Source organism: Pinus tabuliformis, chromosome Q, assembly GCF_031772625.1.
Source record: "Pinus tabuliformis cultivar Carrire ecotype Pingquan chromosome Q, CPIR1, whole genome shotgun sequence".
Lineage (NCBI taxonomy): Eukaryota > Viridiplantae > Streptophyta > Pinopsida > Pinales > Pinaceae > Pinus > Pinus tabuliformis.
The window spans coordinates 298594803-298738981 of record NC_142296.1 but is presented as its reverse complement, the minus strand read 5'-3'; the positions used below and the strand labels follow the sequence as shown (position 1 = coordinate 298738981).

At 37.3% G+C, this 144179-nt stretch overlaps 2 pseudogenes; one reads left to right on the top strand and one right to left on the bottom strand.

Annotated features, from left to right (window-relative positions):
- Positions 1-69017: 69017 nt before the first annotated feature.
- LOC149219403 (protein disulfide-isomerase pseudogene) lies at positions 69018-137805 on the bottom strand (annotated as a pseudogene).
- A 1558-nt stretch (positions 137806-139363) lies between these two features.
- Positions 139364-140375, top strand: LOC149219402 (protein phosphatase 2C and cyclic nucleotide-binding/kinase domain-containing protein pseudogene; annotated as a pseudogene).
- The last annotated feature ends 3804 nt before the right edge of the window (positions 140376-144179 follow it).

Below are 144179 nucleotides of genomic sequence, written 5' to 3'. Positions count from 1 at the left end.
GTCCTTATCTTCATGAACCCTCATGCTTTACTCCTAGTCATAGAGCTTTCCCAGTCTCCCTAACGCTATTCGATTTCTCTCTTTAATCAAACTTCTATGTTTTACAATTTAGAGCAGCCTTAGAGAGTTAACTCTCCTCTCACCTAATCCAAGGCCCTAATAAACCTAAAATTATTGGTGTATTCTTATGACAATACAAAAGTTCTAGTTTATTTTATTAAGCGCTTGATTTTTAATGGTTGTTCTTTTAAGTCAAGGGTATAAATGGAAATGATACCAATGGTGTTTGTATGACGTAAAATAAATCAATAAAAAACTAACTTATATGAATGCAATCATTTGTCCTTCGATGAAAAGAGATTTCTACTTGGGTTCTACGAAACTTCTATAAAGAAAAAACTTTTTCTTTTCTTTTCTTAAAACACACTTCACACATAAAAAAACTAAAAATACTATTTATGCTTCAATAATGCAAAACTACCCTAATGAAAGGTGTAAATGAAGATGTAAGAACCTAAATTACTCTTAAAAAAGAACGAAAGCAATTGTTTATAACTCTTAGTAAGCCAACTTAAGTGTTTGAAAAGAATACAAATTTTGAATACAAAATCTTCTCCAAGCAAGAAGGACAAATCCAAAAAAGATCACAATTCACTTTCAAAAAATCAAAAGAAACCAAAATCAAGCTTGGCAAAAGAAAACAAAAACAATGTTTTTTTAAGATCTTTTCTTTTTTCAAGAAACAATGAAAACAACCTTTTGAAAGCACTCTAAATGCCACTAATACTCAAAGACCAAAAGAGAAGCACAAGGAATCTTTGCAAGTTACAAATTTGACAATGAATGAAAACTTGAACAAAAAGGCTTCAACTTGTACTAAATGACCCAAACAACAGTAAAGAGATTGACAAATTGACCAAGAAGTCAGGAAATAAATACTTTCAAATTCGTTAAAAAGAAAATTTAAAAAAGAAAGAAAAGTTATAAGGCCACAAAATGACAGAAAGCAAAGTAAGTAGACCAACAACTGAGCTTGACACTAAGATTGCAGATAATCTGCTATTCTAGAGGACCAGAACAATCAAGAACCTGTTATGAAACCAGCTCAAGAAAAAGATAGAAAAGATAGACCAACGCCTTACAATTCAGCCTCTTCGAGGGGGAAACCTCCTTTACATTACATAAATTAGAAATTCTTGGATGATTCAAATGATAAAACCTCCTTTCTATACATAGGAGTCTAAGGAGTCACAATATAACCCAGTCGATCTAACAATAATAATATAAAGCCACAAAAATAAAAATAGAGGGATTCTATGGGGCACAGTAATAAGAATATGGGAACAATAGGGGCACAACAATATTAATAAGGGATACAACTACAATAGTAATGGGGTAATCACTAGTATTATAGGGACCTATCACGCCCCTCTCCTTAAAAAAAAGTGTTGTCCTCAACGCTTGAGTAGTTTTGGATGCTTCTGTATAAAATTCTCATCCTCCCATGTGGAATATTTAGTGGATAAGTTCTTCCACTTGATAAGATACTCTGAGATTGATCGATTTCGTAGCTTCCAAGTTCTTGTTTCTGTCACTGCTTCTAGTTCCAATATAATTTTTCCTTCCTCATCAAGTTTTGGCAATATTGTTTGAACATGGAGCTTGTCGCCTATAACGTTCTTTAAACATGAAACATGCAAAACTGGGTGCACTCGAGACGCTGCAAGAAGCTCCAATTTGTATGCCATAGTACCAATATTTTGCAACACCTTGTACGGACCATAATACTTTGGTGATAATTTATTATCCTTCCTAGCTTTCTTGAGGGACATTTGTTTCTATGGTTGTATCCATACGAATACCCAATCACCTACATCAAAACTTCTTTCACTGCGATGTTGATCTGCTTGTTGTTTCATTCTATTCTGTGCCAACACAAGGTTATCCTTTAAGAGTTGGAGGACTTATTGTTGATGTTCAATGTGATGTTCCACTGCTTGAACCTTAGAATTTTCTCTTAAATATGATGTGATGGATGGTGGCTAATATACATAAAGTGCCATAAATGGGGTCATTTTTGTTGCTGTATGGAAGGAAGTGTTATACCACCATTCAGCCAGAGGCAACCATTTGACCCATTGTGTTTGTTTATCAGATACAAAGCAATGAAGATATCCTTCCAAAAATTTGTTTACTATCTCAGTTTGCCCATCAGATTGAGGATGATAAGATGAGCTACGAGCTAACTAAGTACCAAGACAAGAAAATAATTCTGTCCAAAAATTTCCAGTGAAAATGGGATCTCTATCATTTACAATAATCTTTGGGTTTCCATGTAGCTTTTGAATTGTTTCCATGAATGCAGTAGAAACTGTACTGGCTTTCAATGGATGTGATAATGCACAAAAGTGTGCATACTTGGTAAGTCTGTCAACTACCACCATGATGACACTCTTTCCCTCAAACTTGGGTAAACCTATGATAAAATCCATTGAAACCTCCTCCCAATGTTGGCTTGGAATGGATAAAGGTTGTAATAGACCCAGGGTCTTAATTGTTTCAACTTTATTTTGTTGCAAACCAAACATTCTGCCACAAACTTTTGAATATCTGATTTAAGGCCATCCCAAAAAAATTCCTTCTTAACCCTGTGGTAAGTTTATAAAAATCCTGAGTGCCCTCCTAAAGGAGAAGTGTGCAATTCCATAAGAATCTTTTGCTTGAGTTTCGAATTCTTACAGAGGTATAAGCGATCTTTGTACCATAACGAATCATTTTGTCGGCTAAATGTATCAGATGTACTAAAATCTTGTTGTAACTTTCGAATAAGTGCCCACAATTCTTAATCATTCTTCCACTCCTCGCTTGCTTCATTTATCCAATCTGGTTGGATAATAGAAATGGCGCACAACAACGCTTCCACATCCTCATCCTTTCTTGAGAGTGCATTTGCCACCACATTTTTCTTCCCTTTTTTATAGATGATTTCAAAGTCATAACCCAACATCTTTGTGACCCACTTCTGTTGCTCTTCAGAGGATAATATTTGTTCTAAAAAGCATTAAGGCTATCATGATCCATTTTTACCTTGAAGTGTATTCCCATTAGGTAGGGTCGCCATTTCTTAAGTGCATGTAGTATTGCCAATATTTCCTTCTCATAAATAGCTTTGTGTAAAAACTTTCCCTTGATTGGACAAATTTCAAAATCAATGGGTCTTTCATCTTGCATTAAAACAACACCAATTCCATTTCCTGAAGCATCACATTCCACAATAAAGGTTTTTGTGAAGTCCGGTGTAGTTAAGACCGGTGCTTGGCACATTGCCTCGTTAAGATGTTCGAAGGCCTTTGTTGCTTCTAGAGTCCATGAAAATGCATATTTCTTCAATAATGTTGTTAGAGGTGCTGCTATTCTCCCATAATTCTTAACAAACTTGCGATAATACCTTGTCAACCCGAGAAATCCTTGCAGATGCTTTCTGAATGTGGGGATTTTCCATTCCTTAATGGCTTTAATTTTGCTAGGGTCTACCTTAACTCCTTCATGAGATACAATATGACCCAGATATTCCACCTCTTGTACTCCAAAGAAATATTTGGATATTTTTGCATATAATTGTTTCTCCTCCAATAGTTGTAGCACCCTGTCAACATGTTCAACATGATCCTTCCAGGACTTGCTGTAGATTAGTATATCATCAAAAAATACTAACACAAATTTTCTAAGGAAGGGTTTGAAAATGGAATTCATCAAACCTTGAAATGTAGAAGGTGCATTGGTAAGGCCAAAAGGCATGACCAAAAATTCATGATGACCCTCATGAGTTCTAAATGTTGTTTTTGGGATGTCTTCAGTCTTCATTTTGATTTGATGATATCCTGAACGAAGATCCAACTTGGTGAAGTAAATTGATCCATGCAATTCATCCAATAATTCATAAATGACAGGAATGGGAAACTTATCTTTAATAGTGAGCTTGTTGAGCTCCCTAAAATCTGGACACATGTGCCATGATCCATCCTTCTTGTGCACCAACACTACTAGAGCAGAGAAAAAACTTTGACTAGGTTGAATTATACTAGCCTCTAGCATTTCTGCAACCATATGTTCAATTTCACTCTTTTGGGCATAGGGATATTTGTACGGCCTGATGTTTGGAGGAACACTTCCTAGAATCAGATGAATAGCATGATCATGATCATGAATAGGTGGGAGACCTTTGGGAGTCTCAAATACCTTGGAATGATTGTCCAAGACTTTTTGGAGATCTGGAGAAATAGATGATTCCAATGTGGAAACATCTAGCGAACATAATTGTGCAATTACACGTCTTTGTTCCTTTTTTAGAAGCTTTTTCATACCGTTAGAGTTGATTATCTTTCTCGGTTTCCCTGCAATACCCCTTAATTCAACTTCCTTTCCTTCCATAGAAAATTTCATGAAAAGTTCTTGAAAATTAAAAGCTATTGTTCCCAAGGATTGGAGCCATTGGATTCCTAGTACAACATCAACACCTCCCATTGGAATGGAAAGCATTGGGCTAGTCAACACATATTCTCCCATGGATAACTTGATATTATGGAAATTTACGGAGTAATTTATCGTTCCTCCATTTGCAATCATCACTTGACACTCTGGTGTTGGATATAGGAAGCAATTCAATTCCTTTTCTACCTTACAATGAACAAAATTGTGGGTACTTCCCGAATCAATCAACACTATTACCTTTTTCTTCTTGATTTGTCCTTCTATCTTGATGGTTTGAGGAGTGGTAATTCCAGCCAATGCATTACAAGATATGGTTGGATTCATTTCTTCTTTATTTAGGCTTTGTTCTTGGAGTATATCCTCTTCCTTTGACCTTTCTTGCTCCTTTTCTTCTTCCTCTTCACAATCTATGTAGAATAATTCCTTCTCAGCACACTTATGACCTTTAGTGTATTTGCTATCACAACTATAACAAAGCCCTTTTGCTCTTTTTTCTTCCAATTTTTGTGGTGTCAACCTTATAGGTTGTGGAATTCTAGGGGTAACAACACTTCCATCTTTATAGTTGTGACTGGTATGCTTCCTAGTTGCCATAATTTTGCTTTCCATTTTTCTTGCTAACTTGAATGCCTTCTCTAATGAATCAGGTTCCCAAAGACGAACATCATGTTGGATATTATCCTTTAAAGTCCCTATGAACACATATCCTATGCTCATCTGGAATATTTTTTACCTTTATGTTCAATTTTTGGAACTCCCCAATCTGCTCCATTATTGAACCCTTTTGTTTGAGACTTATCAATTGGCTAAAAAAAGTGTTGCTTTTTGTATCCTCATAATGTGCTATCAATTCTTCCGTAAAAATTGCCCAAGTGATAATTTGTTTATGAGAGCAAAGCCATTGATACCATACAAACTGATTTGGTTCCAAATATAAAGTTTCAATACGTAACTTTTGTGTGTTTTGCACATTATTGAGATCGAAAAATTGCTCCATCTGTAATATCCATGTTGCGGGATCCTTGCCATCAAACTTCCTCATATCGATTTTTGGAATATGGTGGGTCTTCGATCCAACATTAGAGTCTATGGAATCATGATTAACATTTCTTTTGTTCTCATCATGATTTTCCTTTACTACCCTTTCACCATTCGTGACCATTTCTTGTAGCAACTTATTCATATTTATCTTCAATTCTTCCATGTTTGTCTTCAAATCTATCTTCAAATCATCCATCTTAGCTTCCACGTCATTCATCTTAGCTCCTACGCTTTTCTTTAAAAATCCATCTTAGCTTCTACGCCTTTCTTTAAAACATCCATCTTAGCTTCTACATCTTTCTTTAAACCATCCATCTTAGATTCTGTTCCTTTTTGTGCAAGTGACACTTGTTGCACTTGGTCTCGTAATTTTGATATATCATGTTGCATTTCTTCCTCTTCTTCATGAGTCATGCTAGAGCTTTCAGGTTGCCTACTAGGTGTTTGCCTTTTCTTTTCTCGGGGCATCAATTACTAATAATAATGCTTTACTATGCCCTTTGAATTCCTTCAAAGTAATTTTTCAAACCAAGCTTATGCAAAAATTTAAAAAAACTACACACCTTTTTTCACTTTGTAGGAGCTGGATATTCAATCTGATGTATCTCTGTAATTTCGGATCATCCAATTCTAAAATTATGACTTGTAGTAGCCCTATGCGTCCTCTTTCCAATGCCGCCAGTTTGATCCAAATTGGATTCTCCAAGAAAGAGTTATGCACAATCTCCCACAGTGACTTGATTATAGACTAGTTCAGTAGAGTGAACTTGTACGACATGCCACGAGTCACTATTTCGACTTTTGTCTCAAAAAAATATATGCAACAAACTACAGTCTGTCCTCTTTCTGTACCTTCTTATTAAATTTCAATCTAATTCTCAAAAAGAAAGTTATGACGCTTTTCCCCAGGTCACATGTTTGGAATGTAATACATGACTCTGCAAAAAGAGAAACTTCCTTAGATCATATCTCTGCAAATATAACGAAAAAAGCTCTAAAATTTAGATCTGAGATTCAGCAAGATTTCTTCTCAAATGGTTTTTTTTTTTAGCTTCTGAAACATCACAAAACAAAAGTTATAGCGAACATTCCACGATGACCTATTTGGAGCAGCGAAACCCTAGAATCCAAAGCTCTGATACCAAATGTTATGAAACCAGCTCAAGAAAAAGATATAAAAGATAGATCAATGCCTTAGAATTCAGCCTCTTTGAGGGGGCAACCTCCTTTACATTACATAAATGAGAAATTCTTGGATGATTCAAATGACAAAACCTCCTTTCTATATATAGGAGTCAAAGGAGTCACAATATAACCTAGCCGACCTAACAATAATAATATAAAGCCACAAAAATAAAAATAGACGGATTCTATGGGGCACAGTAACAAAAATATGGGGACAATAGGGGCACAACAATATTAATGAGGGATACAAATACAATAATAATGGGGTAATCACTACTATTATAGGGACCTATCAGAACCTCTATACGAAGCCCTGTGTGCCAAAACAAAAATCATAAAACTCACTCAAAATCAAACCTAGGCCAAATATTTTCAAAGAGGAAGAGACTTCAAAACAGTAAGCTCACAGAATAATAAAATTCTATAGACAAAAATTGACTAGTCAGAGAATAAACAGACCAAGAAACAAATCTTTCTGGGCAGAGACATTTGAAAAAGCAATGCAAAAAATGGTATACGCGACTATGTTCAAGCACAGAGGAATGTACATGCACTTATGATAAAGGAAACTCGCATATATGTAGGTTCACTTCACAGAAACAAGCATGTGTACGCTACTGTAAATAGACTAAAGTGTGTATACAAAGATTTGCAAGAAAAATAAAAAACAAAGCGAGATCAAAAAGATCAGACTTAAGGTCTAAGATTCTACTGGACCTATCACAGCAAGCAAACCAAGAACTGAGCCCTGATTGACACTGAACAACCCAAACTAAGAATAACAAGATTGTTATCCCCAGTGGAGTCGCCAATTTTGTTATGGGAATAAGTAACCTAGGGCTTTCGGTTGAAACCCTAACAAAGCAAGAGAAAACTATAGTAAGAAACACTCATATAACTCAGTCAACGTGCTTATATAAACAAACTATGTGATAACAACCTTACCCAAATGTCCTTCATTTGGGTAGTTCCAGTAGGGTTCAGAACCTCTACAACTCCTGATGATCTTCAAATCTGCAAATCAACCAATTCAAACATACATAGCATCATATAGATAAAGCATTTTAATGAAATTAACCTTGTACCATATAAGAAAATGATTAGTTATACATCAAAATAGCATTCATATATGAATTACAACATTATTTGATGCATAAACACAGTTAATCTCAGGAACAAGACAACACTTCTTTTTATTGTAGAAAGCTATAACTAATATAGAGGGAATTCACCTAAGTCTTCTTCTTCTGGCTCCAAGTGGAACCGTCCTCCAAATCCATCCAGTCCCAGTCTTCAACATCCTCCTTCCATAACCAATACCATGATATCTCAAGAAAGTGGCAGAATATCAACACTCAAGGAAACAAGGGTTTCCTGAAACTTTGGGAAGTGCTTGAAGCATAGAGATACTTTAGACTTAGTGAGGGATATCTTAGTATAATAATTCTATCTTTTCTCCTCCTTAAGGTCTTCCCATAGAAGTCTATTTATACTTCTCCTAATTATTTTTTTAGTTGGGAAACAGTTGGGCCAGAGGCAATAAGAGGTAATCAATAGTTAAAAATCGTGAACTCCACCCATAATTAAGAAAATTTAATTCTTTTAAAGTGTTTTAACACATATACATGGGTTGGGTATTTACTAACCTACATGTACACGCTTTTATCTTAGGGAAAAGTAGCGTACAGGGAATAAAACACTGTTTTTAAAATATTTGGACCAAGTCTAGAAGGAGGGGTTGCCGTAGGCCATAAACCAAGCATCACAAATACCAAGGGTGGTAAATGGTGCTATAACACTGGGGAGATGTGTGAGGACAGGATGGCCTTAGATGGTTAGCAATGATCTTAGCATTGATTTTGTAGATACAGTTAAACAAAGATATAGGCATGAAATCAACAAAGGTAGAGGGTTTATCAGCTTTGGGGATGAGAGTTATGAAATTGGAGTTGAGGCATTTCGACATCCTCCCATGCCTTCGACAATATTCTATGATCCTTAACAGGTTTTCCCATATGATGTCAAAAAAACCAATGTAAAATTCCATTGTCCAGCCATCCAGCCCCAAGCTCTTGTCCTTCTTGAGACATTTTAAGGTTCCTTCAACCTCATCTAGAGTGACTTCTCTTGTAAGTTCCAAATCTACCTTCTGATCTACAAATAGGGGAAGAGTTGGGCAGTGCACATCACTTCAGCTAGGGTGGTGATAAGGGGAACCTTATAAATTTCCTTAAAATGTGAGTCAGCTAGTGCTTCCAACTCTCGAAAGGTTTGTATAGCTTGTCCATGCTCATTTTTTAACTCCCATATTGTATTGATCACGTTCCTCCCGCTGGCATATTTGTGGTAGAATTTGGTGTTGTCGTCCCCATCCTTAAGCCAAATTACCGAAATCCATAGCCTCCAACACTCTTCTCTATCCTTCAGAATTTGTGTTCTCTTATGCATCAGTGAGGTGATTTTATCTTTTTTTTCTTTGGAGGAAATTATCCCTCCAATATTCTCTTTGAAAGTGTGGATTTCCTTCACAGCTATCCTAAGTAATTGGTCTTCTAGTTTTCTTTTTCTGTGAGCCCAGGATTTGGAGATGAATTTCAACTCATTCATATTGTGGAAAAAGTCATCCATAATGTTCCCACTAGTTCCTGGTGGGTGAGCCTTCTAGTAGTCGGCCACCATCCTCATATAATCAACATCCCTCAGCCATGTGGAGTTAAATATGAATGTAGCCTTTGGCTTATCAATGGCATCCTGAATTTCCAGATAGACAGGTTTGTGATTAGATAGGCTCCCAGTTACAACCCATTGTTTGATACAGGTGCCTCTATTAACCAGAGGTTCTTTGATTAGGAATCTATCAAGCCTTCTGGCAAGGCTAGCCTCACCAGTTCTATTATTCCTCCATGTGGGCTGGATCTTGGTAGAGGGAATGTCAATAAGGTTGTGGTCCTCCAGAAGATTCTCAAAAAATGTTGATAGCATGTCCACCTGTGCTTGATGGCCCCAAGACTCTGCATACCCTATGGAAAAATTCAGATCCCCCCCAGGATTATGTTGTCTTGCTGGAGAATTATGAGTTTAGCAATTTCCTCCAGTATTCAGCCCTATCATGAAAAGGGTTGTATACATTGATGATTTTGTAGTCAACTTCAAGGGTGTATGAGTATATATCAGCTCTTAGGAAACCATATTCCCCCCATACACTAATCAACTTAATAGAACAGTTGTTAATGCCTAAAGCTACCCCTCCGTATCTTCCCATGGCATCTAGCGAATGAAATGACCATCCTGGTCACCATGATTCAAGTAAGGGAGTAATGGTGCTGGCAAGGCCAAGGGTTTCTTGGAGAAAGAGGATATCTACAACTTTTGAGGCAATTAGTCATCTCATGGCTAGTTTTTTTCCCAAGGCTAGCCAACCCTTGGCAGCTAAAGGAGAGCATCTTCATGGAGGGGGGAGGTCAAGGGTTTGCTTTGCTCTAAGAACCCAATCTATGGTTTTTTGTTTAGTAGTGGCGATCTCCTCTCCTGCCAGGTGTTTAGCTTTGGATAGTGAGGACGGGTGCCCCTGAGGTGGTTTAGGTAGCAAGGGGGTTGATTCAATACCAAATCCTATAATGTCAAGACCTTGTGAGTGAAATCTCGAGTGCAAGGGGTATCGAGGTTCAGTGCTAATAGGATGATCGGGAAGAGGATATGAAGGGACCTCCGGGATGGATGGCTAGGAGGTAGTGTAAATAGGGGGAGGGGTCATGATAGGATAGTGCTGATAGATAGAGGGCATCTGGATGGAGCTGGGGGGATGATGAGGGTCAAAAGCTCGTACAGTACAATGGGAAACATCCGAAGTATAAGCAGAGGCTTTAGCATGAGAGTGTGTGGAAGAATTACTTGGAGATTCAAATGAAATAAAAGCAGTGGAGAGTATAGGAGTTGACATACCCGTGGAAAATGCATCCCCTATAGCTGCCCGAGCTCTCGTCAGAGGTGGAGAGGGTGGCTGAAGTGGAGCTTTCCCACTCTTCTTCTTTGTCTCTTTCTCGTGTACCTTGCCTGCTTCTGTTGTTGCTTGTTGTGGCTGCTCTTCTGCTTCCATTGCAGACTGTGACTAGATCTAAGGGTTTGATGTACCCAATTCTTTTTCATTTGACCTCTGACCCACCTTGTTATTCAGGGGACAATCCATGTATATGTGGCCCACCTTATGGCATCTTCGACATCTATAAGGTACTCCTTCATAGTCCAGAAGCTATTTACGAGAGTATGTCCTCCATTGAATGGTGATGTGTTCCTGTAAACCCCCTCTGGTGTCCATATGCACCAATATCTTGGCATAGGCCATCTTTACTATGGATTGGTAAGACTTGCCATACTCCATATACGTGCCTAGAGAGTTCCCAATGCGGCGGAAGATGTCTTCAGACCAAAACTATAACGGGAGCCCCGACAGTCTAATCCATATTGGTTCAACCCCTATCTACTCTGTTTTTGGGTCAAAAAGTGGTGTCCCTCTCTTCAGAAGGATAGGCACATGCTCAAAGTGCCAGAATAAAGATAAAACCCAGTTCGTGTGGTTAGGTCTGGTGAACCTTAATGCAAACCAACCTCACACAAAGGTTTCCATAGTAGGTATGTCGGCCAAGTGATGTCCCCAAACCTCGGTGACCTATAATTTTAAACGGGTCCCAGAGTAGTTTCGACCTCGGATTCTTCCAACCAATACTCTATCTGCGAAATCCATTGTTTCCCCTAATTGTATATCCTCCTCGAGCCTAAGAATGATGTCTTCAACTTTAGATCTAAAGCATCTAGATTTCTTGTGAGGCCACGTTTCAGTTGTTGTATCCCCCCGGTGATCATAGTTATCCCCAGAGATGGGTGTATCCTCAGGAGGAGGGGGAGGGTTGGAAGGAAGAGCATTCGATAAAGGAGAGATGTTCGAAAAGCTACTGGATGGGAGGGTAGATGAATGCGACGTGATTAGGGGTTTAGAGACGGCGATAGTTGATGAGTTGGGTAAAGAAATGTTAAAGCCGGAGGATGATGGACGAGAGGTTTGGGCAGAAAAAATATCCATAGGGTTAGGGTTAAGGCAACCCAAGGCAAACCCTAGTGAGGATGGTGATGGCGGAGGGGTGGAAAGGGCTGGCCAGGTCAGGGGGTTGTCTGACAGTATAACTGAAGGATCCGAAGGGCCTGAGAATGGAGGTAAACTAGCAATGGTTTTCGTAAACATACAGCTAAACAGGGTCATGCCTTCCTCAGTAACATGCGGGGTCGACCAAATAGAGCCTCCCACCAGCAGTTCATTCAAGTATTCAATGAGATCGAGGTCCACAGCTGTCGAGGAACACAGGTCGCTAGCTGCCTGAAGGTAACCATCGAGGGAGTACCGAGTAGGGTAGGTAATAGTGAAAATGGAGGCCTAAACATTGGGCATGGGAGCAGTACGGTTATGGGCACAGTAACTTCGGTAAAACATTGCTACAGTAGCAAAGACAAAGGGTAAGAATGGGTATCCATCACTGTTGAGCAGCCTACATGTTTCTGTTGTTCGTTACCAGCTGCATTATCTTGTGTTATCAATGTTATAGCTCACACCTCCAACTTCAAGATCCTCACCATTTGTACTCATTAGATTCTATCTCCTCATTTACTACACTGATATTCAAACATTTAACTTATTCTACATGAATGTAAGGATGATACCTGTCCTCCATGTTTCTTCTACAATATTAATCTTAAATTATAGCCTTTAATTGTCCCTTGTGTAAATTTTAGTTGCAAAGTTTTCATACAATTAATTTGTTTCATTTCCAAAATTCAGTGAAACTTTTTAGTAATATGATCATCCAATAATTTTCCACATAATAATAAATTTCCAACTTTGTCTTTTTGTGCTTTCTTAAAACATAGATTTTGGTGAAAATAACTATCTTCAAATGTGGAAAAGCTAGAAATTTCACTCCCACAAAGTTCTCCAACATATTGAAAAAAATCCAATGTTCGAGGACAAAAATAACAATGAAAAAGAGGCCCAATCCAATGAAAAAATGCATCAGGAGAAAATCCAATTATATAGTACTATGACAAAAGTAACATTGAAAAAATCCAATAGTTGAGGAAAATTTTGTTTGCATCAGGTTACTCCATTTATTATGTTAGTATTTCCATGGTTATTTTACTCTAAAAGGAGTCAAACAAGTGTCCACAAATATGGATTCTCTTCTCTATAAAATACTAATTCATTTTTTTCATTTATATCATAGGAAATGTAAATAAGATTACAACAACTCTTGAGGCTTAAGAAATAGTTGAAGGTTAAGCTTAAAAGAAATAAAGACATGAAACTGTGTACAATAAAAACCATATAGAATTTATTTGGAAACACGTATTTTTTACATAAGTACATACAATGACACTTCATAACAAAACTCTTGGCTATTGTCCCAATGTCCTCTTCATGGAAGTCCACATGCAATCACTGTTCAAAATATAATTCTTGACACATCTAACCTTGTGAATTTTCCATGAGAAAACTCATCCTTGAGTTTCATATCAGTTCAAGGACATCTAGAAAACAAAACTCTCTTTTCTAAAAGAGTTTAACAATGAGGATATTTACTTTACAACTATATGATACATTATTCACTTGTTGGACATTTTAGGCATCAATAAAATGAATATCAAATGTATTGGGATAAACTTTCCACACTTTCATTGTTGCATACTCTTCCCAGCACTCCTTTAGTTGACCCAATTAGATGCATTTAAGCAAACCTTTATTAGGAAATTTGAACTAATGATATTTATCATGATTTATATAGTCACTGGAGAGTACCTTTTGAGAAATCTAGTTCAAGGCATTAGCATAATGGAAATTCATAGTATTCATTCTTGAAGCTTCATCCCTTATTATTGAATAGATGCCAGATATGGCATCCATACTAGTTTTATTTATTTTGTCAACATATAAGGAGAACTTTGATATTTGCATAAGCTTAAGGGCTTCATCTACATCACTTTGAGCCACTGTTTTTGAGAATCTAAGTTGACTTAGGGCCTGTGAATAATAAATCCAGATAAAAGAAACAAACATAAGCTTTTGTCAATAAATGAGTTTCTGAGATTAAAAGGCCAAATTTGGATTAATGTTGTTGCTTAGTCAGAACTCCAATCTAGTGTTGAAAAAATGAGAACTTGAAAAGTCACTTCTCCTAGAATTTGCATGTAAAATTAGGTAATTGCAGAAAGGAACAAATAAATTACCATTGAGATGTGAAAAATGCTTAGAAGTGTTCTTGCAGTGGTGTAAGAATGAAGTGCATCACTTTGTGCTTCCTCTTGTCTCATGGAAGAATACACACTCGCAATACATTAGGTAAGGTATTTAGGTACAGAAGGTGATACCCTTCTTGCCGTTGCTATATAAGTCCTAGAAAATATTAACCATCATAATATTAAAACTTACTCAACATTAGAGCACATTCGTTCAAGCATCAATATCTGAAGAAGAGTTGACAACAACTCACCTGAGGATGGAAGACTCGAGAGGAGTAAAGCCTAAAGCTGGTGGCTCACACTTTTGATGCACATATAACATGTGTCTTTCCATTTCCAGATCACTATCCATATCGAATTTATCAAGTATCATCCACAACAAGTCAAAACGAGAAAGAGATTCTTCCTTAAAATAATGAAAAATTATCTCAAAATAATAAGCTTTACTCAACATAGATTATTCCTTAAGGTCATGAAAATTATCACAAAAATAATCAACTATACGTCGCAGAGGTTTTCCATTAAATACATATAAATTTTTGAAACTAATCAAATGTAATGAACAAAGACTTTTTCTTAAATTCATGAAATTTTTGCTTAAAATAATGAGTTGATTCAACAAACATTCTTCACTTAATTCATAAAAAAATCTCTCAAAATAATCAGTTGTACTCAACAAGGTTCGTTCCCTAAATTCATGAATATTATCTCAAAATAATATATACTACAAAGATTCTTTCTTAAAATTTGACTTAGCATAACCTACAAGCAAAACATAAAATTTTCCAGACTTTCTAGAAAATTATTCTAATTTCTCAACTCCTTGTATAATTTCCCTTGGTTCCTCCACTGCTTACAAAAAATTCATTTAATTTCTCCAGTTCACTAAAAATCCTTAATTTTTCCATTTCTTGTAAGAATTCCTAAGAAAAATTGCAAAATGTAGAAGCCTAGGGGAAAAATTAAAGAAAATTCCCACAATTTAGCAAAGAAAAATTGAAGTACCTATGTTCAAGAGAGCTTGGTGCTTAGTAGTAGTCATGTGAGAGGCCCATGACTCTTCATCCATAATAATTATGGAGGAATTTCAAGCAATAGTGACGACTACTATAATATATCCCCTGTATTTCTAGGTACTTTGAAAATGAATGACCAAGTTTGATTTCTCTGTAGGTTTTCTTCGTAGATCATACCGACCCCTGTGATAATGAACAACATAGTATAAAACGAAACTCAAAATTAAAGTTCCATCATAGAAGTAGGAAACAATGTACACTAAAATACCAGAAAGAAAACATGAGCCATGCTCCCCTTTCAAATGAAGAGTATATAAGGAACTATTAATTAGTTATGAAAATAAAAGTAGGAAAAGAAAGTTGAGAACACTATATATAGTTAAAGCTTAAATAAAAAACTACTAATTGAAAACAAGTAATGTAAAACAAAAATTATCTAAGAGCAAGGAAAAAAAATCACGGTAAAAATAGATTAATCCTTTTTGACCAATTCGAGTTCCTAAATAGGAGAAAAATTAAGGGCACTAGGATCTTTGTACAAGTCAATAGAGGAGTTTAAAGAGGTTTCAAATTTCTCCATCCTCTAATGTATCCTAATGGTTTATAGCTCCAAAAATGGAAATGTACCTCATACTTTCAATCCAAGATACAAAACTAAAGAGCACATAACAACTTTAACAAGGAAAAGTCAAAAGAAAGGACACATAAAATATTTAGCTTCAAAAAGAGAAGAGATGAATGAATCCCCGAATAGGCACAACAATCCAATTACATATCTCTTCTATAAAAAACATTGATTAAAAAAAATCCTTTTCTTCTATACAAGACACCTTCCATGCATCCCACTAGGTTGATGCAATTCCATGAGATCTATCTATAGAATTCATGACATTCAGAAACTCATATTCATGGTAGGACCTCATATGAATCCACCTTCAATCTGAATGATAATAATAGTAGTAACAACCAAAACAACTGTCCATGGATTTAGAGATGTTATTATGCCCACCTATTGCAGCAACTACAAACACCCTCCAAATTTTTTCCTTAGCATGTTTTAGAGCCTTCATACCAACCTTCGAAATAGTTTGCTTTGCTTTGTCAAGTCCTCAAGCTTCAGTGTCTTTCTTACTCGAAAGGCAACCTCTCAATCACAATTTGATCTTTTCCCTTCACAAAGCTGCTCACCTGGACTTGATCCAGCTGTAGGTTGAGAAGCTTCCTAGTGAAATTTGTGCATTTATGGAGGGCAACCAGCCTTTCCCTCTAGGAATTGTGTAATTCCCTCTGACAGCCTACTAGGCTCCAGGATTGCGTAATCCTGCTAGCCAACCCTCCCAGTAGGAATTGCACAATTTTTCCCATCAACAGGCAGGTTAGTCTATGATTTTTGCAAATCTAGGAAGCAATTAGTTGTTGGGCCCAAAAATTGTGCAATCCCCTTGGGAAGTTAGCCCAACTTACAGTCAGGAATGCACATTTTCCCCAAGCATTTGAGCACTGGCATTCATCTATTGTCCAGTTGACTAGTTCCACCCAGGACTGAGGAAACTTGACTTGCATGCATGCATGACTTGATATTCCCAGAATGGCAAGAGACAACATGCAAAAGGCATCCCATGATTCAGGGAGCTATTTTTAGCAATCGGGGGTTGCATGCAAAGGTGTTTTAGAAGTTTCCCTCCAAGAGTCGTTTTTTCCTAGATTTGTGACATGCGTGTCCTAAGACCAAACTTATCTATTCGATACATCAGATCTCATTCATTGAAATTGATCTTGGTGATTTGACATCCCGTAGCAAATCCAGGAATCTTCGACACATCTCGCTCAGATATTCACAGGTAAGTGGCCTCAGCTTGTGTTTTTCAACATTTTTGTCACTTTTTGTGTATTTTGTTGTGTGAGTGTTGTTTGCTTGATTTCTTTGAATGCCTTATGTCGTTTATATGTATTCTATATTTTCCTAGATTTGTTTCAATTTTTGTTGCTATCTCATTGTTGTTGCATGCATGAAACTGCTTTGCACGGACATTTGCCTAACTGGCGAACGACGTCACCCACATGCATGTCGATCTGTTTTCTCAATCTTCCATTCATGTTTTTCATGCATTGTTTATCACTTCTGCTATCACTTAGTGTCGCCATGCATTTCATAGACTTACTTGTTTTCAGTTTCCTATCGGCAAGTTGGGCCAACCTTGGCTCAGTCTCTTCCTTCACCAAGGCTGCATTGCGTAATCTAGATAAGGAAGGCTCGCCTTCCCCTCTAGATTTGCACATTCTAGCCCAACACTAGCTTCCTGGACTAAATTGCACATTTATGGAGGTCAGTGGCTGCTTGGCCCACAAATTTGCACAAATCTGTCCCTTGGCCAACAGTCTTTCCCAGCTAGAATTGTGCATTCTGTAATCCCAGCAGCCAACTGCCCAACTGGCTTGTACATTTTGTAGTTATAGCATTCAGTTAGTCTCATAGCAGCCCAGACTGTACCTTGTGTAGTCTTGGCAGTCATTGTCCCAACCTCCGGGCCAAAATTGCGTAACCTTCATGATCATTCACTGAGGCATGTTGCAAGTCAGTTCTCATGTTCATTTTGGTTTTCAACTAATAGATTTCTTGTTATGAGTGTTGCCATGTCTCCAGGTATCACACGTTTTCATCTGCCTCTCAGTGGTACAGGTACAATCATTTCCAAGAGAGTAGAGACGAAGATACCATTTAGAGCATGCTTGGCCATGCAGTCGATCAAGTGTCTATGGGCTTGCCTACTCATGAAGACATCAAGCAACAACATCATGAACAACAACTAAAGGCATCATATTGAATGAAGCGAATGCAATGAATGCAAGAGGACAGTTGTTAACAACATATAGGGGGAGCAATGTTTCAAGATCAAGCGGATCCATTGATAATGAAAGAAACTTTTAGGACTCAGGCTATGAAGTGACGACATGACATGAATATCGTGCGAAGGAAGAAGATGGAACAGAGAAGGAGTTTCATGTGTCGAAGCAAAAGCTCAAGAAGAACATGGAGTTGCATAGACAAACCAATGAGTTGTAGCAGGAACATGAGTAGCAGTGGGCACAACATACACTCACAGATGAAACTGCACTAGTACAAGTTAAGGACCCATATCAACAACTAACACAAAGAAAACATGGTGAGCAGTGTTTTTGATCACATGCAAAGGATCCAACAACATGCATGTCGCTGAGCACACACATGCAACATTCAACACACTCACTAAGGCAAAGACAAGAAGAAAGTCAAATTGGGGCTGAACATGCACTTCATCAAGTTGATGCACATGACCACCAACAAACACTTGAAGATCAACACTGACACTATGCATCAATGTGTTTCTGATTCAACCGTACCCAAGAATACCATGCGCATGTTAGCAGGTGGGTTTGATGAAGGGGTTGAACCAATGCACTGGGGGAAATGGAGGCAAGAGTTTGCTTCAGCAAGATGTCACCATGAGGTGCATGCACACCATCACGGATAACCAAGCTTGGCATCAGCTCACCATCTTCACCATTACAAGCATGTCAAAGAGTTGGTCTCACCACAATGGACCGAGTGCCAGTGATGTCTTGCAAGGCTTGCTCAATCCATGATGTCTCACATGAGTACATGTGCATTATAATGTTGAGTCTTGTCAAGTGTAAGTCGAGTGTCAACGGTTGAATGTAATAGTCATAGAGTAGGTGAAGAGTCATAAGGGTATTTGAACTATCACAAAGGGGAGTGTCAAGGGTCACCCCACCCTTTGCTATAAATAGTCCCTCATAACTCATTGTATGGGCTTTTGGTCATCCAAACTTCTACTAAAACTATCTTGAAGAAGACTTGGACGGTATTGTAATGCACCTTGGCTTCTCCACTGCACAGAGCTAGTACATCTCTTTGGAGGAGAAGGCGGATGTGGCTGTAACGTTCTACTGATAGAGCAAGTAGGTTTACATGGTGTATTGTATGGTTGTGACTTACACTTATTTATATAATAAAATACAACACATTTTCATGCATATGTTTTTATTGTAGTTGTATTGATCTAGTTTCCTTAATGATACATGTTTTTTAAATTATGTACTTGTGTACGAACTGATTCACAAGCAATTATATGAATCTTGATGTTAATGTGTGGATATGTTATTAATGTTGTCACCATATGTGTCGAATGCTCTGCTGGACATGAGAAAAACCTTCCTCGTGAACCTAGTTATATCAACTATCACACTCGTCTCGGCCTGATCCGTGAGTGTTGTTCATGTTATCTTACCTTGTATGTTGGGACTGCCGCATCTGTGTCGAATGCTCTATTGGAAGCTGTGCATGTCCTTTGTGTTGTGTGTTCCTAGATGAGTTGGGACTGATCCCTTTCAACCTGGAACTCACCTTCACCTTCCTCTCCTTTTGAATTTTTGGAACCTCTCATACTCATTCCTTGACTCACTGCATGAGTCACACCCTTGTTACTGACAGTGTTATCAGTCCTCCGGATCTCCAAGGCTGAGGAAAGAGTCTAGCTGAGGTAACCACAGACCAATATTTTGACATAGTAGCTAGCCCTACCAAGCGAGAGAGGGCTCTCTCCAAAGGGTCATAGCTAAGAGGGCTGGATGGATTAGGGTTTTAGGCTAGACATAGTAGCTCAAGTTTTGTTTGATTTGATTTGGTTGGGGTAGTCACTAGATGAGTAATTAGGTTAGAGAGTGAACTAGGTCAGGGTAAAAGAGAATCAGAATTGCAGACATCTGATGGGGTAAGGTAGGCAAGTTACTTTAACACTTTATAATATAGTGATGAGATGGTTTAGACTAGTGAGGTGCTAAAAGGAGCATGAGATCATGAATTCTTTATAAATTAAAGAAATGAAAGAATCTATGATGATTTTCCCAAAACAGAGCATAAAAGATGAATTCTACTTATCACACCTTGAAAATCAAACATAATTAGAGTGAAATGAATGATGAGAGGTACAAAACATTCATAAATATGAAACTAAAGAAGAAACAATATCAAAATACCATGCCACAAGAATCCCACCAAAATAGCTGCAACTCATCCAATATTCCATGCCAAAGTTTGAAACACTAATACAATATCCAATGGAGTCTAACCTATAGAATGACTCAGAAATTAGATGATATAGGCCTCAAACCAGCTCATCCTAGCCTCAAGGGTCAAATCCATGAGAGGAGGAGCAGTTACAACAAAAACTGAACTGATAGCTAGAGTGTAGGGTGGCTAGAGTGACTCATCCCTAACTTAAGTGAACTGATTCATTAAAGGACATGGAGGCTATTTACCTAATGTACTTACCCTAGGTAATAGTAAAAAAATAATAATTACATCAGTAAAACATCGATTTCTCATAGGTAAAAAATCAAATTTTGAGAGAAACAGTGAAAAACTCGCCCAACTGTCAAACGTGTAGCGCTAATGTCAAACACGTAGCTCCATGTTCAAACCCAGGTTTTCCTACCTTCCTACTATCAAAATTGAGCCTAGGATAGCTCATTGGAAATATTATCTTATCTAGTTTCCAAATATACCATTATTTTTCAAAATGAACTTGGTTTGACCCTCCAAAAATGGATTCTCCGAAGACTTGTCAAACGCAGAATGCCTGGTCCAAAAATGACGCAAAAACATGATTTTTTTGGTAGTTTTTCGCCTTTTTTGATTGCCAGTTTTGCATTCCATGGCTGGAAGCATGGTTTTGCTAGATGTCATGGTCCTTCTGATCCCATTGGTGGCTTCCATTCCTCCAATAAGTGTCCCAAAAAAGTGGACAGTACCTAGGGTGCTACGCGTTTGACCATGTAGTTGATATGAAATTGCCTCAAAAACACAAAACATATCTTTGCTAAAATATGCTAAGGGACATCAAAATTTGTTAAGGAGCTGAAGTTTGGTGTAGCTAGGCTTGGAGTGAAGCCTTTGCAAGTATGTCAAGCTTTTCCTTCTCCCTTTGGTGAGTTAGGGCTTCAATTTTTGCCTTTGTTGCTTTGGGTTTTTCCCTTGCATTTCTTTCTCTTTTGGCATAGTGTTTGGCCATTCTCACTTGAATGATGTTTTCCTTTTTATATTTTTTCAATAAATTCTACAAGTTACAATTGATGGCCTAAATCCAACCTTCCTTGTCTTCTTTCATCATGTCCAATAATTAATCATCAAGCATAGCTTCATCAACTATCTCTCTTTGCCTTTTCCATTTAAGCTCCAAGGATATTTTCAAACCTCTGGTTCTAGGCCTGCCTCTTAGTGCTTGTTCATATTTCTCTTCAAGCATACCATGCTTCTCAAGTGTCTCTTCTAACAAAACCTTGACTTTTTCTACCTCACTATATGGCTTGTTTTTTTCTTCTACCATGGTGTTTAATATCAAACCCTAGTAGGTATAAGGTAGTTGGAATGTGGTTTTTGGGGAATAAGAAATGGGGAAGGGGAATTGAATGAGATGGGTAAAGGGATTTATGTAATGGAGGAGGGGATAGGGACTATTAATATGATGGATTTGGGGGTTGGGAGCCCAGGTAGTTGTAGCACATAGTGATTAGAGTTTTGGGACAAAGGTTTAGAGGGTATTTGGGATAAAAAGGTTTAGGGAAAGGGAATGCATGTGTAGGGGAGTGTATAAAATGAATTTAGAGTGCAAGGGTAGTGTTGGGGAAGATCTAGGGTTTAGATATAGAATAAACACCAAATGTTCAATTAAACCTTTAAAACACTTTATAAGTGACTCTATGGGGGTAAAAAATGTGATATGCAATGGTCACTTACTTGTAGCAAGTTGAATGAACTTTTTTGGAACGAAGGAGGAAATTTTGGCTTTCATGGACAAATGCGCAATGCCTTACAGGAACACGCGGTGCTGGGTAAACGCGCAACACCTAAAGCAAGTGCGTAACTCCGACTTCAAATTGACTTCGGAGTGACTTCCAAAAGCCCAAATTGATCCTAGGATAGCTCGTTGGAAAGGTCTCTCTTGTGGCTACGCATTGGACCTATCAAGAACTCAAAATGATCAATCATAGCCCCTAAAAAGTCAATTCTCCCAAGACTGGTCAAAAAGGGCAGGATGAGGGTGCAAAAATGAAGTGCTCTCTTGCAAGAAACTTTTGGAGGTCTTACTAAACTACAAATTGAGCTCATGATAGCTCATTGGAAACATATTTCTCTCTATTTATCATTTGATAGATCAAGTAAGTCATTTGGATGCTCCCTCTAGGAGACAAATTGATTTTCCCAAGGTCACTTCAGAAGTGCAGCAACTCTCTTGCAGCAACTGTATTATTCGTATTTCTCCAAAACCATGACATATGTGTAGAAACTAAAGGAGGTTTTTCATGATTGACCAATGATGGATAAAAATCTCTCTCACATTTGTAAAATTCATCTTTTTTTGCTTGAAAACATACTTTGAAGCAAAATTTTCCCTATGTGTGGCAAATGATTTGTCCCTTGGAATGAATTCTTGAGAAATGATGGAGACATGATGTTTATGAGTTGGAATGACCTCATACTTGCTGAAATGACCTCCATTAGGCCTCCTCTACTCAGATGTCATTGATTCTATATCCAACACTATCTCTATGGGAAAGTAAATTAGGGTTTAGTGCTTCAACTCCCTTTTGCATTCACTTAACCCTTTGAAACTTTACCCTTTCACATGACTATTTCCTTTGAAAAAATTCATATTTTGATGGTCTGACATCTTTGGAACACTGAGTTAACAGCTTGGGAACCTTGTACTTATCACATTTAAATGACATAAAATTACAAAATGAAAATTAAAAATATTGGATTTGAACTCAAAATTACATGATGAAATAAGCATTTCTCTTTACAAATCATCTTCACATGGTGAAGAGATGTTACTTGATCACTCTTTACTTGTTGGTCTTATGCAATGGAATGGATTTTTGTCGGAACCTTGGAAACCTTAATGACCTAATGGAGACTTTAAGTGGCTGCGACTATGATGAAAGTGACTATCATGATGAAGACAAGTCATGAACAATGGTATACTTCAGCAAAAGGTGACCTGAGCCAGTAAGGGGAAAATTTCTAAAAGGAGTAAAGGAAACCCTAATTCAACCTTCAGTGACCAAATGTTTTTCATGATGACCTAGTGGAATGATAAAAATTTTAGAATGGGACCCTAATATGATATGAAAAGAGGACTTTGATCACTGATGGCAGTATGCAATATTGATACTAACATCGTCCTTATTAGGGATGGAAGCTCCTTGGAGGTGTCAAGAACATCGTAGACCAAGTGCCTAACCATGTGGGCCAATACTGTTAGAAGCTAAATACTAACTGAATACTGAAAACTTCACTCAATAAACTGACTCGAGACTGACTGAAAACTAACTGAAAAAAGATGCTTATAATTGAGATTATTCCACAAATTCTACTCTAACTGATCCATTCATCACTTGATTAGGTGAAATGGAATAGCCAATGCAACCATGTAAGCATTCTTGTTGCTATTTGTATTCTCTATATGTGCTTGCTTATGAGCAAGAAGAGAGAACTACTGAAAGGAAACTCCTATGAAAACTTGAAATCAAATTGAATCTTGATGAAATTACAAAGCATGAGACCTTTGACTGACCTCAAAAATGTTGCAAAAGGATCTTCATAGGAATACATATTGATTTCTAGACCATATAATACATTACTGTTTTGCTCTAGGTAGTCTTCATACCTTGATTTTAAAATTTTCCCAACATCCGTGATTTCTTCCCTTGATGACTGCAACAAGTTGACAAAAGGATCCTGAAACTCATGAGTGACTATTTTTTCTTGATGATCAACAAAAAAACAAGAATCTTCTTCATTACTATCTTGATATGACTGCAAATTTTTGGATGAGCTTTGTAATGAGACTCTTGCTGAAAATGACAAAGAAACTGGTTGTCGGATCAAGTTTATATCAACACTCTTTTCAGGCTCACAATTAGCTAATGGAGAAGGAATTTTACTGCAGATATTATCCAACACATCAACTATAGGGTCATGAAAAACTTGAAAAGACTGTTGCAACCTATTTTCCATTGGTTCTAATGAGACTGCATGACTTTCTATAGGCTGCTCATCCTTTGTTTTAGAGATATTATGAAAATTTTCCTTTAAAGACTGAAATGCTTTAAAACATAATGGTACATAATAATCTTACATCAGTTGATCACATGCTTCATCTTCCAAGCCTTCATTTGCAATTTGGGATTCAATGGAATTTGGTGGCTGCAAATCTAGAGCTAAGGAGGATTCTATGTCGCAAATGATTTCCTCAACCATTTCAGGAGAAGGTTTATCATTTATGGTGTTGACCACTCGCTTATCTTCTTGCTTATAGTTTTCTATTATCTTTTCAAATCAGGAGAAACACAAGGGTAAGGAGCTCTGATCAAGAATTTCGTTATTCTCTTGAATCTCAAGATCAAAACTTAATTACTGTTGATTTTTGATTACATCAAAGTTGTCTATGATGAACTGAAATGAAGTAAAACAAAGAGGCAAAGATCCTTCAATTACTTCCAAATTTTCTAAAATTTCCTCCTCACTGCCATAATTGATGTGGATAGGTTGATCACTCTATTCATGATCCAGGTGGCTCCAGAGAGACACAGGACAATGATGGCTCAAAAATCAAAGTGTTTGGATTGTGCTCAAACCAGAACCAGGTCGAAGACCTCGTCGTCCTGATCGTGGTGGTGTGAATGGTTTTTCAAACCGATATTGTATGCGAAAGATATCGCTCTTCAAAGCTTGACATGACAGGGGAAAAGTGGGGCCCACAGTATGGCACATGGCATCCTAGTAAGTAGAGGAGGACCCACATGGCAGCCCATTAGCCATTGACACTTGGCATTTTCTCATTTGTCTCCTAAAATTGCATAAGAGACAAAATCGTGGAAAATGGTTAAATAAATAACCATATAACAAAATTTTGTTTAATATATAGCTAAAAATAACTATATAAAAACAATCAAAGACATGGTTTTGGGATCAGCGGCAACAAACCCCGCTGAACCCTTTTAAACGGCCTTATCGCAAGTCGCATTAAGGGATCGACGGTAATAACCTCCACAGAGCCCTCCTCCACATATCCCGCTAATACCTACAACCATATGTTATAACCATAATATATATTAAGGGGCATGCACAAGCCATTGGCAGTGGACCTAGCCCAAACCCCAATGGTCGCACACATTATATATATATGCCAATTTATGTGCTGAGATAAAATCGCTGATATGTATGTTGGCGTAACCCCGATAAGGGTGTCGATACCTCTGTCGTGCCGACTGTTGATAAGTGTGATCGCCGATATGAATATCAGTGACATCCGAGATATCGCATCAATTAATACGTCGATCTCATCACTGATTTTGGTCGCCACACGATATCATATATCGCCGAAACCCTATATCAGGCGCCGATATATGTGACAACACCCATTACAACTGCCGATCGCCAATATTAATGCAACAGTGTGGGATTTTCACGGTTTTGTGGTTTAAAAGGTTTTATATGCAGAGAAGTCGGGATTTGATCCCTTGACCTCTCCTTAACCATAAGTTGCTTTTAACCATTAGGCCAGCAACCTATTTGTTGAAGAATCCACCGATGAGTTTTATTTAAACTCAGATTTTCACCTTTGCACGTAGTTCAAGGAGGAGAGAGACTGTAGGCACGAGTTTCGAGGCAGAATGCAGGCACGAATTTCGAGGCAGTAGATTAATTAATATTTTAATGCAAGAACCATGAATTTTGTAGGAGGGCAAAATTTTCACTTTGTTACAATTTGACAAGTTTTATATGGTTTGTACACCTCTCATCGCCACGAACACAATGGTGTTGTTCGTTTATTCATCAAAGGTTTGAATTTTCCAGTCATTTCTATAATGTACGTGGAACCATGATTTCAACAAAAACAGAGAGCAGAACCATGAGCCATGAAATTTTCCCATGGAGGTAAAATTTTGACATTTCAAAATATAGTCAAGGTTATACTTGTTTTTCATGGTTTTCCACAGGGATCGTAATGGAGAGATCAGATTCACCATCTAAGTTGCAAATTTACAGTTCATCCATGGAATAGAATCTTTGAGGAATCCTGGGGGAATCTAGGAGATTCCTTGAGCCTAAAATTCTCAACTTCTCAGAATTCAGATTTTGGACAGTCGATTTAGCACTACTCGATGCCATAAAGCTGATCGTGGCTTCAGATTTCTTATTCTCTAATTTTTTTTCTTCTCGTCACTTTTCTAAGTGCCAATGCAGATGTCCACATTCTTATGCGAGCAGCCATCTTCATGAGATCGATGCCTTGAGAGCAATGGTCTGAGCAGATTCAACAGTGAGACATTCACTTCTTCATATGGCACTTTGTTGTGAGGTATATGATGTGTTCATGTACTTCTTCTTTCTGCAATATGTTGTACAGATCCTTGATTAATTTTGATGTAGGATCTTATTTATTACATGTTGTCATGATTCCTTGCTTCATGTTATGCAGAATCTTATATATGATGTACTTGTTGTCATAACTCTTTATGTTATGCTTTGAGATTCCTTGTTGTATGTTGCTGGGATACTCTTGTTGTCATCATGCATGTGTTTTGCTTTGACATCCCTTTTGTGCCGTGTTGGTGGGATGCGCACCTCGCTTGTTTTTTGTATCATACTAATAGGAGTCCCTTGATTGAGAGTTCTAGCTATGGAACATCTCTTAAAGCCACTCCTTTGTGAGGGAATTCTTCCTTGTATGATCAAGACATCATCTCTTTGTACATCATCTTTATTGACAACACATAATGCAGCGGCCTACACCATCTTGACACTGGGGCCTGGAGACAGAGTCCCTCCTGGACGAACTTCATTATCAACGGCTTATGTTTTCATGTGCTGATGATTGTTATATTCCTCTTCTTTATGATCTGCCGCTATATTTGTTAATGTTATTTTAAAAAGAAATTTTAACACCATGAAAGTAAAAGGTCTTGGAAGGGTCCTTCTTCACACGCAGTCTTGAATCAAGTGGTATCAAAGCAGGTCATTACATTGATGTGAATTGCAATGTGAATAATGACAGAGGATGAAAGAGCAATGTATGAGACCATGCTTAACATTTCCAAGAAAGTGGAAATTATGTATAAAAATCTACAGAAGGAAACAGAGGAAAAGGAGTGATTACAACTTGAATTGAAAGCCACAGAAGAGGCCATGAAAGAACTAAAGCAAGACAAACATAATCTTCAAACAGAGAATGATGAATTGAAGATGCGTCTACATGAAGAGAAAGAGGAGAAGCATAGTTTGCTACAATAGCTGTAAGAAAAGGACGAGGCCTTGGAAAAGCTATAGCGAGACCCATGTGAGGTAAAAAGTAGTTCTCCATCTTCATGTATGTTTCCTGATGATGATTTCACTGTGTTTGAAAATCATACCACATGAATTGGCTCTAAACTGTTGAAGAGAGTGGGATATGAAGGAAAAGGCTTGGGAATTAATGGCCAAGGCATTGTCAACCCCATCAAAGTAGAAGAATTACCCCGTCAGGCAGGACTTGGGTATGTCAGGAAAAAAGTTGGGGAATGGACGAGGACAGTTAGCAAACCACCAACAACGGATGATGAGTAGCCCTCATCAGTTCTTTCCAAATCGAAAGAGAAGGTAAAAGATGTCGATTTCCTTCTGATTTCATCTTCTGATAGTATGATGTATGTTGGATATTTGGAGATCCCAATTATAGGGACAAATATGAGGCTCCTTACAAAGAAAAGGCACAAGGAGAAAGAACTTAGTGCTAACAACCACGACATGACTCAACCTTTGCAGGTTTTGCATGAGAATCGATTTGAAAGCTCGAGATACAATAAAGGAGAGTGCTCAAAGGTGTCAGAGTTGTCTGAGACATCGTCGAGGAAAGAGAATGATGGGAAAACATCCCCATCATCCCATGGAAGTTTCCATCGCAGGGAGAGAGCTGAGGCAAGCTCTCATCACCATACTAACATCAGAAACAACAAAGGAAGGTATAATCACTTTCGATCTTTGAATGTTCATTTTGATTATGATCAGGTTGTTCATGACGAATGAAGATTAAGGCATCGAAAAACATGCACCTTTTGTGGTTTACCTAACCATACCTTTTCCAAGTGTTGGAAAAGAATGGCAGCACTCATGAGGAGTGAAAAACCCTCTCAACAGCATGAAAAGAAACCGGTTAAGCAGATATGAAGGAAGAAAGCCTATTGTAGTCATTGCGACAGAAATCACCATCAGAGAGCGACTTCCTAGAAGCACCATCCAAAGCAGTGCCTTAAAGTTAAAGCATCGGTGCGTGAACTAGGAAGAGCAGTTGTTCAACAAGCAAAACCACCTCAGTGAGGTGACCCATTCACAATGATTAGTGAAAAGTGGTTTTTTTGACATGATGTTGTTTCATGGTCATTATTTGTAAATCATTTGCTATATTTTAAAGTGTAAAAGTGATGATGTGTTTTCCATTACTTGGTCAGCAACAATGATGTCTGGTCATGTTTTGAGTTGTATTTTGAGTTGCATGTTAAAGATCTGAAAGTGATGTTATGTTTCTGTCACTTGTCAAAACAATAGTGCTTGGCCTTATGATTGTAAATCATGTGTTGCAGTGATGATGTGTTTACCATCACTTTTTTAAGCAACCATGATGAGTTGGCCTTGTTGTCATAGCTGGGGTATTACGTCCATCTTGTTGTAAACTTGAACACCGAGTATGTGTTATAAACTCGTGGCAACTATGGGACGTTTGGGTCATGTTATTCAAAGCATGTAATTGCAAACAATGTACTACAGGTTGCAGAAGTAGCAGGTGTCGGCTCGTCTTTTAAGGCTTCGAAGAACAAAGGTGAAGGAGATGGAAGCAAGACCTTTTAAGGACATTTGTGATGCAGGTAGGGTACAGAGAGATGTCGATTATTTTCCATGCTTTTGGAGGACCAAAAGCTCCTCAGTGGGAAGGATTGATCCAGATGGCTCCAGAGAGACACAAGACAAAGATGGCTAAAAAATCGAAGTGTTTGGATTGTGCTCAAACCTAAACCAGATCGAATACCTCGTCGTCCTGATCGTGGTGGTGTGAACGGTTTGTCAAACCGAGCTCGTATGTGAAATATAGAGCTCTTCAAAGTTTGACATGACAAGTGGGGCCCATAGTATGCCACATGGGATCCGAGTAAGCAGAGGGGGACCCACATGGCAGCCCATCAGCCATTGACACTTGGAATTTTCTCATTTGTCTCCTAAACTTGAATAAGAGACAAAATCATGGAAAATGGTTAAATAAATAACCATATAACAAAATGTTGTTTAATATATAGTTAAAAATAACTATATAAAAACAATCAAAGACATGGTTTCAAGATTGGCGGCAACAAACCCTACTGAACCCTTTTAAATGGCCTTATCACAAGTTGCATTGAGGGATCGATGGTAATAACCTCTATCGAACCCTCCTCCACATATTCCGCATAGACCTACAACCATATGTTATAACCATAATATATATTAAGGGGTGGGCGCGGGCCATCAGCGGTGCACCGATCCAAAACCCAACGGTTGCACCCATTATATATATATAGATATATAGACACACACACACACACACACACACACACACACACATATATGTTGATTTATGCGTCGAGATAAAATCGCTAATATGTATGTTGGTGTAACCCTAATAAGGGTGCCAATACCTCCGCTATGTCGACCGCCAATATGAATATCGGCGACATCCCAGATATCACGCCAATTAATACGCTGATCTGATTGCCAATTTTGGTCGCCACTCGATATCATATATCGCCAAAACCCTATATCGGGCACTGATATATGCGCCAACACCCATTACAACTACTGATCACCGATATTAATGCAACAGTGTGGGGTTTTCGGGTTTTATGGTTTAAGAGGTTTTATATGCGGAGAAGGCGGGATTTGATCCCTCGACCTCTCCTTAAACATAAGCCGCTTTTAACCATTAGGCCAATGGCCTATTTGTTGAAGAATCCACCGATGAGTTTTATTTAAAATTAGATTTTCACCTCTGCATGCAGTTAGAGGAGGAGAGAGACTACAGGCACAAATTTTGGGGTAGAATGTAGGCACAAATTTTAAGGCAGCAAATTAATTAATATTTTAATGCAGGAACCATGAACTTTGCAGGAGGGAAAAATTGTCAGTTTGTTAGAATTTGACAAGTTTTATATGGTTTTTACACCTCTCATCACCATGAACACAATGGCGATGTTCGTTTCTTCATCAGAGTTCTACATTTTCCAGTCATTTCCAGAATGTACGTGGAACCATGAGTTCAGAAAAAACAAAGAGCAAAACCATGAGCCATGAAATTTTCCCAAGGAGGTAAAATTTTGATAGTTTAGAATATAGTCAAGTTTATACTTGTTTTTCATGGGTTTTCTACAGGGATTGCAATGGCGAGATCAGATTCACCATCTGAGTTGTAGATTTATAGTCCATCCATGGAACAGAATCTTTGAGGAATCCTGAGGGAATCTAGGAGATTCCTTGAGCCCATAATTCTCAACTTCTTAGAATTCAGATTTTGGATAGTCGATTAAGCACTACTCGATGCCACAAAGATAATGGTGGCTTTAGATTTCTTATTCTCTCTTTTTTTCTTCTTTTCACTTTTCCAAGTGCCATTATAGATGTCCACATTCATGTGTGAACATCCATCTTCATGAGATCGATGCCCTGAGAGTAATGATCTGAGTAGCTTCAACAGTGAGACATCCACTTCTTCAGATGGACCTTGGTTGTGAGGTATATGATGTGTTCATGTACTTCTTCTTTCTACATTATGTTGTACAGATCCTTGATTAGTGTCGATGCAGGATCTTCTTTATTACATGTTGTCATGATTCCTTGCTTCATGTTATGTGGAATCTTCTATATGATGTACTTGGTGTCATAACTCTTTATGTTATGTTTTGAGATCCATTTTTGTATGTTGCTGGGGTAATCTTGTTGTCATCATGCATGTGTTTTGCTTTGAAATCCCTTTTGTGCCATGTTGGCGGGATACGCACCATGATTTTTTTTGCATCATACTAATATGAGTATTTTGATTGAGAGTTCTAGCTGTGGAACATCTCTTAGAGCCACTCCTGCATGAGGGCATGCTTCCTTGTATGATCAAGACATCATCTCTGTGTACATCATCTTTATTGAAAACACGTAATGCAGTTGCCTACACCATCTTGACACTGGGGTCCAGAGACGTAGTCCCTCTGGGACGAGCTCCATTATCAATGGCTTATGTTTTCATGCACTGATGATTGTTATGTTCCTCTTCTTTAGAGTTTGCAACTATATTTGTTAATGTTCTTTTAAAATGAAATTTTAACACGTCAAGAAAGTAAAAGGTCCTAGAAGGGCCCTTCTTCACACCTGGACATGGATCAATTTGAGCTATGGAAATTGAACTTCCTCCTCCCACAAACCAGCTGCTGATTGCTCTGCACAATGAGCTTCAATTTGGAGAACATAATCATCATCATACTGATCAAAATTTAAAAAATCATTAAAAGAACGAATGTCATCAAACATACACATTAGGTCAACAAATTTCTTCTCCTCGGATTGATTTAAAAATCTATTTTCTGATCTATGGTAGATGGGATTAGCAGGCAAATGTTTAGGGCCAACAACCTCTACTTTTTCTGGGAGAAGTGCATCATGGTGATATTGAATGGAAAATTCATCTCTCACAGTGATCTTTTGCATCATTTGCTCCATTGCACTCACCAAAATGTCGAGCTTTACTTTTGAAGATGTCAGGTGCTCTACATCTATGTTCTCCCCCTTTTCTTCCTTCAACTTTTCCCTTCTGATCAGTAGATTAGCCTTTACATCTATTGCACTATTTTGTATCTCTTCAAGTGTTGCAGGGTTTATTTCTCTCAGCTGAAACTCCATTTCAGGATCAAATGAATCTGGGTAATGTAAGAGAGTTGAGCCAGGAGGAGGTCTTATATTGGTAGGTATCGAACAATAGACTTGATTGAATCTAGCAGAAAACTGTTGTACCATGTCCCATGGCCATCTTTTTAGCTAGTCATACTCTTATATAATCAGGAAAGGGTTTTCTTTGACCACCCACTTGTCAAGGAAAGCTTTAATAAACTACTAGAAATCTAAGATGCTTGCAGTGGGTAGGTTTTTGAACCAACTCTTGACTTTACCTTGCAAAGAAAGGGCAAACAACCTAATATTAACATCCTCTTCATAAACTTCAAAAAGTTCAAGGAATGTCTCAAAATTATGCATATGTATCTAAGTAGTGATGTTGTCACATTCACCATCAAACCTTGGCAGATATAGGTAATGAATTTCAAGGAAAGCATGGAGTAAAGGAGGTAACATGAGTGGTTTGCATCTATCTAGAATTTTAAAAGTTGTAGGAGTATGTACAGAATCTGTAGGATCGGTCTTGATCTCTTGAGGTTCATCAATTTGAAGATGGTCATCATAAGATTTGGAAAAAGGGTCTGGACTAGGATCAAAGGCATACAGGGAATTTATATTTACAACCTTCAAAGGAAAGGAATCCAATGGAGTTTCATGATCTTTTCTCAAACATAATACACCTTGGAAAACTTTCTGGAAATTCTGAGGAAAGGAGAAGAGATATTTCATGATAAACAACATGATGTCTTGAATAAAAGTCCAAGTTGAATACCTAATCTTCCCATGTTGTCCTTTCATATTTGTTGGCAAGGTTCATCCTCTAGTGGAGTCTTTGGATTTGATTTCGAAATTGATTTGGAGTCTCTAGGTGGACGATTTCAGCCTTCGGGTTCCTGATCGCTATCCACCATTAGCAATCATATCTAAACTTTGTCGTACACCCAGGGAAAATGAATATTTCATTCCCCAGAAATGACGCCAATATTGTTATCACTCCTTCGTATCTCGAAGGCTGAGGAAAGAGTCCAGCTGAGGTAACCGTAGACCAATGCTTTGACTTGGTATCTAGCCCTACGAAGCTAGAGAGGGCTCTCTCCAAAGGGTCACATCCAACAGGGCTAGATGGATTAGGGTTTTAGGCTAGATATAACAGATTAGGGTTTGTTTGATTTGATTTGGTTGGGGTAGTCACTGGATGAGTGAATTAGGTCAGAGAGTGAACTAGGTCAGGGAAAGGAGAATCAGAATTGCAGAAATCTGATGGGGCAAGGTAAGCAAGTTAATTTAACACTTTGTAGTATAGCGATGAGATGGTTTAGACTAGTGAGGTGCTAAAAATAGCATGAGATCATGAATTATTTTTAAACTGAAGAAATGAAAGAATCTGTGGTGATTTTCCCAAAATAGAGCATACAAGATGAATTCTACTTATCACACCTTGAAAATCAAGCATACTTAGAGTGAAATGAATCATGAGAGGTACACAACATTCATACATATGAAACTGAAGAAGAAATAATATCGAAATACCATGCCACAGGAATCCCACCAAAATAGCTGCAACTCATCCAATATATTCCATGCCAAAGTCTGAAACACTAATACAATATCCAATGGAGTCCAACCTGTAGAATGACTCAAATATTACATGATATAGGCCTCAAACCAATTCATCCTAGCCTCAATCCATGAGAGGAGGAGCAGTCACAATAAAAATTGAACTGATAGCTAGAGTGTAGGGTGGTCAAAGTGACTCATCCCTAACTTACGTGAGTTGATTCATTACAAGTCATGGAGGCTATTTACCTAATTTACTTACCCTAGGTAACAATAGAAACATAATAATTACATCAGTAAAACATTGATTTCTCATAGGTAAAAAATCAAATTTTGAGAGAAACAATGAAAAATTGGGCCAACTATCAAATGTGTAGTGCTAGTGTCAAACGTGCAGCGCTAGTGTCAAATGCGCAATGCTAGTGTCAAACGCACAACGCCCTCGTTGGAAAGCTTATCATGTATGGTTTCCCGATCCACATTTAGTTTGTGAAATGTACTTGATTTGACCCTCCGAAAGTGGATTCTCCCAAGACTGGTCAAACTTGTAGCGTCCGGTTCAAAAATGAGGTAGAAACATGAATTTTTGGTCATTTTTTTCCTTTTTCACCTACCATTTTTGCATTCCAAGGCTGGAAACATGGTTTTCATAGATTTCTTGGTCCTTTTGAATCCATTGGTGGCTTCCATTCCTCCAAAAAGTGTCCCAAAATGGTGCGCATCGCCTATGCAGCTACTCATTTGACCATGCAGCTGATATGAAATTGCCTAAAAAAAACAGAAAACATATCTTTGCTGAAATATGCTAAGGGACTTCAAAATTGGTTAAGGAACTGAGGTTATATGTAGCTAGGCTTGGAGTGAAGCCTATACAAGTATGTCAAGCTTTTCCTTCTCCCTTTTGTGAGTTAGGGCTTCAATTTTTTCCTTTCTTGCTTTGAGGTTTTCCCTTGGATTTCCTTCTCTGTTGGCATAATGTCTGGCCATTCTCACTTGAATGTTGTTGTCCTTTTTAGATTTCTTCAATAAATTCTCCAAGTGACCATTGATGGCCTGAAGCCAACCTTCCTTGTCTTCTTTCATCATATCCAAGAATCAATCATCAAGCATAGCTTCATCAACTATCTCTCTTTGCCTTTACCCTTTAAGTTCCAAGGCTCTTTTCAAACCTCTGGTTCTAGGCCCGCCTCTTGGTTCTTGTTCATCTTTCTCTTCAAGAAAACCATGCTTCTCAAGTGTCTCTTTTAACAAAACCTTGGCTTTTTTTGCTTCACTGTATGGTTTTTTTTCTTCTTCTGCCATGGTGTTTAATATCAAACCCTAGTAGGTATAAGGTAATTGGAATGTGGTTTTTCTAGAATAAGAAATGGGGAAGGGGAATTGAATGATATGGGTAAAGGGATTTATGTAATGGAGGAGGAGATAGGGATTATTAACATGATGGATTTGGGGGTTGGGGTTTGGGATCCCAGGTAGTTGTATCACCTAGAGATTAGGGTTTTGGGACAAAAGTTTAGAGGGTATTTGGGATAAAAAGGTTTAGGGAAAGGAAATGAAGGTGTAGGGGAGTGTATAAAAGGAATTGAGAGTGCAAGGGTAGTGTTGGGGAAGATCTAGGGTTTAGATATAGAACAAACACCAAATGTTCAATTCAACCTTTAAAGCACTTTGGCAGTGACTTTATGGGGGTAAAAATGTGATCTGTAGTGGTTACTTACTTGTAGGAGGTTGAATGCACTTTGGTGGAACTGAGGAGACACGTTTGGCTCTCCTAGACAAATGTGCAACGCCTTAAGGGAACCTGCAATGCCGACTTAAAATCGACATTTGAGTGCCTTCTCGAAGTCCAAATCAATCGCATGATATCTCGTTGGAAATTTCTCTCTCATGGATACACAATGGACCCATCAGGCATTGAAAATGATCAATTATAGCCGCTAAAAAATCAATTCTCCCAAGACTGGTCAAAAAGTCCAAAATGAGGGTGCAAAAATGAAGTGTTCTCTTGTAGGAAACTTTTGGAGGTCTTACCAAAATCGAAATTGAGCTCATGATAGCCCATTGAAAATATATTTCTCTCTAATTATCATTTAATGCATCAAAAAAGTCATTTGGACAACGCAAATAGGAGACAAATTTATTTTCCCAAGGTCACTCCAAAAGTGCAACAACTCTTTTGTAGCAACTATATTTTTGACATTTCTCCAAAACCATGACACTTGTGTAAAAGCGAAGGAAGTTTTTGATGCATGGGCTAAGGTGGACAAAAACCTCTCTTACTTTTGTAAAATGCATCTTTGTTTGGTTGGATACATACTTTGAAGCAAAAATGGTCGCATGTGTGGCAAATGATTTGTCCCTTGAAATGACTTAATGAAAAATGATGGAGACATGATGTTTATGAGTTGGAATGGCATCATACTTACTAAAATGACCTCCCTTAGGCTCCCTCTACTCAGATGTCTCTAATTCTATAGCCATCCCTAGCTCGGTGGGAGAGGAAATTAAGGTTTAGTGCTTCAACTCCCTTTGGCATTCACTTAACCCTTTGAAACTTTACACTTTCACTTGACTATTTCCTTTGAAAAATTGATCTTTTGATGGTCTGGAGTCTTCGGAACACTGAGTTAATAGCTTGGTAACCTTGTACTTATTACATTCAAATGACATAAAATTATAAAATGAAAATTAAAAATATTAAATTTGAACTCAAAATTACATGATGAAATAAGCATTTCTCTTTACAAATCATCTTCACATGGTGAAGAGATGTTATTTGATCACCCTTTACTTGCTGGTCTTATGCAATGGAATGGAGTTTTATTGGAACCTTGGAAACCCTAATGACCTAATGGAGACTCTGAGTGGTTGTGACTATGATGAAAGTGACTGTCATGATGAAGACAAGTCAAAACTAATGGTATACTTCAGCAAAAGCTGAAATGAGCCAGCGATGGGTAAATTTATAAAAGGAGTAAAGGAAACCCTAATTAAACCTTTAGTGACCAAATTTTTTGCATGATGACCTAGTGGAATGAAAAATTTCAGAATGGGACCCTAATATGATATGAAATGAGGATTTTGATCACTGATGGCAGTATGAAAATACTGACACTAATAGATAAAGTTATCTTACTTGCCTTTATGCGACATAGCGGTCAAGGAATTACCTTATGACCCATTACTGGGACTCCTGCACCAAATAGTTTGAGGTCTAATTGGGACTTGTTACCGAGGATATCCCATTGACATGTTGGTGGGTAAAGCACCGTCAACATTTCTGGCGTTAGAAGGAGGGCCTGATGACAAGCAATGTCCTCTCATCTAGTTTTGAACCTTTTCATATCTTTCATGGAATCTTGCATTTTTCTTCCGTCGAGGTGATTTTCCAATCGTGAAAATGTCTCCATCTTGGGGAAGATTTTTAGTCTCTTGTCCACTCACACGTATGGTGGTGAAGGAGAAGTGGCTTGGCCTGAGCACTTACATAACTTCCTTTCAATGATTTATACGGAAGATGAGTTCACTAACGAATAGGCCCGTCTGCTGCTTGCATTCACACTTCGTGAATCCCCATTTTGTTGGGTGCTCAGTCTACCAGTTGACACTGTGCACTCATGTGAGAACTTCTGTGACCTTATTGAAGACACATTCCATCATTTTGATCTAGATCATCTTGATCGTAAACTGTTATAGCAACGGAGGGCTCCGCATGAATCCGTTATTGATTTTTGGCAGCGCTTCTGTGATTTACAGTTTCAAGCTCAGAGGAGCTAGATGAAGTTCTCTTATCTGTGGGATTGGTTTGACTACTGTCTTAAGAAATATGTCCATCCCAAGAGAAAGCTTGATGTCAAACATCATCTCACTTTATTTGTTGATGGAACTGCATAATCCCATGCGGGAGCAGGCCCTGTCTCAACGAATTGTCTGCCTCCCTTTCATTCAACAGTTCCACCATCGCCCAGTGATGCTAAGGATCATGTTCGCACATTTGTTCATTCTTCACACCCTCCCAACATCACTCTACTCAATTTTCACGCAGAGTTGGTTTTTAGTCCTTCGAGTTCCCATATGCATTCTTTTCTTTAACCTTTGTCTTCGCACCTCGCTGTTCCTCTGGATGATGCTATCTTATGTTCGTCCATTCTGGAATCTTCACCTATTGTGAATGAGGAAACACCCACTAACGGAGTTGGTGTTGCACAACCAACATGCACTATCATTCATGAAGAGTATGAGTGGGAGCTTGAACATCAACACTCGGTGAAGGATGACTCCCCTCCATTTGAGCCCCCTCTATTCCTTCCTAGCTTCTTTGGTGAACCTGCCATCCATGATTTTGGTAGTCCATCATTCGACAATGGAGAGGACAAGTTATTCATCGAAGATCTACTTGATCCTTGATCTGTATTTTCTAGAAACACAGAGGATGAGTTCATTTGATTTTCATCTACACCTCTGTTTGATTCATCTGATCATGAGGATGCTGAGGAAATCATTGATTTTCTTGATCGTGGCGGTTGTGATCCGTTTGCTTCCATTTTTTATCACAATCATCAATCTATCACAGTTCATATTTCGAAGCCACCGACTTAGGATGATCCACATGATGATGTAGTTAAGACACCCAAGACTGTCGAGGCACTTCAACCTTAGCTGATGGTTATGTCAGGTCCTCGCTCTCTTGGGGTTAGTATCACTTCAAATCATTAAAATGTTTAGTCACCCAAGGCTCCTGAACACTCATCTTATGCATTGAAGATCCATCTCACACAAAGATCACACTTCCTCCACCCAAATTGCACAATCCCATTTCTCACACATTGGAGGAGTCTTACATTGCAAGCACTCATGTGCGATGAAGGTTATCTTTGTTTCTTTCGTTTGCTTGCATGTCTCAGTCAACAATGTGATTTTACTTCAAAGTTGCATTAGTGTCACACAACACCATGATAAGTCTATGGATTCTCCATCATGCACATGCACTCACTTATGTCGTCTGGGAACTTTGAAATGGGAAGTGTGGTTGTCTTCATTGTCATATATTTCTTGTATGATCGTCCACACAACTGGGTTACTTTCGGACCAAGCCTTCACTCACATGTGTCCACCAATGCGCTAGTGGCTACACTAGATGTATCACTTCACGTGATTAGGCCCATGCATCCTTAGTGTAGGAGTAGGAGTAATGTTTTCTTTTATTTGTTTGCTTGCATGCTTGTTTAATTTCATGCTTTGTTTGTTTTCTTGTATGCTTTCTTTCTTTGCTCTCATTTTTTCTTTTACTTTTGTTTGGCTTTGTTGTTAGTTGATTCGTAGGTTAGTTCGCATGAAACCATGTGTGACTCATGAAATGAGTTGGGTAAAGTAAAAGAGGGTTTGTATATATATCACTACTTGGTTATTTTTCATCTTGTGTTTGTATGATGAATGTTACTCTTAGCCCATGATACGTCGAATGAAAATACGTACTCTTCAAAGTGAACCTTGGTGTAAACACAACGCTTGTGCACTAACTAGTGTCACCTTCTCTAGTCGATTGTTTTTGGGTTAACCCTTGTCAGCTCAGTCAAGTAGAATAAGGTGAGGGGGAAAACCTTAACAAGCACGTCAGAGATATAATAAACTACTTCTCTGTTGGAACAACCTCCTCTACTCTCAATAAGTTGAGATCCCTCTTTCACCTCTGAAATGAATAAGTGTTATGCACAATGAAAATGAAAAAAAATAAAAATAAATGAGAAGTCAAAAAAATTCAAAATAAAAATGAATAAGGCGAAAGAAGAGAAAGGCTTCATGTGCAGGGAGGTGATGCAAGTAACTTTTCCAGGGTACTGTCCAGGCTCGTTGGCATTAGAGACATGGTTGTGTTCCTATGTGACTTCATTCAGGTGCTGTTTAGGCCTGCTGGCAGTGCAGCAACACCATAGATGAAACTAAGACTTTGACAACTATACTGCTTACGCACCTATATACCCCTCAACCGCAATTGAAACAACTGTGTTGCCCTGGATTGGAATGTGTGTCAATTGACTAAGAGTGTGAAACCAAGATGATCTAAGAACTGAACAATGCTTCCAGAGGTGTTAGACTTGATTTTCACAAATAAGGTCCATTCAGATAGCTGGAGTTCTACCATTGTGTCACCAAGTGTTGTAGCGGCTACAGCCACCCTCCAAAATTTTTCCTTATCCTGTTTTGGAGCCTTGCTACCAATCTTGACAACAACTTCCCTTGCCTTTTCAAGTCCTCAAGCTTCAGTGTCTTTCTTACTCAGAGGCATCCTGTTGATCACAGTTTGATATTTTCCCTTCATGGGCTGCTCACCTAGACTTGGTCCAGCTGTAGGCTGAGCAACTTCCTAGTGAAATTTGCACATTTCTAGAGGGAAACTAGCCTCTCCCTCTAGGAATTGTGCAATTCCCTCTAATAGCCTGCTAGGCTCCAGGATTGCACAATCTTTCTAGCCAACCATTCTAGTAGGAATTATGCATTTTTCCCATTAGTAGGAAATTTAGCCCAAGATTTGAGAAAATTGGGTAGAATTCATCTGTTGGACCCAAAAATTTCATAATCCCCTTGGGCATTCAGCCTAGCTTATAGTCAGGAATGCGTATTTTCCCCAAGCAATTGACAACTGGCATGCATAGATAGTTCGATTAACTAGTTCCACCTAGGAGTGAGGAAAATTTACTTGCACATGTGCATGACTTGATCTTCCTGGAATAGCAAGAGACAACATGCAAAAGTCATCCTATGATTCAAGGAGCTATGCTTAGCAGCTAGGGGTTACATGCAAAGTTGTTTTAGAATTTTCCCTCCAAGTGTCACTTTTTCCTAGATTTGTGGCATGGGCATCCTCAAACCAAACTTATCTATTTGACGGATAAGAGCTCATTTATTCACATCAATCTTGGAGCTCTGACATCCCATAGCACATCCAGGACTCTTTGACACATACGACTCAGCTATTCATGCGTAAGTGGCCTCAACTTGTCCTTTTCAGCATTTATGTCACTTTTTGTGTATTCTCTTGTTTGAGTGTTGTTTTTTTATTTCTTTGAAAGCCTGTTGTCATTTACATGTATTCTATCTTGTCCTAGCTCTATTTCAATTTTCGTTGCTAGCCCACTACTATCACATGTAAGAAACTATTTTGCACGGACGTTTTCCGAACCGATGAACGACCTCACCCACATGCATCTTGATTTTTTTTCTCAATATTCCATTCATGTTTTGCATGCACTGTTTATCACTTTTTCTATCACTTAGTGTCTCCATGCATTTCATCGACTTACTTGCTTTGTGTTTCTCGTCAGCGAGTTGGACCAACCTTCGCTCGGTCTCTGCCCTCACCAAGGATGTAGTGTGTAATCTAGATAAGGAAGGCTCACCTTTCCCTCCAAATTTGCACATTCTAGCCCAGCACTAGCCTACTGGACGGAATTGCACATTTCTGGAGGTCAGTGGCTACTTGACCGACAAATTTGTGCAAATTTGTCCCTGGGGTAGCAGTCTTTCCCAAATAGAATTGCATATGTTGCAACCACAACAACAAACTACTCAACTAGAATGTGACTTTTACAATTCCAGCAGTCAGTCTCCTAGCAACCCGGACTATGCCTTGTGCAGTCTTGGCAGTCAGTCTGCTGACCTCCAGGCTAAAATTGCGCAACCTTCATGATCATTCACCCAGGTATGTTGCCAGTCAGTTCTCATGTTCATTTTGGTTTTCAACTGATAGGTTGCTTTCTATGAGTGCTTCCATGTCTCCAGGTATCACAGGTGTTCATCTGTATCTCAAAAGTACATGTACAATGGTTTCCAAGAGAGCAGAGACAAAGAAATCGTTCAGAGAATGTTTGGGGATGCAGTCGATCAAGTGTCTATGAGCTTGCCTACTCACGAAGACATCAAGTTGTTCATGGACAAGGACGTCAAGCATCAACATCACAATGAGCAACATCATGAACAATAGCTGAAGGCAACATACCGAATGAAGCGAATGCAAGAGGAAGGTTGCTGATAACATAGAGGTAGAGCAAAGCTACAAGATCAAGCAGATCCAATGATAATGAAAGCAACTTTTGGGACTGAGCCTATGAAATGATGACACGACATGAACATTGTGTGAAGGTAGAAGATGGAACAAAGAAGGATTTGCATGTGCCGAAGCAGCAATTCAGGAAGAACTTGAAGCTACATAGACAGACCAATGAGTTGGAATAGGAACATCAGTAGCAGTGGGCACAACATACACTCACGAATGGAACTATGCCAGTAGAAGTTGAGGACCCATCCTAGAAGCTGACATAGAGAAAACATGGTGAGCAGTGCTGTTGATCACATGCAAAGGATCCAACAACATGCATGTCGTTGAGTGCAAGCATGCAATCCAACCCATTCAACACACTCAACAAGGAAAAGACAAGAAGCAAGTCCAACTAGCGCTGAACATGCACTTTGACAAGTTGATGCGCATGACCACTAACACACACATGAAGATCAACATAGACACTATGCATCAGCGGGTTTCTGTTTCAACCGTAAACAAGAAGATGATGCACATGTTAGCAGACGAGTTGGATGAAAGGGCCGAACCAATGCACTGGGGGCAATGGAGGCAAGAGTTCGCTTCAGCAAGATGTCACCATGAGGTGCATGCACACCATCACGGATGACCAAGCTTGGCATCAGCTCACCAGATTCACCATCACAAGCATCTCAAAGAGTTGGTCTCACCATAGCAGACCAAGTGTCAGCAATGTCTTGCAAGGCTTGCTCAAGCCATGATGTCTCACATGGGTACATGTGCATTGTAATGTTGAGTCATGTCAAGTGTAAGTCGAGTGTCAACAATTGGATGTAACAGTCATAGAGTAGGTGAAGAGTCATGAGGGTAGTTGAACTGTCACAAAGGGAAATGTCAAGGGTCACCCCACCCCTTGCTATAAATAGTCCCTCATAACTCATTATATGGGCTATTGGTTAGCCAAGCTTCTACCAAGACTATCTTGAAGAAGACTTGGATAGTATTGTAACGCGCCTTGGCTTCTCCACTGCATGGAGATAGTACATCTCTTTGGAGGAGCAGGCAGATCTGACTGTAACATTCTACTGATAGGGCTACTAGGTTTACATGTTGTATTGTACGATTGTGACTTACACTTTTTTATATAATAAAATCCAACACATTTTCATGCATATGTTGTTATTGTAGTTGGACTGCTCCAGTTTCCTTAATGATATATGTTTTTTAACTTATGTACTTGTGTATGAACTGGTTCACATGAAATTATATGAATCTTGTTGTTAATGTGTTACATATGTTATTAATGATGTCACCATCCATGTTGACTGCTCTGTCGAACATTAGACAAACCTTCCTCATGAACCTGGTTATATCAACCATAACACTTGTCTCAGACTGATCCGTGAGTGCTGTTCTTGTTATCTTACCTCGTATGTTGGGATTATCACATCTGTGTCAACTACTCTACCAGAAGTTGTGCATGTCCTTTGTGTTGTGTGTTCCTAGACGAGTTGGGACTGATCCCTTTCAACCTAGAACTCACCTTCACCTTCCTCTCCCTTTGAAGTGTTAAAACCTATCATAATCATTCCTTGACTCACTGCATTAGTCACACCCTTGCTACTGATAGATTTATCTTACTTCCCTTTGTGCAACATTGCAGTCAACGCATTACTTTATGACCCATTGCTTGGACTCCTACACCAAATGATCTGAGGTCCAATTGGGACTTCTTACTGGGGATATGCTCTTGACATTTTGGTGGACCCAACACCATCAACACCACCTTTGCAATGCTGACATTATGTTGCTCTATCACTTCATGAATAGAAGTATGGCCTGTCTCGTTCATAACACTCGATTCATCACATACAAGATCCATTATTTTTGTCACTACTCTAAAGGTTTCAAAAGATATATGTTAGTGAAACCTCTAATGCATTAAGTCTAAAATAAAACAATTTCCAACTCCAAAGAAATAGAGAACTTAAACATTGGAAAGAATAAAGCTCAGAAACATACCAGTGCCCTACCTTCAAGGACCATTTCGTTGGGTCACCGATCACTTTGAACAACAACTGTCAAACCAACACCATTTCTTCCTCTACCTGTGGTGTAAACTCCTCGAGGTTCCACACTAATCATGTGTTTTGAAAACTAACTCTTTGCAACTCTAGGATATCCCATTAAAAAAACATGAAAATCACCTCATATTTGCAAGTAAAACAGATATGTGAGAAATAAATATAAAGTTTCCTTTGTAGAAAGACTCTAGAGACCAGATAAGTGAGAACAAAAAGGATTTTTCTAAGACAGTCAGCAACGGGATAATTAATTTTCTCTCTAACAACTCTTTAGTAAAATAATTATACCTTCATTCCATCTGTCGGGTGCAATCCAACTTGGTCCAAGTTTTGAGTCAAAGACTCCACATTTTGAGGAGAAAAGCGTGTGGAGCCGATAAAGTTATATTCATTGCACGATGTTTTAGGGGATTTTGGGTGGGTCAAAGCCCCTTATTTTGTAATGGGTATTGGGTTTTAGTCATTGTTTTGTTGGATCCATGGTATGTGGACCATGGTCTTGTAGTAAGGAAGTCTATTTAAATAATATGTAATACTTTGTAGATAATATTGTGATAGAAGAACTAAGCATAGATTGTTCATATTCTCTATCTTGAGTTTGTATTTTTGGGGAAGGCTCCACAACTGAGTGCATGGAGGCCTTGAAGAGTCTACAACTGAGTGCGCAGACCACCTACAACTAGGTACACAGGTTAAGAAAGGGCATGTATTGAAGATCATTATTAATAAAGAATAAGTTTTGGAAAAGTATTGTGTACCTTTCTATATTCATTCTCTGTTGTTATTGATATCGTTATACATACTATTTACTGAATTATGTGAGAGAGTACATGTTATATTGTTTTCTGTTATGTTTATGAATTAAGTAAAAATTTGTAAGATTGAACATCACTGCAAAGTTATTCATGTATGCGAAGTTGTAGGAAGGTAGAAAACATAAGTAAATAGACAGATGAAACAGTGTTCATATCCCTTTGGATGCAAAATCTTGGTTCTGCAACCTCCCATAACCACTTTCGTTAAGACTAAAATCTGCTTTCAGGTTTTTGCCGAAAGGTCTAGTGGTTGAGAGTTTTATTGGTTTGCAACATGGTTTGAAGTTGGGTCAAGTCCCGTTAAACCAAAAAATGGTTCTGTTGCCATGACCAGGATATGCTTAAAGGATATGTTTTGGCACCCATTGAAGAAGCAAATCTAGGAATGGATTGAACAAAGGGAAAGAGAATTTGAAAAGAAAGAGAATAGGAGCCCTCAATTATTAGCTGAAGGCTGGTTGCAGAAGTATATCTTCAAAGAGAAATACAAAATATTTTTTGGTTCATTCCACATTGAATTGTACAAGTGAGTATCTAAGTTGACAGAGCATAATACTTCTTTCAGGAATGATGAGCCTAAGGAATGGAATCCAGGATAGATATGATGACTCAAGAATGTCAGTAACAGTATCTCTAGGCCTGCTGATTTCTAGATTGATAACATTTTTGAAGGATTTATCACTGAGTTCGCGATATACATGATCGTGTCCTATAGTGAAGATGAACAAAGTTTTTTCAAAGGACCACAAGGTAAGTTCTTAAGATACTTTAATCTCTAGATTAAGATGTTATTGTGTAGAAAGTGGATTCTACGAATGTAGTCAAATTTATGTTTAGGTGAAGTGGAAATAAGATTGAACCAGGGCCTACGCGAAGTGGAAAATGATACAGAATAGATCTGAATTTTTTTACCGAAACTGACTATAGTCCCTTGTTAGGGGAATCTGAGAGTGAAGAAGAAATAAGTAATCCTATAACCCCATGACATTCCCCCTCCCATCCTAAAGACATGTCGAATTTAGGAGTTGAGAAGAATTAGGGAATCTATTGGATTCCCCATCCATCCACCCCCCTTACGTCCCATCTGCCTCCCTATAATTCCCCTACACCTCCACCTCCTCCCCTTCTAGCTAGCCCCCTAAGAAGGAGAATGGACGATCGCATTAAGCTACCTATTTTTAAAGCAATGGGATCAGAGGATCCTAATCAATTATGGTTTGTATCTGATGTAGTATGGACAAAATGACAAATCATTAGTGATGATGTAAACAAGTCACAACCCATCACGTTGTTGTAATAAAGATCGCTAACCTAGTATACGAAGTACTCTGTGAATGACCCAACTACTTCGTTGGATGAAATTAATAAAGAATTGGTATCTAAATTTAAGAAGCCAAATTCAGAATCACAGTGCATCACAAAGCTAAAAGAAATCAAATAGACAATAAATGAATCTGTGTGGGAGTTGGATCAACAATTCAAGGTGTTGATGGGTCAAGTAAGCTTTGATACACCCCCACAACAACATAAAGAGTGGTTCATAGCTGCACTACTACCACATATTATGTTACCTTTGACACAACAGAGGATCGCGACTCAAGCTAAAGCATTAGAGATTGCAATGAAGCTGGAAGCTTCGCTGATTGGAGATACTCATGCAGGAGTACAACAAATACAAAGTCATCTAGCCAATCTGACCTTGGAATTGGAGGATCTCAAGAAGGGTAGAGAGGGCAGATAAAAAATATGGTGTACAAAAGGAAAAGAAAAGGGTCACTATAATGATCAATTCCCCATGTTCAAAGATTATATTACAAGTGGAGCACCTAATCTAGTAAACCCATGTTTGTGGTGTGATATTTGTAGAATGAGAGGCCAACATCGCTTTGAAAACTGCTACCTATTACAAAAGTATGTACATACCCCGAAGCAACTATTTTTTAACTTCTATAGATCAGTAGACCATGATGAGTAAAATTTCCGAAGTTATGACTTAATGATGGAGCACACTGCTGATACTTATATACTACAAGCTAAGGGACATACACACGAGGAGCTAGGCAGGCACACTAGTCAAGGAGGAATTGAAGGACAAGGACAAGTACACGGAGGAGGATCTAGTTGAGGACATGGCCAAACTATATTTTACAACTGTGGACAAGATGAACACTTCACAAGAGACTATCAAAACCCTACAACAACTTGCAGTTACTGTAATTCACTTAATCATGTGATAGAAGAATGGCGTGTCCTTATTGCAAAGTTGGAAGAGAAAAGAAATCAATAGCCTACAGCAAATCCATATGATGACAGCTAAGGCAAGGGAGGATGAACCATGCATCGACATTGTAACAAGAATTGGAGCTGCAACTGGAAATGATAAAGCTAATGGGAAAAAGAAAGTTGAACTGAAATGGGTTAGAAAAACTACTGAAAAAGATCCATCATTTGATATCATTAAGGAAAAGCAAGTATTCATGGAGACGAGGCAAAGCTTTATGGATGATGAAGCCTCGACCTCTACCGCAAAACTAATGTAGAAGGATAACTATGAGATAGTATCGGTTGTGACACAAGATGTGGATTCAAATATTTTGAAGTCTTTTCTACAATGTTGCATGAAAATTGTTGAGAAATCAGAGGCTCGTAGAGGGATTTCAAGAATTGATAGACTCTTCTGCTCATAAAGAGGTATCGTAGAGTGAGATGTGCATAATGAATAATCTGCATAGACACAAGAAGCAGACTGGAAAGGAAATGAGGCTTACAATGCAAATTGGGGAATATGACATGGATTAGGTTATCTTAGATCTAGGATCTGATGAAAATGTCTTGTCGAAAAAAACTTGGAAATTGATGGGTAAGACAAAGCCACAGTGGTCAACCTTCCAGCTGAAGATGGTGAATCAACATAAGATCGTCCCTCTAGGAAGATTTCTAGGCATCATAGTAGACATTGATGGAGTGTGTACTACCACTGACTTTGAAGTGATTTAGATTATGGATGATAGTAATCCATACATCGCGTTGCTCAGACTATATTGGGAATTTGATAAAATGGCTATAATTAACTCGAAGAAAAGGAAAATGATATTTGAAAGCAATAATATGAGAGTTATTGTGCCATTGGATCCATCAGAGGGAGTGAGATATACTGAACCTGTCAGAGAAGAATACAATGTGGATGACATCAACAACATTTATCAAATAACAACAAAAGAAGAAGAATGGATTAACCCTATTGTGGATGGAAAATTGCCTTGGGAGCAAGATAGTTCATGCACTTCAGATTCAGAAGAGGAATTAGAAAATTGGCAAAACAAGTTGCATGAAGTGTCTACAAGGTGATGTACAGGGATCACTAAAGTAGTGCACTACATTACAACTAAGGTACATGATTTACCTTTATATGATGGTTTGGGTGGTGTAAATACTTTCTTTAGAGATTATGAAAGACGAGTCCCTGAATGCCAGAGACTACTAACTCTGGATCAAGAACTAAGGGATACTCTTGCTAGATGGTGGGATACTCATAAGAAGAATATAGGAGATTGGAAAAAAAAGTAGAAGGTTGATGTGGGTAAGATTTGGACAAGTAGAAACAGAGATCATAGACAAGTATGATGGCCAAAATGATCCTAGAGACCACATAAAACTTTGTATGATAGCTTGGGGATAAATTCTACAAGAGGAATGAGTGCATGGCTTCATCCATACCTTAGAGAAAATTCCTCATAATTGGTATCTAGAAACCGAGCTTTGACATGGTACTACTAGCTAGGTAGAAATGGTTGATGGATTCATAATTAAATTTAAATTTGAAGATATAGTGCACATATAGATGCAAATCTGAATATAGTTAAGAAGAAGATTTTTGAAAATGAAGTTCCAGTTATCTGGGAACCTGATTAGGCTACACTGATACATAATGTAATGGAATGCTATATTCTCACTACGAAAGAGGATGAAGATCCTCACAAAATTGACATGAAAGAGCTAGAAGGTCATCATGAAGTAAATGGACCTAAGATAGAGATGCCTGATATAACAAAGCCATTGAAGATGAGGAAGGTGAATATAGGGTGAGTGGATGAGCCAAAGTACACAACAATAGGAGATTAAGAGGATGAAGACATAGTCAACAAGATAACAAATCTCTTGCATGAATATCAAGAGTTGTTCCCTACTAAGTTTTCAGATATGAAGGGAATATTAGGGGATTTGGGTGTCATGAGGATTCCTATGAAGCTAGATGAGAAGCCTATCAATAAGAGACCTTATAGACTGAATCAAAAATACAAGGAAAAGGTGAAAGAACAATTAGACAAAATGTTAACAGTTGGGATAATTTAACATGTTGAGGAGTCATAATGGGTAAGTCCCATGGTGGTTTAGGGAAATAAGGCAAAAGGGGAAATCAGAATTTGTGTAAACCTAAGGAAATTGAATGATGCATGCCTACATGACCCCTTCCCTACACTAATTACATATGAAGTATTGGACAATTTTGGAGGACATGAGTCCTATTATTTCATGAATGACTTTCTAGGATACCATTAGATTAGAATTGCACCAGAAGATAGAAATAAATGACTTTTGTGACAAAGTGGGGCTCTTATCAATACACAATGATGCCTATTGGATTAAATAATTCTCCTACTATATTTTCCGGTGTTGTAATTGCGGCCTTCAAGGAATATATACACAAGTTTGTCGAAGTATATTTTGATAATTGGATAGTCTTTGGTCTACAAAAGAAGCATGTCGCAAGCTTAAGGTTGATGCTAGATACATGTAGGTAGTACCAAATCACATTGAACTTTAAGAAGTGTCTCTTTTGTGCACCATTTGGTATACTTTTGGGACATGTAGTTTGTAAACGGGGATTAATGGTGGATCCTGTGAAGATTGTAGTTATTGTGAACCTTCCAGCACCAAAAACAATGAGACAACTATGCACGACACTGGGACACACTAGCTACTACATGAAGTTTATAAAGGGGTATGTGTAGATAACTGCACCCATGGAGAAATTGCTAAAGAATGATGTGAATTTTAAATGGAGCAAAGGGTGCCAGAAGAGCTTGGATGTAGTGAAATGTTTGGTTGTGTTATTCTTTCCATGACTACTGCCCCGTGAAATTTTCTATTGGACCCTATATTAGGCTGGGCAGACCTACCTATGGTTTTGTGCATGATTTTTGCACATGGTTTTAGACGCGATGGTTTTCGATCCATGGTTTTCGACGCGATGGTTTTCGGTCCATGGTATTGGATTCTTCAGCATGTATAAATATGTATTGTAACATTGAAAGGAACAGACTGAAAAATCAAGTTGGTAGTCCCGGTTTTGGGATCTAGGGGAAAATCTCTGTGTATATGTGTTCTATGTGTTATGCTCTCGCATTGTTTATTTTCTGTGTTTTAGAATTCGTATGCAAGTAATTTGTGTACAGGGTTAAAACCTACATGAAAGAGAAGAAGGTAACTGTTGGGTCAATTTATTGAGTAAATTAATGCACGTATTTTATTATTAATCCAAGTATGTAGAACTTAGAAGCATGTCCAAAGTCTATGGATTCCAATGGTAGTCAATTTTAGAAGATGAAATAGAAATATTAAAAGAAACGCATATTACATATATAAGATTTAATTAAGTAGTTTCTAATTCACTTAAATAATATGTGGGATGAGGCTCCTAACTTAGGAGAACATGGTTGGGCTTCCCTACAATATTATTTCCATGAAGAGAAATCTAAAAGAACTAATTAACAATGGTTTATGATGCAGAAGATGTAAAAGAAACAACTCCTAACTAAGGAGGACCAGGTTTTCCTTCTTCACAATTCTACTCTATCATAATCACCATTGTTTAAAACCAGAAATGCAAAAATAACTTCAAATGAGAAAATGAGAATGAAATTCAGTTTTAGTTCAAGATAAAATAGAAGGGGAATTTAACTTAAATTCCTGTGTGTCCCTCCATATGTATATTATAATTAAACCAATATTCATTCAAAATTCATTACACATCTAAATACATTTGAAACAAGAACTAATTTATGAAAACTATGAAAATTTAACCAAGAAGTGCACTTGGCTTGGTGTGGGGGCCCTCAACCCTTGCCTTGAGCACCTGAAGAAATATTAGCTACAACAAATTTAGTAAATCAACCAAGCATGAACAAAAAATTGAAATGAAACAGGTTCTTCAAATAACTTTCACTCTTCAAAGAGTCTCAAAATCAAATTTCATAAATTCTACCTGCTTAAGCCTTCAATAGTCTTGGCTTAAACAGAGAAATAATAAACAAACTTGACTAAAAAGTCTCTAAAAACATTATCTATCCTAATCCTATCTATCTTGGTCGAATCCACCCATTTAGTTACACAAAATTTGGAAAAATCCAAAAAATCACTAATTTTGGCCTATTTCCTAGGGATTTCTTGAATCACTGGTCCTGTTTTACCAGCATTGACAGGGTCTGTTTAAGCTGGATTTGGTTGAACAAATAGGATTTCTTTCAATCTTGGTTCCCAAGATTTCTAGAAATGTGCTTAGCTCATGCCCAGGTGTCCTACAAGTATGATTTCAATGAAGCCATTACGGGAATTTCTGATCCTGTCCAAAAATGCACTTAAAATCCAATTTTTGTAAAAACATCTAAAAATTGCAAAAGTTAATTTATATACCTGAATATGCATAATATGGTAAAAATAAGGTGTATTTGGATGATATAATGTGGAAAATGATGGAAATTAGGTGGATTTTAATAAGAAAAATTTGATAAAAAATGAGGGCCAACATCTCCCCCTTACTAATCTTCAAGCATGTCCTCATGCTTGGCTTCTCCACTTTGATATTCTGCCTCTACATGCTAACCTCCCTATTGTTTTGCCTATTGATATTCCATCACGACAAAGTATTTCTAATTTACATGGAGTCTATAAAAACAAGAAGAAACCTCTGATTGTTGAATACCCACAAAGATGATGAGAAATTTTTGAATTAAAATATTGAATTCTGGACTAATATGTGAATTTTTGGTCACTGAGAATAAAGTGCTATTTCTAAACTTGTGATGTCAAATTCCTGGTTTGAAATTCAAATAAAATTTCATTGTTGAATATTCATGAGATAATTTTTGCGTTATAATGCCTTCAAAAATCGATTTCTGGAACAAAAAGCAATATTTGTGTTGTAATTCTTTCAAAAATTGATTTCTGTGAGAGATATAGTTGAATTTACAGTCTTCTGACACCACCCTTTTCTCTGGAAACTAACACTTTATTTTCAAAAATTCCATTCATAATTTTTGCACTGTTGTGCACTCACCAACACCACTTGACACCATTTTGCACAAGCTTTGTTTTAGCATTTTGTTTAAATAAGAATGAAACTAGGGTCTTGTACTTGTAATTTTTTTTAATCCTAATCTTACACTTGGAACTTTGATCTTGAACCTATGGTACCATTAGACATTTGTTAATTTGAACTTTGATTATGCTTCCCTAGATATGTTATGAAACCAACTCTACTAACTTGAATTTTTAAGTTATTCTTCCAGCAAATATCTATTTAGACTTAGATTACACTTCCACCAATGCACTTCGGCTACACTATCAATTAGATAACTTGAGTCTTCTGATTTGAAATCCATGTAACTTGGACTTGGACTTGGATTTTTCAATGACAACCAATTTAAAACAAATCTTTGACCTTGATTCTTAACTGAACTCAAATACTCCACACAATCTAGAGAATGAGGGTTGAAAGAACCAGGAAAATATCCCAAATAACAATGAATTTTAGAAATCTTCTTGCTTGGAGCTTAATTGGATTCATTCTGAAGAAAACCCATGTTTTCATTTTTCAAATTTCATTTTCGTTTGCTTAGAAAAATGACAAAAAATTGTGTCTTCTTAAAAATTTCAAATTTTTAAAATTGTAGTTGAATTCAATGTTTTCTAGAAGATATGGTGCCTGAATCCTTACCTGTTACCTCCACTGGAAGTTGGCTCGATTCCTTCTATCTTTGACTGCATAGGTGTTTTCTGCTTCTTGAGAAATCAAAATCTTGGAGGAAATCGATTTTTTCTCTTTACCATACATAGTCCATCTCTAGTAATGAAATCGATTCCTCTTTGCCACGACAATCTATCTCCAACACTGAAATCGATTTATGGAAACACACATATATCTCTTAGTTTTAATGCTGAATTCACTCACCAACAACTCACACTTTGTTCATAATTTTTTTAGAGCTCATTTCTCCCGTTATCAATGCTGTCACTTGGAGTTTCAAACTCAAATTTAGGTTTCCAACTGCTTTTAAAACTCAGAGTTATTATCTATGCTAACAATCATTTTTTTTTAAGGTTAACTAAGTTTTACAAAACAAGGCCAATATTTCTTCAAGAACCATCAAGGCCATGGTTTATGCCCTTAGCCTCCAAAACTAATGCAACATTGTCCTTAAGCCACTGATTGAGAGAAAATCGGGGATGAAATAACATATCCAGGCAACATTGATGGAGTGTTGTTGAAATAGCTGAAACTGGCATCATATTTTAGTCTCTCTCTCTCTCTTTTTTTTTTTATTTATTTTTTTATCTCGAAGCCCGTTGTTTTACTGGGAACTCATTTCAACACCTTACTATTAATAGTTGACCTGTTTGAATCATATCAAAGCAATATTTTCTATTGATGTCTTATACCGCCTCTGCAACATCTCACGAAGTAATTCTCCCATGTAGGCATTAATGAATAGTGTACTTGAAACATTGCATGAGGAAATTCGAAACTCAAGTTCGATTACCTGACCCAGAAGCAAACTTGTAATTAGCTCTGAGTTAATGACTTGTATTCCTATTTTTAACAATTCCATTTTGATTAGAATTCTTCTTCAACAGCTCCGAGGATCACCGCATTACATAGGTGGCACAATTATTTTAATGGTGGCAAGATTTTGATTTTATAACTACAGTTTAACTCCTTACAAAATGACATATCTCAAACACCAACTCGAGCTTATCTACCTCTAAAATCCGTTCAACTACTGAGAGAAATCTGGAAATGATTTCTTACCTTGTTTCTCTGCAGAATTCTTGGAGTTTGTTGGTAGGCTCGGTTGACTTGGCGAACATGAGATCTCAACTTTTAATTTTCTCATTAAATCGATGCATTCCTCCCTTATTTCTCCACAAACTCCTCTAATCTCCTCGCATAATTTTTTTTTTGCAGCTTCCTCTCTATTCAAGCTTGTTTGTATTAAAAAAAAAAAAATCACTGTGTAAAATCATTTTACAATATTCATGAACTCATGCTCTTTTTTTTTTCGAAAATCCTTCACTCTGCATCGTATTTTTCATAAAAATGTGCTCATGGTGTATGGAAATCATGTTACTATGTATAAAAATATACTCGTTTTTTCATGCATGGAGATATTTCGAATATAATGAAGAATTAAATCTCTAAGCTATCTTGTGATTTTTATTTCTACGCTACCTTGCTTAGCTTTGGCTTTTTCTTCTTAGCATTTCTCTCTACATTTTTTTTATGGCTCCGGCTTCTTTTCACATGGTGTACAAGCTTGTCAAATCACGTTATCATATCATTCATGGCCGCCTTCATTAGATCATATGCATGCCTTCATCATTTTCTATTCCCACCTTTCCATTTGTTTTGATTTCGTTCCTTTGCATATATCGTAGGCATATATCATTTGTTTTATAATTATGCATTTTTTTATATTGCACTCCTTATGTCATACAATATGGTTTGTCATTTCATTTTGTCGCTTTAATTTGTTTTTAAAAATGACTATAGGATAGGTCATTTTTTTAAAATCAAATTAATATTATTATGACATTAACCTTTGTATAGTGTGTATAGGTCAACCAAATTTTTTTTGAAGGGGAGAAGCATTGAGTCCTTTATTTCTGATTAGAAATGTTTATAAAATGTTTATGATTAATGGAATGGTATATGGAATGATGAATAGGAATGGGGATAATGTAGGAAAGGATAATGGATAGGAATTTTGTAGGGATTATAATAAATGAAATATGATTATGATGGATAGGATAATGAGTATAGGTATGGTAGGGTAATGAATAAAATGTGTGTAGGTATGGATATAAATGAAGGTAGGATATAGGATGTAATAGAATGCATATCAAGCTAAATTAGTCTTAACAATTTCTAGTTTTTTTTTTTTTTTTTTTTTTTTTTTTTTTTTTTTTTTTTTTAAATCGAGATTCTAAGAGAAATTTTTTTCTCTCTTACTGTACTTTTACTCCCGTAAATATATTGATGTCCTTTGGTGAAAATACTGGTTGATGGTTAGCGATGTCTTCATTATCATAATGATGGCTCTTCCAAGATAGATTCTAATGAAATGTAGAGAATTATTTTTTCTTTCATGTTTTCACATCTGATATTTATTCAGGATCATCAAATGTTGATGTTATTTAGGTCCCTTCATTACAACTATTCAAACTATTTCATAGTTTTATTACGAATCTTCCCCCTTGCTTATTTTGAGACTTGTCCCCAAGTCTTGCTATTCTGGAGGATGATTCTTGCAAAATAAAACTTAAGAAATGGTAAAACAAAATAGAGAATTCATATTGGCCAAACAAGTTGGTTTTCCGATATGAATTCGATTTTGTGTTGTGCCAATTTACTGGATTTTCACAACCAAACTCCTATATTATTATTGATCTTATATATATATATATATATATATATATATATATATATATAATTCTTTTCCTTTCTAGATGGAGGTGGGGTGTAATGGAGTAGGGAAGTATGAAAATATTATGAAATAGGTTAGGTTGAAGTCATGATTTAGTAGTAAATAGATAAATAATAAGTCTGGCCTTCGACATCCATGATTGCAGAGCTTAATATACAATAGGGATGATGGATGAAATCATGAAGAATATGGATTATGAAAGGCTTCTTTGGAAATGGATGTGACTTTTCATGGTACAAAACTTGAATTCTTCTTTTGATGATTAGCTTCATTCCTTTTTCCTAGATCTCGATTCATGTTGTAGGGTTTGTTGGTGTTGTTGGTCAGCAACTAAGAGCGAGCTTCACAAATTTGAGTTTCACTAGATGAACTCAATATCAAGTGAATTCCCACTTCATTTTCATTTGAATAGTTTCATTTCATATTCGTAGATATGAAGTTTTAAATATTGATTTTGAAAATCTTTCATCTATGAAATTGACCTATCAAATCCTTAAGGGACGTGCAAAATCATAACACTTGCCTGCAATACAATATTAGATGATGGAGGAAGAGAGGTGTACAATCTCTCTTATTCCAATAAATATGTATAATAATTACAAGAAATTCTTAAAAACATGATCCAGGTGGATATTGGTGGCCACCTGCCAAGTCCACCTGGACCCCCACCATTGTCTTTCTCAGCATTTTCAGTTTCCTTAATTGTAGCACAACTTACTATTTTTAGCAGTTTTTCGGGTCTTGAACTTCCGGAGCCGTTTTGAGGCCCTAAACGACGTTTTTTGGGGAATCCGGCGGCCAATGGACCCATGTTTCTCGTTCCAACAATGATAGTGCTCGGATAGATCTTTCTAATCAGCTATTGTACACGTCAAACGGAGATCATATGCCAAAGTTACGACCCTGGGAAGTTGATGTACCAACTTACCCCCAAACGGGGCCCACAGTTTGGCGTTTCATCTCCTAGGGTTAGGTTTTGGAATGTTAAGGGTTTTCCATTGTTTTCTCAATAATAAATAGGCCTTCGAGCCTCATTGTAACACAGTTCAGAGGCATGTAGCCATCACATCTCTTCTCAGAGATAAGCTACCATTGCCCTACCTAGTTTGTTTCCATTTCTGGTTGTAAGCATATTTCACTATTTTCCATTAATGAAATGAAGTATTATTTCCGCTGCATCCTTGTGTACATGGTTATCTCTGTAATCTGTTGCGTTCCTGTTTAAATCCGGATCAGTGGTATCAGAGTGGTCTGCTTTTTCTCTGTTTTTCTTTGCATGTCCCCAACAAGGTCGGGATATAAGGAGTTAGGGCTTGAACTGGTTGAACCTTTGCAAGACCAGCCTCGCAAATCCCGACGGCCTCCCATGGCGGACGCGAAGAAAGACGAGGGGGCAGGAGATCCCATCAAAATCTTGCTCGAAGAAGCCCTCGAGCGACAACGGAACGCGATGATGGACAGCTTTGCCCAGATCCTTCAGGGGCTACCCAGAAGCAACGCATCAGCTTCCAGCAGCTACTCTGGAAACGCCACACCCTTTAAGGTACAAGTTAATTTTGAAATCCCCATATTCGAGGGTCAGATAGACGCAGATGCCGTAGATAAATGGTTAAATCTGCTAGAGGGTTATTTTTCTGTTCATGAATTTTCGAGTCGGGAAAAGATTGTTTTTGCTCTCCTCAAAGCAGCCCCCCACGTCAAGGACTGGTGGGAAACCTACTGCAAGCAGAAGGATGAAAGTACTGGATCACTCTTTTCAGCCGCACCCACCTGGGATTCATTCCGGGATGCCATCAAGGAGCAGTACTACCCTGTTGGGAGCTATGAGGATGAATACATAAAGTGGACCACGCTGCGGCAGGGAAGGGACCAAGACGTGCCGGAGTTCACCAATCTTTTCCATACCCTTCGCATAAAGTTGGGTATCAAGGATTCGGAGCAACATTTGATACTCAAATACCGTGGCTGCCTGCACAAGTACATCCAGGAAGAAATACAATTCCTAAACATCCCCTCGCTCGGCGCAGCATACCGGTATGCCGTCAAGGTCGAACAGAAGTTTAAACAAAAGAAGCGAGACTTTGGATCTGCGAATCCAAAGCAGGGGAAAGGTGCCCCTAAACCATAGAACAAAGGACAAAGCCAAGGCGGGACATCCCAAGACAACCAGCCGAAGCTGCAAGCAAAGAACAGCGTCGCGAAGCCGAGAAGGGACACTGGAAAATGGTGCGAGTTCCATAAGAGCTCCACTCACAACACGAGTGTCGGGCCAAGCAGTCACTGGTGGCTGAGCTAAAGGTTTCAGAATCAGATGCATGTTCCGACTCTGAGTTAGAACCCGATAAGGGGTATGAAAAAGGGAAGCAAATCATTGATGCGGACCCCAGTGCCACTGTTGCTACCGCAAAGATCCAGAAAAATGAACCCGAAGATCCAGAGGAGGACGAGCGTCTCTTCCACTCCCAGATGTGGGTAAAGGGCTCCCCGATACAGTTCATTGTTGATAGCGGGAGTCAAAAGAACCTCATTTCAGCAGAGGTCGTGAAGCGGTTGGGCTTACGACCACAACACATCCACAACCATACACCATTGGGTGGCTTCACCAAGGACGCGATCTTCGCGTAAGACAACAGTGTCGCCTTCCATACAACATCAAGCCCTTCACGGATGAGGTATTGTGTGACATTGCTCCCCTTGAAGTTTGTGATGTATTACTAGGACAACCATACTTGTGGAAGCGACATGCTGTGTATGAATCAAGGCCCCGTGCTGTTATTATTACATAGGGAAATAAGTTGTTCAGGATACCAGAGGTAGCACCACCTGCCGCCCTCTCTTTGATTACTGCAAAACAATACAGTAAGATCATTTCCAAAACTAGGAAATTTGTTTTCCTGATGATACGCCCTCAAGGAAAGAAGAAGACAGTGGCCGCGGCCTCCAAACGGGGCCCCTCTACACGACAACTACAGATGGACAAGATTGTGGAGGAGTACGAGGACATCTTCACCTCCCCGGCAGGGGTTCCTCTGCACTGTCAAGTCAAGCACTCCATCGATCTGACCCCAGGTGCGCCGCTACCCAATGGACCAATTTATCGGCGCTCCGTTTTGGAGAACGATGAAATCAAGAGGCAGATTCAGGAGCTCCTGCAGAAAGGTCACATCCGTCCGAGTTCATCGCCCTGTGGGAGCCCGATCGTGTTGGTACAGAAGAAGGATGGGACGTGGAGACTCTGTATTGACTATCGGGCGCTGAATAAGATCACTTTCCGTAATAGGTACCCGATCCTGCGAATTGATGACCTCCTAGACCAACTAAAGGGGGTGAAATATTTCAGCAAGATCGACCTGAAGTCGGGATATCACCAGGTACCAATCGAACCCTCCGATGTGTGGAAGACTGCCTTCAAATCCAAGGAGGGCCTCTTCGAATGGTTGGTCATGCCTTTTGGATTGACGAATGCTCCTGCAACCTTTATGAGGCTAATGGATGACATCTTGCGGCCATTCACCAACTCCTTTGTAGTAGTATACTTGGATGACATTTTGATCTTCAGCCAGAGTTGGGAAGAGCACCTCCACCACATCCGACAGGTTCTCCAAACACTGCGGCAACACCAGCTATGTGCCAATTTGGAGAAATGCACTTTTGGCATGACCCAGGTTCAATATCTGGGATACATCATTGATGAACAGGGGGTGCATGTCGATCCAGCCAAGATCCAAGTCATTCAGGATTGGCCCTCTCCAACCACTCTAACATAGCTCCGCAGCTTCCTAGGTCTTGCCAACTTCTACCGCAGGTTTGTGTTGGGGTTTTCTCATATTTCTTGGCCCTTGAGTCAAGTCACCAAGGATGGGGCGAAAGCAAAATTATTTTGGTCTGAATCTCAATATAAGGCATTCAGGGAGTTGAAGGATCGCCTCTGCACGGCACCAGTGCTCGCGTTACCAGATTTACAACAACCATTTGAGGTCGAGACAGATGCCTCTGACTATGCTATTGGGGCAGTCCTTACTCAACATGGACATCCAGTGGCATATCACAGTGCAACACTTTCAGACACAGTCCGGAAGTACCCCACTTATGATAAAGAGATGTATTCCATTGTACAGGCCTGCCAACAATGGAAGCATTACATTTTGGGGAAGGAAACGGTCATCCACACAGACCACCGACCTCTACAGTTCATAAAGACCCAAGGGAAATTGCAGAATGATCGCCATCAGAAGTGGTCTACATACCTGCAACAGTTTCACTTGAATATCAAGTATAAAAAGGGCAGCACCAATAATGTTGCAGATTGCCTCAGTCGACCACTGATCATGGTGCTAACCACCATGCTCAACTCTTGTGGGCATGAGACTTCTGATTGGCCACTTCTCTACAAAAGCGACCCAGAATTTGGCCACACATACCAGACACTCTTGGAGCGTCGGCAGGTTGCAGATTTTCACCTCCAGGATGCCCTATTATGCCACCTCGGTCACCTTTGTGTTCCTTCAAGCGAGTGTGCCAAGATGATTTGGGAAGCACACTACAGTCGGGCTGCTGGGCATTTAGGGGTCGAGAAAACAGTGGCAGTACTACAAAATTATTTCTATTCACCGAATCTTCGACAGGACGTTGGGAAGTACATCCGATCATGTACTGCCTGTGCCATTGCCAAACTGACCATTAAGAAGCACGGCCTCTATACCCCGTTGCCTACCCCTAGTCGACCTTGGGAATCCATCTCCATGGATTACATGTCAGGCCTTCCTTCCACTAAGCATGGAAATGACTGTGTTTTTGTGGTCGTCAACAGGTTCTCGAAGATGGCCATTATGGTGGCCTGCAAGAATAATATCACAACAGAAGCCACTGCTAAACTCTTCTTTGAACGAGTGTGGGTGCACTTTGGGATCCCACAGTCTATCATCTCAGATCGGGACAGTCGGTTTCTCAGCACATTTTGGTCCAGTCTTTGGTCAATGCTGGACACCAAACTCACGAAGTCCACAGCCTTCCATCCTCAAACTGATGGCCAGACAGAGGTTGTCAATAAGATGATTGCGCACATTCTGCGCACGTATAACTCAAAGCATCCACGGACGTGGGACGAGAGCCTCCCCTATGTTCAGCACAGCTACAACCGAGCTCTTCACAGCTCTACTGGTCATAGCCCTTTTCAGGTGGGTTTGGGATTCCAGCCACTATGCCCCATTGATGTGGCCATGCCACTTGCAGCTACTCACATGAATTCAGCTCATGTCCAGTCCGAAACAGATAAGGCCACCAACTTCATTGAGCGCATCCAACATATTCGCCAGCAGGTCCATGACATTCTTGAGAAATCAAATGCCAAGTACAAGCAGGGACATGATCAACATCGGGTGCCACACAAGTTTCAGGTGGGCGACAAAGTCTGGTTGCATTTGCAAAAGGAACGCCTTACTGGAGCCTATCGGAAATTGAGACCACTCTGATATGGTCCTGACGCCATTACTAAGGCTATGGGAGACAATGCATTTGAGCTCAGCATTCCCCCATTCCTTGGCCTACACCCAGTGTTCAATGTTGACCGCCTTCGGCCATACTTTCCACCATTGCTAGACACATCTGACATTGCAGAACAGCTCAAACCCACAGAATTAAATCCAGATTGCATGGAACAAGATGCAACTGATCGGATCATGGACACACAGATCAAGAACACTCGCTAACAGAATATCCAACTATATCGAGTTGTCAAAGCAGACCAACTCCTTCAGCAGGGCAAGTGGCTCACCAGGGAACAAGTTCAGCAGAAGTTTCCACTCTGTCCATTCATATGTTGCACGAAATCGATCAAATTTTAACAAATGAGCTGTAGGAGCAGGAACAACAAACCTCATTGAAGAAGATACAAATGGAAAAGGAGAAAGATGCACTGAAGAAAGAGTTGGAGGAGGTGACTAGGTGAAGAGACAAAGCATATCAATAACAAGAACAATTGGAAAAAGCCATTGAGGAAAGTTGCATCACAGTCCCAGATGTGAAGGTTGTTGAGGAGGAACCACCAGTAGAGAAGGTTGCAAAGCTTGCCCTTGCGATCAAGGAATCAAAGAATACATTGGCAAAGATAAAGTTTGAGTATGAAGTATAGATATCAGAGTTGCAATATGGTTTCATCCAATCACACCACTATAGGTATGGGAGCAGAGGTAGAAATATTTAGAGGAAACATTAAAAGGTATCTCCGACACACTGGTAGATTGCAAGAAATTATTTGATGACATGATGTAGATTTGGACCTCACTGTAGGAGGATCCAAACATATAAAAGATCAAGGAAGAATTACAGGTGAAGGATAAACAATGTGACAAAATCTTGGTAGCTATAAAGACCCTACCAATATTGCAGAGATTCACCAACATTACTGAAGGAAAGAACCTCCAAAAGAAGATAGATGAGCTTTGGACGAAGGAGTAGATATTTCCAGCAAGGGCTTAGCCATGGTAGGATGAGGGGCTCACACTATCTCAGGAAGTGGATGAAAAGCTTAAAGAATTGAAGAAAAGGGAGGCAGAGATACTACATAAAACTACTGGCCCAACCACAAAGGCATTATTGGATTAAACAAATAAATAGGAGAAACAAATGGTAGAGACAATCCAATAGTATAATGCAGTATACAACGAAATTGCAGCGATGATCAGGGAACTGAGGCTGAGTGACTCAGGACGAGTCACGGGTGAGTGTTGGGGGCCCGTTGGGCATAACCCAAATTGGTCCAAAATATGAGTCAAAGATTCTGCATTTTAAGGAGCGGAGCTCACAAAGTCAACAAAGTTATATTCATCACGCGATGTTTTTGGGGCTTTAGGGTAGGTCAAAGACCCTTATTTTGTAAAAGGTATTGTGTTTTAGTCATTGTTTGATCAGATCCATGGTATGTGGACCGTGGTCTTTTAGTAAGGAAGTCTATTTAAAGGATATGTCATACTGTATAAATGATATCCTGATAGAAGAACTAAGAATATATTATTTGTATTCTCTATGTTGAGTCTATATTTTGGGGGAAGGCTCTGCAACTGAGTGCATGGAGTCCTTGAAAAGTCTACAGTTGTGTGTGAAGACCACCTATAGCTGGGTGTGCACGTTAGTAAAGGGAATGTATTGAACATAATTTTTAATAAAGAAGAAGTTCTGGTGAAGTATTTTGTACATTTCCATATTCATTCTTTTTTGGTATTGATATCATTATGCATATTGTTTACTGAATTATGTGAAAGAATACATGTTATTATGTTTTCTATTATGCTTATGCGTTAAGTACTAATCTGTAATATGGAACACCAACATGAAGTTATTCATGTTGTTAGAAAATTAAATATTACAGAGCAATGGAACACATAAAATATTGCAGAAATATAAACACAAAAAACACATAAAACAAGAGGGACACAGATATACGTGGTTCACCTAGTTTGGTCTATGTCTAAAGAGAAATATCTAGTCCTTCCTTTTATATTATCCAAAAAAATGAAGAGATACAACCTACAACAGATACGCTGTAATTCCCTCTTCGCTCTCAATCTCCTCTCTCTTCATCACTCAGAATATAGATCTACATAGACACAATACAATTCCTCATATATAATGAGGGGTTTCCTTTTAGGGAAAAAAACCCTAAATTAAACATAACTTCTACCATCAAATATCCACCTAATGAATGGCCCAGATTGACTACGAAATTACAACATTTTACAAGGCAATTTTACATCTATTGTTAGCTTCAGGGGCGCTACCCCGGATCCCCTTGTCGGGGGGGCTCCCAAAGGTCACAGCCACCCCCCCTGGACCCCCACTGTAGCAAATATTTTACGGGCAGCGTTGCCGCCCCATTACGAATTGGGGTCCAATGTGGCGACACCTTTGAATACAGAAGATAATCATGCTCCACACCCAACACATGTATGTGAAGTTGTAGGAAGATAGACAACATAAGTAAATACATGGAAAAAACTACGTGCATATCCTTGTCGTTGCTGAAACCTGGTTCTGCAATCTCCCATAACCAACTCCGATGAAACTACGATCTGCTTTTAGGTTGTTACCAAAAGGGCCAATGGTTAAGGGGTTTTTTGGCGTGCAACATGCTCTGAACTTGTGTCAAGCCCCCTTAGACCAACACCATCCTTGTGTTTTCTAGTTGGGGCACCAATAAGAAGAAAAAGTAGGGCTTTTTTTACATCCTCATGTCTAAATATTTCTCGAGCTAAAGAACACACAAGCTTGTTGTATATGTCCCCATCCTTAGTAAGAAGTTGTATTTTTTATTGTTCATAACCTTGTAAAATGTACCTACAGGTGTTTGAAATTAATGAATAAAATAAGAAATATAGAGGAAACATGGATCAAATAAAAAAATTCACTAAATGACGCATTTTAACAAGCTTCATATACTAGACATGTGCAACCAAAGAAAAATTTCTAATCTACCTACATCAGATGTGCAAATTTGCATATTGGACTTTATATATCTATATAACACACACCTAATGGTATATTAACTTTGAAGAATGGATTTTGGTGGAAGGATCCATCATAGTGGTAAAACCAATTATTAAACAACTACATGCATGATGTGTGTTGAATGTATCGATGACTAATGCCTTGTAGAAGGAACTACTAAACTTGCCTTGTGAAGTCACATTAGAGAAAGATATGTTGCTCTGTTTCTTCTGCTTTTTGGCATAACAAAAAATCAGTGGGTCAGCTATCCCATGCTTCCTTAGATTATTTTTGATTTGGAAAGAGGAAAAAAATTGAACGAGTGCATCATTTATAAAGCACTAAATATCCAACTCTTGAACAAAACAAATATGGTAAAGAAGGAATGGGATCATCATTTGCAATTTTACAAGAGGAGCAATTAAAAGAAAAAAAATTTCTTCATGGACTAAAGATCTAACTCTTTCAAGAGCATTTTTCAATAATTTGGTAAAAGAGAGGAGGGAATAGTAAACCTTTTAGAAATCAACAACCTCAAACCAAAATTAGGTAAAGGAGAGACACGAACAACAATCTTTTTACAAATCAACAACATCAAGCCATAATAACTTTTTTGAAATTAAACAACCACAACACATTTGGTAATTTGGTAAAATAAATCAACAACCTCAATCCATTTGGTAATTTGGTAAAGGAAAGCACATAACAATAATCTCTTTACAAATCATCAATCTTTACTTATGATTAGTAAGCTTTTCTCAAATCAATGAGCTCAATCCCTAGTAACTAGTACTTTATGTGACATTTACCTAGTGAAATAGAGAATCTTGGGCTAGTAAAACCAAGAATGAAAACATGAAAGAAAAATAATAATCAATGTCCACACTTTTAAAGATCTTATACGCCTTCTTCTTCTTGTTTTAAGTAACCAGGAACCGAAACAATGTCTAGAGAAATTTACCATGTGACACAACAATTTACCCTAAAAACCCAATAATCCAATTTGAGTAAACCACCTTGAAATGGAAATGCTGAGTATTATTATCATTGTTTTATCAATTTATAAAAAATCACAGAGTACCATGGCTACCTAGATCATTAACAGTTTGATCTTACTAGGAAAATCAATCTCATTGCTAATTTCTGTCAAATAACGCCTATCTCAATTTTCTATCTGCATTTAATAGATTTTCTTGAGTTTTTTACTGATGATAGTAAGAAGGTTAGTAATTTATGACTCTTCATATCCCTTCAACCATCCTTTTCTATTTTTTCTTCTTCAAGCGAGTGGGGTTTCCACAATTTTGTAATTGGAAAGCATGAATAAGGGTCATTTTGACATGAATGGGTGACCATAGTAGCTTTCCAACTCGAAGCCGTTGTTGAGTATGTGGCTAGAGCATGTGTCACTTTTACACCAATGGGTGACCATAATAGTTTGCAACTTGAGGCCATGGTTGAGGATGTGGCCAACATAGACATGGGTCACTTTACATGGAGTGACCATAGTATGTTTGCAACTTGAGACCGTTGCTTACAAAAAAAGCTTCACAATAGAATTTGAACTTTTAGGTCACTGATTACAACATTAACTTATAGGACATCTCAGGCTCTCAAGTTTTTTGGGTAGCCAATTTCCATACATTATGTTCTCCCATTCCATCACCAGTGAAAAATAATCCACCAGGTCCAATCTGAAATGCTCGCACTTCATTTCTTGAAAATTCTCTCCCTCGTTCATGAAACCTGAGACACCAAAAATAAAAGTTATTATAACCTTGAAAAAATAGCCAATAGAACATTTGGGAAAAACATGAATGATGGTCTTTACATCAATTACAAAACTAACATTGTAAATCCAATTATTGGATGCAAGATTTTGTAAATCCAATGAGTGCATGCATGATTTTGTAAATACAAATAGTTCCTAATGTATTTTTATAACTAGAAGAAAATGACCCTCAAACAACCCAAATGCATTTCAAAATCCAACCCGCTGCCATTTTCATAAGAATATAGATAAACAAGATATACCTGCTACCGATCTTAGAAAAAACAAATAATATGAAATCACCATTGGTCCCTGTAATGTCCTATTGTAATTAAAATTTCCCAAAGGAAGATGAAGTAGGGTATCTAACCCAGTAGGATTTAGTCATTTGTTTACTCTAAAATATCCATTGGAAGGAATATTCCACCAATATACAAACTACATATGTGTATGATGAACTCACAATGTTATGTGCAAGAAATGGAAACAACACTAGAATAAGAAAGAAAAATTCCTAAATGAGCATTAATACACAGTTAGATTAAGAGAAGAAATAAACAAAAGGATCATAATGCTAAAAGACAAGAGGCCCTGTACCTTAATTTCTTCTTCTTCAACTGAAATATCAACATCAGGGCCATGAAGATCCTATAGTGAAGCTTCGAAATATATCTACTTGCCTATTTTAACCTACTCCCATCATGATCAAATATTAGATAAGATTTTCCTTTTACATAACATAGCACACAAAATTTCTCTAACTTATGTAGTTCATATCATTTACTGTAGGAGTTCAAGCTTTCTAAAATCTTACCATCAACCTTGGAGATTCTGGGATAATGGAGAGATCAATAAGCAACAAAACGCTAGGAAATAGCTCTACATGACATCCTAGGAGCTATTGGTTTTAATATTTTGAGAAGAAGACAATAAGAGACAATAAATTTATAAATCCTTCTTACTAATCACATACCTATAACTGCCAGAAGCCTCCATGAAACAAACCCAAATAAATATGTCAGCATTATTCCAATAGTAATTGAAATCTGTTCCACTAAAAAGAGACTTTGGTAAGTTGCAGGTAAGATTTATAGGGATTTATAAGTCACTTACATCCATGCAAATATGGATCCTCAGAAAACTATGATGAAGCTATATTCCGAAGGTTAAAAACATAAGAATCTAAGAATAGGAAACTCACATGATTTACAGTACAAGAGCTCCCCGCAAGTGCTTCAGAGATATCTCAACTACATATATTGGTACATTGATTTACCACAACACATGACTAACATCAGAGGCTCAACAACATTACTGCAGTAACTACCTTATAAAAGGTTTTAGAGGAGGAAGGGCACGTGAGGGAGTGGGAGACTTGCTATGAAAGATATGGCTCACATTCCAAAGCCTATCAACAATCTATCTACATACAATAAAAAAGAATTTTACTACAAGGAAAATGTGATAGCAATAAATCAAAATTACTTTATGTTCTTTGGTTGTTCCTTAGCTTCTTCTCCCATTGACAAACTTCCTTTCTCATCAAAGCATATTTTTTTTTTTTCTAACTATGTTCCTGGGAGAGATCATAGGTATTTTTGTATGAAACTTTATGAAAAGTGGCCACCAAGTGGCATGCCTTTCCTTTCTGGAGGTGATATGGCATGCTATAAGCACTTTTCTATGTATTTTCCTTATCTAAACCATGAAATAGAAACTTATTCATTCCTTCTTTGGAAAAATAAAATCAATTAAAATTTGCATACAATTCACCTTATCAAATTCTTGTCAATCCAAAAGTTGCAAAAAAACAGATACCATTCACCTTAAAATACCCCTTGGATCAGATGCACATGTTGCAAGGCCCCTCAAACTCATATATATATCAATGTAGGAATAATTAAGAAAGCAAAGTTCCATCACCCTTCCAATCTACTGGAAGCACATATCTCAATAAAGTTACAAATAATTTAAAAACAAACTACCATTGCATGTCCAAAAGCCCTTACTTATAGTAATTAATGTTAATGTCATTTAGTGAATTCACTTAAAGGAAATGCCCAAAATATGATTTAGGACTCAATTGCCAATAATAACCAAGTGCAATTTAACTATTGTAGACCCCATGCATATGGATAAAATATAAATACTTCAAAAAAGGCTTTGATGGCACATTTGAACTACATACTCTGATTTATATTTCTAATTGAAAAAATAGGAAAGCCAACGACCACATAAACATTCAAAATAAAATGAAATTCAAGTGTTAGATGATGCAAACACAACTCTGTCTTACATAAATATTGATAACAAGTACAAGGTGGCCAATGTAATTTACTATGTTACTTAGGAAAGAGACAGGATGTCTAATGTCACTGTTTGGATTTGGTTCAACACTAAGAAGAAGAGGAATTAGAAGAGAAAAAACAACAAAGTGTCTATCAGAAAATCATTGACTTTAAGAAATGGAAATTCATATTAATTTCAACAAAACAATCACCTTCTACGCAGTTTAAAATAAAAAGAAAAAATCCTTTGTAATGTGCTTCTTGACACCTTGAAGATCTTGACATTGCAAATATCACTTGGGATAAAAAGATCACAATGGCTAACTAACATGTAAATGATCATTTCATTGAGTTCGATAGTCCCTAGCTGACCCTGGTGTAGGAACTTTTAGCACCACCAAGAAGGCCATCACTAGGTAATTTGTCGATTTTGTTAGTAACATTGGGTGACATAAGCCATGGTTAATGCTCATGATATTGTGGTGATCCTTAGTTGATATGGTGATGTTTGAATTGACCTCGAGACCTATTACATGCCACAACACTCAACCACTAGCTAACCCATGAGGCTAAAATTTGCTAGAATTAGACACCAGATGTCAACCTTTCTTTCATTTTAGTTTATTAGCATGATACATGCACGTTTCACATATATTCTACCCCAGGATATAAGATCACTTCACATTCCTCTATGAAAATAGAGTGAATGAAATGAACCATAATTTTATGAACTCACAACAAATACGATTGTTCTCATATTATAAAAAGAAGTGCTAACACACCAAGTGCATCAGAGGATGGTATAAAAACAAATGTAACAAAAGAAAGGATGCCCAACATGCTGAGATAATCATAACCTTAGTTCCCAATATTCTCCTACATGAGCATACAAGAAAGTACAATAGAGACTCATATTAACAAAATAAAAATATCATGCAATGAAGAATGCAAAAGTTCCCACAAGTCTACAAAGTTCAAACAAATTATTACTAATGAAACTTATGTAATTGGAATAAGTGAAATAGTGAATCTGTCATTCTTATTCTAAACTAAGAATGATTTTAGTTCAGGTGAGCTTCAAGAGAACCCTCTAAAGGAAACAAACAAGTAATATTGACAATGGACATTTTGACACCTATAGAACACCTTGCCTAGCCTTAAGCTTAGCAAGGAGAAATTTCAATCCTTTTCCTCTATGAGATTTTTATAACTCTTCATATGTAGCTCTGAATTCCTCTGCATTGTGTGCAATAAAATTAAAAAGGAATAAGGCCTTGGAATCTAGGCTATTGAAGAATTTGATTACATGAGGATGACTATTAGGGTCCTTAGTCAAAACTACTACAAGGGGCATACTAGATTCTTTGACAAACTTCTCTAATGAATCAACATTGAAATCCTGAGAGTGAGAAGATCACTCATCAAAAAGTCTTAAAAAACTGAACAAATGGTAGTTTTATTGCATAATCCTTCAAAGGACAGATTTTAGCATCGATTGTATGACCAAATTCATAATCTGAACATAATGTCTTTGTAACAATATTGATATTGGTATATTCCTCACCCTCGAAGTTTTAGAACACTCCAACTATAAATATTTTCTTGTCACCAATAAGGCTAGTGGCCTCTTCTGAAGATCTGATTTCCATAGATACAGGACCAACCTACTTTTTCAAGTACTTCACAATACCTTCTTCTTCATGAGGACCTATATAGTCTTGAAAACTTGACCATACCTTCTAAGTTATCTTCAGATTTAGAAAGCCATTGGCATCATATTCATTAGCCAAATTATCTTTATTTATTTCCTCATTAGCATCAACTTTAGCCATGATAATGGAAAAGTCATGATTTTTAAGACTAGCTCATCTATTGTTTTGATGGAAACGTGGCTAAACTGTGAAATGAAAGATTTTGCCTTGAAAGAATGATCTTGGGTTTCTTTTCTGTTCCTCCATTAAGATTTCTACACTTGGAATTTGTAGTGATTCCATTTCTATTCAGATCCAATTTTCTAAAATCTAGATGGTTAGAGGAGCCTAGAGACAGTTTTTGCAACTTTAGACATCATATTTACTATAAAAGTTTTATAGCGAGCCATCACAATGTTGGAAGAAGCTTGATATTAATAGGGAATTAGAATTCCTTTTTGCAGAAAAATTCAAAGATCACATAAAAGAAATAACAATCTCACAAGGACCATATAGCTTATCAATCTGGGCTATCTTCAAAGGAAAAAGAGAAAACAAACAAAAAGAAGCATGGATTATCATGTGACAAGATTAATCCCAAGAAATTTATTTTTTTTAAGTCTTCATTGAAGGAAAAACATCTATAGTCAATTTCATCAGAGAGAAATCAACATCGACTTCATATGCATGTAGTTGACCATTCTACTGAAGATTCATCTCCCTATGTAATTGTGGTGCAGGGTCCTCCAAAGGTTGGGAAGGTCTCTAGTTATAAAATCACTTGTAAAGCATTACACCCAACATAATATTTCATACATGCATGGTCCAATAACTGTTATATCAGGTAAACAACTACAACTATAACTCGTGGAGTGTTCAAATGATATGGATTCTATGATTGATGCAACCAAATATGTTGGCTTTGTCTTGCTTCTCATAGGTGGATGTTATAGTTTTGAAACATAAAATTTTGAGCTCTTGAACATTCTTCAAGTTCATGGATTTCCCAAAGTTATGAGTGTTCTTACACATTTTGATTTAAATGATGTTAAAAATAAGGGATTGGGTGAAAAGATGAAGTTATTTATGCACCAATATATACTTGGGTAGTCTCTTATATGACAAGGATGTTGTTTACATAAATACAATGATTATATGCTTCAATTATCCAAACGAAACAATGAAGAAGAAGAAGAAGAACAAAAAAGAGAGAAGAGTCCTAATGTGGGTGAAATCCTTACAAAAACGCTTCAGAGTATAAGGTACTTGGTTGGAAAAAATTGGAGCAGAGATTTATCTGGTTGTTTAAAGGAAAGTCTACTGAATGGTCTATGCTCCATTCTATTTTTTAGTCAATGGCTTCCTAGTAATTCTTTATGGTCACCTTCTCAAAGTTTAGATTACCACTTCATTGAAGTGTTTTTCAAACTTTTTGCAGTTATATCTAATTCTCAATTTCATGTCTGGATTTTTCATTTCCTTACAAGTACAAATTTCTCAAGGGGAAAGCTAGAGAGAGATGAGATAAAGTGTGTGTTATGAAACTAGCTCACAAAAAGATAGAAAAGATAGATCAATGCCTTAGAATTCAGCCTCTTTGAGGGGGAAACCTCCTTTACATTACACAAATGAATGATTCTTTGATGATCCAAATGAAAGAACGTCCTTTCTATATATAGTAGTTTAAGGAGTCACAATATAACCCAGCTGACCTAACAATAATAATATAAAGGAACAAAAATAACAATAGAGGGATTCTATGGGGCACGATAATAACAAGATGGGGACAATAGGGGCACAACAATATTAATAAGGGATATAACTACAATAGTAATGGGGTAATAACTAGTATTATAGGGACCTAAAATGCCCCTCTCCTTCAAAAAAGTGTTGTCCTCAACGCTTGAGTAGTTCTAGATGCTTCTGTATAAAATTCTCATCCTCCCATATGGAATCTTCAGCGGATAAGTTCTTCCACTTGATGAGATACTCTGAAATTGATCGATTTTGTAGCTGCCGAGTTCTTGTTTTTGTGACTGCTTCCGATTCCAATATAATTTTTCCTTCCTCGTCAAGTTCTGGTAATATTGTTTGAACTAGGAGCTTGCCGCCTATAACCTTCTTTAAACATGAAAGATGGAAAACTGCGTGCACTTGAGAAGCTCCAGGAAGCTCCAATTTGTATGCCATAGTACCAATCTTTTTCAAGACCTTGTATGGACCGTAATATTTTGGTGGTAATTTATTATCCTTCTTAGCTTGCTTGAGGGACATTTGTTTATATCGTTATAGCCGTAGGAATACCCAATCACCTACATCAAAACTTCTTTCGTTGTAATGTTGATCTGCTTATTGTTTCATTCTATTTTGCGCCAACATGAGGTTATCCTTTAAGAGTTGGAGGACTTGTTGTTGATGCTCGATGTGATGTTCCACTGCTTGAGCCTTAGAATTTTCTCTTAAATATGATGTGATGGATGGTGGCTGATATCCATAAAGTGCCATAAATGGGGTCATTTTTTTTGTTGTATAGAAGGAAGTGTTATACCACCATTCAACCAGAGGTAACCATTTGACCCATTTTGTCTGTTTATCAGATACAAAGCAACGAAGATATACTTCCAAACATTTGTTTACTATCACAGTTTGCCCATCAGATTGAGGATGATAAGATGAGCAATGAGCTAACTGAGTACCGAGACAAGAAAATAATTTTGTCCAAAAATTTCCTGTGAAAATGGGATCTCTGTCACTTACAATAATCTTTGGGTTTCCATGTAGCTTTTGAATTGTTTCCATAAATGCAGTAGAAAATGTACTGGCTTTAAATGGATGTGATAATGCATAAAAGTGTGCATACTTGGTAAGTCTGTCAACTACCACCATGATGACACTTTTTCCCTCAGACTTGGGTAAACCTGTGATAAAATCCATTGAAAGCTCCTCCCAACGTTGGCTTGGAATGGATAAAGGTTGTAATATACCTGGGGTCTTAATTGTTTCAACTTTATTTTGTTGGCAAACCAAACATTCTGCCACAAACTTTTGAATATCGAATTTAAGGCCATCCCAAAATAATTCCTTCTTAACCCTGTGGTAAGTTTTTAAAAATCCTGAGTGCCCTCCTAAGGGAGAAGTGTGCAATTCCATAAGAATATTTTGTTTGAGTCGGGAATTCTTACAGAGGTATAACTGATCTTTATACCATAATGAATCATTTTGCCAGCTAAATGTATCATATGTACTGGAATCTTGTTGTAACTTTTGAATAAGTGCTCACACTTCTTCATCATTCTTCCATTCCTCCCTTGCTTCGTTTATCCAATCTAGTTGGATAATAGAAATGGCGCACAACAATGCTTCCACATCCTCATCCTTTCTTGAGAGTGCATCTTCCACCACATTTTTCTTCCCTTTTTTGTAGATGATTTCAAATTCATAACGCAACATCTTTGTGACCCACTTTTGTTGCTCTTCAGAGGATAATATTTGTTCTAAAAAGTATTTAAGGCTATCATGACCCGTTTTTACCTTGAAGTGTCTTCCCATTAGGTAGGGTCGCTGTTTCTTAAGTGCATGTAGTATTGCTAACATTTCCTTCTCATAAATGGCTTTGTGTAAAAACTTTCCCTTGATTGGACGACTTTCAAAAGAAATGGGTCTTTCATCTTGCATTAAAACAACACCAATTCCATTTCCTGAAGCATCACATTGCACAATAAATGTTTGGTGCTTGGCACATTGCCTCTTTAAGATGTTCGAAGGCCTTTGTTGCTTCTGGAGTCCATGAAAATGCATATTTCTTCAATAATGTTGTTAGAGGTGCTGTTATTCTCCCATAATTTTTAACAAACTTGCGATAATACCCTATCAACCTAAGAAATCCTCGCAGATACTTTATGGATGTGGGGATTTTCCATTCCTTAATCGCTTTAATTTTGCTAGGGTCTACCTTAACTCCTCCTTGAGATACAATATGACCCAGATATTCCACCTCTTGTACTCCAAAGAAACGTTTGGATCTTTTTGCATATAATTGTTTCTCCTCTAATAGTTGTAGCACCCTGTCAACATGTTCAACATGATCCTTCCAAGGCTTTCTGTAGATTAGTATATCATCAAAAAATACTAACACAAATTTTCTAAGGGTGGGTTTGAAAATGGAATTCATCAAACCTTGAAATGTAGAAGGTGCATTGGTAAGGCCAAAAGGCATGACCAAAAATTCATAATGACCTTCATGAGTTCTAAATGTTGTTTTCTTAATGTCTTCAGTCTTCATTCTAATTTTATGATATCATGAATGAAGATCCAACTTGGTGAAGTAAATTGTCCATGAAATTCATCTAGTAATTCGTTAATGACAGGAATGGGAAACTTATCTTTAATAGTGAGATTGTTGAGCTCCCTATAATCTGGACACATGCACCATGATCCATCCTTCTTGTGCAACAATACTACTGGAGCAGAGAAAGAACTTTGACTAGGTTGAATTATACCAGCCTGTAGCATTTTTGCAATCATACGTTCAATTTCACTCTTTTAGGCATAGGGATATCTGTACGGCCTGATGTTTGGAGGAACACTTCCTGGAATCAGATGAATAGCATGATCATGATCATGAATAGTTCGGAGACCTTTGGGAGTCTTAAATACCTTGGAATGATTGTCCAAGACTTTTTGGAGATCTAGAGAAATAGATGATTTCGATGTGGAAGCATCTAGCGAACATAATTGTGAAATTACACCTCTTTATTCCTTTTTTAGAAGCTTTGTCATACCATTAGAGCTGGTTATCTTTCTCGGTTTCCCTATAATACCCCTTAATTCAACTTCCTTTCCTTCTGCATAAAATTTCATGAAAAGTTCTTGAAAATTAAAAGCTATTGTACCCAAGGATTGTAGCCATTAGACCCCTAGTACAACATCAACACCTCCCATTGGAATGGAAAGCATTAGGCTAGTCAATACATATTCTCACATGGATAGCTTGATATTATGGCACTTTCTAGAGAAACTGATTGTTCCTCCATTTGCAACCATCACTTAAGACTCTGGTGCTGGATATAGGGAGAAATTCAATTCTTTTGCTACCTTACAATGAATAAAATTGTGGGTACTTCCTGAATCAATCAACACTATTAACTTTTTCTTCTATATTTGTCCTTCTATCTTGATGGTTTGAGGAGTGGTAATTCCTAGTAATGCATTACAAGATATGGTCAGATTCATTTCTTCTTTATATAAGCTTTGTTCCTGGAGTATATACTCTTCTTTTGACCTTTCTTTCTCCTTTTCTTCTTCCTCTTCACAATCTATGTAGAATAATTTCTTCTCAGCACACTTATGACCTTTAGTGTATTTGCTATCGCAACTGTAACAAAGCTCTTTTGCTCTTTCTTCTTCCAGTTGTTGTGGTGTCAGCCTTATAGGTTGTGGAAGACTAGGGGCAACAACACTTCCATATTTATAGTTGTGAGTGGTATGCTTCCTGGTTGCCATAATTTTGCTTTCCATTTTTCTTACTAACCTGAATTCCTTCTCTAATGAATCAAGTTCCCAAAGGCGAACATCATGTTGGATATTATCCTTTAAAGTCCCTATGAACACATCAATCCTATGCTCCTCTATAATATTTTTTACCCTTATGTTCAATTTTTGGAACTCTTCAATGTGCTCCATTATTGAACCCTTTTGTTTGATACTTATGAATTGGCTAAAAAAAGTGTTGCTTTTTGTATCCTCATAATGTGCTATCAATTCTTCCGTAAAAATTACCCAAGTGATAATTTTTTTATGAGAGAAAATCCATGATACCATACAAACTGATTTGGTTCCAAATATAAAGTTGCAATACATAACTTTTATGTGTCTTGCACATTATTGAGATCGAAAAATTGCTCCATCTGTAATATCCATGTTGCAGGATCCTTGCCATCAAACTTCCTCATATTGATTTTTGGAATATGGTGGGTATTCGATCCAACATTAGAGTCTATGAAATCATGCTTAACATTTCTTTTGTTCGCATCATGAGTTTCCTTTACTACCCTTTCACCATTTGTAAGTATTTCTTGTAGAAAATTTGTCAAATCTGTCTTCAAAACTGCCATGTCTCTATTCAAATCTATCTTCAAATCATCCATCTTAGCTTCCATGCCCTTTATCTTAGATTCCACACCATTTATCTTAGCTTTTGTTAGCTTTTGTGAGAGTGACATTTGTTGCACTTGGTCTTGTAATTTTGATATATCATGTAGCATTTCTTCCTCTTCTTCATGAGTCATGCTAGAGCTTTCAGGTTGCTTACTAGGTGTTTGCATTTTTTCTTTCCTCAGGCCATGAATTACAGATAATAATGCTCTACTATGACCTTTGAATTCCTTCAAAATTATTTTTCAAACCAAGCTTAAGCAAAAATTTATAGAATTAACACACCTTTTTTCACTTTGTAGGAGCTCGATATTGCCTCTGATGTATCTCTATAATTTCAGATCATCCAGTTCTGAAATTGTGACCTACAGTAGCCCTCTATGTCCTCTTTCCAATGCCACCAGTCTGATCCAAATTGGATTCTCGAAGGAAGAGTTATGCCAAATCTCCCACAATGACCTGATTATAGACTAGTTCAGTAGAGCGAACTTGTATGACATGCCACGTGTCCATGTTTCGACATTTGGCTCTGAAAAATATATGTAATAAACTACAGTCTGTCCTCTTTTTTCACCTTCTTATGAAACTTCAATCCAATGCTTAGAGAGAAAGTTATGACGATTTTCCCCAGGTCACCTGTTTGGAATGTAATTCAAGAGTCTGCAAAAAGACAAACTTCCTCAGATCATATCTTTGCAAATATAGTGCAAAAAGCTCTGAAATTCAGATCCAAGGTTCAGTGCAATTTCATCTCAAATGGGTTTTTTGTTTCACTTCTGAAACTTCACAGAAAGAAGTTATAGTGAAAATGCCACAATGACCTATTTGCAGCAGCGAAACCCTAGAATCCAAAGCTCACAAAAAGATAGAAAAGATATATCAACGTCTTAGAATTCAGCCTCTTTGAGGGGGCAACCTCCTTTACATTACAAAAATGAATGATTCTTTGATGATTCAAATGACAAAACCTCCTTTCTATATATAGGAGTCTAAGGAGTCACAATATAACCCAGTCGACCTAACAACAATAATAAAGGCACAAAAATAACAATAGAGGGATTCTATGGGGCACAACAATATTAATAAGGGATATAACACCAATAATAATGGGGTAATAACTAGTATTATAGGGACCTAATAGTGTGTGGGTTAGTTGTATAGTAATACATAGAAAAATGTCAAGGAAGTAGTTCCCATTGCTCATATCTTTGAGTGTATTGTCTTTTATTTAATGTAATCTTCAATCTTTGTGAAAAGTGGCCACTAGGTGGCCTGCTTTTCCTTTTTGGAGGTGACATGGCATGCTATAAGCACTTTTCTATGTATTTTCCTTTTCCTAACCATGAAATAGAAAATTATGTATTATTTCTTTAGAAAAATAAATTCAATTAAAATTTGCATACCATTCACCCTATAAAATTCTTGCCAATCCAGAAGTTGCAAAAAATCAGATAACATTCACCTTAAAATACCCCTTGGATCAGACGCACACGTTGCAATGTCCATCAAAAAAATATATATAAATGTGTTGATGGTACTAGACCTGCCAACATGTAAAGGGGATCTCCCTAGTAAGAAGTCCCAATTAGACCTCACACCATTTGTTGTAGGAGTCCCAGTAGTGGGTCCTAAGGTAATTCTGTGACCACGATGTCACACAGAGGCAAGTAAGAGAAATCTCTTAGTAGCAAGGGTGTGACTGATGTAGAGAGTCAATGAATGTGTATGACAGGTTCCAACACTTCGAAGGGAGAGGAAGATGAGTTCCAGGTTGAAAGGGATTAGTCACAACTCAGCTAGGAACACACCACAAAAATAACATGCACAACTTCTGGAGGAGAAGTCCACTCAGATGCGATAGTCACAACAACAAGGTAAGATAACATGAACAAGATGCATGGATCAGTTCGAGACGAGTGTGATGATTGATATATCAACATTCATGAGAAAGGTCTGTCTGATGTCCAGAAGAGAAGTCGACACGGATGGTGACAACATTAACAACATATGCAACACATTAATAACAAGATTCATATAATTGCATACAAAGCAGTTCATATACAAGTACATAAGTTAAAAGACATATATCATTAAGGTAACTAGAATAGTCCAACTACAATAACAACATATGCATGAAAATGTGTTGGCTCTTATTATTGAAAAATTGTAAGTCACAATCATACAATACACCATGTATACCTGCTAGCCCCAAAAGTGGAACGATACATCCACATCCATCTGCTCCTCCAAAGATATGTACTAGCTTCGTGCAATGGAGAAGCCAAGGTGCATTACAATACTGTCGAAGACTTCTTCAAGATAGTCTTAGTAGAAGCTTCGCTGACCAAAAGCCTATACAATGAGTTATGAAGGACTGTTTATAGCAAAGGGTGGGGTGACCCTTGACATTCCCCTTTGTGATAGTTCAACTACCCTCATGACTCTTCACCTACTCTATGATTGTTACATCCAACTTTTGACACTCAACTTATACTTGACATGACTCAACATTACAATACGCATGTACTCATGTGAGACAACATGGCTTGAGAAAGCTTTGCAAGACATCACTGGCACTCGGTCCGCTGTGGTGAGACCAACTCTTTGACATGCTTTTGATGGTGAAGCTGGTGAGATGATGCCAAGATTGGTCATCCGTGATGATTTGCATGTACCTCATGGTGACGTCTTGCTGAAGCGAACTCTTGCCTCTGTTGCAACCGGTGCATTGGTTCATCCCCTTCATCCAACTCGTCTACTAACATGTGCATGGTCTTCTTGGGTAGGGTTGAACTGGCAACACACTCATGCATAACATGCGTGTTGATATTCAAGTGTGTATTGGTCATCATGCACATCAACTTGTTGAAGTGCATCCTCAGCCCCAGATGGACATGCTTCTTGTCTTTGCCTTGGTGAGTGTGTTGAATGGGTTGGATTGCATGTGTGCACTCAACGACATGCATGCCATTGGATCCTTTTCATGTGATAAAAAACACTTCTCACCATGTTTTCTCTGTGTTAGCTGCTGGGATGGATCCTTAACTTGTGCTAGCGCAGTTTCATCGTGAGTGTGTGTTGTGCTCATTGTTGTTCCTATTCCTACTGCAACTCACTGGACTGTCTATGCAGCTTCATGTTCTTCCTGAGTTGCTGCTTCAACACATGCAACTCCTTCTTTGTTACATCTTCTGCCTTCACATGATCTTCATGTCCCACCGTCACTTCATAGCCTAAGTCTCGAAAGTTGCTTTCATTATCAGTGGGTCTGCTTGATCTTGCAACTTTGCTCTGTCTCTATGTTGTCAACAACCTTCCTCTTGCATTTGCTACATTCACTTCATTCATTGTGTTCGCTGCATTCGATATGCTACCTTTAGTTGCTTTTCATGAAGTTGTTCTTTGTGATGTTGCTGCTTGATGTCCTTATCCACAAACAACTTGATGTCTTTGTGAGTAGGCAAGCTCATAGACACTTCATTGACTAGATCCCCAAGCATGCTTTGAACAGTGTCATCTTGTCTACTCTCCTGGAAGCCATTTTACCTGTACTTCTCAGAGGAATATGAACACCTACGATACTTGGAGACATGGAAACACTCATAGCAAGCAATCTGCCAATCAAAAACCAAAATGAACATGAGAACTGACTTGAAACATACCTGTGTGAATGATCATGAAGGTTGTGCAATTTTGGTTGGGAGGTTAGGAGACCGACTACCAAGACTATACAAGGCACAATCCAGGCTACTGTGAGACTGAATAACTGCTAGAACTGCACAATGCACAATCCAATCTGGTTTCTGACCACCACGATTGCACACTACACAATCCCAACTAGGAAGGACTACTGGCCCAGGGATATATTTGTGCAATTTCTTGAGCCATGTAGCCACTATCCTCCAGAGATCTACAAAATAGTCCTGGAGGCCAATATTGGGTAGGAATGCAAAAATTTGGAGAGGAAGGTGAGCCTTCATTTACTAGATTTCTTAATGCAGCCTTGGTGAAAGTAGAGCCCGGGCCAAGGTTGGCCGGACTCGCTGATGAGAAACTAAAAGCAAGTAAGTCAGTGAATGCATGGAGACACTAAGTGATATAAGAAGTGATCAACATTGCATGCAAAACATGAATGGAAGTTTCATAAAACAGGTCAACATGCATGTGGGTGAGGCCATTTGCCAGTTGGGTGAACAACTATGCAAAATAGTTTCATGCATGGAACAATAGTGAGATGGCAACGAAAATTGAACTAGAGATAGGACAAGCTATAATACATGTAAATGAAAATAGGCATTCAAATAAATCAAGCAAACAACACTCACACATGAGAATACACAAAAGGCGACAGAAATGGAGCACAATGCATGGGAAGCGAGCTTACACCAAAACAATTGAGTTGAATGTGCCAACTGTTCCTAGATATGATGTGGGATGTTAGAGATACAAGGTTGATGTGAGGAATGAGACCTGCATACTTTGGTTGATGAGTTTCGAAAACATTGAGGTTGTGACGCGCATGCCACAAATCTAGGGGTAGCGACACTTTGAGGGAGGTTTCTGAATTGTTCCTTGCATGTAACATCCAACTGATAAACATAGAGCCCTGAAACAAGGGATGCATTTCCATGCTACCTTGGGATAAATAGCCCATGCATGCAAGTATGCTTTTCTCAGTGCTGAAGGGAATCAGTCAACTCAGCTGCACGTGTAAGAGACTACTTGATTGCTGGACAAAAATGCAGATTTCTAGCTGGGAGCTCGGTTAGCTTCCCAAGAGATTTGTACAATTTCTATGTTGAGCAACTGATTTCTACCTAGATTTTCACAAATCTTGCGCTAAACAACCTACTGCTGGGAAAATTTGTGCAAATCCTACTAGGCAAGTTGGCTAGCAGGATTGCACAATTTCTAAAGGGAAGGCTAGTTTCCCTCCAAAAATGGGCAATTTTCAAGTGGAAGTTGCTTAGCCTACAGCTGGACCAATTCTAAGTGAGTAGCCTGTCAAGGGAAAAGATAAAATTGTGATCGACAGGCTGCCTTTGAGCAAGAAAGAAACTGAAGCTTGAGGACTTGATGAAGCAAGGAAAGGTGTTGTGAAGGTTTGTAGGGAGGCTCCAAAATAGGCTAAGCCAAAATTTTGGAGGGTGGTTGTGGCTGCTACAACACTTGGAGACACATTGGTAGAACTCTAGATCTCTGAATGGACCTTGTTCGTGAAAAGCAAGTCTAACACCTCCGAAAGTATTGTTCAGCTCTTATCTTGTCTTGGCTTCACACTAGCTTGATTGTAAGATGTAGCATGTGCTAGACTCTTGGTCAATTGACACACATTCCAAGCCAAGGCAACACGATTATTTCAATTGGTGTTGAGGGGTATATAGGTGCACAAGCAGTATAGTCGTCAGAGTCTTAGTTTCATCTCTGGTGTTGCTCTATTACCAGCAAGCCTAGACAAAACCTTGGTGGAGTCACATAGGAACACAAGCATGGATCCACTGCCACCGAGCCTGGTAAATACCCCGGCAGAGTTACTTGCATCACCTCCCTATGCAGGAAGCCTTTCTCTTCTTTCACCTTATTCATTTTTCATTTTGAATTTTTTTTACATTTTTTTTTTCATTTTCATTTTCATTGTGCATAGCACTTATTCATTTTAGAGGCCAAAGAGGGATCCTAAATTATTGAGAGAAAAATAGGTTGTTCTAGTAGAGACACAATTTATTTTATCTCTAACGTGCCTGTTAAGGTTTTCCCCCTCACCTTACACTACTTGACTGAGCTGACAAGGGTTAACTCAAAAACAATCGACTAGAGAAGGTGACACTAGTTAGAGTGCAAGCATTGTGTTTACACTAAGGTTCACTTCGAAGAGTACGTATTTTCCTTCGACGTATCATGGACTAAGAGTAAAAAGTTCATCATACAGAGGAAAGATGATAGAAAACCAAGTAGCAATAGATGTACAAACCCTATTGTACTTTACCCATCTCACTTCATGAGTCACACATGGTTTCATGCGAAATAACCTATGAACAAAACAAGTGAACGAACTAACAACAAAACCAAACAAAAGCAAAAGAAAAAATGAGAGAAAAGCAAGCAACAATCAAGCAAGCAAACAAAGCATGAAAGAAAAGAGGCATGCAAGTAAACAACTAAAAGCAAACACTACTTCTACTCCTACACTTATGATGCATGGGCCTGATCACGTGAAGTGATACCTCCAATGCAGCCACTAGTGCATTGGTAGACCCATGTGGGTGAAGGCTTGGTCCACGAGTAACCCAGTTGTGTGGACCAGCATACAAGAAAGGTATAAAAGTGAAGACAACCACACTTCATGTTTCAAAGTGCCCACGAGATATAAGCGAGTGCATGTGCATGGCAGACGGTCCATGGACTTGTCATGGTGTTGTGTGACACTATGTGCAAATTTGAAGCATAAGAACACTCTTGACTATGACATGTAAGCAAACAAATATAACTTGCATTGCACATGAGTGCTTGCAATATAAGACTCATCCAATGCATGAGCAATGGGATCATGCAATTTGAGTGGAGGAAGTTTGATCTGTGTGTGAGATGAATCTTCAATGCATACAGATGAGTGATGAGGAGCCTTGGGTGATTGAGCAGTTTCATGATCAGAAGTGAGACCAACCCCAAGAGAGCGAGGACCTGACATAACCATCAGATCAGGCTAAAGTGTCTTGACAATCTTGGGTATCTCAACTTAATCATCAAGTAGATCATCATAAAATGGTGGCTTTGAAAAATCAACTGAAATAGATTCGTGACCATGATAAAATATGGGATAAAATGGATCGCGACTACCACAATTTGAAAAATAAAAGAATTCTTCAGCATCCTTATGATCAGATGAATCTAATAGAGGGGTAGATGAAAAGTGAATGAACTCATCCTCCGTGTTTCCAGAATAGACGGACGAAGGATCAAGTGGATTTTCAATGAGTAACTTATCCTCTCCATTGTCGAATGATGGACTAGCATCCAGTGAGTCCTGCAAGTGATAAACAATGGGTGCATTTGTGGAGGAAGACACACATGCAAAATCATGGATGGAAATTTCACCAAAGAGGCTAGGAAAGAATGGAGGGGGCTCAGATGGAAGGGAGTCATCCTGCACCGAGTGTTGATGTTAAAGCTCCCACTCATACTCTCCATGAATAATAGCGCATGTTGGTTGTACAACACCAACTCTCTCAATGGGTTGTTCCTTGTTCACAACAAGTGAAGAGTCTAGAATGGACGAACGCAAGACAACATCATCTGTAGGAACACCTCAGTGTGAAGACGAAGGTCGAAAAAGAGAATGCATGTGAGAACTCGAAGGACTCACAACCAAATCTGTGCAAAAATTGAGTGGACTGGTGTTGGGAGGGTGTGAAGGTTGAATAGGTGTACAAACATGATCCTCAAGATCACTGGGCGATGGTGGAACTGTTGAATGAGAGGGAGGTAGACAGTCCATTGAGACAGTGCCTGCTCCCACATGAGAATGCGCAGTTCCATTAGTAAAGAAGGCTGAGTGAGGCTTTAAATCAAGCTTCCTCTTGGGATGGGCAGATTTCTTAAAACAATACTCAAACCGATCCCAAAGATAAGCAAACTTCATCTGGATTTTTGGAGCTTGAAACTGCAAGTCACAGAAGCGCTACCAAAAATCAATGACAGATTCATGTGGAGCCCTCCGTTGTTGTAACAGTTTCCAGTCAAGATGGTCTAGATCAAAATTATAGAACATGTCTTCAATAAGATCACAGAAGTGATCAAATGAGTGCACAGTGTCAGCCAATAGGCTGAGGACCCAATGAAATGGAGATTCACAAAGTGTCAATGCAAGCATCAAACCAACCTATTCGTCAGTAAACTCATCTTCCTCATGAATCATGGAAATAAATTTATATAAGTGCTTAGGTCAGGCCACTTCAGCTTCACCATCATACGTTTGAGTGGACAAGTGATTGAAAAGCTTCCCTAATATGGAGACATCTTCACGATTCGAAAAACACCTCAGGGGAAGAAGAATGCAAGACTCCATGAAAGATATACAAAGGTTCAAAACTGGATGAGAAGACAATGCTTGTCATTAGGCCCTCCTTCTAGCACTAGAAATGTTGACGGTGCTAGACCCACCAACATGTCAAGGGGATCTCCCCGATAAGAAGTCCCAATTAGACCTCAGATCGTTTGGTGTGGGAGTCCTAGTAGTGGGTCATAAGGTAATGCCTTCACTGCGATGTCACAAAGAGGCAAGTAAGATAACTCCGTCAGTAGCAAGAGTGTGACTGATGCAAAGAGTTAAGGAAGGTGTACAAGAGGTTCTGACACTTTGAAGGGAGAGGAAGGTGAAGGTGAGTTCTAGGTTGAAAGGGATCAGTCCCAAATTGGCTAGGAAAACACGACACAAAGGACATGCACAACTTCCAGTAAAGCAGTCCACTCGGATGCGACAGTTACAAGGACAAGGTAAGATAACAGGAACAATACTCATGGATCATTCTAAGACAAGTGTGATGGTTGATATAGAAAGGTTCATGAGAAAGGTTTGTCTTATGTGTGGTAGAGAAGTTGACATGAATGGTGACAACATTAACAACATACACAACGCATTAAAAACAAGATTCATATAATTGCATATAAATCAGTTCATACACAAGTACGTAACTTAAAAAACATATATCATTAAGGAAACCAGAACACTCCAACTATAATGGCAACATATGCATGAAAATGTGTTGGCTCTTATTATTAAAGAAGTGTAAGTCACAATCATATAATACACCATGTAAATTTGCTAGCCCCAATAGTGGAACATTACAGACACATCCGCCTGCTCCTCCAAAGAGATGTACTAGCTTTGTGCAGTGGAGAAGCCAAGGCGCGTTACAATACTGTCCAAGTCTTCTTCAAGATAGTCTTAGTAGAAGCTTGGCTGACCAAAATCCTATACAATGAGCTATGAGGGACTATTTATAGCAAAGGGTAGGGTGACCCTTGACATTCCCCTTTGTGACAATTCAACTACCCTCATGACTCTTCACCTACTCTATGATTGTTACATCCAACTTTAGACACTCGACTTACACTTGACATGACTCAACATTACAATGCACATGTACTCATGTGAGACAATATGGCTTGAGCAAGCCTTGCAAGACATCACTAACACTTGGTCCACTATGTTAAGACCAATTCTTTGAAGTTCTTGTGATGGTGAAGTGGGTGAGCTCATGCCAATATTGGTCATCTGTGATGGTGTGCATGTACCTCATGGTGACGTCTTGCTGAAGTGAACTCTTACCTCTATTGCGACTGGTGCATTGGTTTGGTCCCTTCATCCAACTCGTCTGCTAACATGCGCATGGTCTTCTTGGGTACGGTTGAACTGGCAACACACTCATGCATGGTGTCCATGCTGATCTTCAAGTGTGTGCTGGTGGTGGTCATGTGCATCAACTTGCCAAAGTGTTTGTTTAGTTTTAGTTGGACTTGCCTCTTGTCTTCACCTTGGTGAGTGTGTTGAATGGGCTAGATTGCATGCATGCGCTCAATGACATGCATGCTGATGGATCCTTCGCATGTGATCAACAACAATGATCATCATGTTTGCTCTGTGTCAGCTGCTAGGATGGATTCTTAACTTGCAGTGGAGCAGTTTCATCTGTGAGTTCATGTTAGCCCACTCTTGTTCTTGTTCCTACTGCAAATCATTAGACTGTCTGTGCAGCTTCATGTTCTTCTTGATTTGCTTCTTCAACACATGCAACTCATTCGTTGTTCCATCTTCTACCTTCCTATGATGCTCATGTCGTGCCATCACTTCATAGCCTGAGTCTCCAAAGTTCATTTCATTATTAGTCGATCTAATTAATCTTGCAACTTTGCTCCACCTCTATGCTATCAACAACCTTCCTCTTAAATTTGTTACGTTCACTTCATTCATTGCATTCACTGCATTTGGTATGCTGCCTTCAACTGTTGTTCATGATGCTGCTCGTGGTGATGCTACTGCTTGATGTCCTTGTCCATGAACAACTTGATGTCTTTGTGAGTAGGCAAGCTCATAGACACTTAATCGACTACATCCCCAAGCGTGCTCTGAATGGTGTCTTCATCTCTGCTCTCCAGGAATCCATTGTACCTATACTGCTCAGAGGAAGATGAACACCTACAATACTTGGAGACATGGAAACACTCACAGAAAGAAATATGTCAGTCGAAAACCAGAATGAACATGAGAACTAACTTGCAACATACTTGGGTGAATGGTCATGAAGGTTGCGCAATTTTGGCCGGGAGGTCAGGAGACCGATTGCCAACGCTGCACAAGGCATAGTCTAGATTGCTGAGAGACTAACTGACTGCTAGAATTGTGCAATGTATAATCAAGTTTGGCTACTGACTGCTGGGTTGTGCATTGCATAATTATAGCTGGGAAGGACTATTGGCCCAGGGACAAATTTGTGTAATTTCTTGAGCCAAGTAGCCACTATCCTCCATAAATGCACAAAATAGTCCTGGAGGACAGCATTGGGCCGGAATGCACAAATCTGGAGAGGAAGGTGGGCCTTCCTTTCCCAGATTGCACAATGCAGCCTTTGTGAAAGCAGAGCCCGGGCCAAGGTTGGCCTGACTCGCTGACGGGAAACTGAAAGCAAGTAAGTTAGTGAATGCACGGTGACACTAAGTGATAGAAGAAGTGATAAACAATGCATGCAAAACATGAACGGAAGATTCAAAAAATAGATCAACATGCATGTTGGTGAGGGTGTTCATTGGTTGGGCAAATGTCCATGCAAAACAGTTTCATGCATGCAACAATGGTGAGATAGCAACAAAAATTGAAACAGATCTAGGACAAGCTAGAATACATGTTAAAAACACCATGTATTCAAAGAAATCAAGCAAAAAATACTCGCACAAGAGAATACACAAAAAGTGACAGAAATGTAGCACAAGGCATGGTAAGTGAGCTTACCCCAAAATAGTTGAGTTGAATGTGCCAACTTCTCCTAGATGTGATGTGGGATGTCAGATCTACAAGGTTTATGTGAGGAATGAGCACTACAACCTATGATTGATGAGTTTTGGTAACATCGAGGTTGTGATGCACATGACACAAATTTAGGGGAAGCGACACTTGGAGGGAGGTTTCTGAATTATTCCTTGCGCCAACTGCTAAACATAGATCTCGAAAACAAGGGATTCCTTTGTGTGCTGCCTTGGGAGAAACAACCCATGCATGCAAGTTAGTTTTCCTTAGTCCTGGATGGAACCAGTCAACTCAACTGGAAATGCAGGAGATTTCTTGATTGTTGGAGAAAAATGTGCATTTCTAGTTCGGAGTTGGGCTAACTGCCCAGGGGATTTGTATAAATCCTGGGCTGAACAACCTGCTTCTAGGAAAATTTGTGCAAATCTTGCTGGGAGGGTCTGCTGACAACATTGCACAATCTTAGAGCCCAGTAGGCTGTGAGAGAGGATTGTGCAATTTCAGGAGGGAAGGATTGTTTCCCTCCATAAATGCACAATTTATAAGGGGAAGCTGCTCAGCCTACAACTGGACCAAGTCTAGGTGAGGAGCTTGTGAAGGGAAAAGATCAAATTGTGATCAACAGGTTGTCGTTGAGCAAGAAAGACACTTAAGCTTGAGGACTTGACGAAGCAAGGAAAGCTACTATGAAGGTTGCCAGGGAGGCTCCAAAACAGGCTAAGGAAAATTTTTGGAGGGTAGTTTTAGCCACTACAACACACTATAAGAAAAAATAAGAAAGAAAAGTTCCATCACCCTTCTAATCTACTAGAAGCACATATCTCAATAAACTTGCAAACAATTTAAAAACAAACTACCATCACATGTCCAAAAGCCTTTATAGATAGTAATTAATGTTATTGTCATTTGGTCAAAGCATTGAAAGGAAATTCCCAAAATATGATTAAGGACTCAATTTTCAATAATAACTAAGTGTAATTTAATTTTTGTAGACCCCATGTGTATGGCCAGAATATAAATACTTCCAATAAGACTTTGATGGCACATTTGAACTACAAACTCTGATTTATATGTCCAATTTTAAAAATAGGAAAGCCAACTACCACATAAACATTCAAAATAAAATGCACTTCATGTGTTATATGTTGCTGTGGTGTAAATCTATTAACTTGAGTGAGCCAAAACCATCATGATTGAAGCTCGTGCCATCAGATCCTTGATATCCTTTCTAGCAAGTGAACCATTAATCTAAATATTGAAGGAAAATGTTAACATTAGTGAGAAGAACCACATACTGATATGCAAAACATATTCCTAAAAAAGGAACTACCTCTTCAGGATTTTCATGATTAAATGGACCAACTTCAGAGGAACCATAGTACCCTTATCTCCAAATTGTATATATGTGTTGAGGTAAGGGGTACATATAGATATATAGGCATCCAATTCTATTGTTTTTATGGAGGAAATACCAAATTAATGTTTGAATGAAACACAACTACAAAAACATGAATGGCTAGTGAAAGAAACTTACACCGAGAAGCAGGTAGCAAAAAAAAGGTTGAGTTATCCTAAACATTCACCATTTGAACTATTCACTAGACCTAAAACCAAAAAGTGCAAAATTAACATCAGTTTCATACAAACAAATAAAAAAATACAACCAATAATTATTTCTAAATGATCCAACATATGGAAATACATAAGGAAAGTGAAGCTAGAATGTTTTGAAAATCAACCTTGTTCAATTTTTTCACAAATTCTGAAAAAACTTTGTAATCACTTTCTTCTAATTTATATGTATAATTCCTAGCATTGTATGATAAGTTTGTGATTGCTATAACATATTCAAGTTGCACAAAATCGCAATTTGTCAAATCATACATATACATGCATTGCCCCTTTATTCTACTATACCAACATAATTGAAGCTTGATGCCTTCTAATGTATCCAAAAGGTTAATGTCATTATGGTAATAAAACACCCTATTACCATCTATATTCCTTATTCTTTGAACCCTTCCTATGTACCAAGCTCCACGAGAAACACCTTCTTTTGTACTTCGAGGAACACCTTTTCTTGTAGTACATTTAGTGGGGGAAATTGAGTTTCTTTCAAAAAACACCCCATAATCTCATCCAATTCCAAAGCCAATTGAAACACCCTTGTGTGGAGCCTTCCCATGTCGCCAAAAGTAGACCCCATTTCTCACTTTCGTTAACCTATCTTTGGATAATGTCAAAGTTCCATTCAACTAACTAACCAAAAATGCTTTGAACGTATCCTTTCCATCAAGATTCACCACCAGTTTTATCATTTTTCTTACATTTTCATCAATGGAATTTAAGATTTCATCCAACTCATGTCTCCACTCACTTTCCATTATTTTCAATTCAATTTCATTATGTACCAATGATGATGAATATTAGAATATAGAGTTGGAACAAATCCATGGAGAATCATCAAGACTTCATCCACAATTTGGAATGTTGGATAATTTTGATCCTCTGTCCATGGTTTAAACCACTAAGAAGATTGAGTGTAATTTTCTAGTTCCATTCCAAGAGTTGATAAAATGTCTTGTGCATCCTTCAATCTAATCTTAAAGGCTTCTTCAATATTAACATTTGTGGATATTGAATCATATTGCGACAATATGTCAATGTTTTGTATTTTTTCTTGGTGCAACCTATTCCAAATTCTTTCTTACTTCTTATGAGGTTTATTAAGATAAAGACCTTGGGGATTTGATTCTTCTTCAACAACTCTATTAAGGGTTCCAAAAACATGAAGAAATTTAGTGAAATCATAGGCCCTCTCCACAGAAACCATCCCACCAACTTTACTAAAGAAGTTCTCACATACATCTGACCTAGTCAGGTGCAAAACACATGGAAACTTAGATTAATGATCTCGAAACATTCTCATCAACAAAAATGCAAAATGGAAAGAAATGTTCACATCTTGATAAGAATCTATGCTGATGAAATTTATGTTTACACTAGTATGAGATTGTTTCTGTACCCAAGATAACCATAATTTGAAGAAATGATGAACTCTTGAAGCATTTCACACCCTTTCCCAAAGGCTCAAGTTATGAGACACAAAGATGCCAATGTAGTCAACAACAATAATTAGATAAGTTTTTGTAGCTAGTTTCCTCTATAACTTTCCACTTGGTGTACTTCTCAACTCTTTCAAACACCTCTAAACATGCCTTGAAGCATAGAGTTGTGAGGAAGCCTAATTTTTTCGATCCATCCTCTCTATATCTTCACCCTTAAGCTTGTGATTATCCAATTTAAAAGTGTGATAAACCATTACGACATGACCGAAGCCTATGTACTCATTTCTTAAAACCAGTACTAGATCTTTTCCGTTTTGGATGTAATCTTGGTCATGCAATCCTATTACATTGCAACCATTTTACAACCCGGTTAGCCTCCACCCTTCCCAAGGAATTTGATATTGAAGAGTTGATGATGAAGAATAATTCTTCAACATAAGCTGTCTTCTTTGGCTATCCCCATCCGAGGAATGACCAACAATAGGTCCCAAATTGTTTTCCACATGTTTGTTACACATAGATTCTACCTTTTACCATTGTTGATAAACAAAACTTTCATTGAACTTATTGCATGTTGGATGAACAACCACAATAAAATGAGGAAGATTTTCATGTAAAGGGTTTGCAATAGTAACACGTGCATAATGTCTAATAAAAATTTTCTTAAAATAATCTGTTACAATCTCATGAACGCACATGAAAAACAATATTTAAGGTAGAAACCCAATGCACGAAAAAGCCACCTGCTGATGTCGTCTCTATCTTCTTTTAATATAAAGAAAATATTTTTACAATATTGGATTGGAAGGGATCTCTAATCGCCTCACTCTTGTATTGGCGTAAACTTGTACCAGTATGTAGGCACCAACCTATTGAAAGCTACAACCTTCAATCGTTCTCCAACCACTACTGGAAGGGAGCTCCAACCCCCTAATTTGATTTACCATCTACTAATGAAAGGAAGCTCCAACTCCCTCAACTTTGGGGACCATGTTTCATAAATTTTCATACTGGATCCACCTGCTACAACACATCATAACTTGTAGGCCACATTTCATCAAATTTTCAGACTGGACCCACTACCAGCATTTAAGCTCAATATCGATCATCAAATTGTAACTCATGAATGTAACTTAATCATCAAACTCTGACACAAATGAATCATCCAATCAATGAAACCCAATCAACTGAAACTCAATCAAAACTCAACCAATCAACTGAAACAATCAGATCACTATAACCATAACATCAAACATCACATTGCATATCAAAAAAACTAGATCCTGTTATTGTAAACCATGATCAACCATCTGTCAAAATGTATATGCTAATTTGCAATGGAAAACCCTACGTGTGTACGCACCTTTCATGAATCACACCCACATAAAGATCTTAAACCTCTGAAAACTAAAAACTAAAAAACTGCCATTCCAAAACAAACATTGAATCATACTTAGATCTACTACAACATTCTGAACCAATCACATAACTTTATTTTATCTTCAATCTCAATTATCAAGTAACTTCAAAATTCTTCAATTAATCAATCCACAATCATACCATCACTATTTAAGCATAGATCATTATGAAGAATTCATTGACAAATAGTAGAAATACATCAAAAAATTGATATAACTGATCATACACCCTTTCATCAAAAGCCCTACTTTTTGTAGGCACTTTCCTCAAAGCATATTTGCATGTGTATGCACCCTTCAAGAAATAAACTTGTGTATAGATCATGAAATACACACAAATTACCAGTATCACACCCGTGTGTGTATGCATCTTATAGGTTATAAAACCCGCGTACAGATCTGCAAATTCAAAATCACTTCTTCGTTGCAACATAGAACTTCAGTCATACATAGATCTTGACATACACAAGCAAATCACGCGTTAAGATTCCATCAACAAAAATTAAATCATCTCACAATAATGATAGTCATCTGATATCTATTACATCTTATCCATCATAAAAATCTTGGGTGCATACTTAGCTTAGATCAAGAAAGCATCCAAATCCCATAACATGCATATTTTCTTTATATCTAAATATTCAAAAGATTTCCATTACTTGCACACATTGCACACTTTGATCTTCATCACCTTATATAGTTTAGCCTTTTTTCAATACCACAAGTCAAAACCATACTCTAGCTAATGGTTTTCTTATACTGGATAAAAACAACCATTGATGGGATCAATGCCAGAAGACAATACCATGGTAAGTACCCTTGATCTTAAGAATACCATGGTGAGAAAAATGTGCATGCCTTTACTTCTTTAAACTCACATGTGTACGCGACTTTGCTTAACATAACCCATGTATACTTATTGAACTTACAACTTTATCATTTCTCTTCCTTTGAACTACCATGCATTTTTCAAAACACTCACATCTATAAACACATCCTATTTATACCTTAAACAAGTATATTTTCCTAAAGAGACAACTCATTAAGTAAGTTTCCATCCAAAAAATAGGTTGTCATCAAGGACAACTCACCAGGAAGGTTGCCATCAAGGACAACACCTAATTGATAATGCCAAGAGTCTCCCCCTTTGGACTTGATGGCAACCACTTTGGTGTTTGGTCACCACAACCTATAAATGCATCAATCCAAGCACCAAGATTCTCAAACCACCAAGTTACTCTCCCCCTTTGACATCAAGGGAAAAGGGTTGACTAATGTTTAATGAAGACTAACATATATGAAATTTTGAATATGAACACTAACCATGCTCCCCTTGAGGACGTGTTGAATTCTCTGATCATGCGCCCGCTAAGCACATGCCAAAATCTCTAACAGATATACAATGAAATACATGACTCTATGACTCATAGAACTTGTCCTATCACCAAAAACGTACATCAATCACCCAATCGCAGTGGGTTTACATATTTGACATCATTATTACATTGACTTCCCAAATATAGTGGGGTTACAAATTACATCATATGTCCAAAAGGACTTGACCACAATAGTCCATACATGACTTAATTTTACAATGAGTACATCATAGATATTGACATGACCTTTACATTAAATGATAGATAATACATTCATAATCAAGACCAAAGACCCCAAAAATACCATGATAGTCATCAACAACTAGCATACACCATATATGATATGTACCATGAGCATATGACAATACCATCAAGAACAACAACCTGTATATGTCCATTATCAATGTAGCTTCAATATCATCAACTTGTGACCTGATATGGAACATAATATTTTCCATAGATATCTATTATCAACTCATCCTCTTGACCTCATCAAGATCAACTTGCTCTTTTCCCTTAGTAGAAAAAAGCCTTAATCTATGTTCATAAAAAACATAGCCTTTCATGCATTAACTAAGCATATGCCATATCTCCAAGCAGTACTAACCATATCTTCACAAAACCATTCAAATCATATCATGTACATGTGTAAACACCATAGTCTTCATCCATGACCACAACATCATCTTCAATAATCATAGCAAGAACTACATGTTCTTTCCACAACAATCCCCAACATATCAAAACATGTATCATCACTAGGGAGTTTTCTAACATCCTACATCTAATAAGCATCAACCATGATAATCAACATATGTGAGAACCAAGCCTATCATCATAAAGTAATATAGGGAGAAGTATTCATCATTCCTTATCATCATCACTATGTGACTAAGTAAGCCATGTCTCCAAATAGCCATGTCTTCATGAAACTTGCAGTAACACCATTCTCTTGGCCCATTTTCTTCATCCAAGAAGAACTATCACACCAACATCACTTCATTTGTCAAAATTTGTTAGTAACTGATCTCCTTGATACCATCAAAATAAAAAAACTATACCTTGTGAGAGTCACGAACTATAGGAATCCTCATCCATAAATGGACCATATGAAATTTATGCATCTTTGAAGGCATGATGATATTGGAATAATGTAATGAGTGACACTTATCATCATCAAATAATTAAGGTGTGTAATCCAACTTTGTTTATCTCCTTTAACTTATGAAGATCACCATGTAAGCAACATAACTTATGTGCCATATGCATAATCAAAACAGTCATCCATAAATCGAATTAGTAGCATCAAAACAATTATGTGGCTCAAGTAATATATAAGTATCATCTATGATTTCATCGTAGGCAACCCATGACCACAACATAGCATGATGCATCATTTAAATAGTTCAACAACATAAGCATTATTACCATTGATAAGCATCATTATGTATCAAGGACTTCTAAAGCAAACATAGTGCCAACATTGCATTATTAGAAGCATAGAAAATGCTCCCCCCTAAACTTGTGCCAATTGTTCACTGTTAGATCTGATCATATCATTTTACATATCATTAATAATCATCAAGGCATCATTAGCTAGTTATCCATCAAGTCATCAACAACTTATGAGGGCCGAAAGAACTTCTAAATAACATCAACATACTGTAACCAACAACCATCAGAACATAAAATCCAATTGATAATTGACTGAACCATATCAGACCCTTTTCCTAATTTTGTCCCATTGTTTCTTCATCAAACCAAAATATACGTGGATGTGAAACTTAGAACTCACGTATACATGCTCCTTTTCTTCATATGATCCTCGTACATAAAGTGAAACACTGATATTTCACACTTTTCAGTGCCCTTGAGTTTGTTCTGTCTATACCTGTTTCCTGTTACTTCAATAGAGACACTATCAGAAGTATAAGCAACATGAAAAAAGAAAAACAACCATGGGAATTAACATGTATTACTCCACCTAAGATTACACATCACTGATCCTGAGGACTTGATAACCATCTTCTGTTTTCATGAGGTTAAGTACCTCTCACCACTTCTATAGTCAATGTTAGAAATATCCATTTAAAAGTAAGAGACTGCAATGGGCACAATCTTCTTTTATTCTAAGTATTATCCTTTCTCATATCTATGAGAATTTTGATCTTCAAACACATACAATTTGTCTCGATTTATGTATCCTCTTATTATGACTTTTCTAGTTACTTCATCCACAGCCTTACATTTGGTTGATATAAACACAATTATATTTCCCTTATTTTCCATTTATCCTACACTTAGGATATTCTTCTTTAGCCCTTGAACTAAGAAAGCATCAAATGCTACTCTAGTTTTATTAATTATGGCTTTACCTTGTCCTATAACTTTTGCTAAAACATGAATTCCAAGAATAACATTACCATGATGGTTTTTCCTTAGAGACTTCATTTTACTCTTATCTCTAGTCATGTGATGAGAACATCCACTATATATGTACCATTCATCTTCATCTTCGAATGAGTAGAGATTAAGACCAAATATTATGTGCTCTTCCTTTTCTTGCTTATTGGTGGCTCCATCTTTTTTAGATTTTCTGATATCAATGTTCTTATCTAGTTTCTTACCATATTGTCTGCGGTGATCCATATACTTTTTACTTCATTCTTTTGGTACAAGCCCAAACTTGTTACAAGAATAACATCTTATATGTTTGATATTACTTATATTTCAATCAATGGCTTTGTGACCAAACATATTGCAAGAAAAAAAATATCCCTTAAGCTACCTAGAAGCTGATGATCTTTCTGTAAGATGATTATTGGCTTGAAACATTCTACTTGTGCAAGTGGCTTCAACATGTCCAAAATTATGACATATAGAACATTCAACATTGTTGATGAGAGGATGAAATTGATTAATAATTCTATTGGAAGGTGTAAATTATTTCCTTTGAAGACTTTCTTTCCTTGGTTGTTGATAAGGTTGACTTCTTATCTCCTTTTTAAGAATTTCAATTTTTTCATTAGAATTCCTTGCCTCAACTTGTGAGCTAGATTCACCTTTAACAGTTTCATGAAAGCCAAGCCTAGATTTGATGACAGGATACCTTTGAATACTAAGTATATTATCCAAAATATTAGTACTATCTTGAAATCACCAGTGTTTATCCTTTTCTTCTAATTGACCTTTTAGGGTATTTACCACAACCCGATATCGCTTTTCCTTTTCTAGATATTGCTTCTTCATGATTTCTTCAACCTTTATTCCTTCCAAAATTTTCTATTTCAATTTGAGAATTTCTTCTTTCAACTCATTTTCTTGTTCTTCAAAAACTTGAAGTAGATTTTCATTCTGCTTATTTGATTTCTCAAGTTCCACTCTTAGAGAGATGACATCAGCTTCAAGGCCTTCACAATATTGGTTAGATACAATACCAGCATGATCCTTGTTATCATAAGGCTGAAAATTATCATTAATATAAAAAATATTTTTCAAAGCAAGATCATTTTTTTCCCTAAGATCAAAAGCTTCTTCTAACCTGTCTTCTTTTGAATCAACAACTCCATTTGTCATTTTGGACACATTGTTAGATATAAGATTACCTGAGAGATATTCCTTTGGGACTTCTTCATTTATTTCTTATAACTTATCCCACACTTTCTTTGCAGTAATATAATGCATAGACTTATTCAATATTGAATCAGATATGTTACAAACAATGTTACTCATAGCCTTATCATTATTTTTCACATCCTTGTCTCATGGAGGAAACTTGGTGTAACCATTTCATACTACATGTCATACATTAAGATTCATTAGATCATGTTTCATCTTCCCTTTCCATTGTTGATAATTATCTTTTCTTAGCATAGGAACATCTACATTGTCCAATGATTCAAAATTACCTTGATCTGCTACATCAAGGGACTTACTTTTACATTTACCCATTAGTGAAAACTTAGTGGTTTCACTATCATTGCTGCATAGATAATAAAATCAATCACATCTTGAACAAAAAATTCATACATGATGATGCTTCGTCTTCTTCATTCTTAATCAATAGAAAATGGTTTCTCCCTATTTTGAATATTTGTTAACATAAGTAAAGGAATCCTTTTCTTTTAGGGAATCCATGAAATTGTCATCGAACTCATCTTCAAATTCCATCATTAATTGACTACTCATCTTGACGGATATCCTTTAAGCGATAAAACTTCTACCAAAGGTCCTGTTATGATACCAATTATTGGGAAAAATACTTGGGGTGGGGGGGGGGGGGGCGAAGAGGGGGGTGAATCCATATTTTCAAAATCATAAAATTTTCATTTCATATTTTTATTTTTGTACGCAACTTTACTAAAGGGAACCCGCATGTGTACGTGATTGTTCTAAAGACAACTAGCATACATCCAATAAACTTAAGTTTTAGTTAATTCATCATTTGTTTATCTTCAGCTAGTGCACCCGTACTTTATTAAAGATTAGATAGATAGTAACCATGTGCAGTAAGATCAAAATAAACCATCACAGATAAGAAACACACATGAAAACCACGATTTAAGGTGGAAACCCAGTGCGAGAAAAAACCACCCGTTATTATCATCTTTCTCTTCTTTTAATATGAAGAAAATATTTTTACAATCTTTTACTGACACAAAATCATACTATCACGTAGGCACCAACTTGTAGAAGGCTACAACCTCCAATCGTTCTCTAGCTCCTACTAGAAGGAAGTTCCAACCCTTGGCTCTTGTACTAGCATAAAATTGTACCAGTATGTAGGCACCAACCTACTGAAGGCTACAACCTTCACTTATTCTCCAGCTGCTACTAGAAGGGAGCTCCAACCCCCTGATCTAATTTACCAGCTACTACTAGAAGGAAGCTCCAACTCCCTCAACTCCGGGGATCACATTTCATAATTTTTCATACTAGATCCACCTGCTATAACAAATCATAACTTGTAGGCCACATTTCATCAAATTTTCAGATTGGACCCACTACCAACATTTAATCTCAATATCAATCATCAAACTATAACTCATCAATGTAACATAATAATCAAACTTTGACAAAATCAAATCATCCAATCATTGAAACCCAATCAACTGAAATAGTCAGATCACTATAACCAGAACATCAAACATCATATTGCATATCACAAAAGCTAGATCATGTTATTATAAACCATGATCAACCATTTTTCAAAATGTATATGCTACTTTATAGTAGAAAAACCTACATGTGGACATTCCTTTCATGAATCATACCCACGTACCGACCTTAAACCTCTGAAAAATGAACAGCTAAACAATTTCCATTCTAAAACAAATAATGAATCATACTCATATCTACTACATCATTATGAACCAATCACATAACTTTCTCTGCTCTTCAATCTCAATCAGTAGGTCACTTCAACATTCTTTAGTTAATCAATTCACAATCAGACCATGACTATTTAAGCACAAATCATTAAGAAGAATTCATTATCAGACAACAAGAATACATCAAAAATTGATATAATTGATCAGACACCCTTTCATCAAAAACCCTACTTTCTGTACGCGCTTTCCTCAAAACATATCCACATGTGCACACGCCAAAAACCCGCGTATAGCTAAATAAATACACATGGCTTACCATTATCACACCCACATATGTACGCACTTTGTAGGCTAAAAAATCCACGTACATATCTGCAACTTCAGAATCACTTCTTCACTGGAACATATAAGTTTAGAAATACCCAAATCTCGACATACGTAGACAAATCACATGTTAAGATGCCATATACACAAATCAAATAATAGCACAATCATGATAGTCTTCTCAGATATATTGGAACTGATCCATCATCAAACTCTTAGGTGCATAATTAGTTTATATTAATCAAAGCATCAAAAGCCCATAAAATACATATTTTCTTTATATCTAACGATTCATAAGGTTTCCATTACTTGCACACATTGTACACTTTGATCTTCATCACCTTATATAGTTTAGCCTTTTTTCAATACCATAGGTTAAAGCCATACTCCAGTCAGTGGTTTTCTTAGACGGGATCAAAACAACCATTGCTGGGCTCAATACCACAAGAAAATACCATGGTAAGTACTCTTGGTATTTAGAATACCATGGTGTGGAAACTGTACATGCCTTTGCTTCTTTAAACTCACAGGTGTTCACATATTTACTTAACAGAACCCACATATACTTCTTGAACTTCTAAATTTATCATTCCTCTACCTCTGAATTGCCACGCCTTTGTCAAAACACTCTATCACATCTGTAAACACATCCTATTTATACCTTCGACAAGTATATTTTCATCAAGAGACAAATGATTAAGTAGGGTGCCATCCAACAAATAGGTTGCCTTCAAGGAAAACTCGTTAGGTATGTTTCCATCAAGGACAACACCTAATTCATAATGCCAACAATCAACCAAAACCAAATGCGGAAGCTTTTCATGTAAAGGGTTTGCAATAATAACACGTTCATAATGGCCAATAACATTGTTCTTAAAATAATCTGTTATAATCTCATAGCTTAGAACTCCCTCACAAACTCTCACCAAGAAATGCGATTGGCATTGATGTTCTTATTTCGTACCACAAAACCCCACCAGTGTATCGCTTTTTGCTAGCCAACTAACATATTTTTTCACAATTGTTTCATCTTCATCAAGAAATACAAGAATATGGCCATCTATTCCATTTTTGGCTTTATAAGAAGCATAAAATTTTCTGACTGTATCAAAAATGTGTTCATGCTCCCCTAGGATATATGCTAATGACTTTATAACTTTCCTTCAAGTCATAGATATTGAAGGACCATCGAGATTCAAACTGATAAAGCTATGTAATCTAGGGCCTCCCCATAACTTTATCATCTCATAAAGCGATTTTGTGGATGTACTATACCTTCTCCATGCTTTTGCATGCATCAAGTTATGAAAGATATCCTTGACAAATTCCCAAACTGCATCGTTACCTTGTAATTTTCCTTACTTGTGTGCTTCAAACACATCCTTGCAAACCCTAAAGACATCCTTCCCATCTGCCAATTCAAACAAATTTTTCTTTAGGGATCTCATTCTAATAGAGAGTGTAGCAGCCTTTGTCTTATGCCACCTAAGAACTCACATTGTTGATCTATGGTTATCATTTGTAACCCTTGCAACATTCTTTAGTTCACTTTGAGTCAAATAGTCCAGTCTTCTACCTTTTCCTATATCTTGTTCACTTCTCAATTGGTGCACATTGATTCACGATATAATCACATTCTGGAACCAACTTACAAAATCTACATGGTAATGAATCAAATGGGATCCATGTTTCAGAAGCCCTCTAGCAATGAATATGCCTATATGTACCATCAATACAAAATTCAATACCCTCATAACATAACATGACCTTGGTATGCTTCTCTATGGCCCATAATTTTCCACCACTTTGATCATCCATTAGGACCATTGTTTCCAATCTCTCCCCATTTCTATCAATATGAGGATACCAATGCCCCCAACATTATATTAACAAGGGAGATAATTTATCTATAACAATACAACAACACAATAAAAAAAAAAAAAATTGAAGTAAGATAAATAAATTAATATACAAATTCATATTCAAGTTTAGTATAAGATGTTAATTAACACACCTGAAGTAGAAGGATTCCACTTGGATACCCCTATGTAATACTGATGGTGATGATGGGACCAAGAACCTACTCAAAATTTGTTGGGACTTATCATTGGTAGGCTTCTTGGGTCTCCCAATAGTGCCACTCCTCAACCAAGTATCCTCATGTGAAGCCTCATTTGTAGTAGTAGTAGTGGTGTGCTTCTTTGATTTCATGTGTTCATTTAGAGAACTGACAATATTACCACTTGTCGGCACTAAATAAAACCATTTATTGCATCGTGTACATTCCACTCTCACTTTTTCATGTCCTTATAGTTTGTAAGAGTTGCTTCAACCACCTTGAACAAATTAGGCTCTTGTGTCTTGTTGAAATCATATAGAAGTTTGATTGCTTGATCAATATGAAATTGATCTCCAACAATCACTGTCTATTGTACTTCATTACATGAAGGAATTTCACTACCACTTGGCATTGAAAGGCGTTGTTGATGGGCCCCTGTTTTCATATGATGGTTTTTGAAGTTACACACTATTCATTCTGCCAAGGATACATCACCTATTCCATAATCAATGCCACGAATTTCACAATGGATCTTTATTTTAGATTCTCCTTTTTTTTAATATACTTTGAGAGTAATTTTATCATTGAAAAAATCTTCCATTAAACTTTTCACTTTTTTTTCCCAAATTCCCATACGCTAGGATAAAAAACTATGGCTTGTTCCACTGACAAAGACATATTTTCAACTCTAGGTTATTTATGCATAGTTCCCTCCACATTCAATTCAATGTTTTCAAATATTGGTATTGTTTCCACTACATTTGAACCCTTTGTTTCCACATTAAATGTGCCTAGTTTCCTCTTGATGCCTAAAAGTGTTGTACAAAATTTCCATTTTTCTCTTGCTTCGGATTTAAAGTTAATTCATCCTAGATAAAGTCAAAAGGGTAACCAATGATTTCATAATCTTTAATTTCATCACGGATTTCATCAAATGTAAAATCTTCTCGACACCTGACCACGCCAATGATAGAATTCTCTTCACTAGTAGAAATTTTATAAAACAACTCCATCTGTTTATGCGCATAAATAAATGGAAAAGTAAGTAAAATTTCACAAACATATTAGTTTATTATAAAACAAAGAGAAATGAAGCAAGGTATGAACGTTCAATTCAAATCTCCAAAAAATATGAAGAAATATTACTATTCGGATGAAACACCTTGGCACTGAAAGGCGTTGTTGATGGGCCCCTGTTTTCATATGATGGTTTTTGAAGTTACACACTATTCATTCTACCAAGGATACATCACCTATTCCATAATCAATGCCACGAATTTCACAATGGATCTTTATTTTAGATTCTGCTTTTTTTTAATATACTTTGAGAGTAATTTTATCATTGAAAAAATCTTCCATTAAACTTTTCACTTTTTTTTCCCAAATTCCCATACGCTAGGATAAAAAACTATGGCTTGTTCCACTGACAAAGACATATTTTCAACTCTAGGTTATTTATGCATAGTTCCCTCCACATTCAATTCAATGTTTTCAAATATTGGTATTGTTTCCACTACATTTGAACCCTTTGTTTCCACATTAAATGTGCCTAGTTTCCTCTTGATGCCTAAAAGTGTTGTACAAAATTTCCATTTTTCTCTTGCTTCGGATTTAAAGTTAATTCATCCTAGATAAAGTCAAAAGGGTAACCAATGATTTCATAATCTTTAATTTCATCACGGATTTCATCAAATGTAAAATCTTCTCGACACCTGACCACGCCAATGATAGAATTCTCTTCACTAGTAGAAATTTTATAAAACAACTCCATCTGTTTATGCGCATAAATAAATGAAAAAGTAAGTAAAATTTCACAAACATATTAGTTTATTATAAAACAAAGAGAAATGAAGCAAGGTATGAACGTTCAATTCAAATCTCCAAAAAATATGAAGAAATATTACTATTCGGATGAAACACCTTGATTCAAAATCTACTATCGATGGATTCCTCAAATGGAACTTAAACCATAAATAAAAGAAAGTACTAAAACAGATTTGAGAACTGATTTATTAAGTCAAACGTTGACAAACATATAGGCAAGCTTAGACCCTGGATCTACCTCAATTTTGGGCTTTATTTACATCAATTTTTTGTGTCCTAAAGACGTCAAAACCAAAACCTTGTAGGTTTTACTATTTGCTAGTATCAAATGCATTCAATTCATTTTATTGTTGGCTAGTATCTAGTGCTTGTGAGAGATAAACCATTTTTTTATGGTTTTGGAGCTACGAATGGATAAGGACGGTGATTGATCTCTCATATAAATAAGAGAAGTAGTTTTGGACTAGATTAGAGTTTAAAAAAACTTTACATGTATTCTCAGCCATAAATAGGCTAGACATCTTAGGATATGAAGATCTAAATGTAGCCCAGATTGATTGAAGAAAAATATTCCTATTTTTTTCTTAAATATTTATTAATCTTTATTAAAATAGAATTATAATAAATTATTTATTATTATTAATTTTTTAATTTTAATCCGAAGTTAATATGTTCAAATACACATAAAATATACACTTAGTCAAGAGAAGAATTAGGTTTCTGGAGTGTTGGAAAGCCACTAGGCTATTACAAAAACCTATAGAACCAAGGTCCTTGACACAATTTGGTTGACAGAGGAGGAAGCCTTAATAAAATGGGAAGTCCAACAAAAAAATTACTTTAGTTTCCAACCTTCCATCCATAGTCAGGTATGGCTAATCTTGAGCATATGAAAATGCTCACCTCCTCCAACTACCAACACAAGTGAAACACAAATGCATCTAACTAGTGCTACTATGGAAAATTGCATTGGATGAGGTGGTAGTTTCTTTATAGAAAGATTAAAAAAATTCATAGCCCACAATCCAAGGGCCAAGTAACAATAACTGTTAGTCATCAAAAGGAAGAAAATAGTGGCATATGTCAGAGTTCAGTGTATTAACTAGAGTGGTGACAACATCAATTGATGAGTTTCCAGTAATTGTTATGTTTATTATTAAAAAGCAAGCGAGGAGAGTTGTTGTAGGGTTATTTATAGAATATTTCAGAGTTCACAACTTGTATACAACAACCTATTGCATGAAGAAATTCCTAATTGATCATGTTTGACATTCCAACATATGCATGTGTGCTATACCAAACACAAAGTAGTAAACTAGTTTAGGATCTGTGTATTGATGTTGTTGTTTCATGGGTTTTTCCATGGTTTCAACATGACATTGGCTATATTTGTGAAGGAGAAATGACATAGAGAAGGTTTGGGACTTATGATTGCTGAACAAAAATGCTATTGTGGAAGAGAAAATTTAGGGTGACAAATTTTGCATGTAATTGTGCAATAGTAATCCGATCACTTGAACACTACAATCCTACAAAGGGTATGCCTTAGTGTCTTTTGGACTTGTTTGAGGATAGTGTCTTTTGGACTTTTTTGAGGATTTGCAACAGTAGAAAACACTTTATTCCCTAGTTTATTTTTATCATATTAGATAGCAATATCAATGGGCATGGGTGTTTTGAGAAGGATTTGTTTACAACTTATTGGTGATTTATTTTTGGAAAACAACAAGTCACTTATAGTTAGCACTACATGAAGAAGTTATTAGTCAAGTTTGATCCTTCCTCCTTCATGCATAGCTAAGGCATGGTTCCTTTCTTCTAGCTTCTTTAATGATAGAGTTGAGATCTCTATGTAAGGGATAAACATTTTTCCTGGGTAGCTTAGAACAAAAGGTTGTTTCAATTGTTTTCCCACCCAGATCAAACAAACTACTTCCACCACTACACACCATGGAGCTTACACAACTTGCAACATGTTAATAAATATGGTATGATTTAGTCTCTTTATTAACATAATGAATAGACTCAACTATTTCGTGTCATTATCTGTTTGAATCCTATTGTTGATTATATGTTCAATTATGTTGCCAAGGTTTTGGTTTGTTTTTATGTGCACCTATTGAAACTCTCATTTTGTCTTAAGGCACACATTCATTTAATTTCATTTGTTTGATCACTGTTGGATTTAGTTTAACAATTCTGATCTCAACCGTAAAAATTCAAATCATGAACTGACTCTTGTTCTTGAGTGCTTGTGGGAATATCAAGGGTGGTTTAGTGTGCTAATCTTATTGGATTGTTCTATAGATTTGTGTATTAGTTAAAAGCATATAAATGGTTCAGGGACAAACCCCCGAGACTAGAAAATCACCAATCCAAATAGAGAGATGGTAATGGTGACATGGTTAGTTGTTTAGAGTTATTTCCTAAGTCAATTGGTGCAGATTCACATGATAACACACATCAAGATTCCTAAGTCTCCAACTTGTTGATCTAACCTGGTCTCCTCATCCATTTTTTGATAAATATATTCTTGAATCTCCAATCACATAGCCTCTGGTCCTCTAATGCCGAGATACCATGTTGATAAAATAGATTGGAAACAAGAAACCATGTAGTATGTATTATATATTTTATTAAATAAGAAAACTTTTAATACACGACCTGAAACATAACAATAATAACTCCCAAAACTAAGGGAGTATGTTTGAATGAATTTATTAATTCTATTAGTACCTAGACTGACTTTATTAATTAATCTAGACACTAAGTATTTATACAAACTTAAGTTAACGATGGTCATTAATCTCTATTAGAGTTGAGGATCTCCCAAGGATAAATACCCTTCATCCTGACTATAAAGATGAGAGAGGAAGCCCACTCCTTTTAGCAAGAGAAAAAAGGGTATTCAAGATGTATATGGGGTTGTGACACACTCAATACAGAAAGAATCAAACTGAGAAGGTACTTTCAGGATGACTTCAAATCCTCCATCAAACCTGATAAACTTGTGACCAATGACCAAAAGGTTCTTCAGAAGCAAAGCAAGCAAGTAAAGAGTTTGAATCTTAATTACGTTTTCAACTAAGGGACTTGCAACACTATAAGGGAACATAATTTTGGATGAGAAAAGGGATATCTGCCATGATATCCTCTACCTGATCTAGTGGTAAGTACAAACTCACACTTCAGGAATCGAAGGATCTAAATGTATCATAGATATAGTAGTTTGGCCAAATTGGTCGTCCTGATTTTTGGAATATTCCATAAAAGTTTAGATCATTTCTTCATCTTATGATGGAAATCAAATAGGTAGTCTCAGGTTTTAGTTTGCATACAGTGAAGGCCTAAAATAAATACTTTTAATTTTAATATAATTTTCTTTTCCCTTTAACATGTTCTTTCATGTTGATATTATCTAAAACACAAGTCTGGTCATCAATTAATTTTATCCCATATAAACTAATTCATGGAAAAATACACTACCCAATAGTGCATAATAATCAATTCGGTCTTTATTAAATGTTTCAAACTACTAATTAAGTATATTCATTTCGATGCTAAGATGAGATAGGTTTATTAGTGTCCAACGAATGACCAAAGGTAGGTCAATGGGACTACTCAATCCAAAAGTGGCAACATATAGTGGGAGTGCAAAGGTTAGTATCTAAGCATAACTAACACAATACCAAAAAGAAGAAATATAATTCTCTGGACACAAGTACAAGGGAAAAATCCAAAATTATCAAAATTCTTTCTATCAAATGAAGGAGTGGGTGTTCTCCTTCGATGTTGAAAGGGAATCTCTCTTTCCATTTAAGACCAAAAGGAAAGAAACATTATATAAATGACTAGCCAAAGGAGATGGATTTGGTATGAGGATGTGTCTCTCTTTGGAAGAGGTGGACCTCTACCATGTGGTGGTAGGATGGGGTTTACTACTAATCCAACATGAAAAACAACTCCACGTGGGTCTCACTATAGGGTGTTAAGGTGCCTCTCAAACTAGAATCGTTCTGCAATTTGTTTGCCTCTTATTGACCCTATCTAGGAGCACTGGGAAGATAACTATGATCCTCCTAGTAGTGTCCTATCAAGGGGGGTGGGGGGAGGGCATGAGAATTCATTAAGGGGATTTTGAGGTCTAAAATGGGCTTTCTAAGGAAATTATAAAATAACAGTGGAAATAATAAAATAAGATTATATTACATCATCAAATTTAAAGGGAAAAAGGAAAATACTAATTTTTTCAACTCGTATTTTCAACTTATCTGCATATGGGTTTACTCAAATTTGAAGCAATGACATTCAATGGATGTAGAATTTAATTCCTCATCCAAGGAGTACCCATATTGCATATTTTCGATGGACCCTGGTACACAAAAAATGGGAAATACATGAAAATCATGATTGCAATCATGTTTTTTCATTTTTTTCGTGTACCAGGGTCCATCAAAAGTATCCATAATGGGTACTCCTTGGATGGGGAATAAATTTTGCATCCAACGAGTACTTTCTCTCAAAATTTGAGTAAAACCTTAGGGATATAAGTTCAAGATACGAGTTGAAAAAATAGTTTTGTTATTTTATTATTTTTTAATCTTTTTATTTTTTTACTCCAAAAATGGTGAATCATCCCCCATGGTTGATATCATCATCTTGAATCCTATTGGTCCTTATAAAGTTTATTTTTGTTGTACATTTTTCTTAGGAGGACCATTTTAGACCTCAAAATTCCCCTGATGACTGACTCAAAACCACATTCAGAACAAAATGGGGAACATATGCGTATCAGAAAATGCCTTTCGGACTTAGTAATGCAGGAGTCACATTCCAAAGAGCGATGGATATAGCTTTTAAAGGGTTTATTAAAAAAACAGTAGTCGTCTACTTAGACGATATTACTGTATTTTCTAAAGAGAAATCCAACCATTTGCATGATTTAAATCAAATCTTTCAAAGCTACAAAAGGTACAGTATTTCACTTAGCCCTAAAAAATCCTTCTTCGCTCTTGACCAAGGAAAGCTCTTAGGCTTTATTGTTTCTAAAGATGGCATTTATATTGATCCCGACAGAATCAAAGAAATCTCTGAAATCCCTTTCCCTCATAATAAAAAATCCATGCAGTCATTTTTAGGTCAAATCAATTTTGTCAAAAGATTCGTTCCAGACTTTTCTCAAATCATTTTGCCACTTCAAACTATGATTAAGAAAAATTCAGTCTTTAGATGGGGATCAGCAGAAAAGGAAGCGTTTGATTTAATCAAACAATCAGTAATTAATGCCAACGCCTTAAATACTCCTAATTTTTCTAATCATTTCACATTGTATACTATCACATCCGATTTGGGAACTCAGTAGGTTCAATACCAAGCTTTCCGCTCTGAAGTCTGGTGAGAGGGTGAGGTAAATTGAACTGCGAAGTCACACTGCTTTGAGATACCTCAGATTTCTGTGGTGATATCGAGAAACTCTAAAGTTTGTGGATAAGAGACTGGACTTCAGGAGATTCAAGACATATTTGTTCTGGAGTATGATGGGTTTGAGCAGTGGTAGTTGATTCCTCTTCTTCTTGTTTGGATACTGGAGAACCAACATGAAATTGGAAAGTACAAGGTGATGCGGAGGGAGAATTACTCTTAGAATGGTCTGAAGATTTGGGTTTTCTTGCCATTCACAGTTGATGGCTCTCCTTCTAATGCCAAAAATGTCGATGCCTCGAAAATTGTTGTATCAACATTGGGGGATAACCACCCGGTCTGGATAAATACTCCTAATTTTTCTAATCATTTCACATTATATACTATCACATCTGATTTGTCTTATGCAGCAGTACTCACACAGATTAACGATCACAATTTGGAAACACCCATTTCATTCTATAGTTCAAAACTTCAGGGTGTTGAATTGAATTACTCCGAAGTAGAAAAACAAGCCTTTGCTGTATATAAAGCTGTCGAACATTACAGACCCTTCCTTTTAAAAGCCCATACGAAAGTTATAGTTCCTTTCCCTGCAGTAAGGCAACTATTAATCCAAAGGGAACTAGGTGAAAAAAGGGAAAATTGGGTTACAACACTTCAAGAATATGACTTAGAAATTAAACCAGCAAAGATTGTTAGAGGCCAAGGTTTTTGCAAGTTATTGGCAGGAGCATCCAACATTCCAGAATCAGGTGATACAGATCAAACCGAAGAAATCAACCAGATAAGTATTATTGATTCTGAATCACAATATGCTGACTTAATATTTTATTTGAAAAATGGATATGCACCTCCTAACCTGTCTTACAAAAACAAAAGGGCCATTAGATTAAAAGAAATTTTTTTCACAATTATTGATGACGTGCTTTTTAGGCAAAATTATGATTCAATCTTATTAAGATGCCTAGAAAAACCTGAAGCACAAAAGGTTTTGCAGGAATTACATGATGGACCAGCAGGAGGGCATTTTGGAGCTGATACAACAGCCCACAAAATCATTCATGCTAGATATTATTGGCCCACTCTATTTAGAGATGCTCATGAATATGTAAGGAAATGCTGAAATTGTCAAACTTCTAGTGGAGGACAAAGAAAACCATCTTTCCCTTTGCAACCAATCAACATTGAACAACCATTTGAGCAATGGGGATTGGATATCATTGGAGAAATTACCCCACATTCTTCCAAACAGCATAAGTATATCCTTACTGCCACTGATTATTTTACTAAGTGGGTTGAAGCAATTCCTTTAAAGACAACAAATTCTGAGGCAATTATTGAATTCATAGATCAATTCATCATTACCAGGTTTGGTGTCCCAAATGCTCTTGTTTTCGATAATGCATCTTACTTATCAGGCAATGCTATGTTTGATTTCGCTATTAAAAGAGGATTTAAATTGAAATATTCTGCGAATTACTATCCCCAGGGTAATGGTTTAGCAGAGTCTACAAATAAAAATCTGATTAAAATTATTAAGTGAACTATCGAACAGAATCATAAAAAATGGCACAAATCCTTAATATTTGCACTATGGGCTGATAGGATAACACAAAAGGCTTCCTTAGGTTCTTCTCTGTTTAATCTTGTGTATGGAAAAGAAGCAGTGCTACCAACGAATCTTGTCCTTCCTTCCCTAGCACTAGTTCAGTTTATTGAGGAAAGCCCTTCTTCTTCTATTCAACTTAGACATGACCAACTTTTAAAATTAGAAGAGGAAAGAGAAAAATCCAAGGTTATTCATGCAAAACATTAGCAAAATTATCAAGTCATCCTTTGATTCAGTGTCATCCGGTTCAAAACAATTTCAAGTTGGTGATTTAGTTCTGAAATGGGACAAAGCCCATGAGGACAAGGGAAAACACACCAAGTTCCAGAAGATGTGGCTTGGGCCATTTCAGATCTGTGAGAATATAGGCCATTCGACCTTCATATTACAAGATTTATCAGGTTTGATAGATTCTCTCCCTGTTAATGGCCTTATCTTAAAAAAAATCTTCAATTGAGGAGGAAACCCCTTCTCCTTTTTAATAGAATTTTGTAGTTTGTAGGACCATTAGAAAATAAAGTTGTGAGGTATCTTCCATTGACCTTTGCTATACTTAAAAGTTGCTCAAAACAAGTAGGGTTGATATTTACTTTTAAAATAATAGAAGTCTTAAACAAAAGGGATAATTTCTAGGAAACTAGGTGTAATTGCATTCTGAAACCACACTTCAATTTTTGTGAACGCTTCTCAAAGTTTAGAAATATTGTAAATCATTTTATGTTTTCAGATTGGTCACAAAAAAGGTTATCAATATCAAAATAGGAACTAATCCAAATTCAGCATCTTTAACTCTTACCTTGTCATCCATTTACTCTTAAGGAGAAAATTGTCCATCCCACTCACCAAAGCTTATGATTACTCAGAGTGTAATTCTAAAATATTTGATATAAAAGATAAGAGGTCTTATTACAAGCCTGCTTACCATGATCATAGGGAAATAGTTTAACTGACATTACCAATACTGCATACCAAAATAGGGTAATGGCTTAGAATTATAAGACAAGGGGTCTCATCACGAGCCAGCTTGTTCGGTTAAATTACTACCAGTGAATGGCATTGTCACTCAGCTGGTCACCAAACCAGGACAATGGCTTTTTATCTTACAAAATAACACAAAAGTAGAAAAGAAACGCAAAATATGAAAAGCATGTTTTGAATTCATTCTGTTAATCATACTCTGAAATGAATGGGACAATGGACAATAACATGGTTAAAAGGTATCCTTGTCGAAACTATGAACGTTTGCTGGCAGCAGAGGCTCTACCTATGACAAAGGAGTCAATTCTAAAAGCTGATTTGGAAAGGTTTTCTATTTTATCATTATCAACCAATAAAGGCCAATTTAAAACTTATAATGTATCTAATTTTAAACAAGAGAGGAAATTAGCAAAGATAGTTTCATTTTATTTGGAATGCATATATACCTAGTTATATTAGAATTTTCCCCTTTGATGAGAACTCTATTTTGAAAAAGTTTAAGTATTTCTGTACTTTTCGGAGATAACTGTTTCTTCCAGCGAATCGCCAATTGTTGTGCTATACAACAACCCCCCATTTCATATCATTTTTATTCACAAAACTATAATATGAAATGGGTCCCTTTTTATTTTAATTGGTATCAACTTTGTATTATTCAAAAAGGTCCGAAAACAAAATGAAAACATTATAAAACCTTTTTGATAAACCAATTATTTGGTCTTATAATATAAATGATTAATCTTTTATCATTGCGATAAAGCGATCGCAAGATCGCATGCCGCAATGACAAAGGAGGCATAATTTAAAGACCCATTGGTTTTCTCCGACGCGACAACATGCAATAGGCTATCGGATATCGGCAATAATAAGTTACCATAACAAAAGTGCCTTTCGCTCCGATACGATGCGATATCGCTATCGGCGATTGGGGATATACCATGCATGCTTTTCAAAGTGCTCAGTTAATACTCCCGATGCGATGCGATATTGCTATCGGCAACCGGGGATTCCAAAAGGAACCAATATAATGATTTAAGTTTTCCCCGACGCCCGATTGTGATAAAGCCAAAAGCGTGAACTTCAAAGAATTGTTAAAGCGGGGATATTACGATTAATTCGTATTAGAGGCCTTATCTTCCAAACAGTGATTCACCTGCGCTCAACCGCCAAAACATCCAAGGCACGCTTAAACAAATCATTCGGCCAATAAAACGATATAATGGACATTTAAAGGATTGGCAGGTTTTAACGGCCATTTAATGAAATAGTAAGCCTAAAAATCTTTTCATAGATTATATCCGCGGCCACTTTAAGTTAATCCTTCATCATACATTGATCAATATATCTCGCTCATATTTGGTTTGCGCTATCAATTCTCTGTATTATGTTCATTTTCACTCCTGTGCAGAACTCTTCCGAAGTAATAGATTCAAGCGGAATGGGGAAGAAGTCTAAGAAAACTGCAATCGCTTCCGCTTCGCCAGCCATAGGACAAGTCATCGCTGATCCAGGAACTAAGAAAAGAGGATTGATATCTGATACTACATGCCTAGGACTCGGCAGAACTACTTGGAAAAGTACCTATAATTTGATTGAGGCCGAAGAACCAGAGGTGACAGCAGTACAAGCCACATCAGATACCAATCGAAAATCTGATGCTACTCTCAAGGACTTAGCCGACTCTTTCCTTCATCGGATAGCAGCTCGGGAACAAATTCTCCCATATACGGATGTAGTGAGGTGGACAATTGAGGAAATCCCAATCACAGACAAAACCTTCTGCACCAGATATGGGAGAATCTTCAGTTCATTTCAGACTAATGATTTGAGGCAAATGTATCATTTTCCTGCGCAAAAGAAGAAGTACAACAAGGCATTTCTGGAGAAATTTCGAAATGAGAACGAAACTGAATCCAAACCCATTCGGGATTGGAGGAAAAATCCGGCAAAACACAAGCATGAATCTTCTGGTAAGTACTCTGTTGATTCCCTATGTTCTCCTTATTGTTATGCTGGGATAATGATGTGTAGATTGTGGGGGTTGCCCGATTCCGCTAATTTGACTATAGAAATGGTTCCCTTGATGGAAGCGGCATGTAATAGTGAAATAATGGGTTGGGCAACTATGTTGTCAGATAAGCTAGCAACAACAGTTCTTGATTTTAGAACCAAAACCTGCGTGACTGAAAGGCTTATTCCCCCATTCTACTACAGTGCTTATATACTAGACACCCTGTGTTTTAATTCTGAATTTCCCGTGCTCGGCTAGAGGTGGACTTCACAAGACCCCATGCCTATTCACATATACCATCAGAAATTGTGGAAAACTTCCTATAAGGACCATTTATACCAAGTCTGCAATGGCTTTATGTTACCCATTCATTACTCTATTTTTGATAAACCTGCTCCCACGATTTCCTACCAACCAGGGATTGATTTGACATCAATAGGAAGATGGTTCGGAGAGGAAAAATTTACCTATATAAGAATTTTCGGCAGCCAAGCCGAACCTCATGTCCTTCCTTTGTACATACCTAATAAACTGCTGGCGAGGGAGATAGCCTATCAGATTATCTCCGAAGGAGTTACACAAACTCTAAAGAAAAATAAGAAGCAGGTCTGGCCCTCTTTTCCTCTGAGATGTGGTGTCTACACGTTGCATGATTTCAAACATGCAGAGAAAGAATCTACAAAGATGAAGTCATTAACTCTAGCAACTCTCCCTAATAGGCGATTTGATCCCAACAAAGTCGCCTATAATGCACTTGAACAGGCCAAATTGACAAAGTTTGATCATAAAGAAGATAAGTTTGATGACCTGTTCTCCTCAGCTGAGTCGATGTCCCAAGTTAAATCGCTGGCCATAATGGAATACAAAGATGAAGGGTTAGTTGAATTCAACAGACTTAGAGAACAGAGGTTGCAAACTCTGCCTCTAGATCTGTTAGCAACAACCCCAGCAACAAAATCAAGCGAGCCTGAACAGTGACATACTAAGGAACCTTTGGTTACATCAAAAGAACAGGCGGAAGTGCATATGAAAAGACAAGAGGAAACCCAGACGAAAGAGCAAGAACAGAGAAGCATAGAGGTGAATTTAGATACTCAAATTGACCCGAAATTGCTCCAGGAATGACAACAATTCGATTCAATTATCAGTAATCTTGAATGCTCTAAAGATGCCGAGACATCAAAAGCAGCAGATACATAGGAGACCACTTCAAAACAGGTTCCAAGTGGAACCACCGACCTACCTAGTTCGAAAGAAGTAGAGATAATCCCAAAGGATCCCTCCGATCAGATTATTTTGAAAATAGAAGAAATTCCTCCCTTGGATGTCTTCTATAGCCTAAGACACAAAGCTGTGGTAAAACGACAGAGGAAGAGGAGAAGGACTGATCAACCTTCCCTATTCCTAGAACCAACGATGACGGGCAATACGGTTTGGAAGGAGGAATTTGGCCCCTCTAACGACCTAACAAAACTATCACAATATGTTGGAGCCTATTTGGAAACAACAATAGATAAGGCATCAGAGGTGAGTCTTTTATTAAAAACAAAAGACCAGGAGATCTTTTCATTGCAAGCGCAACTATCAGAAGCACAGCAGAAGGCGGAGCAGGCAGAACGACAATTGTTAACACAACAGAAAATAAATAATCAATTAACTCAACAATTGCAGGAAGAGAAACAGAGGATTGATCACAACGCAGTCCAAAAGCAGAAAGAGTTTTCTGAGGCATTGGCATAATTGAAAGCAGCGAACGAACAAATGCTGAAGTCAAAAGATGAGAAGATTTCTCAACTATCAGCCCAGCTAGAGAAAACAAAGAATCTTCCACAGATAGCCGAATTCAAAGTAGAGGCATTACAAATAAATAAGGCATTAATAACACAGATAAAGCTTTTATGTCAAAAAATCGCCCGGGCAGAACCATTATGCGATTTGATGACATCAATAAGCGAAAAATAAAAAAAATCTAGAACAGACTTGGATCAAGCCGATGAAACATTAACTAATTTTATTGAGTGGCAAGATACCGATCAGGGACAGGCGGCTAATTTACCAAAGATTTTAGAATCACATAAGGAAATATTATTTACAGAATGGCAGTCCCAGTTAATGAAAGCAGAGAGAGCAATTTCAAGATGCAAATCAACCACAAGTAATTTGGTTGAATTGGTTAATAATACTCTCTACTTGTCTAACATGATTTCCCAATGCACTCCAGGTAAATTGACAGCGGAGAAAACATTCGAGTAGTCATGTTATCCGGAACTAGAGAAAAATGGGAGATTAATCGCAGGAATTAACAGTTTGACATGGGACGCCTATTGGTTCTTCTTAGTCAAACCACACAGCCAGAGAGCCACCCTCAAATTCCTTACAGATGCAATCAGGTATATCATTCCCGATATTCAGGATGCCACCTATGCCGCCCAACTCAATTGTCACCTCAACAGACCACCCGAAGTGGAGCCAATGCTTGCGATATGTCAGCTCAGGTTTAAAGGCAAATAGTCTAAATGATGATTCATCCCTCTGACTGCCAGATTGCTGTGAAGGAGATATTCAAGATCAATTGATACCAATTAAGTAGGATTTCAGTTTCATAGATAATTAGCTTAATTAAGTATCTATAGACCCTTTCATTGTATTTGGAAAGGGTCGTAAGTTTTGTACCTGACTTAAAGCTTGAAGTTGCACTACTATACTTCAGTCATATTCTTTTATAAAACTGGACCAATTATTCTGATTTTGACAAGGAAGCTTTTATGCGAATGTGCACTACTGTCTTTGTTTGAAAGTATTTCTGCGTTGGAAGAAGAATCTCAAATAGCGATTGATATTGGGAGTGACTAGCAACTCATATGGTACTATTATCTATGTCTGAATTCATTCTTTTTATATGAATTGTCATTTGATCGTTTTTTCTATTATCAGATATATGTATGTGTTTTAACATCATTCTTTATTCCTTCCACTATTGGATGTTTATAGTATGCTTTTCTTTTGATCATATATGTATTGATGAGATAAATGATAAGTGTAGCAATATTGTGTTAATCACTTTGTTTAACTATTTAAGCAAAGTAATCCTTGAATGAATAAATGTCCATGTCTATTAGATAGAGTCATCTATATGCCTCTCAATAGACATAGATCATCAAGTGCTACATTTCAAAGTACAATAGTTCCCAGGATTAGTAGTAGTTCTTTTATTTTGCTGATAGATTAAGTTATTCGCCTATCATTAGATTAGATAATCAATCATTCATCCACCCCTTTTTATTCATTACTAGGAAACTGGTCCCATTATCCCCAGTTGGAGCCACCATTCCAAACGGAAAAGGAGCTGTATTAAGGTCCAGACCGGGTGGTTATCCCCCAATGTTGATACAACGATTTTTGGGGCATCAACACAACCTCTCCCAAGTATAAGGTTTGGCATTGTTAGGCTAGGTATCAATAAAATGTGGAGAGGGAGTTCTGGCATGACCTAAAAATAATGGAAGAGACCATGTATCTCATTGGAACAGGGACTCCTAAAAATGCAGTGCTCCCCTATCTCTATCCCCTATATATGGCATAATCAAACATAAATTATCCTCTTGTGACATTTGGTGCTCAACTTCCACTTGAATCTTATTAGTGCACACTCAAAACTAACCTAAGGGGATCTTAATTCCATGCATCAAGTGTTAAATAGTGTAAGCGAATCAACACTATAAAGCTGTCTCTAAGAGCCAACAAGTTCTCTACATAAAAAGGCCATTTTCGGTCTCAAATCCCCAAGAGGGGAATCCAAGTGACCTAGATATACTACTTGCACATATCCTCCTAGAAAATCCCATCCATCTCTTGCTTATTAGAGAAAAAATGACTAGGAGCATCCAAAGTGTGTTTGAATGGGGGAAGATGATCTATCAATATACTAATGGATCAAAAGAAACAAGAAACTTCTAAACACCAGTACCGTGGTCTCCCAAAAGGGGGGAAAATTGGGCAATGTCTTACAAAGATAAATAAGAAAAATAGGGGTACCAATCTCTTGCCTACTATTGAGTAAATATCTAAAGCAGATAAAATAACTTTACCAATCTAAAGGTAATCTAGATCTAGAAAGGTTTATTGTGAACTATGTATGGATGATGTACTAGGGGATCATCCTCTTGAATTTGATGATGCAACACAATAAGTGGGCTTGTACTCAAGGTCACTATAACCTAACCTAAGGCATAACCTAACCTGAATAAGCTTGACCTCCATACCCAAGTAAGAATATATTAGGCTCTCCCTTGGAGATAACTTAGGTATTGATCTGTAATATCTTAAGCCACAACCTTCAAGTAGTTACAAAAAATTAAAACTATAAATTTGTTGTCTCTATTGCAATAAATTTATAAAAGGAGGAAAGATTTAGGGAATTACTTGAAAGAACCTATAGAAGTGTTTACAACATATGATTTCTATTTTTATGCAGTAGTGAATTCTCGTGATACCTCAAAGTTTACTGACCCTTGTTCTGATCCTAAGTTGTGGAATGATTGGCATGAATTCGAAGAGAAATGTGGAAATGAGTATACCTCTAGAACTTCAAGATGAAACCCTTCATTTTCCCAACATAAAAGATCCCAATAGAAGCCTCTCCAGAACTATGCTCATGCCTTCACTACAGCCCTTGCCGTGATTGTGAGTCAGTAAGCAGGACTACTATGAAGTCCAGAAAGAGGATCAATACCATCTGGATTGACTTCTAGTTATGAAAAAATGTGGTTATAAGGTTAGGCATGATGACTTGTCTCAGGCTCTGCCTTTGGGTCGAATTCAACAAGATGTTCTGAGGAAGTGACGAGACCATTGTTCTAAGGTAGGGGCCATTATTTCTTCTGAGTCTTTTTGATCAAATGGTTATTTTTAGCATAGGTCTATTGGTTGGAGGGGATATGTGAAGTTTCAACCCTTTAAATATGGAATCACCCTTCCTTTGATGTAGATATTTTGGATTCCTCTCACACAGATTAGTCTTCAATATTTTGGATTCCTCTCACATAGATCTGTCTTCAAGGAGGCTTCAAGAAAATGCTACTCCTAGTCTTGGCTAAAAATCACAGATAAGCCTTCTTCAAATGTTGTGTAGAACCCTCAGTGAACCCTTGGTGAAATTTCTTTTGATGCCTTCACTGCGAAATAATTCCCTCACGAGCACAATAACACCGATAGTCGACTCTAATTTTTTATTTTTTCTTTACCTGCCCATTTTTTTTATTTTCTTGGCCACAATACTCAACAAAAATACACTAAACTACTGATATTCCTATATGGTATATAAAAACCCAACATCCCCTTATTATATAGTCAATATAATGTTTTATTATTTTTTAATTCCTTTTTACCACAATTTGAATCAACTTGATATAGTATTGCTTTGTTAGTAAGCCCTCGTGGCTCTGAGATTGAAATAACAAATGATCAAAAAGTAATTGTAATGAATCTAATTTAGAAGGAAATAAACTTCAAAAAAATCTCACATTATGAGCAAATAGAAGCACAAATAAATATTCTTACAACTCGCCAAGGGGCCCTCTCATGAGTGTAAGTATATCATTGATCATTTGATTTCTTAGTCTTGCATTGAAAACATAGGATTCTATTAGTTCAAAACAAAGTTCACAATACTGGAAATAAAACCACAGGCGTACTTAACTTCTAAACTGACTTTTGGGTTTCGCCTTATGGATTTTCAAGAGTTCTGTGCCAATTAGAAATGGAACTATTATGCTATCTAGGAAATATAATTAAACTACAACTTTATCTCCTCATGATTTTCTACTGAAAGAGAAAATCATGAGGTATTGTTCTTGAATCATATTCTTGTGATTGAATAGGCCTTTTACATGCTCTCCTGATGTCGTCGTGATCTTCTTTTTATCTTTGCTTGAATGCTGCACCGTCATACTCAGAGTTTGACTCTTAGATCTCCTAATCTCTAACCCTGCCAAGTGATGGTGATAGGTGGTCATCCATGTCGTGAACATTTTTCATCTTTAGTTACCCTTCATCCCTTTGTTGATTCATTGCAACCTATCTAATCATGGATATGGCTGTAGAATTCAACATTAGCTATAAGATGATCAAGATTTTATAATTGTAGAGTTGTTTTTATTATAATTTATGAAGAAACATTGATTCTAAAGCATTGGATGATTAGTAACTTTTATAAGATGAAATAACCTTGAGTATGCTGAGACTACTACAAAAATGGCCACAAAAAGATAAAGGAGAGGGAAAGAGATAGTAAAAAAGGAAACATATTCATAATTCAACAATTCCCCACACCAAAGGTCTTGCATGTCCTCATGCACTAAAAATCAAAATTGGTTCCTCTTTCTTCTTCAATATATGATTTTTGAATCCCATGCATGCACATCCAGACTAGTGCTTTCGTCTCTTTTTCTAATGCTGAAGGTATTACATGGTCTCTTCCTCAAAATTTTAGTCTACAAACCCCTGATCTTATTCTTAAGGAACTTATTGTTTGCTTTGAGTTTCTTATTTTAAATATACCAATGATAGAGATGTAAAAGTATGTTATCATTATGAGTTCTTAGTATCTCATTTTGTACCTTTTCTACTTCTCTTTCATTTGTGAGATGTTTATTAAGAACATCTAGCTCATATATGTCCTGCTTTAGGGTATCCTCAAGTCTGTGGTATGGAAAAGGAGTTTCATTGAATGAAATTTATTGATTCTGAGAGGAGCTTAACTTTTGTTGTGCTCTCCATTCCAAAAATTCCTCATAGTCATAAATTTCTTGTTGAACTGGATCAATGTCTGGTGTTTTTGTTATCAAGATCATTGTGTGAGGTGGTGTTCTATAACCTTCTTCTTCAAGATGAATCATTTCTGGAGACTGTGTATCTGAGAATTTTGAAATTCTTCTACTTCTTCCCAATTTTATCCCTGATCCTTCAATGTCTTGACTTTTTTCCTTGCTATCCTATGATTTTCTCTTCTCTGATTTTTCACTTTTTTCTCAAGTAGCTTAGAAATTAGGTTGGCTTTCTTTCTTTTAAGACTTTGTTTTCATTTTTCTGATTACATGTTTCAAAATAATAAGAGAGTGGGGTGTTATCTTCAAACATGTCTTTTGGTGCTTCTATTTCATTATATTCTAGACTTTCTTCTTTCGTTTCCTCTTCATGGTTAGGGTTTGATGTTGAACTTCGTCGACTCCTTTTAACCCTCCTTCTTGTTTCTTCTTCTTTAACTTCTATAAAGTGGTTATGAAGCAGAACGTCCTGCCAATTGTCTCCCTTAGCTTCTAACTATGCTTCTACGAGAATTTTGATCGATCCACGATGGTAGCGGGAATTATCAATAGATTTAGACTCTCTATATATACTATATGTCGTCTTTCTAAAACTTTGAAGAAAAAAGTAAGGCAATTTGATTTCATTCCCATCAATAAAATGCATCGGAAGTGAGGCATGGTAGAAAAACATAGTTCCAAACCTTCCTTCACAAGTTAAAAATTCCTCGATAACCAACAAAAAAATTTCTCCATTTCTCTTTTACTGATGTAATTGTAATCCCCTTTTTAAAGATGGATATATCCATACCTCGTTCTTTGAGGAAGTTTACCCAGTCATTCTCCTTGATTTTCCTATTCTTGAACCAACTTTCTCCATTTCTAGGAAATCTTCTGCCATGATAGACTCTATCAAGATAATCTTGATGTCTCCAATTTATACCTTGACTCCATCGAAATCCCAAGAAAAAGATTTAGTGACCTATGTCTTATGCATGTCGAATGTTTCAAAGAAATTAAGCCACCCTACCTATTTCAACTAGTCTCTAACTCTTGGGTATTCTTGAAGAAACTTGATTCTATTTGGTTTAGACTGGACGATGATATGCATGGTAGAGGGAAGTATCAGTCTTCTATTATCTCTTTTCAACATGGATGATGGAGGGTTGATACAAAATGAGCAGAGATGGCTAGTGAGGGTTTAAGAAAGGAGTGAAATGGGATGAGGTTGAGTAAAATGATAGCAGATTAAGGCACTTATAGAGTACTAGTTTCATGATAGGACTTCAATTTTTCATGTGATCTCCCAAAATTCTTAGATTTTATTTCATAGGATCAGTGAGATATATGAAGAATTGATGTGACTGACTAAGTAATGATGATTGTAACAACCCTGGTGAAAATTGCATGTAATAAAAGTTAATAAAGGAAAAATAATAACCACGATTGATGGGACACTTATTCCAAGCTGAATGTTGGGAAAAACCTTAGTGATGGGGATCACTTGTGATTGTTTAATGGCTAAGGAAATTGGAAAAGGCAATGGCATTTTTGGCACATTTATTTATGAAAATAATGGAAATTAGGAGAAATGAGAGGTGAAAGATTGCAGGTTGCATGTGAGGAGGAAAATTGAGGAAAATAATGGAAAATGAAGAAACTAGAGGCCTCATTCATAAAAAGGCTTCTGAGGATCAGTGGGTAACCTTTTTTTTAGCTCAGCTTTGGAGCTCTCTCATTATTCTCTCTCTCTGATACTCTTGGATACTAAGATTTTTCTTGGAGGACTCTTGGAGGGTGTGGCATACTTAGATTCTTGGAGCAAGAAGGAAAAGGAAGAGTAGGAAAGTGCAAGAGGACATTGTGATCAGTAGCGACAACATGAGTTTCTTGTAGGTACCAAGTTGAATGTATGTTTTCCTCACTAGTTTTGGCATGCATGGCATATGCAGGTGGATTATTGGTCATGATCTATCACTAGCATTGATGATTTCTTAGATTGAGAGTGGATTGCCTAACCTTGCCATTTCCTGGACAACCATGGAGATTGCGAGTTTGTTTCCTTGTTTTGTTTTGGTAGGTTCTCATGTTTCCTTAGCTTGGGTTGAGTTACTAGTTACTAGAGACTTGGTTGGACAAAAACTCTAGAGCCCTATAATAACTTGGGTTGAGTTAATAGTCCTATAGTCTTGATTGTAAAAACAATCTAGAGCCCTTGGTGGGTTGAGTTATTGGTCCTGGAGCCTTGGTTGGACAAACAATCTAGAGCCTGACGACAGTGATGGGTTGAGTTACTAGTCCTAGAACCTTGGTTGGAACAAACACTCTCGAGCCCTGGATGGCTGGGATAAAGACCAATTTGATGATGGTTTTGGTGATGTCCAACCATGAGGTGGAATCACTATTTGATGGGTTGGGGTGGTTGGCCTCTGGAAGCCCTGGATGGTTTTTGATTGATTTGTTTTATTAAATCCCACATTCATGATTGAAATATGGCACGAGGGTGAATGGCTAAAGAGAGATTTGGCTTAACCATTCTATGGTTGGGTGGAACATGGAAGTCCCAATCCTAGGTTTGGATTTTGAATTATCAATATGAGGTTATTTATCCTTTTATTTCTGTGAATATTATACTGGATTATATGTGGTTTATATGGTTCTGATTTCATTGGTATCTATGTTACTATTATTCTAGTTATATATATGTTTTATGACAGTAGCTATGTATGGCTGTCATCATGTTTCTACTGATAAATGAATGAACAGTGTATCTATGACCTAATGGATGAAATGGTAATTGATGTTTTGAAGCATAAATGTTTCTTAACGATTCTCAACTAAGTATGAGACCCTATGCTCATATATGTAATTTACACCTGTAGATTACATATTCATGATATGTTTGATGAAATTCCTATCATGCCTAGTAGGGGTCCATTCAAGGTCTTATTAAAGTAATTTATTTTTCATTGTCATTTCCTAGTTATCTTACTATTTTGAAGATTTCATTATATTTTGGGTAGTGACCTGGGCTCTGGGCCTGAAAAAGTGGCTCGAATATTGGGAATGTTGGCACAACACTGTGCAAAAAAGTCCCTGGATCCTGGCTTGTAGGCCTATGAGAGTGTCCAAAGTTCCCTGGATGATGTCATGCCCATATCATGGGAGCGTCCAGAGCTCAAGTGGTGCAAAATATCAGTGGGACATAGGGTTTGGTTAGAAGAAAGGTTGGATTGGTTCCTGATGGTCTTAATGCTGATGTTGAAAGATTGTATGGTGTGTTTCCATCAGTTCCACGTCCTTAATGTGACTTAGGAGGTAGAATCATATCATAGCGGTCTCTTGTCACATGTTTACCTTGGCTAGCCAGTTGCTTGGGTAGATATGGGAGGATGGTGTTAGAGAGTAGTATTAGAGCATGGTTCACCCCTCGAACTAGATTGGCTATGTGTTGGTCATGAATGCATGCCAATTGCATGTGTGTCTCTTGCACTTGCATTCCATGTCATTGCTCCATTTGCATAATGTTGATCATGGTTGTAGTGATGTCGCCATGTGGAAGTTGATGTTGTTAGTACAGGATGCATCATTGTGAGTGTATGAATGGCTACATATTATTATATGTCACTTACATGCATCATTATTGTATGCTTGGTTACATTCTTGTATGTTTGATTGCATTCTTGTATGCTTGGTTGCATATATCATTCTTGTAGGTTTGGTTTCAAGTATCATTCGTTCATGCTTGATCATATGTGTTTATGCATGTATGTGGTTGGTTACATGTTGCTTATGCATGTTCATGTTTGCATGTGGTCAAGTGTACAATGATGTAGTGATTTTCGTCATGCATGAGGTCATGGTATGCATTGTTGATAAGGTAATCCATTAATGACTGTATCCTAGCTAGAGTGATGGTTTCATGGTTATATACGTATGTGTTATGTTTCTATATGTTGTCATGATTATGTTATACATGTATCACACTAATTTGTTGATCTTACAAACAAGGTATCCTCCCCAAGATATACTAAGGTACGTTGTTTTATTGTGATTTGGTTTAGCTAAAATGATATACCTTGCAAGAAGAAATATCAAATGGCTAGCAAGATGGTAGGCTATAAAGACTCTCCCCATGAATCAAATGAGCAGTATGGTATTAGGAACCCTTCCAATTTGGCAGATACACTGATAAGTTTAAAGGAATAAATAAAGATTTTTAAGGAAGATAATGACAAAATCATGCAGGCATGGGAGAAACAAGTAGAGGTAAATGTAGTGATACTTCATAGTTTGTCAGATTTGCAGTGACAAGGACAATGTCAAATCAGCTATGAGAAGGAGGAAAAAGATAATGGGCATATGGCGGTAGGTCACATGGTGGTCACAAGTCAGAGATGACACAACTTGAGATGGTAGATTATTGGAGACCCCGGATAGGAGGGATATACATAGGTATTATTCTACTTCTGATTCAGATAGGCATTATGATTGTGATCATTATCATTTGTAAGGAGGAGTTATAGGGGATACTTTCCAGATGAGTCTATGAAATCAAAACCACCTACATTTGATGGAGAGATGAAGAAACCGTTAGTATCGATATCTTCATCCCTCCATCAGTGATCAAAATTTCTATTTTTGCACGCATAATAGGTGTCCCATCTGATCACGTGCATTCCGTTAGGATCATGGATCATTTGATTGTAGTGGCTCATTATCAAAATTTCCCTCATGGTCTTTACTTGCTGGCCAATTTTGACAAGTTTAGGTCATTTACAGTCATTTTTTGTCATTACATTTGCAAAAAATCATTTTTAGGGTTTTAGGTCTCATTAGGTCTAGGGTTTGTCACCATGGTCAACGAAATTCTCAATAAAGGGTTAGCAGGCACATTAGGAGGTCCAATAAGTTCACAAAATCAAAATTACATTAGGAGGTCCAATAAGTTCACAAAATCAAAATTTTCAATGATGTTATGATCAATAAGTGGTTTTTACCTCAAAACTCTGTTTTGACGAAGAAACAGAGTTTTTATTTCTATGTACAGAATTTTATGTAATTTCAATTTTTTCTATATGTAATAAGTTTAGAGTTGCTTCCTTAGCTTACCTTGCCAACTCTAGCCACTGCAGACTAAAAAAGCAAAGCATCAAATGCATCAGTTATCAAATGATTAAGAAAAGTCAATTTCAATGGAAAAAACAAGTTCAAAACCAAAAGTGACTTTGACATTAGAAAAATGGGTTTGAGATGAGTAAAAATTTAAAGTCATTCATATTTAAAGTGAAGGAGATCCTCTTTATCATTTCATTGTGCAAAAATACTCTTAGAGAGCAAAAATCACAATTTGGGAGCCAAGGAGACAAAACCTTGTTTTTCAAGGCAACTTGGTCTAGCGCTACACATTAGAGGCAGTGTGTTTTGCATCAGGCAAGCATTGCGCATCAGGAAGGCATTGCACATGATAGGAAAAATTGCAGTGTTATTTTAAACTGGCGCTACGCATCAGGAGGGCACTGTGCATCAGGGGGGCGCTGCACATTGGGCCAAGCGCGCTGCGCATTAGTCTAGATTTGTCTGAATCATTCCAAATCATGCCATAACCCTCAAATTTTCTATATTTGCATTTTACAAGTAAGTAATCATCCTCCCAAGGCTGAATTTGATTTTGATCTAGTGTTCTTCATGAAATTTACAAGTCTAAATTGAAACCCTAGTTTCTCCTCACTGTTTTCCATTTAATAGTGCAAATTTCATTCCATCATCACAAAAACATTGTTAAACCCCTTTTCACTCTTTTATTACCCTAAAACACTCCATTTATCCCATTTTCCCATATCTCACTCCCCTAAAGCAACTAATTCCCTCATTGAACCGTAAATCCCTCACTAAACCCTAATTTTCCAAAACTATTCCCTTCATTCCGTAAATTGACTTCCCAAGAGTAAAATCTCTTCATACTCATCACCATTTTCCTCTTTCATCCCTCTTTCATCATCCTTTTTCCACCATACCTTCATCTCATCATTTTCCTAAGACAAGCACTATGGAAAGAAACAATGATGCAAGTTATGAAGAAGAAACACAAAGTGACAGCTCAATCAGTTGGGAGAGCCATGGGAAACCTTCATTGTGCATGAGATCTTCAAAGAGCCTCAAATTTCTACAAAACTTCAAGAGGAAGGTGGACCTTCCGGGCAACAAAGAGAGTATGAGAGAAAAACTAAAGAGGCTCACATTCCTATGTTTATAACTTATCAAAAGGGGACAAGAAGATTTTTGCAGCTACCAAACGAGTATTATCTCCACCTGGGGTGGAAGAGGTCTCGTTTTCTTCACCGGAAAATAGGAAAATGTTATCTTCACCTAGGGTGAAAGGGGCTTTGCCTTCTTCTTTAGCAGAGCAGGTACAGGATAAAGGGAAGAAACCATTACATGATGAAGGGCCTTCTAAAGGTCAAGAGAGAGATTTTGTTTTGATTCAGGAGGAGGATACTGATTTGATTTCCAAAAACTCAAGACTAAAGGAGGTCATTAGAGAGAAAGAAGCTAACATCCATGCCTTATCACTTAACCTTGAGAGGGCTAAGTGGATTATTCACTACCTTGAGCAACAGAACAATCAATTCGAGGATAAAGAAATAATCATGGAGCTGCAAACCATAAGGGAAAACAAGCAAGCAGCCAAAATGAGGAAAGGAAAATCGACATCCCTTGAGCAAAAAATCAATGCCAACCGGGAATCATGGTTAGAGAGGGTGAACATTCACTTGGGGAAGTTGCTAGAGAAATCTAACAAGGAGAACAAGACGTTGCGCCACATGGCTTATCACTAATTGGCTCGAAATAAGATTTGTAAGACAAGGATAAGAAACTTAAAATCCAAGATAAACAGAGCCTTAAAATCCAAAAAGGAGCAAGATAAACATAGAATCTTGGCTGAAGCTTCATTGGCTCAGAAAGTATTTTGCTCTGATGCGTAGTGTCACTTGTGCTGCGCATTGAGTTGGTTGAGAATTTTGAGGAATGACTTATAGTTTTGGATTCCTCATCAAAAAATATGAAAACCCATAAAATCTCATGAATTTTGGAGAAGGTTTGGGTCACCTAAAGAGCAAAAAATACCTCAAAAATGCCCTCTCTGCCACTTTTTGGACCCACATGAAGCAGTCTTGGGAGAACAGATTTTTGAAGGGGTCAGTGGACATCAAATCCAAAAATTCCACTTTTCCTAGAAAGTAAACATATAGATCTTTCCAATAAGCCATTTTTGAGCTAATTTGGTGAATGAATGGGAAGGCATTCAAACTCAGCTTGGAAAAGGAACTGCGCATCAGGAAATTTTTTTCCAATTTTGCTCAAAAACTCTGTTTTTTGCCTAGTTTTTTTCTAGTTTGACGTTTTCTCTCTTATGGACAAATTCATGATATGAAATTATGTAAATTGATGTATTATTATGTAAAAATGATAAAAATTGACTTGATAAGGTAAATATATCAGTTGTAGGTGGTTTTGAGTTGAATGAATCAATTTCCTAGGTTTTAGAGGCAAGTTGTTCGACTGCCTATTTTTGTGTTCCTAATTTAGATATGGTTGAAACCACCCCTCCTCTCATGTATTCGACCCCTAATGGATAGCACAGGTGGTTTGGAAGTCTATATCATGTGTCTTTTCAGTCATTTTTAAAGGTTGGACTCTTGTGAATGCTTTGAGCACTATTGTACATCATCTCTGCAGTTTGGCAAGGAAATAGACTAGGGTTTGCAACATTTTGTGGGATTCTTGTGGCAAGGTGACTTAGTATTTTTTTTCCTTCTATGATTCAAGTTATCATATGTTTATGTGTGCCATTATCTCTCTCTTTTCTGCTTAACTAAATGAATCAATTATAGAAGGTGGAAATCATTGATGTTGTAGTGCTCTACCTTAGGGTTTCTTTAGTTTTACATGTTTTCTACTATTTGAAGAGGATTCATGACACTTTCATGCCCTCTCCAACTCCTCATCAGTCTCAGGACTCATCATTACACCTAATCTAAATTACTAAAGCACTTTCCTACCTCGCCCCATAGAAACCTTTGCAAAATTGAGTTCATTCACAGGACCCAAAACTGCCTTTCACATATTATCCAAAAAACCACCATAAAACTCAATCAAACTCCTCTAAGCACATACCTAGCCTAAAATTAGTCTTTATATCAGTCATATCAAGCTTTATTAGCCATATTTTCCAGAGATTGACAAGGAGAGAGCCCTCTCTCAACCTGGTAGGGATAGCTACTAGGTTAAGCATGGTTTGATGTCACCCTAGACCTACCTTCCTTCAGCCTGAGGTAGATTTAGGCCATAACAGAAACCACAGGATGCAGAGGCATGGTTTCCTGGCATGAGGAAGTTCTTCAGGTTACATTATTATTGAGAGAACATGAAAGCTAGAGTAGATACATTTAGTCTCAAAGGTAAAGCAGACTCTTGGTGGGTATATGTGAAGAATTTCAGGTGTATTCATGAGGAAGACTTGACATGGAGTGATTTTGAAAAACTATTCAACAAGAAGTATCTATTGGAGAGGTACTTTGATGACAGGGAAAAATAATTCTATGAAATAAACATGGGATCAATTATGGATGAGGAGTACACTAGCAGGTTCTTGGAGTTACTGAGGTATGTGCCTTATCTCACAGAGGATAACACTAGTAAAAAATGAGAGATTGGTGACTATGATACTATAAAATTTAGTCACCACAATTAATTCAAATGAATTACTACTAAATTTGAGAAATTTTAAGTGACCCAACTAAGAACAACTAAATTAAATGACTAATTTAGTCAAGGGATAAAACGCACGACTAGATAATAAGTGACGCAACTAAAAGAAACTAACTTAAATGACTAATTTAGTCTAGGACTAAAATATATGACTAGATAATAAGTGAATAAACTAAAAATTATTAACATAAATAAATACTATAGTCCAAGAATAAAAATATGACCAACTAACAAGTACAACAAGTATATGAATTAGTCATTTATAAATGTGTCGCCCCGGAAATGAAAAATTGCAATTTTGATATTGAAGTGTTACATTTCACTAAATTTTAACACTACATATGGATTTAGAGACCTCCCCCCCCCGCCCCTTAAGTGGTCTCTGAATCCATCGACAATGTTAAAATTTAAGGACAAAGGGGTCTCTAAATTCATCTATAGTGTTAATACTTACAGACCCCTTTGAGGGGGTCTCTCAATCCATCTGCAATGTTAATATTTAGGTAGATGGATTCAACAACCCACTTAAAGCGGTCTATGAATCGATCTATAATTCTAAAATTATAAATTTTTAATACAATATACAATATGCAATATAATTTTACAATATATAATAATTTTATTTACCCTTTGAAAGGAGGAACAAGAAGAGAGTTTGAAACTACTATAGAAGGGTTTTAAGGGTTAATAATAATTTGTTAATCATATCTTAGAGAGACAACACACTATTTGTTGTGAGGTTTTTGTGGTGTTGCTACATACCATGGTTTCTTATTAGGCTAAGTTCATAGAGATAATTGTTTTATTAATTTCAATTCAAAGTATGCTGATTTAAACTTGGTCAATTAATATAAATCTAGATTAATATTCTAAAGACATATTATTCTATAAAAAATGCTACAAATACATGTATTACAAAAATATGCACAAATTCTGATAGTGCATTCGCATTCTTATAATGTGCACACATTATTATTAGAAAAGCATACACACTAACAATTCTTGTGGCTCTTTATGTAGAATTACATGCCAACGCTCACATATCCAAGTTGAAATCTAAAGAGTATCTATGTGGTTGTTTTAGGGTTACTTCATGTTTGATGTATGTAGAGTGAGATGAGAACTAAAATGTTTGACACAGTTTGAGGTACCTAGCATAGTTTTGGTCAGGACATGATAGTTAAGTGTTGAATCACATGCCATACAAGTGGTTGGTGGTCATGCTTAACTAGTAAGTTCACATTGAAGATGCTTGGTGAGCATGTTCCTTGAGTGATATTGGACACTTAAGTGCAATAGAAATTATAGCCCCATGACAAATGGTATTAAATCCAAGTTTGAATGAAAAATTGGAATTGTTCTTCACTAGACACACCAATTTCAATGGAGAAGCTGATGGGGCTCTATTGATGATGATGTTAACAATTCAAGTTGGGAAGAATGTAAGGACCTTCCTCGAGGTACCACTGGAAAACTTATCATATATAACATGATAAGAAAACATGATAAAGCATGCATGACTAATTTATATGTTTCAGAACCCTCATGGCCGTCTCACAATGATCCCTGAGACATTTAAGATGATGTAATAGTTTGGTGTGGACTAGGAGGATGAAGGATGTCCAGCATAACAAGGATGCATAATCAATAAAGTGTTGCAATAGAAATTCACCAAATGATAACACAATCTAGCAATGTGTTTGATAGTGTGTTAGCCATGGCAAGGAAACATCGTTGACAAGTACATTGAAGGTAAGTGGAAGCATGTTGCCACTAGGTATATGACATTTAGAGAATTACAAGAAGTTGGTCTAGATGGAGACAACATAGTCTTCCACTATGTGGTGAGTTATTCAAGCACGTTGGCTTGAGGGAGGTAGTGAAAGGTTGTTTATGTGTGGGTGGTGATGACACACGATCTCCTATAATGAAACAAGTAGTACAACATTTCCTATAGTTTAAGGTGCCTAACTTGGATTTTGTTAGGACATGTTGTCTAGACATAGTTCGAGTGATAGAATAGGTTGATAGTCATGCACAACTAGTAATGTCACGTCAAAGCCATAAAACGACTACGCTTCTTGAGTGGCATTAGATGCTTAAGTGGATTTAAAAGTGTACCCTCATGAAAAATGGTATCAACACCATGTTCAAATGAAAAAAATACAAAATTTCTTCTCACTATCAATGGCCTATCCATTAGAGAAGCCAATGGAGCCATGTTGATGAAGATGCCAACAACTAAAGTGGTGGGAGAATGCAAGTATCTTATTTGAGGAGCCATTAGCATTGGCATAATGTATGACATGTTGGGAAAACATGAATAAGAGCGGAAAATGATTTTATATTTTTGCTATACTTTGTGAGTAACTTAGGTTGTTTCATGAGACAATGAGGATGGTGTACTAGTTTGGTGTCGACTAGGATATCCCCTTAACAATGGTTGATCATTGACAAGGTATTGTAACAAAAGCTTAGGGGACGATGATGTAAGTTGGAAATGTGTTGAGTAATTTGTTAGCCATGGAATGGCAACATCATTGATGAGGGATATGAGAGTGGAATCTTGTTTCCATTAGGTACATAATCGTTGAGGGATACAATGGGTTGGGCATGATAGAGACAACATAATTCTATATTGGGTGGTTAGTTGTTCAAGAGTGATTTTCTTAAAGGAGGTGGTAGATTGTTGTCTATGGTTGCGTGGTGATTATGTAGCATTAGTTACCACTAAATTGACATTTCAACATTTTTTATAATTCAAGGTGCTTCCCTTGGGTTCAATTAAAACATGTTGGTTAAGCATAGATCGTTATGCCTAACTAGAAAAGTCTATCAATGCTATGCAATGACTAATTTTTTATAATTATATAGCATGCTTAAATAATGACTAAATTTTTATAATTATATAGGAATGTTTTAAAATAAAATAAAAAGTTTAACATTGTGACACCTCTCTCTTACTCTCTTCTTCTTCTTCTAATAATAATAATTTTTTTTAAAATAATCATAACTTACTTTTATAGCAACCTAGATCCATCTCAATTATAGATCTACCAAGCACTTAGAGGGATCAAATTTCTTTTCACTCTAAAAGATATTTTCATCTCAAGATATTTGATCCCTCTGGGTGCTTGGTAGACCTAGAGTTAAGATGGATCTAAGGTACTTTAATTTTTAATTTTTAATTTAATTTAATTTTTATTAGGTCAAATTGCTTAAAAAACATTACAATATCTATATTATGTTGGCCTTTTATTTCTATTTCTATTTATATTTCATTTTATTTTTATTTTTAACTAGTCAAAATGTTTAATGAGACATTAGACTTTTAACTAGACATGGCAACATATCTACAATAAAGGTTAGAAAACCTCTAACCATAATTAAAAGTTGAGGAGCTAAATTTATCCCGATAAATTAAAAACCTAATAAAATAATATATATTTTTTTGACATAATCGGTTGCTATATTGTATTTTAGAAAGAAAAAGAAAGAAAGGAGACTGAACTCCTGTGGTACAAAATGTTAAGCTTGAAAAGCCAAGAGAGGAAGTGTTACAAGATGGACAAAATTCCTCTTTGTTCCTGCCTTTTGGACTTTTGAAAAAACCTAAAAAAGAGTAGATCCTAACAAACTGGAACAATAGAAAACAACATTTACAAAACATGATCAGTCTATGTTGATGTGGCTGATTTGCCTAGCTGTAGACTCTTCAGGCTTGTTATCAACATCGGCTTGTTTGATGCTTGACAAGCTTGTGTGAACTGCATTTCTGTTTTCCATCATATATTTCAGAATTTTCATGGATTCTTCTACGTGGCTACACCTGTTGGAGAGCTGATTGAACTGCTCATGTAGCGAAGAAATTCTGTGAAGGAACAGATTAATATCAACTTCATATTTTTCATTGATGAGATGGTTTTGGTGGTTAATATTAGCATCCAAGACATTTTGGTGGGCACGAATTTGCTCCAGTTCAGCTTGAAGGTTGACACAGTGGAGGAAATCCTCACTCCTTGCCATTGCTGCAAATGGGAAAAGATACTTAGAGCGCTGTAAATACTAATGAGTTGAAGGAGGATGATGCACTTGGAAACACACTACAGGAACAGGGAGAAACACAGAGCAAGGAAGAAGAGCCAGAGAATCAGGGGGTAGCTTAGAGACTATAGTGCAAGATTGAAGAGGGGGAAAATGTAGGGAGGAGAACATAGAGCAATGACACAGGGTGACACGAAAGGAGAATATTCAGATGCAAGAAAGGGAGGGAGAAGGAAGGAATAATAATAGGTAGGAACACATAGGGCCCGATAGTGGAATAGAGGGTGGATCAGAGGATAAGCATGAGAGGTCGCAGGAAAGAGGAGATCGACGCATGAAGAGATGGGTGAAGGGAATGAAGACAACTAAACAAATGATGGCATGCAGATTTGTTAGATATTCTAGGAGAAGTCAGATCTCTAGTCAGATTTTGGAAGAAACATGGATCTTATAAATCTTTGACCCATCACAAATGTCAAAAATCCCAGGATTGCTGCAAGTCTAATTGTAACCAAAATAATTTGTTGTCATCATAAGTAGTGCTAGGTTTCCATTGCATTGCAAAGGAGGCTACCCATAAGTTTGGTACAAGCTCTGTTGGCATGGAAGTCGGCTTCCTTGTTAAGGGTGCGGAGGACATGGAGAAAACATGCCTCTTTCATTGATTGGCCCAAAATTTGACATCAACTAATTATTTGTTGAAGGAGAACATTGGGAGACTATCCGTTATGTGCCATTATGTTGATGACTACAGCCGAATCACTGAATATCATAGTTGTACCTATGCCAATTTTACTGAGCTGGGCAAGTCCATGATATAGAGCTAAAGCTTCGGCTCTATTATTAGAGATAGGACCAAGTACCCATTCATAAGTGACTATGCAATCCCCACTGGCATTGAAGATGACTCCTCCTGCTCCTGTAATTCTAGGATTTGATTTTGAATCACCATAAAAATAAAGATAATAATTGTTGCAATTTTTAAGCCATGTTGAAAACTCTTCTTCCTTTAATCTTATTTTCCAATTATGGCTTGCATTGTTGTGCCTATTTCTGGTGATGTTGCCATTCTGATTACTATTGTTTTTGTCCAGCGGGTAACCAATGAAATTCCGCTCTTCAATGCTAAGATTAGTGATATCAATATTACTTTGATTTTTGACAGAGATGGCTTCTAAAGCGAGACTCCTTGCCTTACTGTAAAGTATTCTAGTGGTTGATTCTTTGTCTTTGAAAACTTCACGATTTCTGACCAACCAAATGTTCCACAACATAGTATAAGGGAGGGTGTCGTAGACCCTTTTAACTGTGTTATTCTTCTTGTGTTGTCATGGATAATTCTTTTTCCATTGACGCAAAATTTCTCCTATGGAATTCTGAGTATTCCAAGGAATATAGTCAGTGCGTGATAAATTTCTCCAGAAGGTTGTAGCAAAGGAACAAGCAATGAAGATGTGTTGAATGGATTCTTCAGTAGCTTGACAATTGGGGTAGCAAGAAGGTCCATTAATGCCTCTCTTTTGAAAATTTTCTGTAGTAATGATTTTCCCCTTAAGAAGAGTCCAGAGGAAAAATTTGATTTTAGGAAGAGCCTCAGACTTCCAAATAGTTTTCTAGTGAGTCCATATGGGTGTGGGATGGTTACTGTTGCACATGTGCTGATGAGCAGCTTGGATAGTATAACTAGATCTAGAAGGATCCCAGCGAAAGCCATCTAATTTATTCTTTTTTATAGGTGCTATGCTATGAAGATGAGTTTGGAGAATTGAATATGTTGCCTTGAGATCATTGGGGATGACTGGAAAGGTCCATCCTAACCATAAATGATATTAGGTATCCCACTCAGAAATATGATCCAAGTGTTGAATGCCTATGATGTCAAGAAAGGATAGAATTAGGTTGATTCCATCATGACTATTTATAGGTTTCTTGCCCATAATTTTATCAGACACAATTTTTATATGAGCGCCACCCTTGGGGACTTTAGAAGTGTTCTGAGCCATGAATGGAATAGCTTTTTTGCACAATCTCCAAATTTTGGAGCAGTCTCTGTTAGGAATGTCATCGTCGAGAAGATGCTGCCTTGGGAAGTTTAAGTATTTAGCTTCCAACACCATTTTCCACTAGGAAGAGAGGCCAATGATAAATCTCCAAGCAATTTTGCCTCTGAAAGCTAGATTGAGGAATTTGGGAGATCTGATTCCAAGACCTCCTCAGTCTTGGGACTGTATGACCTGCTTCCAATTAACCAAATTGAAATTGTTTTGTCATTTTTTCCCCCTTGCCAGAGGAATTGGCGGAGGATGACTTCCATTTTATGATGAAAGGAGGATGGAGCTTGAAGGAGAGTAAGTTGGTATAAGGGAAAAGAGGAAATACCTGATTCTAAAAGGATGAGGCGACCAGCTGGATTTACCCAGATGGAACCCCATTGCTGCACGTTTTTTTCATCTTGTCAATTACGGTGTCCCAAACTTCTGCCTTTAAAGGGCCTGCACTCACTGGCATTCCCAAATCAGTGAAATGTTTCCAATCATAATTGCAAGAAACTCCAAAGGTATTGGAAATATTGTGAAGAACTTGAGTTGTGGTATTCCATCCATAAATGCAACTTTTCAGCTGATTAACCATTCCGCCAGAGTATTGCATATATTTATCTAAAAGAACTTTGAAGCGCCGAGCTATTATGTTGGAAGCTCCTTCGATTAGCAAAGTGTCATCAACAAATTGTGATTGATTTATGTTCTTAACCCCATTCCCAAATTTAATGCCTGTGATGAGGCCAACCCTCCGATTGAAATCAAAAGCTTTGCTAAAGGATTTAGCCATCAAAATAAAAAGATAATGTGAGAGAGGGCAGCCTTGTCTTAGACCTCGAGATGATTGAAAAGCATTTCCAGGTTTTCCATTGATAAGAGGGGAGCTTCGGGGCCTAGAAATGCAAGCATGGATGAGGTTTGAGAAGACCGAATGAAACCCCATCTTTTTTGGAACAGCTAGGAGAAAGAAGTGTCTTACTCTATCAAATGCATTAGCCAGATCAAGCTTAAGAATAAACCCTTTATTGTTTCTAGATTGACTCAAATGAATAGCTTCTTATATGAGGAGGATAGAATCAGAAATTTGTCTATTGGCTAAGAATCCCCCTTGGTTTCAGAAATGAGAGAAGGAAGGAGGGATTTAAGGCGAGAGGCAAGGATTTTGGTCAGGATTTTATAAGAGGAGTTACAAAGGGAGATGGGATGAAATCGAGCAAAGGATGAGGGTCAATTTTATTTAGGGATGAGAGCAAGGTGAATGGAATTGGTAAATCCTCCAATTTTACCTTTGGTTGGATGCGTTTGAGAAATTTGGTTAAATATATTTTTATAATTCCCCAATAAGCTTGATAGAAGCAGATGGGGAAGCCATCCGGGTTGGGAGCTTTATCAGGTTGGAGAGTCCAAACTATTCTTTTCATTTCTTCCTCATCAATCTCCTTGTTCAAACTATCATTCATTTCCTTGTTGATCCTGCTGGGAAGATATTGTAGCAGATCCGAATAGTCTTCCTCTTCCTTGGTTTCGGTTAGGAGAGTTACGTAGTGATATGTGGCTGCCTTTTGAATGGCCTCTTGTGTGCTTTCTCAGTTTCCATCAGCATTCAAAATAAAATTTACTTTATTCTTTATCTTTCGAGTGGTGGTATATTTATGAAGTAAGGTTGAATTCTTGTAACCTCCTTGTAGCCAAAGCTACCACGACTTTATCCTCCATTTAAGTTCCTCTACTCTGTTTGCCCGACATAGCTTTAAGTAAAGATCGCTTTCTTGTGCTTGGGTCTCCTAGGAATGGTCGTGATCTTCTATTACTTTCTGAATGTAATCTAGTTTTCTCTTGAACTCCTTTTTGATCTTCTCAGGCTCCTTATAGCAAATTTTTTCCCATTCCTTTAAAGCCTGTTTGGTTTTTCTTAGCTTGGTTTCCCAAATGAAACTAGGGGACCCTTCAACATGCTGGCACCGTGTGTTTTGAATGACCTATTTGACTGCTAGAATGCAGTTCCACAAGGATCTATATTTAAAAGGAATGGGTCCAAGAGGGCAGTGGGTTTCTAGAGTAAGAGTTATAGGATAGTGGTCAGAGGCTAAGAAAGGAAGGATGGTGGCATACCCCACAGAGAAGGGGGAGAGAAGCATAACATTGATTAGGATTCTATCAAGCCTTTCCATAATGTTTCCTTCGCCTAACCTACGATTGCTCCAAGTGTACCTTCGATTTTTTGGAGCTACATCATTGAGGTCATGATCTTGCATAATATTTACTAGATGAACTCTATAGGGATCAAGGGAGAATCTACCCCCTCGTTTCTCATTGGAATGGAGAATAAGGTTGAAGTCACCCCATAAAATGATATTATCACTTTCTTCTACATCTATGCTAGCTTTGAGCTCATTCCAACAAAGCTCCTTGTCTCTGTAGTGAATAAGAGCATAAATATTATAGATGAATAAAATTTTCTTATCTGCTTTTCTTTCTAAAACAGTTTTGATCCAATGCTAACTAACAGTTTCCGATATGTGACTCCATGTGCTACGATTCCAGAGGGTTGCGATTCCTCCAAAGGCTCCTCTTGATTCACTGATGTTGCCCATGTATTGCCTCTACTATTTAATAATTCCAATCATTTCTTGTTCCCCTTTCTTTGTTTTCTGTAACAAAAAAAAAATGGTTTCTCACAATGAATAAGATCTCTTAGGGCTGCAAATTTAGAGGGGTGCCCTAGTCCCCTACTATTCCAAGATAAAAACTTCATCATTTAGTTTGTGGGGTACGGGGAGGTGCTCGCCCCCCTTGGTCCTTGTGGATTGTCTCTTTGTCATATTTCCCTAGAATATAAGATTCTATGGGGTTCTAGATGCCCATTGCTATATCTTTATGATCATTCTCTTCTCTATGTTGCTTTACAGATTTCCTACGCGGCCTAGGTTTTTTAAAAGAGTCACTGGCAGCTCCATGATCTTTGCAGGAGCTCCTGGTTTGTATAATAGGAGGAGGATCAAGGGAAGTCTAAGAGGTGATAACCAAAGGAAGAGAGGATTCAGAGGCATCAGTTTCGATCAGAGCATGGGAGGAGGATTCCTGGGGAGTGAGTTCGGGAGGGGATAGAACAGAGAAAGGATTGGATGAAGAAGGGGGTGAGGGATGAGAGACAGGGGGGAGGGCAGATAAGGAAGGGGAGTTAGAAGAAGTCCGAGCTGCAAAGGGGACTAAAGGGCCTGCTTCCGGAGGAGCTTTGGCCAAGGGGGGTGACTTATTTTTTTAATTGTTTCCCACTGATCATCTTGTGAGCCATTCTCAACATCAGTAAGTTTAGTTCAGCGATTGGAAAAATGGCCATATTCATGACATACCTTACATTTGAATGGGATATATTCGTAATCCAGTTGCTAAATATGGCTCCATTCATCCACTTTGAGTTTAATAGCTTCAGGAAGCCCTTTTCCTAAGTCCACTTCAACACAAATACATGCACAGGCTTGCATATTATATTTTGGTTCGCTGCAATCTATGAATCTGCCAACTACGTTCCCAATTGCTCAAACCGATTCGTCTCCCCAACAGTGAAGAGGGAGATGAGGGATCGAGACCCAAACTAGAATAGCACTAGGAACCTCTAGTTCTTGGTCAAAATTTCGGGTCCATTTATTGAGAAACAAGCCTCTGGAATCCATAAAATAGGGCCCGTTCCTAAAGATTAAGTCCTTATCTTCTCTGGATTCGAAATGAAAGATAAAATACCCCTTCCCACAAAATCTAATGGATATTTTACCTTGAATTTTATCGGACCAGTTTCTTTCAAGCCATCTCTGCATAGTCTTTGGAGATGGCCAGAGGCCCGTGAATTAACCAATGAGTCCTTTTTCTGCTAGAGAGAGGGCAACCATGCGAGGAAGGGCTAGAGGAAGATTAACTTCTTGTAACACATCTAGCTTTTTGACGAACTTAGAAACATCTGGACAATGGCGTTGCGGAGGCAAAGATTTAACCATGTCTAAAAAAGCTTGCTGAGCATCAGCCACCTCCGGTATAGCATCCGGAGGGGCCATGGCAGAAGGTCGAAGGCCCAGGCAAACATGCGGTTGGAAAACCTAGTAGAGGCAGAGAAAGGCGCGCGCAATAGCAAAAGACTCCTTCCTCTATCAGGTCAACCTAATAAAATAATATTAAGAATTATATTTTAATTTAAATTTCTCTCAGTAAATTAAAAAAATAAGAAATTAAAAACTAATAAAATAATATTAACCTAAACCTAAGAAATTAAAAACTATTAACCTAAACCTAAGAAATAAAAAAAATAAAAAAATAATATTATGAATGATTTTTTTCATATAAATTTCCTTTCACTCTCTTCCGTTAACAATTTAGTCAATCTCTTAATGGTCTCAAAGTTATTTCTTGTGTAGAATGTGGAGAAGCCACATTTCGTTTTAAGAAGCAAAAGTAAAAAAATACTAGCATTGTGTAAAACTAACATGAAGGACATGGATTATATTTCATCTATTCTGGTGGATCACAAGAGGAAACCCCATATAACCCACCTACAACTTATTATAAATATATCATTTCACTTGTGCCCATAGTAAGGTTCTATGCACTCTTTGGCTTTAGGGAACTAGCTCAAATCGCTGAGTTAAAGCAGTTCAGTAAGGTAATATTTCTAGTCCTAGATTTCACAACACCATCTCGCACAGATGAAGTCCCATTTCCAGTTGGAGTTGGACCACCCACAAAGCCTAATTTATGTTAGTGTTATGATCACTCACATTTTGGCCAGACTCCCCCGATAGGGAATGTAAGAACCTCATAGTTGGGGCCAAGTGTTTATCCTTGGTTCTTTAATCAATCGAATTGGAGTTAGTTGTCTCAACAGCCACCTATAGGGATGGAAGGAACAAGAAGACACGTCTTTTGTGATGTAAATTACCATCCTACTATTCTAGGTGCAAACATAGATGAAGTTTACCAAGACAATGAACTTGAACTAGTTACCCATGAAACATAGTTAGTAACTAGAGCAAAGACATCATAAGCAATGGAAAAAGCATCCCACCCCATAGTATTGCACCTCATTGACTGTGTGGAAGCACCAGTTTAACCGCCAACTTCCTAACGCAATGGAAATTCCAAACAAGCCTTCTGTTAGATCTCCGACTCGACCATGAGGATCACCCCAACTTGGTTCCAACCACTAAGTGAATTTTAGAGTGAAGGAAGGGACTACACTCTACCTTGGTGGTGCATCAAGGTTTGGATAGCATGGATCAAAACTATCTTGAGATGAAGGTTAAGTTGCATTGAATCTAGATCATTTGTCACTACCTTTATAAAATTTATCTAGGTTTTGCGAGAAATATATTCCTATTGGTTCCACATTTTCTCCATTGTGCTAGTCTTCCCTGAGGACCCAACAAGCGTAAGGGATTTGAGGAGTAGCAAAGACAATGAGAAATGTTAAAAATCACAATAGGTGTATCATTGTTAAAAACTCCAAGGAAAGGTGTGATGGTTCCTGTGAAACTCTAAACATAGGAGAGTTGAGGGAGTAGGAAGTGAGTACAAGATACGATAGGTTGTCTAGGTGATATTAAGTGAGTACAAGTTTCAATGGGTTGCATACATTCAAAAAATGCTAAGCGGAAGGAAAATGACAGAGACGAGTATGTCATCACTCACATTGAAGATAATTCTGTGGAGGGTGAAGCTGAAGGAGGTATTGGAGTTGATAGGGTAGGATCCTTAGAGTTGGATGCTAGAGTTCCTCATCTCTCTAGGTTGTCATCCTAGTTTCGACCTTCAAGCGGATCAGGAGTTGCACAAGTTTTGGCCTTTAATTTTGAAATTCTTACCTTTCAAAGAGGGGATATTATCCTGAAATGCTTGACAAAGTAAATCAAGATAGCTTAGCTTCTGCATTCATACACAATTTGGGAATAACATGAAAACTCATTTTTTCAGGGTGTTTGATGGGCATAGAGAATTTGGAGCGCAATGCTCATAGTTTGTAAAGAAACATTTATGCTAAAACTTGCTCAGAGACTCATATTTTTGTACAAATGTTGTGAAGGGATACCACTCAACTTTTGAGGCCACCAATTCCCAACTACATCACCATATCCTAGGGGATTCCATGAGAGGAACGCTTGTAATAACTGTGCTAGTGAGAGGTGATACATTGTCTATTCCCAATGTCAGAGATTCTAGGGCTGTTATCATAGAGAGAAGGGGACATGGCCTTGTCACGGTGGACCTCTCCAGTGACCAAACACCTTTTTGAGCAGATGAGTGTTCTCGTGTGAGAAGAAGTGGAGCTCGAGTTTTGGCTCTGGACCATCTTGAAGGGTTTAAAAGCTAGAATATACAATGTTGGGAAGGTGAAGAAGATGACGATGAAGATCCTCCTTACCTTTGGGTTCAAAATGGGATGTATCCTGGCACTGCCTTTACTAGGAGTGTTGGAGATACTATTGCTGAAAACATAGGGGTTACTTCAATTCTTGAGGTTCTTGTGATGCAACTTACACCTATGCATCCATTATTTGTTATTGCAAGTGATGGAGTCTTTGAGTTTCTCTCCAGTCAAGCAGTGGTTGATATGGTTAGTAACCTAATCCCATAATTTTTTTTGTATTTTTGAAGGTTTATGCTATGTATCCAGTTAATATGATTTCCTATGTTAATACTTGATGTAGTTGTTGAGTTTTATGCAAACTTTATTTTTCTTTCAAAGGCATATCTCTCCTCTGTGTCGTGTTACTGCAAATTTAACAAGGGTATCAATGGACATGTACAATAGTGTTTTTGAAAGTCCATAGGCAATAGTATTTTGCTTGCAATTAGAGTAAAATTATTATGTCATCAATGTCAACTCTGATAATTTTTTCTCCTTTAGAATCTATGATATGTTTTGAACACATTTTACAAATGTAAACCTTATCTAAGTGAGTGGATTGTGGGCACATGAGCTCTTGAGAAACTATCATGTTTGGTCCTTCTAAAGTGGATTGGTTGTCTCACACTAGAACATGATCTAAAGAAAAGTTATTAGTGGTCATTGCTATAGGGAATAATGCATGGGTGTTTGGTGATGTAGAAACCCTCAGGGATCTTCCCAGGATCCTTGGCAGATAGTCAAATTCACTGCAATTGTCACAAAGATACATGCACATCTATGTTTAACAAATGAATATCAAAGCGAGAAGGAATTAATACCTCGAGTCTTAGTGTGGTCTTGCTGGAGAGTGCAATGCAGCTAGGCAAAATACCCCTGACCCGACTCCAGATCAAAACCTGCACTTAACAAAGACAAGTGTAATATGACAGCATAAAGCCTTGATAAAAAATCCATGAACATATAAGGATATCTAGTTGCATATAACTAAGCCACTCATGGTAATGATATTGATTAAACATACAAACAAGTCATACTATCAACATCTCGGAGTGGACAACACAACTGTAGTTCTATATTGATGTAGAAAGAGTGATTACAACCATCATTTGCATCAATGTTCACTTACCCCTCCAGCTCCTCTATCTCTCTCCCTTATTAACCTCTTCTGATGCCTTAGTCCGAGACTTTGCTCGACAGTAAAATAGGGAATCCTTTCAAATGGTTTGATCCATTTCACAATGGCCCTAGCCTTGAATATATAGCATGTGAGGTTAGGGTTTCCAAGTGCTTCATGAGTTCCATTAGGCAAAAGCAGTGATGTTTCCATGCCTTTGTGCTCTTTCCCATTTGTATACTCCATTAGGAATTAGTAATTCCCCCAAATAGGTCGAGTTCTGATATTTCCCTGCTTTTATGAGCTGACATAGGAGAGAATATAGGGATATTTTCCCAGTCAACTTGTTCCCTTGACAAATAAAAACTCATTAGGGTTCACTAACGCTCTTCCCGAGGTAAAAACAAAGTTACTTTGGGCATTAACACACAGTTATCCTTGCTAGGAAGATTTATAAAGCAGGTTGCTAGTGTTTAGACAACGTTAGCTTGACAACTGGGCCTGTGAACTTGGTCAGTCCTTTAGTCATCATGTCTTTGTCCTTGAGATGATGAGGAGGTAATTTTCCTTTATAACAGATGCCTCGTAAAGTGTGAGATCATAGGCTACGACGGTGGCCAAAATACTTTATATTTAACTATCCTTTTCTTTTGGAAAAAAGATAGAGAGAATCAGAGCTTCAGGTGGTACGAGAAACCTGATACGACACATATATATAAAACAATTAAAGTCATGTCCTGAGTTTGGCATTCCCATGTTCAGTAGCTATGTCAGAGTGATTTTCTCAGAAAAGAGATATGATGATGGTAGCCACTGATAAGCATAATTCAAAACTTGTGTCATAATAGGATCATTCTTATGAGTTATCTCCAAAAACCAATAAACGCAACTTGGGAGAGGAAACAAGGCTAAGTGATGCAAGCCTCTAGCCAACGTCTTCATTTCTGATTCACTGCAACAACATGTGAACATAGGCATTGATGTCAAACATGCACAAAATTGTCTGATTACCAGTCAATAATGGAGACCGTTAATAGACACAAGGATGGCCACCGATAATGGTGATGGTCTCCAAGATGCACAATACAATCTAATGAGTGCGAAAAATGTTTTTGTCATTGAACACTCATAGAATCATTTAACCAAGAGCCAATAATGAAAGCCCCTGATCAAACACAAGGTGACCTATCACTGATGTCTGCATGTACCAAGGCACTAGATTGTTTCTGGGTCTTCTTCGTAGATAAAGTGTTGAAGTCGATAGGAAGATACCTATTGAAAGGTAGGCAATAAGGTGTCCTACATCATTCGACATGAAACGGGACAAGAATTATTGTTTTTTAGGAATATTTTGAGCGTTGGGTCAAAGTGATAGAGGGCATGATGGTAGGATATGCTTGGTGGTTTGATGCAGGAAATAGAAGATAAAGGTTTTCCCTTGAACAATAGAAGGCACGACAATGGTTTTTAACCATGCAGCACTAGACTCATGAACCCCAAAGAGTGTTATGATACATAGATGCAAGAACATCTAGGTATATAGGCTAAACTCATAGGATGGTAAGATTCATATTGAGAGGCTGTCATAAGGAAGGTTTATCTGAGGAAGTGCCATGTTTAAGGGAGTGACTGCTGCGAGAAAACTCTTTCAAAATATGGAACATAACACAATTGTATTGTCCACTTTCCCCATATGATTAGTTTAGTGAGTCCAGATGGGTAAACTAATTGATATTTTCAGGTTTTAAGAGTTTGAAAAGGACTGTGAAAAGAGCGACTCTATGTCCTATCTGATTAGTTTAATGAGTCCATACAAGCAAAATCGTCGACCTTTTCATGTTTTAAGAGTCTGAAAAGGGTCATAAAAAGAGTGACTATATTCCTCATCTGTTTAATTTAATGAGTCCAGATGAGACAACTCAGTGGTCTTTTCATATTTTGAGAGTCTGAAAAGATCATAGAGAATGACTCCAAGGTGGTTCCTTTGTCATAGTTGTTAACTGGGTGCGACAAAAGTTTAATAGTATACCCGGAATGGTTTATTTCCCATACGTTAATCTAATGATTCTGGATAAAGAGAAACCTATGCTCAAATAGATGTTTTCCTCATTTTGTTACGAGTACGAAGAGACGAAGTAAACTTGATATTCGTCATGAAAGTTTAATGAGTCACATGACGACAAACTCAATACCTTCATGGAATTTTAAATGAGTCAAATGAAGAAAACTCAAGGTATATTTTTCAATTTAGTGAGCGAGGAAAAATAGGTAAAAGAACCACTCATTCCTTCTTCGTATATTTAATGAGCCCAAAGAAGGGAAAAACTTAGGGATTTTTCGATTTAAGAGCAAGGAATAGTCCCAAAAAAGAAAGTGCTCATATCTTCATTGTAAGTGTTTAATGAGCCTAATGACATAAACTCAGGGTTTTCTCGATTTAACGAGCGAGAAAAGTTCATAAAAAGAATGCTCAGATCTTCTCCAAAAGTTTTTAATGAGCCTGAAGAAGGAACTCAGGGTTTTTTTGATTTCATGAGCGAGAAAAAAAGTCCCCAAAAGGAATGCTCAATCGATATTTTTTGGTTTAAAGAGCTACAAAAAGAGGGAAAAGGAGTTTCTCGAACCATTGTCGTAAGTGTTTAACGAGCCCAATGATGAAAAACTCGGGGATTTTATAGTTTTATAGAGATAAAGTATCTCATAAAATAAAGCGCTCATAGAGAATCGCACATGGTCATTTCTGTCATTCAATCCTGAAAATTCTTTCATCAAAAAATGAGCAATTTCTGCCAATATGGGGTTGTGGCGCATCATAAATATCATTGTAAATGGACTACTTCTACTTTAATGACTTCAACTAAGATAAGTCATGTCTCCAAAGTGACTATAAGGGAGTTCTTGAGCCTCCACTTTCA